General features: G+C 37.5%; 1 protein-coding gene across 1 annotated transcript; it reads right to left on the bottom strand.

Annotated features, from left to right (window-relative positions):
* Positions 1-26149: 26149 nt before the first annotated feature.
* Positions 26150-101471, bottom strand: ADGRL4 (adhesion G protein-coupled receptor L4). The gene is made up of 16 exons (XM_019618847.3): positions 100794-101471; positions 99125-99274; positions 62175-62327; positions 55844-55999; positions 55231-55301; positions 52773-52946; positions 52509-52692; positions 50247-50363; positions 48956-49149; positions 47566-47736; positions 45829-46032; positions 44571-44791; positions 44405-44471; positions 30152-30243; positions 28430-28598; positions 26150-27908 (listed from the first exon to the last, which is right to left on the bottom strand). Exons 1-16 carry the CDS (start codon positions 100813-100815, stop codon positions 27846-27848), a joined length of 2208 nt encoding a protein of 735 aa, XP_019474392.3. The 5' UTR covers positions 100816-101471; the 3' UTR covers positions 26150-27845.
* Between the last annotated feature and the right edge of the window lie 31986 nt (positions 101472-133457).

Raw genomic sequence — 133457 nt, 5'->3', positions numbered from 1 at the left:
CCCCAACATTAATAACTACTCTCCAATGCAGTTGCCTGTGGTTGCCATCTCACATATAATTAAAACAGAACTGACTATTAACACAACCAAAAGCCTTAATACAGACTGTATATACAAAGCTCAAATTCTTTTGTCAGTGAGACTATCACCCATAAGCATCAAAGAATTTTTAAAAATCTGGCCATGTTTAGGTTCTAGAGAAAGCTCTTGGGTTTTCTGTAGTAGCAGCATGCTCAAGTCATTGTTCTAATGGATTATAGTAGTGCTGTTGTTGAACTTGGAGTCTAAAGAAACTACCACTTTAGGTAGAAGTGTTGGTACTAAATAATTCAGAGTGTTTCTGGAAGGTAGCATCCCTGTAACCTTTCAGCTCTCCTCACCAACCAATCTACAAAGGAATGTTGCCAGGAGAGGCTATGGAGGAGCATGGGAACAGTTTGGCTTCCAGGCATAAAAGTAACTGCTGGTAACAACAAAGGGAAATTAAAATATGAGACACACAGCTGTAAAAGAAAATATGCTCTACATGAAAGCACATCAGCAGCTCCATCCGTAAATTTCCACTTACCCAACACATTGGGAAACATATAGGAAAAGATAAAAGGGAGCGACAGCAGTGCATGTACCACGACTTAGGCAATGTCTGAAGAGAGAGAAACAAATGCTCTGTTTTAATGAACCATGGAAAAGAAACTGATCTCAGAGTACAGTTGAAAAGCCAGGCTGGTCACCTGGGAAACAAGAAAAAAGGGAAAACAAGCAAATAGGCTATCAGCTCAAGCCTCACAAAGCATTCACGAAATAAAACTACCATAAACTCGCAAGTTAGTGGTTAATAGGCTCTGAAATTATAAAACTGTCTATAGTATATGTGGAACCACAGGTACATGGGCCTATCTGAACATCGAAGAAGGTAATTACTGAAGCACAGGGATCAAAGTATATAAAAAGAGCATTAAAGGTATTTCTAGAGACATTTCTCTGTCTTCAAGAAGCAGTTCAGACACAGGCTTGAAACAACGTGTCTTTTCACCCTGAAGCTACAGCAAATGGGAGTTTGTTGTCAATTAATCAGTAAATCACCCTTCCTCAGAGGAAGGGTGAGCTCTGGGGACAGATTTTCAAAACGGACCTGGATTAAGCCCATGGACCTCTAGTTGAGAGAAATAAGGTGCTGAAGGTTGCCACCAATAACAAATTGGGGCAGAAAGAGTAGAAGTGTCACTGAAGTGCCTGCAATGGAATGGTGGCAGAAGGCTTAGGGAAAACTTCGGTAACTGCATGAAAGGGCAGAATCAGGGAAGCAGGCAGATTTTTCCAAGGATTTCCGTACCCTGAGAGATAACAGGTGTGCACATCACTGAAGAGTAGGAAATTCACCAGAAGCTGACAACAGCTTCAAATTTATCTGGAGGGAGGGAAGAGATTCTGGTTTTTCCAGAGACGGAGTTGTTCAATTTCTTGCCCTAGCATTTTGCATTAATTGTCACTCATTTTGCTCTGGAGACTTTTAAGATCTTTGACCCAAGACAGGTGTTTTTGTCACACTAATTATGTTTAATTGGAAATCTACTATTTTTACAGAGAGATTCTTCAGTCTCCTCAGTAGGCAGTTTGAAAAAAAATATGGGGAGAAAAGGTATTTCAATTGAAACGTGTAGTATTTTGTCTGTTTTATTACCTCAGTGTTAAGTAGTTTATTTTTCGCTCTCAGTCTTCAGAAAAAATGATTTGGATTTGTCCTTGTAAACAAAAGAAAATAGAGAGATTTCAGAGAGTTTAAATAAATGCACACAAAAAATAACTCTAGAAACAACTGAGAATAATTTGAAGCTACACAGTAAAAAAGATCGCTATATATAGAAAATTCTACCTTTCCGTTCTGAAGCCCATTTAAAATTCTTCAGATGAGAAGGCTGGAAAAGGTGTCTACTCCAGTCTCTTATCTGAAGCCAGGAGCAAGTGTAAAATGCAGAAAAAACAGGAACCAAGAATAAATTTTTTTCCTTTGATCCCTTCCTGGATCCTTCAGAACAATATAAGAGAGCTTCAGTTGTTTTCTTTTTCTTAATCTTGCACTTCTGGAAGACCCCTGAATTTCGTATATTCTGCTTTTCTCAGTTGGCTTTTCTTTCTTATCTGGAAAAGTTATTCTTTCTCACCATTTTCAGCCTCTCTCTTGCTTTGTGGCATTACAGACATAGTAAGAGTTTCCCAAACTCAAAGCTGAATAAGGAGCCCAGTATAACAATGGCCCTCAGATGGGTCCTTGATCTCTACAGCAGCCTATGCTGTAGTTCTCTAAACTTCTCAGTAATTTACATTGCTTTGCAGGGACTTGGACTATACTAACTATGAAGAAGACTGAATAGAACTGTAGAGTACTCCTTATCTCAGGAGAGTGGAAAGGGAGCTCCATCTAAGCCATCCTTCAGGTGCTGCTGTCTTCTCTTGTGGTTTGTGACAATACCCTTGCCACAAACTTACACTTTGCCCTTGTCCCTTCCTTTCCCTGCTTTATACACTTACACAAAGGTGCGCAAGGTACTCTTTTCCCAAATGCCTCACAGAGCTGTTCTTCTGTTTATGGCAGGTGTTGCTTACCGTAAGAAAAAAAATTGGCAGAGCTATTTGTATAAAATGTTCCCTGTCTCTGTGTGTATGCTCTACCAATTACCATGTATGTTAGCTGCTCTACAGCAAAATGTAAATGTTGGTCCCTAGAAATATGTTGTGTTGTCCCTCAGGAAATCTGAAAAGGAAAAGCCTATCTTCATCTCAGCAGTACAAAAAAAAAGGATCAATAGAGAAGGAAAAATAGCAAATACATAAGACAAACTCCAAGCACCTGATTCTCTTGCAGCAGCTTTTCTGGCATATATTCATAATTCATATATTGTGATGGGTGGAAGGAGATCCAAGCAGAGAAGGAAGGGGAAAGAGGAACGGGCACTGATGTCTGTGCTTGAAGTGCCCCTTTTACTATAAATGTTGCTCTTTGGTTTTGAAGAACAAGAGACAACACAAGGTGTGTCTGCTTGAAGGCTATTAACAGGGAAGATATCTCCGCTTTTCTGTTTTGTTCTGTATTTCATTAAGTAAGAACTCTCCAGCAGCTGCTAATTCTAATCTCATTAACAGTCTGTGACAACTGCTTTCTGTCCATCTTTGCTTACCCCAGATGCTCATGATCAAGAAAGACACAGTTCCTAGTTTTCTTATCCTCAATTTTGTTCTTTTTTATTTCCCTTATGAAAGCCTGCAGTATGTAATGAACGATTGCTTCCAGGAGCACACTGCAAAGTGTCTATGTGACGATTATGTGAGAGGTTCACAGTCTTTCACATTCCATAGTATAGAAGTGAGCCTTTGGGGCACCTCAAAAAGTTTTAAAACACTTGATTTCATTCAGAGAGGAATCAAAGTGTTTCAGTAGAAGAAATTGTCTTTACACACATAAAAAATGAAGGTTTCTAAAGGGATCTTTTAGTTAGATGACAGAAAACCTGCATTTTGTAATACCGCAGGGGTTCTTTTAATAAGTCACTGAAAAGTTCCATTTGACAAGTTAAACCTTGAATTTTTTTTCATACTTATTATAGCCAAGGAGGTGCTAACCTAATACAATGGACAAAGGAGTGTTATCACAATACAATAGACCAGACAGAGTTAGTGCAATACTGGGCAATAAGGGATCTCACTATAATGAGTGAGAGAAGCAGTGTCTGCAACATAAGAAGCAAATTTCAGAAAAGGGAAAAGATGTGTTTAGTTTGCTACTGGTCATTTTATATCTGCAATTGTAACCCAGTGCAATGACCTCAACATGCTTAAGAGTCTTCTTTAAAAAGTGGAATGACCATTTCAAAGGATCACAGGCCAAAAGAGAACATTATGGTTCCTAAACTATGGTTCCTTTAGTAACACAGGCTATAGATTATTGCATGTTAGTTAAATAACCAGATATTTTGGAGCTATATCAGCAGTCTTTGGTCGGGTCTTAGTTTGGTCTTGTGCTTGTCCTTAATTAGGAATAAATCTGAAATAACTTTTTTTTTTTTTTTTTTTCTCTTTACACTTTTGGTATACGTTTCCATGTTTTTTTTCTATATTCATTGGCCCTGAAGTCACACTCCTCCATCTATGCTCTCTTCCCAAATGCTCAGGCTCAAATTTCAAGGAGCATTACAGGATAGCCATATTGAAAGTATGAAAGGTGTTTTGCTAGAAGAACATTCCCATCCACCACATCATTCTAAAAGCACAACATGGGAAAAGAATGCTCAAAAGAAGTTCATACAATGTGCTATATGTAAATCTGTGCAGTTCTTCAGCAATCTAAACTCTGAATTTATGTAACCTACTTTTCAGGTTGTTTAGCACCTAATAGTATCCCTGCTGCCAATCAAATGGCAACTGCAAATATAATATACGTCCTTGATCAGAAAGGAACTGTTCTATGGATAACTTGAATAATACTAGGAGACAGTGTATGTGAAAATGAGATAGGTAAGAATTTGACTTTGCAGCATAGCTGTATGAATACTTGGCTGGGGAAAATGTGCTTGTTCACTTGATAAGTGACCAGAATGAACTTGAGGAGTAGGTTGGTGACATTGAACACAATTATAACATGAAAAGATACAGTCTGGATCACCTAGATAACCAATATTAAAGTCCAGGCATCTGAAAGTCCAAGGAGCCTCTTTTCTAAAAACTGTAAGGCTCAAATACAAAGTTTTTTATGCTCAATTCATTCTTATCTAACATGGAAAATATGCTTCGTGGTGTAGGAACTTGAATTCAAACATGACAAAACACAGCAAAGTTACAAACATCAGTAGAAGGAAACAACTTTCTGGCTACAGCAAGACTCAATTTATAGGTACTAAGAAAAAGAGACTGTGAAATATTTCTGAGTTCCAAATCCTAAATAGCCTGCAGGAGTTAGAAAATTTGGTTTTGCAGTTATGGCAATAGATAAAGCCTGGTTTCAATTTATGGTTCCATGTTGCTCTTGGAGCAAATCACTCTTAATACAAAATGTGGATAGTGTGTCATGCCTATTGGACTATAAAAATGTAAGGCAGGGAAATATCTCTCACTAGGTGAAGGCTCAGCATCTACCTCAAAGGAGCATTTATCTAGACTGAGAGGCTGAAGTATCCCCGTATTCAAAATATCAGTCAATAACAAAAACAAATACTTCTGTCTCTTCCCAGCCTGCTCTGGTTATTAGAACTTAACTCAGATGTGAGGCAGAAAACAGTTTTTCTTCTGCATTTGGCAATGTTGCAAGGTTGGGAGCAGATAGGTCTCATTTGCTGAAGGAGAATGCTGGAAAATAAGGAAACAAACCAGAAGTATAAGAGAAACAAGAAGAAGGAACTGGTGGAAACAAACAGGATGGTGAAGGTATTTTAGTGGGTTTCTGGTGAAGAACATCTGCTCCTGAAGACCAATTTTGGAACAAGGGAAGTGGTGGTTGGAACAGTGGAGTTGAAATAGAAGACAAGGTGCAGGCAAACAAGAGGCAGAGGCTCGTGTTAATCACACATGCTGTATGAAAGGCATTTCCTTCTCCACATTAACAAGTCAGGAACAAAGACTTTTCAGGTCTTTTTTGCTTAGAATCAGTAAGGATCGTTGCTTATCCTTAGCAATTTCCAGAAAAAAACATCCAGAATAGTATGTTCTCAGGAGATCAGAAAGTGCTGTTTTCACCTCAGAGATAAACAAAGTATGGGGGTAATTGTTAAGGGGAAAACTGATTATGGGGTCAAATATCCACAATTCAGAAGCAGGGTACAAAGCATAAGAAACAGCAAGGAAGAGATCTGTGAGACTTTTTTTTTTCTAGCCAGCACTCCACGCATAAACTAACCCTTGCTCTGAGTGCCTCTGATGCTTCAAGCAGCCCTCACCATCCTACTTTTACTCATCCTTTCCTTTCACAAATCCCTGCATCTGCAACACTGCTGTGCTTTGCAGCTTCTCTGACACATAGGATGGTGTCTAATGGTTTCAATAGATGTAGATGCTTTTTGTTCAGAATGGGGAGGGCATAGGTTAAAGAAAGAGCTGCCCCCTCTCTATCAGCCTTATTCTTTTCCTTCCCTAAGGGCCTTTAGGGTGTAATGTGGTGGGAAGACATGTAACAGAGGGATAAAGCATAGTGAGAAGTTGTTTTTATCTGCCTCTAAGTAGACATGTAGATAGAAAGGACAGCAGTTTCTAGGCATTAGGAGAAAGGGTTGTTTGGCAGAGGTTTTGAAACTTGGTTACATATTTTTAGTTCAACAGCTTACAAGATAGTGTATTTTAAGACTGAGTGAGTGTTTATGATCCTATAAAGGAAAAGGACTATTGCATGGAGGTTGCTGGTGAAGGCAGTTTCAGATTATGCCCGAGAAGCTGGCAAGGATGAAGGAGGCAATTATGCCTGGCCCTTCACCCTGGCAAGCTGCATGCTGATCACCCTGCTTCTGCTCGGTGGTAGAACAATAGGCACTACCATTTCACCATAGGAATTAATCACACAGCAATTACCCTACTCCAATGCCTTTGGAGGAGGACAGCAACTTCCTTCAGTTTATACAGACTTATGCATTTATTGTTAAGGGAATCTAGCTTCCCATTAAGTGCCTCTCAACTCAAATAGCTCTGATTGTTCTGTCTTAAAGATGTGAGACATGCTTTTTTTTTCTTCTTTTCTTTCTTTTTTTTTTTTTTTAATGGTGAAAGCATGTAGAAAAAGAGGTGTACTACCAAAGACAACTTTTCTTCCTTCTTATCCTTTAAATGCTTTGCAAAATGTTCCTATTTAATAACAGTTATCTTTATGTAGTAGCTGAATCTTTTCATAAGCTAATAGTTGTAAAGCACTGTCTACTTTGCTTAATGATACTATTTTCCCAATATAAAACAGGGCTAATGGATGTCAAATGTGAAAGCAATATTCCTGCAATTTATCACTTAAGCCTTCTTTCACTTTTTGGGGGTGAATTTCTGTATTTTTAAAGGGGAATTGATTGCCTTGAGTGAATTCTTTTATTCTTATGCATTAACAATTCATGAATGAAGCCAATAGCTGCAATATAATCTCCAGTTCCTTGTCCCACCAATAACCTCAGCTGTGTCCTAGAGGGTAAACTCACACTGCATCAATCAGCAACCTCTGTGGTGCACAGTGAAGCCATATGAAGTGTAGCTTACACTATGTTCTTGTTTGCTCCCTTGACTTCTGGCAGTTGGGAACTGCACAGAAACAAATTATCTGTTACAGTGTTTCCTGGCATGCTGTGCTTTACATGATTGGAAAGTTACATTACTAGAAACAACAAAGAATACAGATACGTGGTTGGGAACCAAACATCAATGGTCAAATGGTCCCTGTGCACTTTCTTCTCTGCTGTCCCTCTCTCCTTGCCACTGTTAAGAATTGGGCAAATCCAGTCAAGCACAGAAAGATTATGGGAGATGAAAATCTTAGTTAAGGAACATCTCTGGACTACTTAAAACAAACCAAAACCGCTGTAAAATTGAACTGGAAAAGGCAAACAAACCAACAGTTTAAGAATACATTAAGATTACTCCTGCAAATGAGTTCATTCCTATCTTTCCATGAGCAAACCTGGTGCTTTTGTTCCCAAGTGAGTAATAAGCACACATGCAGCTATCCAAATGCCCAGACTTACTGTAGCTGTGAGCCTACAAAACAGATATGTATGAAATGGAATCTATATATGGTCTTCAGCCTACCCTGTCAAGTGAGAGCTGCTGCAAAGATAAACTAATCCCAGTGCATTGTGATAGCTGACTTTGAGTGGGAGGTAAAAACCACCTCTGGCATGCCACTTCCTTCCTCGAGGGTCACCCATTCTCAGATGCATTTCCCCCCTTTACCAGACTTTTTGCTCAGTCTCCACACATGCATGTGTGTACATGTACCTTAGTCTGGAGTGGATTCCTTCCAGTGAAATTTGCTGTCTCTGTAAGCCACAGACCACATCCAGGTACTCACATCCCGCACCTGGGCTAGAATCTGACTGTACTTCATGCAAAATTAACACTTTGACTTAATGGACTTGAGCACCTTTACACATGCAGAAAAATGTTACTAATATCACCACACAAGAGATCACTTCTAAAATACGTGGTTGATTTTCTACTCATTAGCATCAGTTTTATATTAAAACTGTGATTTACTGGAAGTCTTAAAAAGAGACACACAAATAGATACACACTACCTATTTATGATTTTTCAGACTGCTGTACTTCCTTGTCTATGCTCTTTTTATCAGATATTTTTTCTAGTTCATTCTCATCATGACACTTTGTATGGCTGATGATGTCACTTTGCACATCAAACTCAAAAATAAAACAAAAATCCTTTACTGGTTTACAACAACAACAAAATGTAATGCCTTTCATTAAAAATAACATGTTGGGGGTGACCAATACCCAGTAAAATTCAATGAAGTGTTACTTTATTTTCTCTGGATAACAAGAAATGAAGAATTAAATAAGTAGCCCTCCCCTGTCACTGAAGCTATATTTAAGAGAAGCTGCTGTGGCTCCAGTTCTGAAGCACTTGACCTCTTTGGGATAGAAGAAATATAAAAGATGCTTATTTGTTTGCAGATGGTAAGATAACAAGCAGCACAGCAGAAAATATAAACCTGAGATGACTCTACTTACAAATGATCTTGGGAGAAAAGGGAAGGTACAAGAACAGAACAGAAATGAAAGAGGCAGAGAAAGGAATGCTAGATGTACAGGTTATATGAATAAAGAGCTAAGAAAAGATCTGTAGAAATAATTGATTTTTCTGATTCACCATTGATGCCCACCCAAATCTGATCTTTTTTATTATTATATTTTTTCTTATTTTAATTTATCAAAATTATCCACAATTGAAACAAAAATTGCTAGGAGCTAAATAAAAACATTTCATTTTTTATATGAATTTGTTTTTTAACTTTGATTTGAGGCATTTTCTTTAAAAAGTAAAATAAGAACTTGAAAACAAAAAGCTTGATTCACAGGGACTTAGGCAAAAACTGAGGAAAAAGAACAAGTAATGATTGTGCCTTTCACAAAATAGAGCAGGAACAAAGCATAGGATACCGAAAAGCAATTTCACCTCTACCAACACTGTAGCACAGTCACTAATTCAGCTCTCCTTTCCTATGCTCATATCATTTATTCAGACAAATAGTAAGCAAGATTTCGATTGCTTGTTCATTATTTATCCTGTTACAAAATAATGTCCATAGATCCCAGCTGAGATCAGGATCCCATGTACACTAAACAGCATTAGAGAGATGACCTTGCTCCACATGATGGAGAGAGATCTGCATCCTGCTTTAAAGCAGTGGCAAAGATACAGAAGGGCTAAAGGTTTCTCATTTGTCCGAAACAACCCCTTGAAACTGAGGTCAGAAATCCCAAGTCCAGGTTCAGTGGTTTTTCTGAAAAAATATTCCACAGCAAAAGTCTCCCTGATGCCCCTCTACCCCTTTACTCCATAAACTGGCAGTGCTGAGACTCCAGGAAAGCTCTGACCAGATAACCTTGATTGACAAAACATTTTACATGGACAAGGGCAAGGTAAACTTCCTCAGACTAGCTTGCAGTGTCATAAATGTTTGCAGGATTGACTGTTCCCTCCAGAGGCAGCCCCATGCTTTGCCGTCCTTGCTGCATACAAATGAAGTCACTCCACAGCACAAGTGAGTGCATATGCTGCGGCGTGACCTCCTGCTTTGTGACATCCATCAGTGAAATGTTCTGTGCTAGCAGCTGCCTGAAAATCATCTGGTACATGAATTTTTACTCTGATTTCACTAAAATCCAATCAATAAGGGCATGGAGCGTTAGTGTTCTCATATACCTGCTCTGTAAATAAGTTAAATGAAATACTTGTGCAGACTTTTGACATTCCTTTTGAAGAGCCTAACCAGAAATTGGAGCATTGGGAGCTTGAAGGAAGGGGCTACTGACAAACAGAATTGCATGTGCATGAAATACAGAATCTACCCTTCATCTGGGCATTTCTAATGCAGAAATAAAATCAATTCAAAACAGAATGAGCATTAAACATTTTTTGAGATCAATTTGGCATAAATTACTATTGCACTTTGATGCAGGACTCCTAGTCAATGTGCAATTCTGATGAAGTTAAAGGAGAATTAAAGACAGGTGTTCAAATAGAAGTATATATCACAGCTGAACACAAATTTACTTGGGAACTTGTAAAAAAAAAAGCTACCTGGACAAAATACCTCTAAGTATCATGGGGGAATTCTGTTTTTCCTGTTAAAAAAAAAAAAGATCATCCAATCTGATTACTTTTTAATTAGGAAAGATTAGATAGAAAAAATTTTCCACCGTGTTCCACTGTGTATTAAGAAAACAAGGAAATCAAATGAAAGTGCAAGTAGCAGTTTCAAAACAACAGAGACACTTTACTGAATGCACTATTAAGCTTTGGGTCTCCTTTCACAAGGCAGATGGCCATCAAAAGTTTCCATAATGACAAAAAAGCAATCGGAAAGTTTCCTACATTGAGGTTTGTACAAAGCTACCACACCTCAATCAAAAAAGACCCAGTGCCTCTGGTGGAAGCAATGAGAAAAGATATATGCTGCCTTTTTACTTAAGCTCATTCTTAAGTATTCTCTATTATTTACTGTCACAGAAAGAACATGTGGCTTTGTGGAAAGCAACAGTAGTGCCAACGTAAGGCAGCAGTCATTATTCCTAAACACTTGGTTAGTGTTCTTGTAACACCTTTCTTCTAAAAACAATGCAACATGATAAAAGCAAAAATGGAAGACTCGGGGGTAGGGAATAAAAAAAACAGCATCCTGAAAACAGCTCTGGGAAATGGAGAGGAGATTTGAAAGAGAGCTCTTATTCACATTAAATTTCAGTCGGGTTATTATGTTTTGCTTTGCAATAGTTTACATAGGACTGAACACGCAAAAAGACTAAGAGAAGAGATTACAGCATGTTAAACAAGATGTTCAGATATTTACTAAACAGATACATGTCCTAGAGTTGTTAGTAACCACTTCCCTCCTCCAAGCCTTTGATTCTGACAGAAGTGTGGGTAAATGATAAACATATCTGCTCATGGTTATTACTGTTTTAGTTTCTAGGCTCTGGATAAATAAGAGATTTGATTCAAACAATAATTTACTTTCCATCATTTGAAGTTATGTGGTGTTCAATAAGAATTTGTTACATGATCTCAAGCATTACAACTGGTTGGTGACCTGCCTTAAAAGTCCTTTGTCTTTCCAGCTCTCCTCATTTTTGCTCCTATCTATTTCTCTAACTCTCCTTTTACTACTTTCCACAATTATAAAAGTAAATGCAAAAGAGTAAATAAACCTTTACCCTGCAATTGTTCTAGGCACTGAGAAAGAACAAATAATCAGTTTGACAGGTAGACAGGAGACAGGTCAAAGTGATCTGCTCAAAGTCTGCCTTCAAGAACGGTCAGCAGTGTAAAGCTTCTTTCTCCTTTCTTTTATTCTTCTTCTTTGTTTTCTTTCTCTTTTTTTTTTCCCTCAAATTTCAGTGTGACCCAACAGCATTCACAAACAGCATTCATGGCAAAGCTCTTTCATTCTAAGGCAGGTATAACAGAAATAGACTGTATTTTCTGTATCTTTTTAAAGATATCCTTGATTTTGTATAACAATATAAAAAGATCATTGCCACAGCTATAAGAACATAAATACATCCTGAACAGTAACTTAGAGCAATGGTATTAAGTAACTTCCCTGCAGGACAAAAAGTTTGGACACTGGAGTAGGAGAAGACCAGTTTGCCACTTTTATCTTTCTGCTTCTCACTGTTGCAAGGAGAGAGACAGTGCTGTTGAAGCAAGACCCATGCTTTGAAATATTTATCCAGAGCCTAGAAACAGGGAGGGTAGCTTACAAAAACATCCAAAGTATTTAAGTGTACTACATTTCTATAAACATGTTAATACACAACATATGCATCTTTATGCATATGAGTGTACATATATGTATAATCATATTGAATTATACGTAAATGTGTTTTTAAGCACACGTATGCAGACATATACATACTTCCATGTATAATAGGTATTTATGTACATATATACATATTTTATTCTTAAGTACCTCCTACCTCTTTTTTTTCTGAAACTTCTTTCATGTTCCCAAGCTTTTCCCTCCCTCCAGCTTTGAAGATTAGGCTTTTCTCCCCTCTCACTGCAGCTGGCACCATGCTGCAATCCTTGGTTTCCTACAATCAGCCTTTTTTAAGTTTGTATGCAGACAGCCTTATCCTGACCTGGGACAAGGGCCAGCTGGGAGACTGAAGCAGGAGCTGTGGCCATGGTGCCCTGGAAGCAGAGTGGTGGCCAGAGGTCCTGCTGCTCCCCTGAATGGAGTCGCCAAGAGGGAACAGAGGTAGCATGGCACACTGGTAGTACCACTGCTGACCACAAATGTGACTTGGGAAGGTTTTGCTTGTGTATGGAGATGGGTTCTAGGAGGCAGCAGCAATTCACATTAGAGAGCCCTGGATTCTGGTAGTGCCTTATTATATATTTGCTTCTGTTACTATTTTTAATGCTAGCTGGATTAAACTACCAAGGGTAAATCTAGGACAAATTACAATTACACTTTCTTTATGCTGTGTAGACATGCCCTTTGACTGTTTGATTGCAACTGGCTTTGGATCAGGGCTTATAGCCAAAGCTGTGTCACTAGCATAGCATGCGACACTCTGCAGAGCCTCTAAGTATAAGCCATCAGCCCTGTGATCTAAAATACACATAACTGCAATGAGCTGGGAGATACTCCAACACTTCACAGCATATAGAAGAGATTTATTAACACAGATTTTTTGTTTGTGGATACAAAAATACATAGAAGGCCAAATTGTTAGATTATATGAAGCAGAGAAGCTCAGTGCATGAAGAGGGGATGAAACTCTGGTGTGTGAGCATATGTGAGAACACACCTCTTCCATGTACCACTTGGTAACTGTTTGAAGATAGATCTTCAAAGGCGCTGAAAATGACAAAATGTCTGTGGCTTCACAGTCCAGTTTAGGCAAAAACATAGCTATGGAGAAAAGGGTTGGGGTCCTGGCTTTCATATTCACCGTGACGGTAAACTCTTGCTGGTAATTCATACATACAATGGAACTGCAGTTCTGAGGTTGCAGAAGAAGCATGGCTAGGACCAGTTCAGCAGGCAAAGATGCACAAGAGGTACCTCGGCAACTCAGCTTCAGGCACAGCACAGGGCTCTCTGAGAACTCTGCCCTCAGCTCTCCTACACAGAACACTGCATCACAGTGGGGTGGTCAGAGGAGCTACCCCAGCTACCAGTACATCACCTATCACCAAAGCTACCAGCATTAAAAAACAAAAACAAAAACAAACAAACAAAAAAAACCAACACAAAAAACCGACAACAAAACAACCAAACAAGCAATTACTCAAATCCCTCTCGAAACAAACTATTCCATCAAATGCTATATAATCAGACTTTTCTGTCACGTGGTTTGTACATGTATCAAGCCATTAACTTCAGCAGGGTCAACTTCACACTCACTAAAAAGGGAACTGAATGCAACAAGTAAGTTTTGGTTAGACAAGGTACAATATTTATGACATTTTTTTTCCCAGTGCTGTTACGTTACACCTGCATTTTATGTGAGTAATTTTGTTAGACAAGCAGGCATTTGCAAAACATTGCAAATGCAACAGAGTATAATGAGTACACTTCCAGAGAGGATATTCTGGTACCCTACAGGCCTTGATTGGGCAGCCCATTTAAACATCAGGTTAAATCCCGTTTAAGTGAGTACTTTACTGAAGTTTTTCAGCAGTACACTTAATGGCTGCAAATTAAATGTCAGGAAACAAAACACAGTCAGTTCTCATTTTATTTCTCTTTTTCAGCTAACTATCCAAAGAAACCTTAGGCTCACTTCCGTCCCTCCCCCCCCAACCCCTCCAATATTTAAATGAATTCTGTGCAGATTGAGAGGGAAATATGCATTTCCTTTTCCCACCAAGAGTCACGTTCCCTCACACTACATCACCACCACATTTATTTATACCACCCCGAACTTCACGCTGCTCTCTCCACCTCCACATGCCCCTCAGGCTCGGGTTCTCGTGCAGGACCCGCCGTCCAGCTGCGCCCAGCTGCCGCTCCTTCGGAGCCCTGTCCCCAGCAGGTGGCACTCAGGCTCTGCCGCTGGCCCCGGCAGGCTGCGGGGCACAGAGCTGGCAGTCAAAGGATGGAGCGTTTGCTTGCAAACACCTTTTTCATCTCTGGGATAGAGGCAAACGGGTGCTTTTCATGCTTAAATCATCATCAGCATCCGTTGTAAGCCCTTTCACGCCGTCCATCCCTAACTCATGTCTCAGCCGAAGTGGGCACACAGCAGTGACTGTGAGGGCTGCGAGGGACATCCCTTGTGGAAAGAACAGGGGCTGGTGTCTGAGCATATGTAACATCATAGCAAACAGTCACAGAACCAGAATTTAAAACCTCTTTACTATCCTCACGGGGGAATCTCTGCATCAAGAAGGGAATATATGTGCATACTGTAACTCCTATTAGTGTTAATGGGAATTATGTGTGTAAATCTCCAAATCCCAATGTACAAAGATGAGAGTATCCCCGTAAGGGTCTGAAATATACATTTGAATTAAGCTTGACTGTTGGGAAACTCATAATGCTGTGGCTGGTACTATAAATTTATACTTACTAGGACTAAGTTTCACCTGAAACAACAGAGCCTGAAGTGTTATTTGTTCCAGCAAATTATTTTGTTAGATGTGATAATCAGTTCACAGCAGGACAGCGGGAGGCTACTCAGATTGTTGACAATTCTGGGCCCCATCCAGCTTCAAGCAGCTTCTGAAGCAGCTCCAAAGGCTGCAGAGGGGATCCCAAAGTCAGTGCTCCGGGAAGGCAGGGCAGGGCTAGCTGCCTGCAGCCACCTCCCCGCAGTGCTTTCCTAAGGCACTGCTACCTGCTCTGCAAAGCAGCCCCCCACCAGGAAGTGAGGTCTCAAGGGAGGTGCTGTTTTTCCCAGCCCCTTGTATTTTGCTAAGTGGATGAGATTTTTTTCTTATGAGCTAAGTGCCAAAAACACCGTCTGTGGTGGAGGAGGAGCTGCAAATCTGTTCTCCTTGACTTACTGGGCTACTTTGTAGTTTATTTCAGGAGTTATATGACCTAAGGGTATGCCTGCCATTAGCATCACCTTTGAATTCAGACAATATCTTTCACAGAATCTTTTATCCTGATTTTCCCATCTCAAATCGGTTTGAACACCAGGGCACCCCTCCTCTGTGAGACCCACATTTCCCCTTGGGTTGGAAGTAAGCTAAGCCCCGCTTTGACTCTGTGGGTCATGGTACTGCAGGGGGACTGCCCTGGGGCTAGGGGGGCTCCTAATAGGAAATGCACTCAAAGGAGCCACATCTGTAGCTTCAGCCTGTCCTAAGTTACCTTCAGCACACTACTATATGGCCCAACAGTTTAAAGAACACAAAGGCACAAAAGACATACGTGTGGGTCCAGTGACACTGACTGAAGGGACTGCTACAGTCACAGTGCGAAGCACTTGACAAGCAGCCACTGACCCCCTCACACACTGTCACATATTCTCCTCCTTTCTGTCTCTCTTCATAGCAGCACCCAAGTCTTGGTTCCCCTTGGCTAGCCCCTTCGAGAGCAGCCGTGTCTGCTCCCTAATCCTGTGCAGTTCCAAGGTTAGGCTGAAACAGACCAGCACATAACAACAGCCTAGCTTAAATGCATGCACAGAGACAGTGAGCAGTTCTATTCTGAATGAGTCCTTAATCTACTGAGGTACTTGGGATAGTGTAGTTAATTACTTTAAAACTCAATCTCCTACCCCGAGCCTGGGTGTGACTCCACAAACTCACTTTTGAGTCCTGTAATGGAATAGAAGTATTTCCAGTCCTCATTAAAAACACCGCAAAACCACAGCAGCTGTGTTCCTCATAATGATTTGTTTCACTGATAGATCAAACGGCCTGTTGACAATGGTTGACTGCAACCGACAACCTCTTCTAATAAGATAAAGAAGTTGTACATTTTATTGATTATAAAGTAAATTGAGTTTTTGTCCCTTTAAATTTTTTATTGGCTACAAAATGGAGGACTAATGCCTTTGAAATTGTAGCTTGCCATGACATTACAATGAATTATAATCCTAACCTATTCATGCTTCCTCAAAGGCCTAACCCATTTGCCTGCTTCACAAGCATGTTGTAAAATGCCCCACATTTACATATATATTTTTGGGAGCTTTTTATTTGAGAGCTGCAGCAGACTTGAGAAAGGAAAAGGGGCTGAATGGGCAAGAATTCTTGAGATCCTGGAATTTTAAGAGACCTGCTATATCTCAACACCAGCTAGGAGCTCAAGGCAGACATTTTTGGATAAGGCTCTTAGTTTTTCATTACACAAGAGGTGAAGTTTTTAATCCCTTCTGGCTCTGAAGATCTATGTTCCTGTACATCTTGGGAAATGGAGCTCACAGTGCCAAAATAAATCTACTACTTTCCAGATCAATATTTAGGGTCAGATCTTACAGAAGCCTGGGGCATATCAAGGAGCACTTTAAATGCCAGACACCAAAATCAGGACCCCAAAATCTCCTCACCATCTTTTCCAGGTATCTCCCCACTTGATCCGGGCCATATAGTTCCTCCAGCTCTGCTAAAGCCTCTGCATAGAGAAAAGCCTTTACATTGAGTCTGCTGTGTTGCAGCGCTTGAGTGATGCTCAAGGCCTCTGCAATGTAGTTCAGAGGGGAAGGCCAGCAAGCAGCTATGGCTCAAACTGTCTCAAAAACATCACTGTATCAGCTTTACTCTTCTAAAATTGGTAGGGAGGGGAAGACAGGAGAAGAAAGCAGCTGTTTTCCCATCACTGGTACTTTGCAATTGAGAAACACCAGAGAACCTGACTATGGCTGTAGAGATGTGCAGATAAGACAGTGGAGGGGAGAAGTCTCAGCTTTTCATCTTTCACAATTTCTATTCTCTTGCTCTTTTTGCTCATCCCTAGTGGCAGGACAATATAAATGCAAGCAACAACAATAAAACAACCAACAGCAAAAAACAAGCAAGAGGGAAAAACAGCCCTCGCTCCGTTATCAAGCAACTGGATGTAAGTCACATTTCAGAAAGACTAGATTTAACACATACAATGGTGACTGCCTTCCTGCAGTCACCTCTGTGCTAAGAGGACAGATGATCTCCCTTTTTAAACTTGTTCTTATATATAGAAAACTGGTGCAGAATGCCAAATACCACATCACCCTGAAAAGCACCACTCTGCACTGAGCATTTTATCCAAATGACCCTTTCCAAGTCTTCAGCTTCATTCTCATCCAGTCAGGGCAAAAGCACGCAGATACACATTCAAAGTCCACAGTAGGTAACAAAGGAAATAACTGGAAGCTCAGTTTTTAGCTGCTTTAGAGCAGGCAGTTAGAAGCAGTGGTCTGCATTGTGGCATGGCATCAGCCAGCAATAGTTGCGGCCTGCAGCATCCTGGGCCTGCTGCCTCCTAGTACCTGCTCTCAGCTGGTGCTGGTTGTGGCATGCACCCTCTCTGTCAGTGTGATGTCAGTGGTATGGAAACCGAACCTTAAATACTGCTCTTCAAAATGGGAACTGCTCAGTTGCAGCATTTCCAAGAGCAGCGATCAACTGGCTAAACCCACAGTCCAGCATTTATATACAATATTCTATTCTAAAATTAGCAGCTGAAGTGGGTTACTAACTCCTGAATGTCAGAGCATTGATTTCAATACCTATACTTGAGCCTAAGTGGCTGCAGTTTGAAAATCTGCACCTAAGCGTGTGGGTTATTGGCAGTCGTTCCCTCACAGAGGATCAGCTCAGAGCAGCAGTCCTTGCTGTCTCTGTCCTACAGGGACTAGAATCCCTTCAGTTTCCTGTTCGTCAGTTGAGAGCTTTGCCGGTGCTCAAGTCAGTCAAAGGGGAAACAAAACAAAACAAACAAACCAACAATAATCAGGGTTTCATAGAAATATTGCATTCTTTCCTAGAGCAGAGGCAAAACAAATAGAAGCTTAAAGTAAACAGTTTCTGCCAGCAGATCTTTTCCCCTTTTACAGCATGAGCTACAATGCCCTTCAGCCAGTAGAAGGCAGAGAAAGTTCTGCCAGGAAAAAGAGTTAGTTGAAAGAGTTTACTTTAAACTTTTGTATACTCTGACACATGCACACAAGACAGCCCCTTTCTTCTTCTTCAGTGCTTGATAGAAAGAAAATGGATTTCTCTCTATCGATTGGTATGCAGCTGGCAAAAGTAAAGGCAAGTTTCCTCATGGTCATGCCTCTGTGATCAACCATGATCTGGAAGAATATTATAAGAGATAAAGTAGGACTGTCTTGTTCACATAGGACATCCAGAGCAATGGAAGACAAACAAACAAATAAAAAAACCCATCAGCATCTCTGATTATTTCACTCATATAAACAAGCTCAAAATACCAAAGCAAAACAACAATATTTTATTTTAATAAATCTGCTCAATGAGTATTTTTTTTTCTAAAATCTATCCCTTTTGTAATGAAGACAAAAGTTGCATTCTATATTCATTCACAATCACGTAAATCTGAGTAATAGTAAATCTTATGGAAGAGTTCTGTAGTTGGTTAGGACAGTAATTCTGCCTAAAAAGTGAAGTGGTCTCAAAAACAGCAACCATCATCTTTTGTGAAAAATGTTCCCACTTCCAAGCAGTTCTAATGTTTCCTCTAAAAATGGACTCCTTGATAGGAAGTTAATGAAAGCATGTCATGTGGAATACCCGGACCACTTTGTAAAGCATGTAAGAACAATAGGATTGTGTCCTGAAGATTTTATAACAGGCAAAACAAGAACTAAAAAAAAAAAAAAAAAAAAAAAAGAGAGAGAGAGAAAGGAAAGCAAAAAAGATTTCTAGCAGCGCAGAGCAGGACAAAGCTGAGCAGCAGTTGGATTAGTGAATTTGTTTTTAAAGCACCTCCCTTCTCTGCACTTTCACCCTTGCTGCCTGCCCCACTACCCTGACCTCGTTCCCTTCCCAGTTTCAGAAGAGTCGTCCCTCCTTTCCCTCCCGACCTGCATTCCTCAGTGATGGCTGGAATGCACGATAAAGACACCACTAAACCCAGCCAGCTTGCCTAAGATCGGGAGATAGGGAGGGTGATGTTAGCAAATTAACTGATTGGTACAAAACAAAAGAGGGAAAAAAAGTTGTCAGGAAACGGAGAACTTTTGAACCCATTTAAACAAAGAGTGGTAGAGGAGCGGGCGTGTCTGTCGCAAGTGCCTACTTCGCAGGAGCCAAGCCAGGGCGCAGAGCTGTCTGAGGAGCGGGAGTCGCTCAGTTCTGAGGGAGAACACAATGGGACTCTGGTCCGGCACTTCCACCCCTGTACTTCGTAGCCGCAGCTTGCTCCAGCCTGCTAAGGGACAATGCAACCTCTTTGTGTGCTGCCTTTGTGATTATACTTTGAAGGGCCTTGGGCTCGTGGAGAAGCTGTGTTATGTTGAAAATAATTGCAGTAAGACTTTCAGGTATGTACAGGCTCCTTTATTCAGTAAGAGTAGCTGGTATTCCTGGTTTTCCATCAGCACCGAGAGGGTTAATACTTTCCTGGGCTGGCCTCCAGAGAATTTGCTCTCTGTGGCTCCAGATGTCTTTCAGAAATCTCCAAAGTTTTGCTGCCCTCATTAGTGACAGATGTGGGAGTTACAATTTGAAATTTAGGTTTACTAAAGTAAAGCATTGTGAAATCTCAGGAATCCACAGAAGTACTCTTAAAGGCATAAGTGGTACAGATCACAGACAACATGCTTTCATGTAATGCTGAACAAGAAGCTTTATTACCAACATCATTTTTCTTATCCCTCTCCACTTTATCTCAGCCTTCCTGTGCAGCCTTCTCTGGGACCTCCTGGTTGCTTTGTGCTGTTTGGCAACAGCAGTGCCCAGGTTCTCTCAGCCCAGTGGGTATGTTGGTAGCCCTCTAGGCAGGGCTCTCCACCAGGACCAAGTCCTGCCCATCTTCCCAGAGCATAGCACCAGCCTCCTGCCTCAAGGGGTGTGTGCTTCTGTGCACAGCTGGAGCCACACACTAATTCTATATTGCTATCAGCTCAATCGTTGCTTTTATCACAACAGCAGGCAGATTTTTTTACCTTCATGCACTGTTTCGGACTGCCTTTCATTCTTCCTGCTGTAGAAAGGAGACACCCAAGCACAGACATTTCTTGGAGAGGATGTTTACTTTGACAAACAGCCACTAAGCCACTAATATTCATCTGCAGAACCTGACAAATAAGGCCTCCAAGGTCAGCACGAATTGGCACTATACAAGCCCTGGAGAAGATACTATTGCTTCATTGTCATTACATAAAGTTCTTCATCAGCACCTCTTGTACGCAGAAGAGACACAGCAAAACTGTCACTTGCAACATTCTCCATCAGTACTGCTGATCTGGGGGAAGAGGCCTAAAACAGCCATGAAGTAACCATGCAACAAGTAAGCATTTCCGATAGGGCTGCAGGCAATACGTAGTTGAGAGAATCTAACTCTTTGGTCCTTCAAGTAACTGGAATGACATTGACCACATGAAAGGACAGATCACACACACACACACACACACACACACACACACACACACAAAAGTAAAGGCTTTATACTTCCTTACAATCATAGACTATGCATAAGCACAAAGTGTATTCCTGCTCATCCTCAATGCAGATAACATGCAGAAAAGGATGTATCTGAGATGTATATACCCTAAGTCTGTCAGACTCAGAAGGAAACTTTGGACAGCCTGGTCTAGTGGTTGGCGACCCTGCCCACAGCAGGGTTGTTGAAACAAGATAATCTTTGAGGCCCTTTTCAACCAAGGCCGTTTTATGATTCATTTGTGGCTTACAGTCTATATATCTCTACATATATATATATATATATTTTTTTTTTAAGAATGTCATACTTATCAAAGAGAAAAAAATAAGTAAATCATTCAAAGCATGTAATAGTGTATACAAATCTCAGTGGCTTACATGGTTTCATGAAAGTTGAGCAGAACCACAGGATCTTTCCCTCTTGCTCTATTATTGTAAACTTTTTCCTGATGCTTCTTCAGGATAGTGCTGTCTGATTCACTAACCCATAATAATTGTAGCCTAGAAGTATTGCATACAAATCATTCATTAAAAAGGTAGCATGTAGAACATCATTGAGAGTTGCTTTAAGATTCAGTTGATGCCTTTTCAATTTTGTTTAGCTTCAGGGGATACATCCTTGGAAGCTGTTACCATTTGATGCTTCTCTCATTTTCCCAATAATCCATAAATCTGGGTTGTTTTTTTTCTTCCTTTTCTCCTTTTTAAAATGACTCTGCCTTCTTTTTCCCTGTACTATTCACTTTTTATCAAGTTCAGTTGTTCAGACAGAGAAGTGTGTGGTTCTCGGAATGATCACTCTTCTGCCATCCATTTTGTTCACGAATCTATTCTCCCCTCCCAACCTTTGAAAACTTAACATATTTGAGTTAGCAGACAGTCAAGCTTTTGTTTTACCACCCATCAAGTATTGCCATTTGCAGCACTAAAATCAATTCCCCACTGCAAAGTCAAATCCTACATTCACTCCAGCCTCTGCAGGTTAGGCTTGGGGCTGGAAAACAACTGCATATGAACTGGGCACACTACGGAGGGGAGGGTCTGTGAAAGGTATGTATGTTCTCATTGGTACTTGCCCCATCCATTCAGAGAAGCTCTGTATGCACCACTGCTTCTGAGAAGAAGGAGTTGAACTTTGAAGTCTTTAGAAGTTATATTATAGGCATTAAGTGGAGATCATAACAAAAACAAGCCAGAGATGAGAGTAAGAAGGAAGATTATCCTCACTAGAACACACGCTATGGTTTCAGTGAGGATATACTTTATTTTTCTCTGCTTCCATGTAAGTCACCTGCTGAAGAGGTCCTCAAGTTGCCTCTCCCTTAGCTGGAATCTATTCCAAATGGGTTACAGCTGCTACTAATTTAGTTTTGGGCCTAACCCCTTGATGACAGAAGCCATGACTTGTTCACAGGAGTTTGATGAGCCCTAGCTGGGAATATGTGTATGGTGTTTCTGCACCTTTCTTATCCAGCAAGGAACGTATTTTCAGCTTTAGAAGTGTGATCTGATCTTTCATCGCTAGCATGAATGAGATGATGATAGCATAGGGAAAGTGGGCATTTGTACATATGTAAACAGGGAGAACAGCTCCCATATATGTGACAGAAAATAAAGATGAAATCAGCAATAACTCATTAGTGGCAAGAAAACCATCCTTAAATTCACCTTAAAAAAAAAAAGCAAAAATAAACAAAACCCACAACATCACTGCATGAGAAACAGCTAAATGAATTTCACTATTGATAATGAGCAGGAAGCGCAGTGCTTGGGATCATGAGTTTATGCAAATCTGTTATTACTGCAAATTGGCATCCTAAGACCCTGATCATGCAACACTTGCACATACGCTAAGCTTTATGCACATGAGCAGTCTCATTAACGCCAAAGACTTAGTCGTGCATAAAGCCAAGCAAATGCATGAGTGTTTGTGAGACTGGGATTTAAGCACAAGGGATAGAAAACAAATTTACTGTATCATCAACAATTATTTCTGAAACCCATCAGAAGCCAAGGTGGTGCCAGAAGTCTGCTTATTGCAGAAACATTCAAAGAGAGAGGAAAGGGATTTTGAAGATTGCTGCTTCTAATTCAATCCATTAGTCTCAATAATAATGGGCCTAACACAGGAGGAATACATCCCTACCCTGACTAAAATATAACTGATTTATGGATATTAGCAACCAAATATTTCCCACAAAATTTTACAGTATAAACAGAATTGCCTCTTAAAATCAGCAACAAGAAAAACCTTTTGCATAAGAGTTCTAACTTACTTAGTTACTATGAAGAAGAACTGGTTGTAATCATCTTGGATTTGACTAAATTATTCAGCAGTGTCTTGCAAAACTCTTCCAAAATTAATTTAAATGGTATTAGGTTTACGTGGATTCAGAGCTGACTACAGCATTTATACAAATAACTATGATAAATACAAAGGCTTACACGGGAGGGATGTGCCTGTTGCACTGCAGTGAAGACTGATGGCTAATCTTAGAGCCGGTTTTAATTAGAACATCCAGCAATGCTTCAGAAAACAGAAAAACTCCCCTATGTTATGAAACCTGATGAAAATATGCTATTTTCTTGGGAATCCAAAAGAGTAAACACAATAAAATTTGAGTACTTACCAGCAAGATGAGAAAAAACAGAGAGCTGTAAAACAACTTCTATACAAGCACAGCTTCTGCCAAATTTAAAGGGACTGCTCAGGAGAAGGACTTCCTGGAAAAGGACAGACCTACATTGTGAAGCTGTAAAACTAAGGCCTCAAGAAAAACAAAATAAGGTCTTATTATCATAAATATAATTTGTCAATAATCATATTTAAGTGTCATGATAATGATAATTTCTGTACCTTTTTTTTTTTTTTTTTTTTTTTTTTTACCTTTTCGCTTGGCTTCAGATTGCAAAACATTAGTACATTCTCTGCAGTTGGTTTTACTGCTACTTTCTGTTTATTTCTTTTTCTTCCCCTTTAGTTTCTGGTCTTTTTTTTTTTCCCACCTAGTAAAATCGCTGCTGTCAATTGTGCTGCGTAACAGTAAAGCTGACAGAATTATGGTGCTCACAGTCATATCTCGAGGCTTGTTTTGAAGCAGTAGTTTCAGGATCTCCAGGTACCATGTGTGGCCATGTATATGTCTCCTGGCAAAGCCTGGATGCTCGAGGGCTCTTGGTTCTCCGTATGGTTTTGTACAATGGGTTGTCATGGAGATTCAGAGTCTGAAAAAGGCGCCACGGTCTTTCACTCTGCTGCAGTCTGTATGATCGGGCTGCTCACAGCATTGGCTATGAGGGCTGGGCTGGCAGGGAGCCAGGCAACTTGTGAAAATACTTTCACACATTTGCACTCGATGTTTTGGTTGTGGTTAAATGGAGTATTGCTGTACTGATGGCCAGCTGTTTCCAAGTCTGCATCAGTCTTACAGGCTTAATTTTATATAAAAATAGCTTTGGGGGATGACTTTGGTGAGGTAATATCTTCATTTCTGTAATTTCACAGCACAGTAATGCTGTGTGTTCCAAATGCATAAGAAGAGAGAGAAAAGAGTAACACAGAAGGATGTTGTCTCGAGGCCCTTCCCCCTCCTCCTGTTTTACCAAAGGAAAAAAAGTTTTAACTTTCTTCACGGGTTAAGTTTCAGCTTTTAATCTTATCTATGAAGTTCTCAAAGAAGAACGCTGGACTTCTGTGACTAACAAACACCTGCCAAGAGTGTGATTCTGAGCTGGTCTGTAAAGGAATATCATGACAAAGATGTAAAAGGTGGTATTATTGGTGTGAAGAGAGATGCAGCTGCTGGAACCAGCCCTGCGAATATTTGCTCCTTCTGCCTAGTGGCACCACGTGCGACATTCCTTTTAATGTCTAGTTGAAAAGATGCATGAGTATATAAAATTCCTGACTTCAAGGCACCACCATGTCCTGAGGACTGTGAAAACTGATGAGCAAAGGAAAGTCTGAAGCCACTTTGGGCAATCAGTGCCTACCTACTTCATCCCAGCAGGTAAAGATCAGCTGGCCATCAGCACAGCTCTGCCAAACTGAAACTCCCAAAGGCTGTGATGATAATTAACTCTAAAATGTTGCCTTTTCCTTGAAATACATGTGCTATTGTTTGAAGAAGTAATTATTTCAGAATAAATCAGTCATTTTTAATTCAGACCTTATTTATTATATTCTGAAGCACATCTTAAAATGCAACACTGAACACAAATTTCTCTTTGATTGATTTAATGAAAACAATTTCTCTCTTCAGCAAGCACTTGCTTTCAGAGTGAAACCTTAACATTTTACTTTTATCTGTCTTGTCAATCACTGTTTTGAGTCTTTTTTTCTTGCTGGTCCCACCTGGAGATGTCATATTCTCCTCAAAAGAATGCAGTCTGAAAAGATGCTGAACACATCAAACCAGCCAACTAGTTACCAGTTAATCTGACAAATAGGTCACTTTTTTTTTTTGAAAGCAACTTGTTCAGCTGATGGATGACTTGAGCACAGGTTTCCTTAGTTTGCCTATAACTGATGTCCAACTGTTATTTTTTCAGTTTGATACTTAACATCCTAAATGTTAAGTCCTCATAAAATAATTCAGGCTGGAAGGGACTTCAGAAGGTCATCTCATCCCCTCTCCTGCTCAAAGCAGGGTCAGGTATGAGATCAGGTTGCTAGAGGCTTTATCCAATCCTAAAAACTCCAAAGATTTTAACACAGCTGCACAACTTCTCTGGAAAACCATTTGCAATCCTCAATTAGCTTCACACTGAAAAAGATTTTTCTAGTGTCACGTTGAAATCTTTGTTTTTTTCAGTTTATGTCCGTTACTTCTTCTCCCTTTCTGCTGGGCTGGGGCTCGTGTTAGTAAGGACAGTGACAAATAAACCCTTTTATTTCTCATCAGTATATCTGCATGCTTTAGGGAGGACAATTACAATATCCTTCAGGCTCGAAGGTGATGAATCTAAACAAAGTTTATCTGCTCTTATGTACGGTATTAAAACATAAATCTCGTCTTTGCATGTAAGGAAAACACAATTTCAATCTGACCCAGGTACTGGAGTGCACAGTTTTCCTATAAAGGATGTTCTTACATTAAAAAGACTATTGTAACCTAAACACTTCATGACATATTTTCTTTCTAAGGAAAATTTTTCAATTGCACTAAGCATGCTGAAGTCATTATGTTAGAGATACTACTCTGTCCAGCCAGTCTTATTATAGGTTAGACTTCTGCAAGAGATTAAAAAATGATGCATTAATAGATATCCTTCTAAAAAGACTCTGCTGAGTAATATTTGCATTTTTGCAAACCGGGGGGAACATACAGAGCAGCAAAGGAAATACAGCAAATAATTCAGGGCAAATAATATATAACCATGAGATCTTTTCCACTGTATTTATTTAAATGAAGGGAAATATGTTAAAATGAGAAAGCAAAGCATTTCAGTTTATTCACATATTTTACATTCAAAGGACCATCTGAAATACTTTTTTTTCTTTATTTCTTTCTTTTTTTTTTTCCCCAGAAAAAAAGAGATTCCTCTTGTGGTTTCCAAAATTTTGACAGAGACATGGAATATACATAATGAAGCACATCATTGCTGTACATACAATGAAAGCCTTATATATATGGAAAAAAAGATAAAATCCAAACAAATCTGACCGTTAGTAAAAAAAAGAATTCCTTTAGTATAAATAAAATTCAGAGTAGTACTTTATTTTAACAGACAAAACAACAGTGGGATTTATTAACAACTACATATTTACAGTGTCTGACTGGTAAAAATAAATGGCTTCTTCTGAGATCCTAGACACTTCCTTAGAAGGCAACGTGGAATGAGGCTCAGTGCTTCACATTAGCTAGATGCTAAAAGGATGAAATTAAAGCATACTTTAAAAATGAATATGAGTATGATGGCACAGCTGGAAATGCTGATGTAACACATCTATGCCCTGATGCAGCAAAGCTTGCACCATAACAAGTTCTCTCTGATTTCAGCAGATCTGTGTATGCTCTAAAGGATAAACACAGGATAAATGTTCTAAATTCAGGAGCATTGGAGGAAGAGAAATGGTTGACTCAAGGGTGCTACAAATAGAGAAAACTGCTGTAGTTACAATTTCATGGAGGCACATGATCTTGAATTTAAATCTGTACTCTTCTGCAGAGGTGAATTCTACCACTCTATTTTTCAGTTGATCCTCCATTTGATCCTATGTGGTTTGGATTCCACATGTCCCTACCAAGTGACAAACTTCATAAAGCATTTCCTTCCCAGTGCCTCCCAGATCATAGTGCCAGTTTAGCAGATCTCAGTCTTTTTTGGCAATTAAATAAAACAAGAACCAGATCTTTTTCAAAGTATTCACAAAATAATCTTTCACTTATGAAATGGCTGTCCCATACTGATACCATTCTTGCATCAGATCTGACCTCAGTTCCTTTAGATCTAAACTATTCTTTGAAAGTTATAAAAATAAAGAATTGATTAATATACAGATATATATTTCAGAGTGATAAGAGAATAATATTAAACAAATTCCTTTTTAAATCTACTTTAAATTAAAAGAAATGTTTTCAGAAGTCTGTGCTGGAGCAGATCTTTATCTATTGACTTTTTAATGGAACCCATTCACTGCAGATGGTCATACACAACTAAATGTAAGAAGCTCATTACTATAGAAAGACAGCGAGTATGATTCCACTATCAAGTGATTAATAAAATCTGCTGTGCTAGCTGGTTCTTGATATTTCTTTTCCAAGAGCTGGAGATATTTCCAATATCAGAAACAAAACCTAAGTCATGAAAAGTCCTGAGCTTGTTTCAAAATTTTCTTATTTCCTTGGTCTTCGTTAATATATGTTCTGCTATAATCCAGTTTGTTTCGTATACTGTTTGTATACAGCATAATATAAATGCTTTGGATGAATGCACACATACGTACAAAAACAGCCAGTAAATCATTTAAGAAATATGCCCGCTGGTACAATACCACTTTTTCCTGTAATGTCCATAATGACATGATCTGTTTTGCTCCTCTTTTCCACCAAGATGCTCATGCAGATTTTCCTTCTATTTATCTTAAGCAGCCGAAACAACAAGGAACATTTTTGAACAACCTATAATACTCTTCTTGAATCTGAAAGAAAAATATTGAATCCAAACATGAAAAAGATAAATTTATATATATATCTTTATGTGTTTTAACTAACTGTGTATGAATCACTTTGTTAGATATTTTAAGGTGGGGCTGCTTGCGACTGTAGGACGGAACACTGAAAAAAGCATAATCTCAAAACTGTTTGGGGAGTGTGAATCCTGTTACTAACTGCAAAGAATGGAAGTGAGCTTTACTGCATCCATTGCATTGTTTCATCTGATTACTGGTGAGTTTTACAAGATCATTTTTTAATCTTCTGTAAGTATTTTATTTTATTTTTTTAACAGGAAGAAAATAGGTGCAAAGGTAAGAACAGGGACAATGTTCTGTCTCCCCAGAAGGCAACAGCAGTATTTCCCCTCTTCCCTTCCCACTCCCATGAAAGGCTCAAGGCTTTCTTCCTGCTTTGAAAAACCGTCCACACTAGGACTTTGCTTCAAGTCTGGGCATTGTCCTGGGCAAACCTGAGTGCCCCTGTGGCTCCCCACGAGGACACTCACCTTTCTGGACAGCACACAAAGAAAGATGAAGATGAACATCCCCTGAAAAGCATTGAAGATTGTAAACAGATAGGCTGTAACCACGGAGCCCTGGACGACGTGGAGGACCCCAAAGATCCAAGTAGCCCCAAGGAGGAACAGGAGAGCGAGAGCACCTCGGGCACAGGACCTAGGGAAATGCAGACAAACACAAACGTATTGTGTATCCCTTTGCTGCTTGGCATAGGGAATGCTGCCTACGTAATTTATTTTTTTTCTGTGAAGGCCTGAGAAGTGCAAATGCATGGGTTGCTCTTTAGGGTGTGCTGTAGCACCGTGACACAAATAAGCTCACTCTATCACTGCCAAAGAGCAAAAGAGTAAAACTGGAGGGCCTTAAAACACTGGCTTCTTTAATCTTCAGATATGTTTTCTCTGGTGTACTGCAGCACCATATGATTTGATTTAAATCTACTGTTAGTGTAATTCCCCAAGGAAAAACATATGTCTGTTATGAAGCATTCTCTCGCTTTTCCTCCTCCCCCTTATCCTCCTCAAAAAATAACCCAGAAAAATGTACAGTATTTTACCTACAGCTCTTAGGTCAGTACATGTGCATGACATCAAAGGTTTCTTAGGCTGCCTCTCAGGTTCACTGCAGAAGATGGTGCCAGTTGTAAACCTAGACTTTCCTGCTTTCATTCTTTCTCCTTTTAAAAATATATTTTTGTTTTTACGACACTTATACTCTCAAATATTTTCTGGGTCACTGTATTGATGCTTTAAAATTACAGGAACTGATTGGCTATGATTTTTTTTTTTTTTCCAACATACTGTAAAGCCCTGCTCACGGGCTCAAGCAAATTGCAGCATGTTGTCTTGGAAATGAAACCACTGATTACTTTCTTATTCATTCTCAGCCTAGTCATTGCAGGACTTCCTTTGAACAACAGACATTTTTAGCACTGTTCCTCGGAAAATGAATAATTTTCAACTTCATTAAAACCAGCTCACCACATGAAGCTATGAAGGGTAAGGAATAAGAGAAAGTAATCAATCAAACAATTGCTAAATCCTAACTATAAATCTAGTGCAGTGCATTGAAACTGCAGGAGTGTTCCTAAGCAACACAAACAGTAAGTTGTTTTCAATGTTCCCTGTAGTACACTTCAGCTTTTCCTGCACAAACGGTTTTCAAGGTTCCTATAAATCAGTTTTAAAGAGAGTGAGTTGATGGAAAAATCATAACAGCATGCAAAGTAAAAATCCTGGAGAGGAACCCCCCACTCCTCAACACCATAGAAGCACAATGCCCTACTGTGGACTTTTTACTACTAATAAAAATGGCCTGATTTTCTTATCACAGGATTTCTGTATGCCTTGTTACATCAAGGTAAATATTTTGGTCCCAATTTGGGCATGTTTTGACTTGCATAGAGGCTGCAGAATGTACAATTACTACTTTAACCCTCCCCTCAGCCTTTACCCTTTGATTGACATGGACCTCTTACAGTGTTTTTCATACACCTCCCATAAGCCCAGTGTTACTGCATGAGGCATTGGTCAGGAGAAGGAAAGACTGCAAAGTTTACCTCCAGATATATATGACAATAGAAGAAAACCACTTCAGTATTTCCACAAATCTTCCAGAAGTTTAAATCATTGTTTTTGAATCCTTAATTTCACATTTGGCTTTATTCTGTTTGAACAGAAGTTTAAAATAGTATTAAATGGCAAACTTACCTTATATTTTCATAACAACTAACTTCTGGCTTTAACATTGCAGTGTGTCGAAATACTTTATAAATAATCACTCCAAAAGCCAGCAAATTAACCTGGGGAGAATAAAGAGAATAACTTTTAGTTCAAACTGGAGCGATTTTGAGTTTCAGTAAAACAGTTAAACAGAACAAGTCAGATAAAGTTTCTGTGTATATAAAACCTAGAGAATCCAGTGATGGAACGGGGAGGGGAAAACTCTTTTCTGATCCACGTCTATTAAAAAAATATGAGCCCCATAATAAAGATTGATCAAACAAGGTAGTAACTCTATCTTATCTCAATATTATCCCTACCAAAAGTCTGCAAATGTTTATTGGTAAATCTCTGATTTCATGGCCTAATTTTTTTTCTGTAAGTAGAGATGTTTAAGCAAATGGGGAGGAGAGGAGAGCAGAGGAGATGAGACGAGAGGAGAAGAAGAGGAGAGGAGAGGATCTCAAAGATGCTTCTTGCCATGGATTTTCTATACAGTACTGCATAGATTTTGATAAAATGCACATCTTTGTTACATAAATATCATATTAATACATTAATGTCACATTAATAATATTGTATTTTCTGAGCTCTTTTGGGTGTGAAAAGTTTTAAGTGGCATAAAAATCTTTGAGGCTTATGTAAAGAAATTTTAAAAAACTAACTTTGCTGAAAGGTTCCATGCAAGGTATTCTCTCTTCCATTTTATGTTTGTTTCATTAGCGGACAATCTGTGTGTGTGCATGCTGCGTACATTTTCTGCTTTCCTTATAATCATATTGCTTTATTTGAGTTTGAAACAAACAAAAAAACAACTAAAGGAAGTAGTTTTGTAAATGATGCTCAGCTATGGTTCTGAATCTCTGCTTGCTCAGATAGGCTTCACTGAATATTTATTTAAATTTCTATTGCTTTCCTTTAACAATGTAGATGAGTTTGCTCTCTTGCTTTTTAAAAGAACAGTTATTTTGGTTTGCAGCATTTAACATCAGAATCTATTTGCAATGTTAATAATTGAACCAAATTTTATCTGGTTGTATGTTTTTAAATCCTTGGTTGTAATATCTTGGTTGGTTGCTGTGGGTTTACAGCTGCAGACCAAGTAGAATTAATGTCTTCCCCAACTCGTTTCTCCAAAAAGATAGTGTGGTTTACTGCTCTCCTTTCTCTTAAAAATAAAAACAACAACACAAAAAACCACTCCAAATTGAAAACAAAAGCCTGCTATATAAACACAGCATCACTTTTAAAAGAATTGCTTTCATTTGTTAGCACTTGTTATGTATGTCTTTAGAACATTTTTGTTATGTCGGGTGGGAGTATCTGATATTAAATTCAGGCTCTGCTTTAATTAGCTGCATGCTCATAGTTTAATACAGCATAATGTATTTACAATTTGATAAGACAGGAGATAGAGCTGATTAGCAGTTTAGGGAATTAATCCTTCACTGAATACCTTGTACTTTCACTGATCATGAGAGCTATTCTGAAGCTCTTTGTATTTAAAATTGTAATCTGTAATATCTCCTAAACCAGCAATTTTTCAAAGTTAATTATAAGTCAGTCAGCAGTTATGGGTAATTATATGCAGACTTACTTTTTTATCTTATATTTGTTGGTGAATAATATACCAAATAATGTGGAACACACACTGTAATCTGTGTAACCTACCTAATGTACTTATTAAAGTAATCTGAAAAAAGGTAGGGTGAAAAGTGATCAAAGTACCACAAACACGAAGAAAGCACCCCAGTACCTCTTCTGAAGGTGTCAGCATGACCGTGCAGGCAAGCCTCCTCCCTGCTGGCCGGTCACCAACATCACTGATGTCAATGAGAGCCTTTCTATTGCTGATAATAGGCGCTTTATGAAGCTCTGTGGGCCAGACTCCATTAGCCTTTGGTCATGGAAAACAGCTGCAGAACTGGGGAAGTTTTGCTGAGCAAGGATGGGACTGCAGAGGGGGAGATGTGGGGCCTCGTGGTAGAGGTCTCCATTTCTCTTCATGCCAGTGGGGCTCCTTTACACAAATACTATTTACATTGTCTGTAACACAGGATAATAGGATTTGGCCCTCTGCGTTGAGGTAATACCCATTAACTATGATCTTTTCATTCATCAATTCATTCTGATGGGAGTAATCTGGATGTGTCAGGGGAGCAGGAGAGGTTAACACCGGTTCTCAGAGCCAGCTGCAGAGTGCAGGCAAAGCACACTGACATGTCTCAGGTAGCCTCTCAGGAGGTAACATTACAGGGTAATGGCAGCGAGCTTAACTTTTGAAACACCCGCTCATTCCCAAGATTTATTAAAGCCTTAAGTAGGCTTTTACCCCATTTAGAAGCACTCCATTAATAAAAAATATCATAGCCAAGTGCATAGGCTGTTTCATACAATGTTCAGTGCCTCAAAAAAGTAGGTTTCAGGGAACTTTCTTTCAGCCTAACTTAGAGCACTCTGGCCCAGCATTTTGTCCTTTGGAGGACCTCAAATAGGTTAACAGAAAGGTAGTTGTAATTGTCCTGCAATGAAGAAAATCCAGCAACACTTGAGGAAAATCAATAACAGACAATCATACATAAACCCAAGAGAAACATAGATAATGTTAATAATGCTAATAATATTCAAGTGTGCAGAAAACTGGTACTCTAACAAGTATGTGAAGTTCAACGCACTATGCTTCAGCCTAAGCCTGCATATTTGTTACCATAAGCGTGCTGTAATCGCAGCTATTTCTGGGAAATGCTGAGTAAAAAGTTCATGTTCAATGGCTGGACAGAGAACTAAAGGGGAAATGGCCTTCATATACCTAATATCCTCAAAGAGCCATGTGTTTCAACAGATGTGATGAGAAGTGAAACACCTAAATTGCCTGGCATAAGATATGACCACTTAAGACATTTTTCCTTTGTATCAATAAGTGAAATTCAAATGAATAAATGCAGGTAGTCGGCTACAAAAGGCTTCTAAAATATACGAAGGTCACTCTGAATGTAGTGCCTTCTATTTTTTTTTCCCATGGAAAAAAACAATAGATACAAACAGCATAAGAACACTGTTTGACAGAGCAAGTTCTCAGAGTTCTCAGATACAAAACACTACTTCAGCATAATCACCACCATTATCTGCATTTTTACCAGCAGTGAACAAGCGCCTGCATGCCGTGCTCATAAAAATCTGTGTGGCCATCTGGAACATGGCTTCTCTTTCACATCACTGTTACCATTGCTAGAATGCACCACCTCACTGTGCTCTCATCCACTCTTTGGTCTCCATAAATGTTTAGCAAGCATTGGTGAATGCCAGTGTGTGCCATTTCTTCCGCACAGAGGAATTCCATGACACACCTTTGCTTCCAAAGCACGTATGTATCAGACACCATTTTATCAGACTGTCCCTCTGCTGTCATCTGTCACAAGGCAACAAAATGTAATGGAATATTGGTGGGAAGCTTAACCTCTACTGGCTGGCCACCAACATCCACCTCTGACATTGTGAGCCGACATAATAAAATAGGAGGCATTACTTTTGGAGCAGCCCTTGTAGATAGGCACGAAGAGCTGTAGCTGTCTAGTACTGTGGCTGAATAAACTGGGGATAAGAGACACTGAAACATCTAAAAAAGCTTCCAGAAGACACTTACTGCTAAATATTGTGTTTTGGTTGCAGTCATGTTTTAGATTTTTGTAATTAAAGCATACTCTTCAGCTCTTGTTGGCTAAGCTTTATAAGATGTTATAATTAAAGCTGCCTGGAGGTGACAGGCAAGGTGAATGGAAACAGAACAGCAAAGCACAGAGGCAGTAAAGCAGAACAGAACACCGTGTGCAGGCAGCTGTGACACTGAGCCGGTGCAGGCGATGCGCAGGCCTGGCCAGGGCCAGCCTGGGGACTGCGGCTGCTGCACGTCTGCTCCAGGAGGGAAGTTACTGGGTAATGAGTACGGCCACTCGGCAGCACTGGGCAAGCCCAAGGCGTAAAGTACAGTGGCACTACTGCAGTTTTATCAAGTGAATAACGATTTTACAGCGTGACAGGGCAAGTCCTTGTGCCTTTGTTTCAGTGTTATTACATGGCTGAGCAGTCAGAGAAACTGCTGCATGTCCTGAGATGGGCTGCTGGGCAAGGCTAATAGGCGAAAAGGGAACTGCAGCGATTCCAAGCCCAGTACTGAACTATTTCATTTTTTAACAAACCACCTCAAACTGCTGTTTAAATTCCATGATTTTATGCTGTTGGGTAAACAGCAGAGTTATTGTACCACAAGTCTCTGGCTTTCTCATTGCAGCCCAATCCTGCGGGATGCTGAGCCCTCCCCCCTGCGATGTTGGTGGGAGTCAGCACTCACTCAGTGCTCAGGTGCACTACAGGACTCATTTTAATAATTAATCTATTCCTTTTTTCTAAGTGGTTAATCAAATACAAGTGCTTGTACAGGAGCAGCCTCCATTCTAAGAATCTTCAGGGAATCAACTCTCCTTAAAGATATTTGTATTAAAAGTGCTTTTAGCTTAAATTCTAGAAATGTTGTGGTATATTTATAAGCAAATGGTAAGAAACTTAAAATATATTTACGTGAAATAGATATTGAATAGAGGAAAGTCTTAGGGTCTCATGAAACCAGGATTTTGTAAATATGGGCAACTACGTTTGCGTATCTATTTTACCCAGGAAGATTCCCAGGGAACCACAGAGCTGCACAAGGTAGGTTTTATTGTACACGCACAACTATGTTTAAAGGGAGGATGTTAAATACTCAGAGAATCTGTTCTTAGGAAGTTATCTGTGTGAAGAGTTAAGAAAATTTAGGACTTTGGAGTAACTTCTGGCCTCATTATACCAATGGTAGAACTGTTAGATGGCAAAACTCCCACTGCTTCCGGTGTTGTCAAGACCTTTTCTCCACAACTGATAAAAGGGGTGTCTTAAGGGATTCATAGGCACCACTTTGTATGGTGTTAGTCTATCTCTGCCCAGAACTAGGATAGCTCTGTAAATTTCTTTGCTGACGCCTTCTTCCCTCTGCCAATGCTTCTGTAGCGAAGCGGAAAGGAAAGGAAAACTGCTCAACAGTGGGCATGGGCAGAGCAAGATGCTGTTGCTTTGACTTTCACTCTTAGCAGTTCTGGGACCACCAAAGTAACATTTTACCCATACACAGTTTGCAGAAGGAAATAATAGTGTTGTATACATATCAAAACATAAAAAAGTATCTAGTAAATATTATTAAGATGAGGATCCAGAAGAGCACTGAGAAACAATTTTGCCTATTGCTTAAGCAAATTACAAACTTCCCTGTTGATTACTGTATTTTGCAAACTAAGTAATAATATAAAAAATGAACACATAGGTCCTAAAATGCTAAATATTCCAAGCTGTTGGGGCTCTGTTATTAGCACATTGCTTAGCAACTGCTATATTTAAAATAGATCCTTAATTCCTCTGTTAAATGTACGTGTTTTACATACTGGAAGAGTAACATAATGTTCTATCCTCAAATAAATATGATCTTAGTGCTTCACGCTGCATGAAACACTCTCTTTGTAAGTACAGATTGATAGCTATTTTTAGTTGAGCGCTGAATGGTATGAAATATACAAAATTTAATAAAGCATGCAAAACATCTGCCTGCAAATAAAAATATTTGCACTCATGTTGAAGAGTTGTAGTTTCTTTCATAATTAATTACAATTAAATGGTAAGATACTGAGTGAAGTGATATATCATCATTTTGCCCCATCAAGGTAGCTGACAGCTGTCAAATTTTGCAACTGAGAAATCTTTTTTTCTTTCCTTCCTCCCTACTTTTTTTAAGCAAGACAAAAGAGCTCTTGAATGCTCAGAGGGGAGTGGTGCTTTAATGGCAGTAGCTGAGTTCCTACCTGAACAACTTGCAAAATAAAAGACTGGGACAATAAGCATTCAAGAACGTTTTCTCCAACAGTTTTTTGTTGGGGGGAAAAAAAAAAAAAAGTCAGTTCATCAGCACTAAGATATTTGCTGATTTAGATTATACTTTCAACAGTAAACTTACTGATCAGCATTGTTCTTATGATTAAAACCAGAAAGGACATTCATTTCTGAACAACGAAAAATCCCTGTGGAAAGAGCATTTATCCAGGATGTAGAAGACATGGGCACAATTTTCTGTTGTACTTAATATTCAGACTATAATATGACCCTTAGTTCCTCCAGCCTCCATACCAGCTATTCACCACCATCGCTCCATTAGCCCTGCTGGCGCTGTTCCATGCCATATAGATAATTAAACATTCACCGGAGCAGGAAGACCTGGATCTCCCTCATCCCACAGTTCTGCATCCAGGACTATCTAAAGACAATTACTATTTTAACAGGAGAGTAATTGTTTAATACAAGACCAAGGTTTTGAGACTCTTTCCAATACACAGATATTTATAGAATGAAAAAGGTATTGCTTATTTCATGTACAATATTCTTGTGTAAAAGATACACTCCAGCCTTTCAAAAGTTATTAAAACACTTTAAACACCTGCTCTTTAAGGTTTTCTAGTGTTACAAAGAAGTGCTAGTATAAGAAAGAAGCAGCTAATTCTAAAGATTCAGACATTCTAGCTCTGATTCAGTCTGAGCACTTTACATTCAAACTTCAAAAAATGAAGCCCCCAAATCATTCCCTTTTCCTTTCTTAGTCCCTGTCTCAATAATTGATGAAACCATCTATATGCTGATGTCAGATCTCACAAAAAAGAATGAGAAAATTTCTCCTGCTGCTCTCTTAGGCATATACTTGAATTTTTTACATATATCATATTGAATTTGGCTCTTTCAAAAAATGTCTGAAGTTCAGAGCAGCTGTATCTGTATCAGTCTTTACAATGACCCTCATTATGAGTGTTTGAATTAATGAGCTTGTGATGGTCTGAATTCTGCCAGAGAGAGCAATATATTTCTGTCTGTCTGTCTGCCTAATGTCTGGGTAAAATGACAATATTCAATAGGTCATCGTTATTTCAGACAGAGGAGAACAAAATTAAGCTATTAATGATACAACAGTTTAAGCTTCAAAATGAAAATATATGCCATATTAATTGCATAAAATTGGACACAAGCTGGCAGTCAAACAGTCTGGATTTGTCTACTGACTGATTTATCTCATTATCATGTCTCCTGTTAATATACCTCCTTGAATGCTTTAGGTATACAACAGCAGTCTTATTTAGAAATAGAAAATATAACAAAAGCATTAAAAAAAGCACTCTAAGCTGTATTTTGGGGAAATATTTTCAACAGTGAGGGATTAGAATTTTATGATTCTAAGATTTTAATATTTTCACTTGTTTAAAAGTGAAAACACAGCTAAATTAGTTCATTTCAGACCTTGTTTCAGGAAATACATAATTTTCACATAGACTTGCTCTTTATATATGAATACATGAATATTTCAGAGTTGTTCTTTTGCATACCTCCAGCTGTAGATTTAGACTCGATTTAATAACTAAGTAGTTTTCTTTATGCTTTTAGAACAGTTACAGGAAGCTGTAAATAAATAAATAAGAAATAGAAGGGAGATTTATATTTTTTATCAGATTAAACAGCTTCTCATATTCTTCTGGGTTCAATGTTATTTCTTATTGGATTGAAAAGCTAAATACATACTGGCCTAAGTATTTTTATTTAGTCTCTGTTCTGCAGCACAGGGCAGGAGGGATGAGCCAACACAGAACCATGGCTGACCTTAGCCATAAACCCTAGACCAACTAGCGGGATAAGGGTCTCAGTAAAATTAATTATTAGGTACACTTTCTCCTTTTCCAAGAAGTTCTGAAAAGATGGATTTTTTCTCGGAAGCTGTTAATGACATAAATCAGGCTGTTTGATGCATTCATTCCAGGTACATCAAAGATTCAGACTTACTTAGTCCTCTCTTGTGGTTTTCCTCCATAAATGTAAACCTGTCTTATGCTGTACATGGAGCCCTATGCACCAGAGAAATATTTTTCCACTGGTAAATAGGTTGTGAAATAGTTGTATATTATATTTTAGCACTAATAACTTCAGTGAATGGAAAAACTACCAGGATGGAAGCAGCATCAAGATTATGGCCAAGACATTGAGTCTGAACACATTTGCCACTTTGGAAGTAAAAATAGTAAGCAGAAAGCCATCTGGTACCTTCCGCATCCAACCAGACCCTGTAAAGGATTTGTCCTTTTGCCTTTAGAAGCAAATATGATTCTGTTGTGTATGGATGTAGTCACAAAATTATGGTCATACTCAAAGCCATAAAAAGCTCCTTCAATGACCACATCTCATCCGAGGAGAAGAGTCATGTGCAATTGCTACTGTGAATATGAATTTATTTTTCTATATGTCTGCAACTGATGAATCAAAGGGCAGTAGGAGAGTGAAAGAAAATGCACTTTGAGTGACAAAATATGCAAAGTATATATAGTCAGTATGTAAATATTAAGAAAGTACAGAAGATACCATCAGCCTGCGTTAACTTTCTAAAGCAAACCTTTTGAGTCCAATCAATGATCAGTTTAGGGTATGTTGATGTAATTGTGCTTATATCAAGGCAGCATAATCACTGAAAGCACAGAAGCTGGATACATGGATACATTAGAATAGCAGAATGGATTTGTTTCTGTGTAATGACATAAGAGAAAATAATGTTAATTTTGTAGACTAAATGGCCATGGCCCCCTTTCTTTGGGTATTTCACGGGGCTTCAGAACATGGACTTTGATGATAGCTTTGTAGGACAAAGGCAAGTAAGAAAGAAACATCTTTCCCTAGAAGATCCTGGCCTTGCTGGGAAATTTTATCTGTTGGTATGGCAATATAGAAGCTATGGCTTGAAGATTAAGGTTCACCTATCCACAGAACAGGGCCAGTACTTTCAGGCTCAGTGATTATTTAGCACAGCAGGTATTGCTGGTTGCTGAACAATGCTGCAGTTTGAAATAATCTGTTTCAAGAAAAGTTGCAAACTCAGTCTCTAATGCCACTGTGTAATTAATTATTTCCACTTTATCCACAATGGCATAAGAAATGCAATGGAGACACATTAACTGAAGCCACAGAGGGACTAATGAAAAGGGACTATTATTTTTTTCATAAAGAATAATAAAGCCATTGCTAGTCCCAGTAGGAAATTTATTTCCACTAAAAAGGCAGACTGAGGAACAAGAGTAGATATAAAAAATGTTTTACATGGCTATTTTCTGAAAAGTCTACACTAAACAGTACAGAGCATACTTTCCTCATCTAGCTAACAAACATAATGAAGTATTTGTCTCAAATAACCCCTAGAAAAACAAAAGAAAACCTATATAGAATTTTTGAAAGCATAAATATTCAGTAAAACGTGGAGATGCTGGGTATGATTTGTTATGATGCAGGCCAGAGGTCAAACAACTTTTTCAATAATACTCCGCAGAATATGAAAATATATCAAGAGTAATGAGTACAACCTTCTTCATTGAAAATGGGAATAATAATGTGAAGAAGCCCAAGGAGACAGTGTACCTAATTACATTAGTGTGAAGTGATTGGTTTTTTTTTTTGTTTTAATGGGAACAATGGACTGTCAGGTCATGCTCAATATTGTAGTCTGGGAAAATGTAAAACTTTTCCCCTTGAATATTTACTTCTCTACATGAAAGATGTTCAGTTTGAATGGTCTAGATTAGAGTATTAAATACATGAAGTTTGTGAATATTTGAGAAAAAAACAGAGTAATGGATTTGCCAGGAAATTTTTCTGCACTGATTGCAGTAGTATCATGAATCCTGAATCAACCTAACTGTACAGAACTGAATAAGCATTAGAGCTGTCCAATAAAATTTGATGAATGCACTATTCCATTAATTTTACCTTTTTTGTTGAATAAATTATTTGACAAATAATAGTAAAATTCATCAAATAAATTATCTGGTGAATATATTTTTTAAGTAATTGACTAGCCCTAATGAATATGCAGGCAGTTCCTTAATGAAAAGCATTACTCTACTGTTAGCCTGCTTTCATCACTCACATGTCACTATTTTTGTATTTTGTAACTGCAATCTGTAGATTTTATTCATTTACCCATTCATTTATACATGAGAAGTTCAAAATGGTATGGTTAATTAATCACTGCAATTCTTAGAATATTTTTGCTTGAAAGTTGATTATTCATTGCACTTATTGTATACAGAAATGCTTAATAAAAAGAATCTGGCTTTTCTGAAGACACTTCTCCCAAGAACTATTCTTGGTTTGCATGTTCCAAGTCAACAAGAATGCTCTTCAAATTGCAGAGTCCATTTATAATTCATTTCTGTAGTTGCAAACGCTACGATTACCAATTGTTTCAAGAAATGGGAGCTTGAAGCTGAGCCAGACACCTTCAAGGCCCCTGAAAACATACATTAGCATCGTAAAACAATGAGAAGCATACATGAGTTACCCCTTCACTGCACCATGTGCTAGGATGTTTGGACAGAAGCCACAGGCAAGATTATTTGGATGGTGTGTAATTTTGGAAATTTTCCAATCTTGAAAAGCAAGTCTGTATTTTGTCATTACAGAAATAGTCTCAACAGTAATACTGATAGATTTATACTGTTAAATGGCAAATTACACTTCTTAATGTTACATCACACTTCTGAGTCCTGGTACCTCACAGAAGTATGCCAATTTATTGTGGCAGTAACAATGGGTGGAACAGACAAGCCTGAACATCTCTGCCCATACTGCAAAGTTGCAAATTATATTAGCACATGTCCCCATAAACATGCTGCACAAGGTTCAACTAAACAGATTTAATGGGAGAAGGTTGTTTTAGAGGGGCATATTAAAAGGGTCCTCTGCAGCTACACTCATAGTTGCCATGATTCACTTTGAAATTTTGCTTTTAATGGCTCGTAGACTTTTGGTAAGTACAGCATGAATGGTCTTTTCATACCACTACCAAGCAGCCTAATTTCTATGACCAGCTGGACATCTACTCTATTGATGTTCCTCACAGTAGGTATAAGTGGAGGAATATAACTTATGTTTGTGGTGTTTGAAAGATGAAGTTCTCACAAGTGTCAGTGATGTGGAAGAAAGCCCTTACATGGGTCTGCTTCCACTCAAGACAGAGTATGCTGTCAAGTTAGAGGTGGGAAAAGCCCTGTAGAAAGCCCTGTACAACAGCAAGGAATCAGTTCTTGGCTAACATTACACAATCATTAAAATGGCAGCTGCATTACCTGCAAAAAAATGGTTATTTCCATTCTATATGCTTCTATTACAGGGAGATTGTTATTGTAAGAATGCATTACAAAAGAAAAGAAAATGTTCTAAGGATTTTCTTTTTTTCATTTTCCTACCTTTTATCTCTGGAACTTATATTTGTAATGTAAGTTCCTCAATCAGGCACGGATTGTAGTTTGTGGGAGTGTTTGTCCCTTAAAGCTTGTGATAAATTCACTTTTCTATTAAAAAGTTTAAATACTTGTTATAAATAATTTCTCCACACTTGTATGCTTTGATCTAATCTGCATAGTTTTAGCTAAAATGGTTGTGGTTCTAAAGATTACAAGTATTAGGAGAAAGAAATAAGTTGTGGAAATTATCTTTAGCTTGCAGCTTGCTTTACAAAGGTTTAAAATGCCCTTTCTTTGCTAACTCCATCTAAACAGCTTCTGACCCACTCTTTTTCATGTACAGTCACCAATCTAATAATAATAATAATAATAATTTTTAGGTGGGATCAATAAGGCAATTGCTTTACACTTAAGAATTCTAATAGAATCATAATATTAATAAGAAAACACCTTCAGAAGTAGTGCTACTGCTTAGGCAATAAGAGGAGAACTTAGTTTATACTTCTGATAAACACTTGAGCTCCTTATGCTTCTGTATTATTACTGCAGATTTAAAGCCAAAGGATGCATTTGAAACAATGTGCCTAGAGACAGAAAACCCACTGGTACAGAATTAGTTCTATTCTTCATCATTTACATGCTGTCTCAAAGGTATATTACAGTATAATTCAAACCACAAATTTCCTGAGGTTCACAGAATTCACAGAAACAGAATGCACCATTTGAGTGTGTGGGCTTTTGTGCTGACAATAAGATTTATTTTTTTGTGCAAGAATCAGATTTGCGATGAGCGGATCTCCAGAGTTTCTGTATTGAAACTCTCCAAGCTACCTTGGAAAATCCACAGAATCATTTCATTAGTAGATGAATCTCAGAATTAAAGGAGTGCTTGAAGCTGCTAGAGTTTGTAGCTTTCTATATATAAGACTTATGGTGGTCTATCTGGTTATTCCAGAACTAAGAACTATATTAATTTTTTTTTTTTTTTCATTTTGCTTTAATTAGCGAAGGAGAAAGTGGATATCTTGAAAAGAGATAGGCATCTTTAATTATAAGAACTTCCTGATTGCTGCTACCTTGGGAAGTGTTTAGACTTTGTCACAGTGCCCATGCAGTGCACTCAGGAGAGAATGGGCAATGGAAACAGAGGTAATGCAGTAAGCATGTGACCTATGAAACACACATTTAACACCCACTTCATCTCCTTAAGTTAATGCCTTTTTGCACAGGGTTTCCCATATTCTTCATGGAGAGGGTCAACTTTATCACCTCCCATTTGTCTTTTATTTCATGGATGATGTTGCCTGCTGCAAGATGCGGAGAGCTCAAGCAAAGGCAAAAACCCAGCTTTCAGGATGTGCCTCTGCGGCCGGCTCATATTGAAAGCACCACTGATCTGCTGTCTCTGTGCCGTGTGCCTAATGTCTTGCATCAGGCACAGGTCAGCTGGAGATGAAAACAAAGTTGTAGATGCATACATTTGTTCTGTTTTGTATATTTTGATAACATACCTTTCCTAAACTGACAGCACAGTCATATTTTACTGCCCATAAATCTTCACCTGAAGGCAGGTGAGTATAGGAGGGAAAGCAGCAAGAAAAAATCTCAGTGCTGCAAGCTGACTTCCTGGAAGAAAGAGAAAAGGTCCAAAGAGGACAAAGGAAGTTGCCAACTCAAACCTAAGAACTGTAAGAATTTCCAGTAAAGTGATCTTTTACCCCATGATTTTCTTTTACTGCATTAACCTGTCAATATCATCTGAAGTCAGGGTTGTGGAACAGAGGGAGCTGTGGCACCATGCCTCTCCATGCTCATCGGGTGTGGTGGGGAGCGTTACCTGGGGTTGTATCTGACACATTTTTCCCAGCCTGCCCAGTCTACAACAGGAACTTGAGATGGAACTCAGCCAGAGTTATATTTAACACTTTATTCAGCTTTGAAATGGCTAATGCATTGAAATAAAATTGTTTTAACTATAATCTTGTGTGTGTTAGGCCCTGCCACTTCCTTTTACATATCCTCACATTTATCACCATCAGCTTAAATAGCAAGGAAGGAATATTACTGACATGACCATAGATGTCTCAAGGCCTTACCACTGTACCTTCTCTTTCTGTTAGCTCCAGCTATTGCCCGATCACTGTCTACCCGGTCATATACAATAATGCCCCATTACAGTTGGAATGGCTTGTTAAACTTTACAGCACTTAGAAATGCTCTTGAGGCACCAAAAATGTTTTGATTCAGAATGGAACATATAATACCTGCCAAATTTGCAGGTTTGAAACCACTTCCAATAAGAATTAAAAAGGCCCTCTTCACAGCTGAAATAGGGCTATCAATACTTGACTTGTCTGCCCATGTGAAATAGCGGGTTCTTTTCTCTGACGTCGCAATTTAGTTTAAAATAGCTTTGATGATGACAGGGTACATGAGAGTGATAAAACCATAAAGATGACAGTCTAATCTTACAAAGATGACCGATCACTGATAAGAGATTAAGTCACACAACATTTGAAAAACCAGATTATCTGTCTGCGAGGATGGTGTATGTGTACACCTCCTGCCGAGCCATGCTGAGATGCCAATGACATACAAAGATACTACTTCTTACAAACTAGAAATGCTTTTCTCAAGCCATTGGGTTGAAAGGAAGAAAGAGAGTGAGAAATAAAGAATCTCTGATCTTATAGTGAGCTTTTTTTTTCTGTCCAACATTCATTTTTCAGGCTATTTAGATGTACAGCATATAAATAATTTAGAGACACTATAAAAGGATCTAAATTAGCCAATTCTGCCCTATAATTAGCACTCACAGCTATGCTGGCAATGGGTGGGTGATTATTAAACACCTTTTATTATCAGTTTTATGTACTACAATAAAAATGAAAATTATACTTACAAGAATTATTAGGCATGCTGGTCCTATAAAACTCCATATAAAGTTATTCTTTGTGCTGAGCCAACATCTGAAAAGTAAACAGCACAAAACATCTTGAATTGTGCGAGGCTATTGTGACTATTGCATTCTCACGTACGTTCATTTGAACCCAAAAACAGCAACTTACACTTCTGTGGTGCCGTAGTACTTGTATCCGAGTGCAGCAGAGATGCCAACTACCACAGCTGGACTTACATAGCCAAAGACATAGAAATTCTTGTGCAAGAAACCCTTGTTATAGATGACTCCCACAACTATAAGGTAGAGGTGAATGCCTTCAATACACATCCATGCAAATGCAGCTAGAAGGAAATAATGGAGTAATCCAGCAGTAATTGAACAGATGAGCTAGAAATTCAACCAGAGAAAAGCAAGAGTCACAATTCTATTAATATGTCTCTTAATATTGCAGCACATGCACAGCAACCTAGCAATATTCAAGCAGCAGAGCAGCACATATGTAAGGCTGATTGATAAGATCTTGGCCTGTACCTACAAGCACACTTGTTCATTAGTGTTTTCTATAACAACTGCTAAAATAAAAAGATGACATTCAACTTAAAATCAATGCATGTCTTTACAGAAAAACTGCATTAACAAATTGACATGTTTCATCCCATTTCTACACCTGAGAATCATGGTTACATAATTTGCTGATTTAGACAAAGCCTATTTTTATGATTTGATACGCAAATAAGCTTTATGAGCAATTATTTCTAAAGGAACTTTTTACAATGAAATGTTCCTAAGGTGATATTCCACAATCACTATAATAGTGCAGCCTTAGGGATTGCAGTTCATGTTTTTTTCAGGTAATTTTAAATCCTATTCAGCAATTTACGATATAGCTTTTTTGATAATTTATGCATGATTTAATTTCCTAAAAATATTCTGAGATGCAAGAACCAACAGTCCTACTTGTATGAAAAGTGACAGATTAGTCAAGACTTCACATTTAGACAGCAAAGGCCCTCCAACCAACAGTGCAATGTCTTAAATGCTACCATGGGACCGCAGCTCTGACCTGGCTTTTAGGAAAAATTGTCATCACAGAGAGCCACCAACGTTGCTTTAAACAGCATTCAAACAGATGTGAAAATGTCAACCACACTTAGACCACATTTAGTTAAAGTGAGAAAGTTTAAAGGTAACTCGTGGACCAAATTCAACTTGCATCATCTCAGATGACAGCTCTATCTCTATAGATAACAGCAAGTACAGGTGATCATCTTATAGTTCCTGTTACTTGACCAAGAAGTCAGTATCACTAGGCTACTATATACTGGTAAATATAGTACAAAATATTGGAAGTAAGGGATGATGGTATCTCATACTGTATATTTGCTTTACAACATAAACTCAAGACACAAGTGAAAACTACTCACCTTATTATTGTTCATATTAATTCCAATCAGGAAAATAAGTTCTGCCAGGAAAAGGCTGCAGCAGAGGTTTTTGTGAATTGTCGTTCTAGTGCTTTGAATTTCACTGAAGAACCAGAATGTAAAAATGCACATGGAGAGGCAAATCAACGAAATAATTATTCCTAGCTGAGTGATTCTTGTAAGAATGTTATAATTTGTAACACCCTGGGGGAAAATTATAATATAATATTAAAAAGAATAGCTTTGTATGTTCTCAAGAAAAAATGTATTCTATAATACAGTTTTTTTCTTTTTGAATATTTTGAACAAAATATTAATCAAAAATGTTTGCAGTTACAGTGCAAATGCAAACTTTGCATAATCTTAAAAGCATTATGTTTTTTTTTTGTGGGGGGAGGCAGATATAACTGTAAAGGAAATTAGTAACGAACTGTATATTTTCTGGTATTTCTTAGCAAAACTTTATTAACATCAGTATCTCGTAATATGATTTAAAAATCATATCATTTTAGTGAATGACAAACACACTAGCAGTAGAACATATATTAATATGACATGAACATTTTCTAATATAAAAGGACTTATCACAGCAGTGACTTCGATAAGCAAAATTGAATAAGCGTCTTACCGAATTTACAACATGATCAAAACAAGACTCTGAAATAGCAATCATTTCAAACAAATGCTATTCCAGATATCTAACAGGAATGTTCTCTAAAGAAACACAGGGTATTTTAATATTGGTTGTGAATATTTTTGTATAGGAACATGGTTATGTTTGCTGCTTGGTATTCACACAAAGAATCTCTGAAATACCTGACTGCGCATCAGCATAAGGATAGCATTCAGCTAACCAGAAAATGTATTGAAGTTTTTTTTTCGCTAAATAAAGGACCAAAGATTATCCTCCTCCCATTCTTCCTTTTCCAAATAACCATATAAGTACCGGCAGAGGTCTTAAATGTGAACTGAAGGCTTAGGATGCTATTTAGCAAGCAGGAAACAGCCTCTATCAGCATGAAATTCACAGTGTGAGAGTACTATCTCAATACAATATATTCATGCTAATATTCTGCTTGCTGTCAGTTCTGATACCGTATAAAGCTGCTTTCTGAGACAGGACACAAGCTGCTGCAGATTCCCATGTGGACTCTGGAAATCTATGGGGCTTCTTAATGTAAGAATGATAGAAATTGAGTGGTCGTTCTCACAATTTTGTTGTAGTTGTGAGCATCTATGTTTGATGGTCATAAACTTCCTTCCTTTTACTGTTGATGATGCTCTTCTGATAATGCTGTTACAAACTCTCAGAAGAGCCTTTAAAGGAGATTTTTAGATGCCAAAGTTAGACAAATGGGTGGCAAAGCTTTGCTCAAGAGAAACTGTGGGCCGTATGGTTACTGACCACTAATGAAGGCCAGTTAAATCCCATGGCAGTCTTAAAATGTGATTTAAAATTAAAAGCAATGCACCAAAAATAAGCACAACAGACTATGTATTGGGAACAAGATCCTTTGCTGCATCACTGCTCTGCAATACTGCAGAAAGGACACACAGAAATTCAAACACATAGGGGAAGAATTTTGTTTGCCCAGTGCACAATAAATTGTGTGTTTGCTGAATAATAAGGTAACAACCTAAAGGCAAAAAAGTACATAAATTGCACTGCAATAAAAATATAACAAATGAAGATGAAATAAAGTATTGATTAAAACAATAAATTAAAAGGGCACTTACAACAGAGCCACCTGAGGACATCAAAACAGCAAAATGAGTCAGATGATTGCATTTGCATGAGATATGAGTGGAATTGGAATGTGTCAGCTCACAGCCTTCTGTAGCCCAGTTGCCATTCATTGTGTCAGCTGAGTAGTTCCAAAACGCACATTTAATATCTTTATCTGCAGTCTGGAACAGAAACAAGATGTTTTACTGATGGCAAAAGGCAGGATATTTCCCATCAAGAGACCTCTCTTGCATTACCCACTGCAATTCATTAAAAATTCCATGTTTCCATTGGAAGGCTGGGAAACAAAAAAGCACATTGGTAAGGCCTGTTCCAAACAATTAAAATGTGGCTTGGAATGGAAGTGCTTTATTCACAGTTAGCACTTCACCAAACATGCAGGCTAATCAGATTACTGAACCCATTTGGCGCTTACCAACGTATTAAAATTTTTACCTACTGGAAACACTGTTATATATGCCCCTGCACCTGCTGAACATGGACTAAACCCCAAGGTTACAGTCACATTGCTTGTAGTCCATTTCAAATAAGCAGCTCTAAACCTGAAGCTTATTCTATGCATTTTACAGAGCAGCCTGAGAGAAAGCCAGGGTCATATCACACTTGGTATATCAGGTGTGATTACAGCAATGAATAAGACCATTAATATTACTTATTACGGATAGTGCATACAAACATTAGTCAAAGATCAGCTCTCCAGTGTACTAGATAGTGTATAAATATATGCAAATTTATAGAAAGCTGATCTCTATCTCAAATTTTACAAGGCAAGTAACAAATTAAAAACCTACATAATCAAGGTTAACACCTCACCCTTCTCCCACCTCCCTGCACAGAGTCATTTTCTTGTTTCCTTGCGATATGTAAGATGATTCTTCACACACAAGTGAAGCCAGCAAAATCTATGTAAAAGTAAAGATCCCAATTATAGAATGATATATTCAGATTTCACAAATAGCAAAGGTGCTATGCTATAGGTTCTTCTATTACCTGTTAAATTTTTGCTTTAATTTCTTCTTTTTCGCAGTATATATATATGTCTGATAAACTTTCAAGAAAAAATAAAAACCTAAATATAGAACAATCAGGAAGCAGTAATATTGCTTCTGACAACTGCATTTTATTCATACTACAGCCAAACAAAGATGGCGTTGCTGCCCTTACATTAGTCTAGTAGAACTTTCTAGCAGTATCATATTCAGCACTGAAGATGCTACATTTGAGATCATTATTTATTTCTCTGATACAAGTAAACTCACAGTAGCAAACAACAGAATTATGTCTGAATATATCATACACAGCACATACGGTTACATCACACACAATAATTAGCTACTGTTTTGTTTTGAAGTTGATAACATAAAAAAAAAAATATCTTACCTTGCTGTACTTTAATGTAAATGTTATTTTCTCGAGCTCATACAGCGTAGGTGGATTTGAGCTAATTGCAACAGCTATAACTGATGAGCTTACTGTCTGTCTCTGCTCAGAACTATCTTTCGAGGAGCGGTTTTTAGGCGATGAAAGCAAAGAACCAATATTGCTATACCGCAGAAAGACAACTGCAACAGTGCCTATCAATCAAACAGACCATATTTAGTAGTTTGAGGTTTTTTATAGAAGAACAAAATTGAAGACATTAAGGAAACAATAAACAATAGACATAATTACTGTTATTGCATAAATATGCAAAACAGATGGAATCTTTGTGGCATACTTATAAAAATGTTTTAGAGACAATGAAATATAGCTTTATTTAAAACAATGTAACCACCATTAGAATTAAAAATGTGTTCACTTTGGAAATTCTAATTAGATGCACGCATACCTATTTTTTCTAGACTAATATATGCATGCTGCTGTTCCGCAATTGGCTTCACATGTGTTATCAGGTCTCATAAACCAAAACATCTCAGACCTGGTCCTCTCTGAAGCATGTAGCTTGCTTTGAGTTCCATTACAGTGGAGACAAGGGGGGAAGGTGCAGTGGGAAAAAGAATCCAAAGGTATTTTGGGATGTAGTGCTGATCAGAAGTCATGCTTTTCTTCCCTGTACCACAATAAACCACACTTTTGGATGCTGATAGGTAGTGGGTCTCAGATTAGCTGGAAGATTAAGACTTAAAAGCATTTTTTGGTGTGTTTATTGGTTTAGGTGCATTAATTCTGGAGCTTTTTAACCACATTCATTTAATTTTAGTACTGGACTATTGCTAGTTATAAGACATTTCTATAGCACTGTGAGGTCCAAAGTCTAATTCAGGACCTTGTTAGTTTTGGTCCTGGGGAGCATGCGTTCTTGCATTAATGAGTTGCTCTCTAAATAGAAAAGAGGCACTAACTTTTGGAGTGACACAGAGCAGGGGGCTGATCCAAAGTTAGAGAGCAGATCTATGGCTTAGAAAGGGATAAAATTCAGGTCTCTGGTATCAGTAATCGGTGTTAAAACTTACTGGTCCTCCCTGTGAGATAGTCATTGTGGAAATAATGGTAGAAAAATCAGTGTTGAGACAAGAAGGGGGTAGGTGAGATGGTGATAAAAATGCCTTGACTCTGTAGTTAACAAGACTGCTGCTAAGTCTTAGTATACTGCACACCTGGTTGTTTACTAGTGGAACAGTTTATTCACAGAGTTTATTAACACCGCTTCTCTTTAATTGTTGTCTCCTACCATTGGGTTGATATTCCTCCTTCTTCTTTGGGGAGATCTTTATGTAATCTCCTTCTGTGTACACATGTGGGTGAATGTGTTTCATGTGGTGAGAATCAAAAGCAAAAACCTTGAGTGCTGCAAAAGAAGAAAAATACTGTAAAAATCACATTATCCATTATGGCCTAAGATAATTTACAGTTGGATTAATAAATGTGCTATTGAATTCTATAATTACTGTAAATTTCAAGAATATATCATTGCGCCATTATTTAAAAAAAAAATGCTATTAATACAGCATGTTTGCTTAGCCTTCTGGATTTTGTTATTTCCATGCATACATTTTGCTTTCATACTTTTTACTCTTTCCATGAGAAATATAGTCTTTTATTTACCTTGCATTAAATTAGGCACTGGAAAGAATAATGTAGGTTACTTTAGGAAGAGCTATTGCTTTATTAAAAATGCATTTCTGAAAGGAACCACAAATCACAATTATAAAGAGCAAAACATAAAATTCTCTACTGAATAGTAAGTTTTGATAAAAGCCAATTTTTGAAATGTATATATTTTATAGTTATCTATCCATACTACCAAATGCACATTACATAAAATAATGATATGTTTTGTCAAGAAGAAAACAAAAAGCATCACCCCTCAGAATGGAAACTGCATTAGAGGACATTGAGCTCTTTACTCAGTTCATTATAGTGCTGAGTTTCCGTCACCCAGGATAGAAATAAAAAAAAAGTCAGTCAGGCCTTTTATAGAAATCAGAGCTAAACAAAAACAAACAAATCTAAAACTTGACTGATGGAGGAGTATCACTAAGCTAGACCATCTGCATTGCTTATAGCACAGCACACAAAAATAATATGAGCTATTCAATAGACCAGCTGTCAGAAAATGTTCATCAGGACATAAGAAATATTTTTTTGTTGTTGCTGGAGTTTTGAAAAGCATACAGTTCAGGAACTTTCACTATAAAAAGTGATGGATAGAGAGAGGTAACGTTGTAGGTCCCAAAATACATGTGTGGGATATGTATGAGCCTCATAGAAAACATATTCATGCTGAGAAACAATAGCAAACAATTACAGTGTTTGCAGCCAGTATGGAAAAGACCTCACAGAACTACCTATTTTGGAACTAAAGCAAGCCAGAAAATGATCAACATATTTCAACGTAGATATTCCTTTCCATTCTTCTAATTAGCTTCTTTTTGTCACTTTGGTTGACTGGTGTCAACCGATTCCTCTCTCCTCTCCATCTTCATGGACTCAGCTCCATGGTCATGAGAGAGCTTGTACCTCCAGATCAGTGGTGGATAAAGAGGGGTTTTACAAGTAGCTCCCAGCAGTATTATGGATCTGCTGAACACTCAGAGGTGCTCTGAACTAAAACATATCTATAAATCTTTTTCTACAGAGCTTATTTCACAGAACAAATGTCTTCCTGTTTCCTTCCTTCCTTCTTTCCTTCCTTCCTTCTTTCCTTCCTTCCTTCCTTCCTTCCTTTTTTTTTTTTTTAAATCACTTTTGCTAATTTAGTTTCAGAGAGGTGAGAAAATAGAAATCTGATCAGATCCAGTTTGGGTACACTCCAAAAAAACAAAAATACATCAGTGACCATTGCCAAAGGAATCAACAACACTTGATTACAGATCTTCAGAAGGCCTTAGTCTGCTTCTTATTCTGTAATAAAAGTAAAGCTCCCCTAATCACAGAAAAATGGGTAAGAGCTGGTGTGAAGACGTCAATAGGCAGGGAGAAGGTTGGAGAGGAAAATAGTAATCGGAACTACTACTCTGAAACTTTTCTTAAAATAGAAATTTTCTGAAACTAAGGCCACACAAGATCTAACTTCCAACCTTTATTCCAATTTTATTTACGTTACTTTCACTGAACCAAAAAGAGACACAAAGTTTTAAAGAGCCAATTCAACTTTTGCTACTGTTTCTATGAATATAAGATATACAGGATATTTTTTGTGCATATAAGATAAATCCAGATTCACTACAAAAGTGTGACTATAATGAGAGATTGAAAAAGAATCTGAAAGGATAGCTTCCTAAAGCCTCTCAAGTTTTTTCTGGGCTCAAATGTTCAATCTTTGAAAATTATGATACTTACACCAAAAGTTGGGTGTTAGTTGTAAAACTCATACAAATTAACACCTGAGTGTTGCACATAACACCATTTCTAATCTCTGTAATTGTGCTGAAAAACTCCTCAGTGTAATTCACATCTAAAGTATACCTTAGATTAATTTTCTATATCTTACCTATTTCACTTGCATTAGCATCTAGCTGTATTGTCTTTTTGAAGTTTTGCGACATGAGAAGTGTTGCTTGTTCTGCAGTATGCAGCAGCTTAGTCAGGCTCTGTCTTTGGTTATCAATAGGAAGCTCTTCCCAGATGGTGATTTTATCTTTTTGTAAAAAATTGTTCACAGTGTTAACCAAAACCTGTAAATAAAAGGATATTTTAAAGACTCATACACTACTTGTAAAGAGAAAAGCACAGCTTTAAGGCTCAATTTGCTCACGTTAATGGTTGTGTTATGGAGTGCTTCATTGTCAGGAACTGAGTACTGCATGGTATTGAGTGATGAATAAGATAATGCTTCAACATATGAAATCACATCTACAGGCAAAAGTGGTCCCAGAGTATTCCTATTAATTTCTTGCAGCATCTCCAGGGGTGTTTTCAAACGTCTAATCTGAAAAATACAGGAAGTCACATATTAATGAGAGAAATAAAGTCGTATTTCTGTGAGAGAACATAAACCCAATGCTAATAACTGATTTCTGTGAATTAACAAGAACAGAAGGGAATAAAAAGAGGCACTATTTAAATCAAGAGTTTAACATATAAAGCAATGAAAAACTAAGAAAAAAAATAGCTAATGACTGGTATAACATTAACAAGATAGTATGGTAAAAAAAAAAAAATAAAAAATCACCTATCACTACACCCTTTTTTATTTATTTAATTACAACTGCAGATCAGTTTTATTTAGCATAATACTCCAAAGTGGACTAGTAAGTGTGCACAAATAATTCAATGTCAATTGATATGGTAACTAAGAAGAATCTTTTCTGTTAAAATTTATCTGAAGAAGTGGGAGCAAATGGGCAGTGTTTGAGCATTTTGCAATGCTTTTTTTCCAAAAGCAGATTATAAAACACGCAGTTTATGGGAACTGAATTTATGAGCTACAAAAACCTACTTACATAACACAGTTAGTTTAAAAAGTAATATGTTAAGAGGGTGAGATGTACATTAAGATTGCAGTGTCATGGCTGAATAAGAAAAGAATTCACACTCTACAATACTGAAATCTAATGAGATGCTATCTATCCAAGAAAAAGTAAGGTCTGTATTCTCTGCTGTTGAGTAGATTTTATGGAATTTGCTTTGTCTTTGATTGCCTCTGAACAGAAGAAGAACACAGCTAAAAAATAGGCTAAAATCTGGTACAGCTATTTACATAAAACAGAGATATTATTTTATTTTGACTTTAGTATAACTACATATTTTTAAAAAATCTTACAGAAACATCCTTGTGTTAGCATTCACCATGTCTTTGCAAGTAAACATTGGAAACATGTTAATGTAGCATACTATGTTGCAGATTAAAACAGAAAGCATTTTAAGAAAACAGTCAAATAAAAGCTTTTAATTTAATTCTGGTAACTTGGTCAAATTGCTTAAAATAAAATGCAAATGTATATCATTAGTTTTAATTTATTCATGCTTACGTTTCATTTATCCTTTTAAATCAGACATTATTATAGTTGTACACTAATTAATTCATTATTAATTGCATCAGGAAACCTTGGTTTCTGCTGAAAAAATTCTAGAGTCCTAAGTCTGACTCTATAAAGTCTGTGCCACTTTACATATTAAGTTTTGAGGAGCAAATATACAAGCATACCAGGATGTTATAGCTCTTTTGTGGATGAAGGTCTGCAATGAGCTAGCAGTGTGCCCTGGTGGCCAAGAAGGTCAATGGGATCCTGGGGGTGCATTAAAAGGAGTGTGGCCAGCAAGTCAAAGTAAGTAATCCTCCTCCCCTTCTACTCTATCCTGGTCAGGCCTCGCCTGGAACACTGTATCCAGTTCTGTGCTCTCTGGTACCAGAAAGATAGGGATCTCCTAGAGAGAGTCCAGCAGAGACAAAGCTGATAAGGGGCCTGGAGCACCTCTCTTACTAGGAAAGGTTGAGCGACCTGTGTCTATTGTTCAGCCTTGAGAAAAGAAGACTCAGAGGTGATTTTATTAATGTTCATAAACATCTTAAGTGTGGGAGTCAAAGGGACATGGCCAAGTTCTTTTCATCAGTCTGTGGGGACAGGACAGGAGGAAACGGCCATAAACCGGAGCATAGGAAGTTCCGCACCAGTGTGTGAAGGAACCTTTTCACATTAAGGGTGATGGAACACTGGAACAGGCTGACCAAGGAGGTTTTGGATTCTCTTTCTCTGGAGAGACCCACCTGTATAGCCTGCTGTAGGAGGCCTGCTTTGCAGGGGGATTGGACTTGATATCTAGAGGTCTCTTCCAATCCCTACAATTCTGTGATTCTGTAATTCCATTTTCTATTTTGTCACTTGTTGACATTACTTTTGTGTGCTATCTTGCTGCCTTCCACTCTGAACAAGCAAATAATTGCACATCACCACATATAGCAATGTGTATCATCAGAAATTGCAGAAAGAGTTGAGTGATTACCACACTTCCCAATTTTTCATGCATCCTGACTTACTTTGCTGGAAACAGAACACATAGATTCCCAGCAAGTTATTACCACGATTTAAACATATAGCTCAGTTCAAATAATTTGAAACTATTTAAAAGATTTCAGTAAACACATTTAAGTTCAATTCTATGCTTCAAGCATTTGTTGAAAGCTCCTTAAGAACAATTCTACTTGACGTAACAGTTTCAGACAGAAACAATTAAAGGATTTGCAAATTAATCTATAAACCAATGCTACTTACTTCTGCTAAAGTTTTATTAACATGTTCTGTTACACAGTCTTTGAATAACTCACACTTGGCCTCTGGTTTTTCTGTAAATTAAAAAATACAAACACAAATCTAATTATGTATTGCAGTTCAGTTGATATCCAATATACATTGTAACAGCTCGTGTCTCAGTAGTTCCCCAAACCACCGGCATTCTGAACCCATGCACATGCACCCCAGCCTCAAACTCCAACCTCCAAGACTTGGCCTTGGCCACAGCTGCTGCTCACACAACAGTAAAGCAGCAATGGGCTGGACCCTGAGCTTTGGCTTTGCTTTGGAAGAGAGTTTGGCCCTTTTCCTTGGGACTTCCACTCACAGGAGAAGCTAAAAAAAAGCTTGAATTTATACAGAGAAATACAGATTTGATGACTGTAAGGAGACATCCATTATTTCAACTGGGTTTCAACATTGTTTAGTGAAAATACATTTATAAAGGATTCTATTCTCAGGAAATGTAGATGTGAATGCCTTGCCTCTTTTTTATGTCTTGCTGATTAATCTAACTGAAGATAAAGAGGCACTGGTGGGTTTCTCAGAAGATGTAGCTCTATAATAACACATAAACCTTTATAATATCATGTACCTTGGCAGGAAGTGCCATCATTTGGCTTAAACTGCAATTTTCCTGTGGATGGTTGATAACCTTCCTTACAGGAGCAGTTAAACCCTCCATCCACGTTTTCACATTTTGCATGATCTCCACAGGCAACAGTTCCTTCATTGCTGCACTCATCTACATCTGCAAATATTGTGAGAAATTGAATTTTTTATTAAGTATTTACAGACTAACACCTTGCTGCTTTGTTGATAATAGCTCTGCATACTGCAAGCAGTTTCATAATAAAATTTCATGGAAGAAAAAAAAGTGAAAACTAAAAAGGGAAACTAAGTGACAAAACACCTGCCAATTATAATACTTAGGGATTAGAAGGATAAATCATAATTGATCATATTTTCATGCCACACATGTTTTACTATATAATGCTGCATTGTTCATATTTTAAAACCATGAGCTTAAATGTTAATTCTATCATAACGAAACACTCGGCATGATGCAAATTATCTGAAATCCATTTTCCAGAGATTAGACTAAATAGATTTTCTCAGCCTTAGTATTCAGTTAGAAAAGAGAAAGAAAACATCAGTCTTTTGTTTTAAGTCGTGGCTTTAAAAAGATGCTACAAAAAAATCACTCTATCTATCTCGTTAATCTAAGATTTAAGCTCTGTGCCTTTAAAGTGCTCACTAGGTCTTTTTTTTTTTCAATCCAAAGGTAGAATGCATATGCCTAACATGGCTTTTGCCCTTCTAAATAATTTGCTGCTCGGTAGACACATTCAATATAAAGGTGGGGCACTGTCCAAGAGCAAACCTGATGAATTCTGGTAAGAGAATCCATGAATTGATCAATTTAGGAGCTCTGTGTGCTGCTGCTAGCTGCTATAGGGATTATTTTGCATTAGTTGGCTGGCTGACAGTAGAGAGCAAATAAACTCAATGGACTCACTGGAGAACGTAAAGTAGGAACAACACCAAATAATTCTCAAGAATGAAGTAATGGACTATGAAATACTGTGTTAGAAAGGAGAAAAATGTGAGCACTTTTGGGACAGGTATATTTGACAAAAAGTTGAAAAATGAAGAAGTGACATGAACGGATTTAAAGGAGCATAGTGAGAAGAAAAGAGGCTGAGAACTTAAGGTAAAGCTGGAAAGGGGAATAGATGAACTGGAGAGGAAGACAAACTGAGCTAAGAATGAGGATGGTGATGAATTTGAGTAAGAAACTGGTGAAAAAAAGAACTGATTAGCTGATTATTGGAGGATATATCTACCTGAATCGATAGGAGGCCTTTGTGCAGTTAGACAGCTTTTTAAAGCAAGCAAACAGAAGGCAGGCTGGAAATGCACCACAAGTATACAGGAACAATTTTTATGCTCTTCTTTTGATCTAAAATTGCTGATGGTTTTCAAAATGGAATAAAACAAAAATGAACAATAATGTCTGTGATACAAGGTTGCAGGAGAATCAGAAATTGTGGGAGAATAGAAAACACAGTGCATGCCTGCAAATGTATCCAGGGACTGCAAAAAGATGTCTGAAAGATACCTGGCAATCTGCTTTTTAGACATTCTTTACTAATGGCAAAAGAGTCTCTATAATCAAAAGAATGATTATTTTTTTTTTTTTCAAATATGAGGCAACTGTAAAGTGTGTTTGAACTTTTAATGGAGTACCTCAACATTTCCTACATACACATGCTTTCTGTTGTTTTATGCAATTCCCAAGCTCTGTTTTCTGCTTGTAATCATAAAGCTCTCCCTAGCATTCAAGATTTCCTGAGGTCCCACAGCTTGCTTTCACATCCCTATTTTGCTCACTGAGCAGTGGCCCTGCTTTGCACATCTAAGGCTGCATTTTGAAGCAGCGGTCCAGATGCTCCCCTTATAGAGCCACCCAAATGCCTGTGCTGCACAGGAGAAGGATGCTGGGATCCCACAGCCCCTCAGCACAGCCACCTCTGCCCTCTGGGGAGAGCTATGAAGAAGGCTGTGTTTGGGTGAGTGGGAAAAAGCATGAAACTTACACAATGAGGTTAAATTACTATTATCTGCATTAGGGTTTTGGGTTGCTAATGCCCCCATCTGCAAATGTTTCTCTTTAATGAGCTAAGTTTTGTGTTATTCACATTATCCTGTGGCCTCAGTACTTGTAATCATGGGGCCAGCTATGTTTTACATCAATGAAAAGTGAAGAAAAGTGGGGAAAAAATAGGATACAGTGTTACACATAGGCTGCCACATAATTAAATGCTGTCATTAAAGATAAAGGCTAAAATTCCTACTCCTGGCACTGAAATAACTTCTCACACCAGGAAATTATAAATCCCTTTTTGAAACAAGTGCACTCAGTTCCCTGCTCCATGACTCAGTGTGAGGCAGACAAACTTTGAGCGAATTGAAGTGCCAAGGGTGAAAAACACAATAACAGTTTGTGTAACAAGAAAACACATCAGCCTTATCCTGAGATTTCTCTGGCCTTGTTAGCTACAAGAAGAAGGATATGCATGTCTTAATGGGAAATTCAGTAAATAACACAGTTCCAAAACACCAACAAATGAAAACAGCCTTTGCTAAAACTTAGAATGACTTCTAACTATATAAATATTTGAATACTGTCCAGATTGCCATTGTTAGCTATCTGCTTGCCATGCGATTTAATGTTCCAAGTATTTAAAAATTATTATGATAATTTCCTTTCCATGAATCTAGTTTGATAAATCATTTATTTGCCATTATTGGGCATTCATACAAATTACTCATCTTTTTGTAATTATGTCACGTATTAAGTGTAATGGAGATTTTAATGAGAAAGCAGGATTATCCAAAATAACAGCAGAAACTCAAGCACGAAAACACATCTCTGGCAACAGGATGGCTATTTAAAGTCTGATAGAGACACCCCGTTGAGTATATGCAAATAGATTTTCTGCAGTTCAGTTGCCCATATGGAATGAGTCCATATCATGCCTAACTAATTTACTGTTTCCCAGAGAAAAAATCTTCTGGATGACAAAATTGAAAGGCGATATGCCTGATCTTGAAAGGTACTAATCAGCTTCATATTCCTTTTAAATCAATAAGATTTTCAGGGACAGTCAATTTGTTACAATTGCAGCAATGTTGCTTTTAAGTTCCTGCTTTGAAATACTCCGTTGTAGCTGTAGGTTTTTGTTTCTTTATATTTTGTACTTATGCCTTTTTTTAAAGAGCATGCAATTGTTGGATCGCACACAGACAACAGCTTGCCAGTGCTTTCAGCAATTCATTTTCACCTGAGCTTTCGGGCTAGGACCTCAAACCATCCTCCTTGATCTACTACAAGAGCAGGAGTGGGCTGCCAAGGCTTGTGTGTGCAGTCTTCACAGACAACATTCCTGAGCAAAGGTTGAAGAATAGCAGCTTTTTAAACAGAAGAGCATTTGCCATAGCTCTGCAAAAAGCCCTGGCCTTTTAGTAAATATTCAAAACAAATCCTGGAGCTGAACTTTGAAGCTTTTATAATAGCTCCAATCAGAAAATGATATCACCAACACCACTTAGGCTAGTGTGAAAAAAGATTTATTACCTTTTATTTTATTTCTGTGCTTTGTCACTCCTCATTTACTGCAGCAGGCAAGGAAATTCCAATTAAATTAAAAGTACTGAGAACAGTTATTATGTTCAGTCTGGCCAATTACTGGATTGTACCTACATCGCTTTGATTCTTCACCAGTCAGTCAAGACAGCTTGATGTCTACATTATACTTTCTGCTTATTAGTAGCTTGCGAGTGACTGAAAAGTCCATTTGCAAAGGACTAAATGTCCCTCCCCATGTCTCCATACTGTAGAAGGGAGCAGCATACATAAAGTAGAAATGAAAAAGCTTAACAATTGCTCAGGTAAAAGAAAGGTTGGCAATGTGGTATAATGCCATATCCCCCACTTTACAATTCTCCTGTCCCAGTAAAGGATGTGATGGAGAAAGGCTACCTTTCCAATAGCCTCTGAAGAAGCTGACAAAAAGCTGAAGAAACCTAATAGCGTGTTACTGGAAAAGGCTGAGTGGCACAGATGTCACTTTCATTTTAAAGATGGCTATTTTCACGTTTTTACTTTAGTGACTGGGACAAAAAAAAAGTAGACCTTAACTGAAGCTTAATGTTCAATAAAATGTGAAATCTAAGGAAAAAAAACAAACACACGGCTTTTACAAAGTAAACAGATTTCTTATTCAGGACAGCAGAAAAATGTCCTCACAAATATCATATATCTCCATTTCCCTTCTTCTCTGTCTCTTTCTTTCCCTCCCTTCCTACTCTCCAGTTCCTCCTTTGTCAGCATATTTTATTGTCATCTATTCACCAATTCTACCTGATAACATAATGAAATAGTGCTGACAGTGCAAAACCTAACATTCTGGTGAACTGACGTTTCCCCAAGTTCTCTTTTGATTTACTACCTTGAGATTTATAGTTGCTTTGTAGTTGGAAGATCAATATAATATCTGAAGAAAAGAAGAATGCACTTGTATATATATGCACGTAGACTCTGAAATGCACTCAGATACTCAGTAGTGTACAAACTTTTACCATTGGGAGCTTCATACAGGTTTAATGGCATTTGTCCATAAACAAATAGGTTGCATTATATTGCACTCTCCAAAATTCCACTGCTGTATTTTAAGGTATTGGCACATACATTCTACATCAGGTTATAAATATTAGAAAGGAAACTTAAGACTCTACAGATTCTGAAATTATTTGGGTAGGATGAATATTTGGTAGCTTTGCCTTTTGATTTGTACTGAGTAACTTGCACTGTGATCAGAACTGCAACCTGATGTAAGCTTCATATAGAACAACCTGGATACAATACAAGCTGCAAGTCATACCTACTACCTATAACAGCAGGTCCATTGGGTACGAAATATCATATTAGAGCTTCCCTGACTGATAAAGTGGAAAATTAATTGTGGATCAAAAAGGTTGTCTTAAGGACTTCCTGCTTGGTAAGATAATTGATACACTCATTTAATGAGAAAAGGTGCCCACAGGTAATTTTTTTTTTCAGTGTGAATTTTAGAAGCTTTCAGCTCCTCCCATACGGATTTTCAAAATAAAAAAATGGAAAAGCAGTTAACTAACCCTTAGTGGAGAATAAAAACAGATTGGTCTGCCCTGTAAAGAGAAGAGGGCAAAAGAAAAAGACATTAGCAAGCTAGAGGTAAAAAGCGACACAAAAACAGTCAGAGAAATAAATTTGAAGACAAAAGTTCTGAAGCTGAGGAAATGTCGTAACTGGTAAAAATCAAAGCATGGACCAGAAGCCATAAGAATATTTACAGCTCAATGTGCTAACAGTCTCAATCTCAGCTAATTTACAGACAATTCATAGTGGCTGGGTAAAGCAGCCTCTTTTGGATGTATGTGAGCAATGGGCCAGAAATGTTGATTAGATCACTTTCTGGCTTAATATGCAGCCATTCTGCTGTTATTAAAAGCAGTAAGAAGAAGAGAGGTTGTCAGCACTCACAGGCACACAGGAGACTATCTAGAATGAGACATAGACAGCATAAAGGTTTAAAGGGCAATAGATTTATTTCTCATTTTCCCACTCCCTGAGGACTGTTGCAACATATAGAGAAAATTACCAGAACTTTGAAAAAAGAGAAATAGTTACAGTTCTTCCATTCAAAGAAAATCCTAAAGGATTGCATAGATGTTCAGAAAAAAAAAACAAAAACATTTTTCGAGAGAAGTTTTCTTCCCCTATAATCTTGAACACAATCCATTCAACTGCTATAGAAACAGAAGCTGATGGATGGTACGAGAGGTAGGATTACTGATCTTTTTCATTGCTTTTGGTCAGATTTGAAAAATTACAGAAAATATCCAAACCAGAGACCCCAAACAAAAGATATTTGGAGCACAGTAGGTCATACATGTAGGGAATTGTATTGGTCAAGATTAACCTGAATGCAGAATGCTTTGTCACTCTGCTTTGTTTTAAGAATACTACCAACTTGTTCACAGATCAATCAAACAGTGTCATAAAAGACGGGATTGGGGTTTTCTGTATCTCCTTAATTAGATATCTATTTTCTAAAACTATGACAAATGGATTAAAAATACTGAACACTGCATAAAGATTGAAATGTTACTGAGAACACTGGCAGCTGCAGTATTATCAGAGAGAAACATTTGCCCAAAAACTAGAATATTAGTTTTGTACCAGTCCAAATTGTTGGAATTTTACTTTCACGCTCAAACACTCACAAATGTAAATGCATTTTGTTAGTTTTCTATAATTAACAGAAACAATAAGAGAAGAGTGACAATGTAAAACTAGTTGGAAGACATTAATAACTTACCTACACAGGAGGTTCCATCATTAGGTACAAAAGTTTTTTGACCATTGCTGGATTTGAAACCAGGTGCACACATGCAGAAATAACTTCCCACAGTGTTTGTGCAATTGGCATGCTCTCCACAAGGCTGAGTAGCATTTTCACATTCATTATCATCTGTCAAGACACAAATTATGGAGAAACACATTTGCATTTGCAGATTGAAGAAAACAGCCAAGTAAAAACTTAATTTGGCCTTCAGTATTTTATTTATATAATGTTTGAATGCTGAGCTGGCACTGTTTGTATAGATATTCCATTGCCAAGGATATAATCAGGTGTTCAGCAGCTCTTCTCTGCCCTCATCCTGAGCGAGCTAATAAATGAGAAAACCAATGGGGTATTGAAACAAATGTCTTGCATATTCAGTTGGAATAATGGATTGAGTCAAGTGCATGTTCTGGTATAGTTGATTTGATAATATTTTTGGTACCCATAATGATCTTCACAAATCTACAGGTAGAAAATCACCCTAAGGAAGAAGTAACCCACTGCATTCATTAACATTAAAACAGAATCAATATAGCTAAATTGAATTTTTTTTACCTGGTTTGTTGAAGACTATCTGTGGTATTTCTCAGCAGTACCAGACAATAAGCTTACAAAGTTTGTCTTACTGACTGAATCATAGAATGGCTTAGGTGGAAGGGATCTTAAAGATCATCAGACTCCAGCACTCCTACTGTGAGCAGAGTTGCCAAATACTAGATGACTGAGCTGTCATTTTTTCTTAGTTATCCCAAAGATCTTAACAAACTAATGAGCAAGACTCCTGGCTTGATCTTAACATCTGCTTATCAGACTGGAAATAATATTCACAACACTAATAATATCTTTCCAAATAGCCTGTTTCTCCCCAAGCACCTCAAAACTCTGAAACAAACAAACAAATCTCAAACAAGAAGACACTGAGTTCTCTATTTTCTACATCCTGAGAAAGTAAAAGAGTTAAAGGCTTCCTGAAGTCTGCTGGGATTTTGTTCCTGTTCTCAAGTAAAAGGTACTTGTAACATGATGAATGACAGGAAAGAATTCTAACAGGGAGAGAAATAATAATTTATTGCAGAAGAAGAACGATTAAGGAGCATGACAGGGAGAAGAAATATGATTTCAGAAAAGATGCCCAAGGATGAATTTCAGAAAGGTGCTTCTGCTTCCCAATGGCCAGTGTTCTCACAATGTGTTCTCAGAGATAGGATACAGATAAGCATAGTGTCATGTAAGTTAGGGAAGTAGTAAGATTAATGTACATTAAGAGCTGTAAAGCATTACAGGAATAGATTTCTGCAATGTAACTTAGTCTCAACTCCCAGAGTAACCCTGGCACAGAACGTTTTTCAGAATTGAAGTCTGACATAATTTTGAATATTATTCAGTTAACTCAGAGATGCAAATATCAATTCAGAATGGCAGCTTTCCTCAGGGAATTTGGGTCAACAGTATTAAATGGATTAAGCTCATTATAACTAAAAGTGAATGTAATTTAATGAGGAATCCAAGTATAAGAGGACTGCCAACACATGTCAACAATATTTATTTTACAGCTTTGGCATTCATGAGAATACAGGAGAGAAGGTATATGATTTGGATGGAACGCCAAGGTAAATCTAAATTAGTTTAAGTGAAAGTAAGATGGAGGGAAAAGTGCTAATCCAACTTCAGAGACTGTATATGGGAATATGAAAAATCCAGTTTGGCAAACGGCATTGGGAAGAAATTATACTTACTAGAAAATAACACGCATTGGCTTTGGAAAACCTGTGGGATAGAAGGTATGGAAGCTAAGTGGAGACACTGATCACTGCAGGACTTTACTCAAAGTAGGGGAACAACAGAGCTGAGGAGATAAAAAGTGCAGGATATATGCAAAATCTCCCCTTTTGGATTTGTTTCCTAGGATCTCAAATATAAGAATCAAAGTCTTCACACTCAGCACTACTACTTTTCAAGTGTGACAAATTACTTGTAGAAAACACTAAAATGACTCATACAATTATCATCGATATCATATTTACAACTCTGTTTAATTAACTTTACTAGGTTATTGTTGTTTTTCCCAATATTTAGAGTATATGTAAGATTGGTGACTAAATTCACTTAGAATACTTATACCTGGACTTAGAACCTCTGGGATAGGCTTGTCTTACTTTTCTAAGAGTAAACAAGCCTGTTCTACAGCTAACTTAGAAAAATATGTTGTTTTCAGTAACCGAGTTTGATGCACTTGTCAACACAAGCTTGGGTGAACCAAATGTACTTTACAGTCTTTATTCACTAATTGTGAGAGCTAGCATAGCTGCACTTCTGTTCATAGTCACTCTACATGCAGTGTTATCAATGTCAAATAGCAGGATATTTGCTTAGCCTGTTCTTCAAAGCAGCGATACTGTGAGACTTTTGTGGTGTTTTTTTTTTTTTTTTATTTATTTTTATTTTTTTTAAATCCTAAACAGAGTCATAGAATCATTAAGGATGAAAAGACCACTAAGATCATCTAGACAAACTATCAACCCATGCCTGTGACAGCTCTAGACCATGTCACTCGGTGCAACATCCACTCTTTTCTTGAACAACTCCAGGGATGATAACTCCACCACCTTCCTGGGCAGCCTGTTCCAACGCCTGACCACTCTTTCTGTGAAGAAAGTTTTCCTAATATCCAACCTGAACATCCACTGCAATGACTTATGACCATTACCTCTTGTCTAACTGTATAGACGAAAGAAGCGGGAATGCAAAGGAAACATCTCTTATGTACCAGAAAAAAGAAAAATACAGGGCAGAGTCCACACATGGCAAAAGTTAAGGAAATGTTTACCTTCAGTGGCTCGAAGCCAGAGAATTGTCAGGATCAAGATTTTTAAGAAGGAGGGACATGATGTTCTTGTACTTTGTCTCCAGTTACATACAAAATATGCACACTGTACAAGATCAATAGTTAGAAATCATACTATCAATTGCTCCATTTGGAATATGTAGACAAATGCAATAAGGTAGTCAGTCTTCTATTAAGAAATACTGAGACATATCAAGTGACTGAAAATTTTACCACATTCAGAAATGGTAGCAATTTTATCCCATTTTCAGAAAGAAATAATAAGATGCTTAAATTATAGAAAATAAAGTCCAGCGCATCTTCACTATGGCATGATTCCCAGACACCAGCTGTATGTACTGTCAAGGACGTATGGTCTTGTTTATTATCACGTAATTTGAGAAACATCAAGAACATCTGAACAGAATAATAGAATCTTAAATTGTAAACACAGAAATGGAAATTTTAAAGAGTTTAGTTCATAAGCAGTTTTCTTTTCGCTATTCCCATCATCTAATGTAATACTGAGCAGACCATGCTGGGGGATAATTTACTGACCATATCCTGCTTCCATTGAAATTAATGGTATTAAAGTCACTGACATAAATTGGCCCAGAATGGTGCTCACTATGAAAAACTACCAGATCAATGAGAAAGGAAGCAAGGGAAAAAGTTAAGAAAAACATTTTATATTCAGTTTTACTAAATGTATTTAAATAATCTGCCTGACTTCACACAAAATATTTTACAACATTAAAACTGATGAATACATTTAGTTGTTGATATAGGCAAAACGTTTTTTTTTTTCTTCAGATAACAGCTAACGTGAAGCTTAGGGGATTGAAGATAGTTTACAAATTTTACAGAATTTACAGTGCTATTGGATTTGTGATTTAAGGGAAGTCAGGAAAAACAAAAACAAACAAACAAAAAGAAACAAACAAGAAAAGGATTTATGGACAGAAAATTTTTTAACAAACATTTTTCCACCAAGAGGTATAGCTTAAATGACAGCAACAGTATAATCCAACTGCTTTCTTGCTACATGATTTAATTTTTGCATATGCATTCACAACCAGCACAGATAACCACTGAACACTGCAGGCAATACTCAAGAAATCCACATTTCTTTAAAGATATATTTATTTTTTTCTTCTGGTTAAAAAAACAACAACAGAAAACAGAGACTTCTAGACTGGTCAAAAGTCAAAGTTAATTACTGTGCAGCAGAGTGTTGGTAGGATGCTTACATAGCACAAGTAATGTAGTAATATAAAATAAAACTGATGTAAAACAAAACTCCTTGAAAATGCAACTGTGTATTTTACTCTGCATAACTGTAACGTGGCTAGATAAAACTAGTTGATAACTGCATGCAAGAATTTCTCTACTGGTGTCTCAAAAATGTAGAAAGTTCTAAAAAGTAAGCATATATACGTATATCTGAAAAGGTAATACACTCCTTCCAAACTTTTGAACTGAGGTTGGTATTTCTGTATTAAAACTGTATGAGTAATTACTATGAGAACACAATTGATTTAGGATTAAGTAGCCTCACTCAGAAGTTCAGGTATTAATGGAAGTTCTCATTCACAGAGGAAGCCGAAGAGGATTGTTGTTTGAGGGGAAAAAAAAAAATAAATCTCTCTTTTACATCACATACATAATATTGTTTACTGAAAAATAAAATGTGTATGATTTCTGTTTAGCATTTATTGAGCATTTCGTCCTTTTAGAAATTTAAAAACGTATGAAATTTAAAGAGGAAAAATGATTTGTGGATTTTACAAACATGAAGCTGTTGGAAACTAGAGAATTATGATAAGATTTTTAGGAATAAAGCATAGAGCAAATTACTGAAATCATATTCCACATCCTTCCCAAAATGCAAGTTTTACCCTTTTGTACATACTGTTTCATTACTGGGTGGTTATAAAATTTCAATCTACAATAGGAAAACTCTGGGACAACTACAGTTACAAAATGACACCATTTGTTATTATTGTGACAAGCACAAGAGAACACTTTGATTTATCAATTCTAGATATAGGATTTCTGTAATGCTGTTTACGTATTTTACATGAAAAAGTGTCACAAGGGGAACTTATGGCAGTGAGTTTGTCAAACCAACAGCCTCAAAGGATTACCATTGCACTGAGTACCTTTCCACGATAGACGTTATGATTATATGATGACACGTAATATGAAGAATTAGTTTTGTGGTGAAGCCTGTGATATTGATTCACAGTTATACAGCAGAATGTTTTTTTTTTTTTTTTTTTTCTTTGTTAAAATCAATTTAAGGAAACTAGTTCTCCCTTTAATTAACTAACAAGCAAGGCTGAAAATACAGAGTAAGCTGAGCATGTTTGGTCCTCATCAATCCACATAAAATCAGATTTTTAGAGAAGTGAAACTACATATCATGGAATATATTCTGGTCTCTCTGGCAGGTATTGAGTTAAGTTGACAGCAGCCAGGCTCATGGTAGTAAGTGATTATGTGACCTAACTGAAAAAAAAAAAAAAAAAAAAAAAAAAAAAAAAAGGCAATATTGGACCCAAAATTTGGTTACTGGTAATAAGAGTCACCTAAATGAAACTCTTGTGTCATAATGACCAATAGCATCAGAACAGGGCAGTTTTGGAGCCCATCACATTGGAAAGGTAGCCCTGGAGCTGCACAGCCTCTCCATCTCTCCAACATCAACTCTCCCTTGTTGTTGTTGCTGTTTTTCAGGAGCTGGAATTCTCAGAAGTCTCAGGTCAATATCTGCCAGTTAATCTACATTTCCCAAGGCTTTCTACTGGGGTCTTGGATAAGGGCTGAGCACTCAGGACTCTCATTCTTCTACTTCTCTGGCAGAGGCCTTACTCTTGGTTCCCAGAGCAGTGCTGTCTGTCAGTGCTGCAGTCAGGATGCTTGTGTAGGCTCCTACATGGATACCCTAGCCAGGCAGTTCAGAAAGGCAACGGGTTTCCAGAGGCAGCAGAAACCTGACTGTTGCAGGTCAACAGATTCCTGACAGGGCTTGATTTATTTGGTTTTGATTTTTCCCAAAGCCACACCTGAGCAATGTAGCAGCACTTTTCACATGTTCAATGAATGCTTGATGTTACTAAGGGCCTCAAAGAGCTCCATATCAAGGCCATCACTATATATACTACAATATATTCACAGCCTGTTCTATTCCATGCATTTCCCAGATGACATAAAAAGAAATGATTAAAACTTCCATTAATTTTGCTCACTAATCCAGACCTTTTAAAGCTGAGGTCAGAGGTCACTGGGGAAGATCTGTCCAGCAAGAACAGCTGTGGCTGGGGATCAGTACTGCACACAGCAGTCTGAGAAGTGGACAGCCCTGAGTAGGAAAGAAACGCAGTTAGGGTGGCTGGGGAATACATTGATTCATAGCATCTGGCTGTTCTCTGTTGACAGCAGCCTCTGCTGCCAAAGCTGCTATGGAGCCCCTGAGGGAAACTAAAACTACCCTTCCCTAGTGTAACCCCCATGGGAGAACAGTACTTGAAGTGCCTCACTTAACCCCTCAAAAGCAAGGAAATGAAAGGCTTCCTGTAAAACAAATTCCAGTGCTACTCACCCTGCTGTGCTTAGCTTGTCTGGAGGTCTCAGAACAGTGGGTGATCTTACATACATTACTTCTGTGCTGCAGGACTGTGTCTACAGCCATCACAGCCTGAGTTAAGAACAGCAATACCATTAACAGCCTTGCCTTGCCTTTCTTGTGATGTGTTTCCATTAATGGTAATTTAACACAATTTGTTTGTGATTCTCCAAAGATTCAGCATTCAAGTTTGGTCTAAATCAGCACGAAAGAGCAGATGCTTAGAAAAACCACTTGAGACTGCAGAACTGGGCTGGAAAGCTCATTTAAATATGAATTGCTTTCATAATGGGCCGGATTCATCTTTGTCCTACAGCGGGGCATGGGACCATGCAGTTGCTGAACAGGAAATCTAGTCACTGAAAGCTCCATCCTGCTAGAATTTCATAATTCTCTACCTCTTTGTAACAGCCCTTCACAATGCCTCCTTGGGACATTTGCATATCTTGCCAGGGGTTTTTAACTGGTTTGGATGTAAAGGCTCTGCAGCTAGCTGGGCTCCCAGAAGTCTTTGGATCAGCAAACACATTCTCTCTCACATTCTTCACAAGCTATGTGTATATGCAAAGATGATTTCAGATCAACAGTTCCTGAGAGTCTGGCTGAACTAAAGGTCATCACAAGAAAAAAATTCCCATGGTCTCATTATAAGGAAGAGGGCCAAATGGTCTGAAAAAGGAGAAAAGTCATGTTCCTACATACTCAAAATACATTCAGGTTGAGACTTAGAGAATGCAAAAAGGACTGGAGAGGTTAATATATTAACTAGACTGCTTCCTTCACCTCTTACTAGTATTTTTGCTTAATTTGTAAATTCTGAAAATTATTTATTACTGGATGTCAGTGATGAAATTGTCATTTTTTTGCCACACAGAACAGCCTACCTTTTCAACACTTGCAAAATATCAGTCAATCAATAAATTTGTTATTTGTGATTGCTCATACGTGAGGAATAAGATGGGAAAAAAAATATATTTTTTGAAGTGCTACTTGTTGACTGCAAACAAAACATTCACCCAGGCAAGTGTCTGCAGGACTTTGAGAACAGAAAAAAAACAGGGTGCTCAAATTAGAGAAACGGAGGGAAACAAAAGCTGGGGAGAGGGGGGGCAAATAGCTGTTGAATGGCCCTGTGCACTATTTTCCCAGCACTGCCTCTCCTCAAATGCACCTGCATTGCAGACAGCCATAACACGACCTGCCACTCCTCCCAGAGGAGACCTGAGGGCTGCAGAGACCAAAGGAGATTCAGTACAACGGCTGCAGAGACCAAAAGAGATTCAGTACAACAGCTCCAGAGCTGTGCTGGTGCAAATAGAGAGCTTCAAGTTGGGTGTGCCCCTCCCGCATTTGTTAATTATCTGTATGGCACTTCCTCCTTGATAACATCGGGGAAGGAAGGGCTGTAAGCACTCTGAAAATTTGCAACCCTTTCTATTACAAATGTTTGGAGCTGGTCCAGCATCTCCTGCTGATGTGATGAGCAGGGTCCCAGGGCAGCTGTCAGGGGTGTGGGTGAAGAGCACAGCCCACAACATCACAACTTAGGCACGAGGGACCAGGAACTGCCACTCACTCTTAGGGGAAGCAGACCGTGACCTCCTTGCATGTGAAGCACTCAGGTTCCCTGTCTGCCTTCGCCAGGAAAGTGACATGAATTCACTAGCTGAGCACCTGGCCAGACAAACCATTAAAATAAACAGCTGAAGAAGAGGAGACTGTAGTGGAGCAGTATGGGAAACAGCAAGTAATTACAGGTAAGCAGAACAAAATTAATGATAAGGATGAAGTGCTGTAGTTCTCAGCCTGGTTTTGGATACTAGGAGCGATGACTGGATGAATTCACTGGAAAACAAGATTATTGACACTTGAATAGGATAAAACAATAATCCATCTAAATAACCAGCATACTGGTTATCCATAGCGTGATCTGAAACAACCCAAGGCTCCCATTCAACAGGATGTTAATGAATGAGATGCTATTGCTACTCAGACCTAAATGTTTTGGTCCCAAGAAAGATGTAAGAGTGAAGGAAAACAACTCATCAAACAGTTTGATTAAGAGGGAAAAATATCCCACACAGCACTTTTCCAGATTCCAATACAAAAGAGGAAGATGTTTATCCAGACTTTGAACACAGCCAGGAAATGCATCACCATGCTGCAGTTTATATTTTCAAAACATTGTCCTTATGGTATGATAAAATAAGATATGGAAAAGGGGGTAAGTAAGAGACAACATAGCTTGAGAAAGACAGAGAAACATTAAACACTATATGATAAGCTTTACCAAACACCCTACAAGCACGCAGCAAAAGCTTTGATCAGAAATAACACTCTTCTGTGTCAGGACATGGATTTATCCACTAGACACACAGGGATAATGCCTGGAATGATCCTGGAGTCTTCTGACACACCATCTGGCACCAACAGTGCCAGGTTGCTGCCACGCCAGGCTGGAAATGCTAGAGGACTGATGCCAGCCTGGTCCGGAGCCTTAACACAGCACAAGGGCAGTTTCAAGCGCCTATCACCAGGGGCATGGCAAGGCACGGGAGGTCACTCCACAGACAGCATGTGGCAGTGAACATGAAGAAGAATTCCTCCCTAGAGCAGGGGGGGAGACTTGAACTAAAGGACGAGTTCAGGTTCATCTCTACCAGACTCTGAAGAAAGCTGTTCCAGCTGACCTGGTCCATCATTCTTTCTGGTGGCAGGCCCTCAAACAGCAGGTTGGTTTCTCTGCTTATCTATGAGTGAGCACAGCAGCACCAAATTCATGTTTTACTTAAGCATGTGAAAAGTCTGCTTCCATAGCAGAGCCTGACCTTGAGCTCACTGATGTGTCAAAGGAATGGCTCCCATTAACCTACAGTTTTATAAAAGCAGACTCTTGGAGGAAAAAGTTGCAAAGAGCAGAATGAAAATCACATTGCTTTTCCTTCTCTCACCCTACACAGATCTAATTACCAGGGCCCAACCTCAACATCCTGTCAGGCACCCTGTGTCAAACTTGAGGATTACAAAGAATGCAATTGAGATGCATTGTCAGTTTTTTTGGTTTGCCTTCATCAGAAACACTGCATTTAAACAAGGTGAAGAGCAGCTGAATGGGAATATGCTGGATTAAAGCTGCCAAGAGTGCACAGACATCAGTGGTTTTTTTCAATGCTATCAGCAGAAGGGTTTCTGAAACTTCCCTTTTACTAAATTATGTCATTCCCAATATAGTTTTCATTTTTACAGCTAACTTGATTGCTTTCACTAAAACTTACCTTTTAACTGAAAAGTAAAACAGCGTACGTACAATCAGAGAACAGATTTGAGTGAGCAGAACAGCAGTTCCCTATGGACAAGGATTTGTCAGTAGATAACTGTGCCTCTGTAGAACTGAATATGCAGCCCAAGAAAACATTCAGTTTCAGAAATGAAAATGAAACTGTAATAATAATATCATAGCCAGACAGTATCTGCATTGCAATTTCTTGCAGACTTCCCATTTAGTTTTCCACAGTGCTGATTCTATACCAGTATCATGGAAGAAGATGTAGCAGAATGTGAGGTTGAAATCCTGATTATATTGTTTAACTCTTTCTACAGTTCATATAAATAAATACTATGATTTCTGCTGCATACTCATATCCTTACTGCAGTACTGCACTAGCCACTGTATAACAACATTCAGGAAATTAGGATTCAAAATTGCTGTTTGCTTCCTAACTCACCTGATTCTTGTTATTTCCCACACTCATTTCTGCAAACCCCACAAGCAGAATTTTTTTTGAACCCAAATACATAAATTCACTATCATACACTCTGTTGTTAGTCTAAATCCAAATTTCCTTTTGAATTTCACAACAGAAACTTTTAACTGGAGTCTTTGAAAGGAAATAATTCCCCAGTAGCTGCAAAGAGATTGTACATAATCATGCACCAAATCTGAGTTGTATCCAACAGATGTTAAATGTGTCTAAAAAAGCAGTATAACCATAACAGCATTACTCTGTTACTCTTGATCTTGATTACTCTTGATCTCTGGCTTCTTCAAAAGTACTTCATCTAAAAGTGAAACATAAGACTGGAAGTCAGTATAAGCATGAAGTTCCCATGACTCACATCGCCAGACTATCTTCCCAGCCTTGGAGATGTAAACTGCCAGTTTACACTCACCACTTCAATAGTACTTTTTGAAGATAAAAGAGAAAGTTAACTTTATCAATAAGTTTTGCTAAATCATGAGATAATGTGATTTAAGAGCTTTAGTGGGAAAACTTTATTTGGTTAACAGAAGCATATCCATATGTAGAAAGGAAACCAGGGCTCACTGTATTTAAATGGAAGTACTTCTTCATGCTTTTGAATCTGCTACTTAAAATATGTTAAAAACGCAGGTATCATTCATCTATGATATCTTTAATGCATTTTGTTGTTTGAAAAATTATTTGCTGTAACATATCAGAAACAGTTAAAATTGTTTCTTACTTTTACAGCTGTACTGAGTTCTATTTTGGATTAAAAAAGCAGAATACAATAGAAGATGTGGCAAAAATGCTCTAAGAAAGAAGTAATAGCTCAAATAATACGGATGAAAATGGTGACTACAAGTTGTTTTTTTTTTTCCATTGCGGAATGCTATTCATTGATTTCTGAAATCACAAGCTAATTATGCTTTGAGTGGACAGAGTCTAGTCTGAGCATCAAAGACACTGAGTTTATGATGTACTTCTGTCAAACTCAAGTTATAGTACTCATGACAAGAGTAGCTTGATGAAATTTAATTGCTGTTACTATTCAGGGGGTTACACAGGGTGACCTAATACTAGTTGAAGAGGTGTATGGACTACATTGCTCCAAGTAAATACTAAATTCTTGTAATGAAAAGAAAATAAGTCCAGTAGCATAATGGCCTTTTTTTTTTCCCCCCTCCTTTTTCATTCTTGTCAAAAATCACACGTCAACTAAGCATCTTCTAAAATGGTTCACTCACTTTTCCTCCAAAATAGTGGGACTTTTTTTTTTTTGTTTAATATATTACCTCTGTAACTTATCCCATTTAAATGCTCTGGAATTCAGTAGCTTCACTACTGGATAATAGCCTAATTCATGAAAGGAAATCATTTTAATCTATTACTGAGAAAAGCCATTAATTACTGGAAAACATCCAGTCTCCAAACCCACAGATATCAAATATGGTCTGGCAAGAAGGAGAGAGACAATTAGACAGAGGAATTCTACCCAATGGGAAAACATGCCAACATTACTTCAGCTCAACTAATGACTTCAACAATAACCACTGAAGTATTTCCAGCTACTGTCAATGCTGTAAGCATTTAACTCTATGGTGAAAATGCCTTAACTACTGGCAGTCATATTCCAACAGATTGACATCGGCATTTCACATTCAGTAACAAAAGTCACTATAAAAACATACAGCTTTCATTTCTTATCTTCTGATGTGAATTAGGGCTAAATATAATGATGCAAGTAGAATTACAGGTTTTAAAACACTGCAGAATCAGGTCCATTTTACTGCTCAGGCACTGCTAAAAGGCTGCAGATTTGAGTACTCATTTTCCTATGCAATAGCTTGATATAATGTTAGTGAAATTTGTTTATTTGAAAAGCATAGCAACTCTTTCTGAAGCAATACCTTCAGAAATCAGATGTCTGAAAGAGGAAATTCAGCCTTTACAACATTTTTTTCCTGAACCTTACAGCTTCGCAGTTACAGAATCTGTGGTCTCCTCATGCCAGGTGGTCTTAATAACTCTTTCTGGAGCCTTCTTTCTGATGCATACTATCCAGAAAACTTTGGACCCAACTCAAATAGCACAAATTAATGAACTGAGATCCCTTAATGAGTTTTGAATATGACAATAATATACAGCATCCTAACTCAATCTCAAAAGACATTTCCCTTGCCGACTACACCAACAGCTCTGTTCTTCAACAGTTATTATGTACTAATTTGAAACATTCTGTATATTCATGATCAGCGTTGTCTACATAACCTTGTCATTTTCTCTTGAGTGTGTTTATTCTCATTTTAGAGGCTAAAGACTCTCTTAGCCCAAACATGTGAAACACATCTAGTAGGCAAAAACAAGTGCTCTTTCCATTAAAAAATAAAAAGTCTTTAAACTGGAAAGAAGTAGTACTTATCGCAGGGAAAGGAATAACACTGAGATGTAGCAAAAACAATCTAAAACATTTTAAAGTTTTGCTATTATAATGCAGCCTGGAATATAAGGCATTATGTGCATTTCAAGCCTGGAAATACGGACAGGTGGGAGCGTGACTGTGTGTTATATGAAGCTGTGTATCTTTTGGCCAAGAGAGATATGTCTGTGCACCACAATGGATGGCTATGTGGAGCTCAGAAGTAGGTTGTACTACAAGCGGCAACGATGTGTTGGTGCTGCTCTCTATTTAAATTTTTAGCCTGCATGAAGCATTCTGCTGCTTAGCCACACTGCTGCTGATGCTTGACCTGGCTTATCCAGTACCATGTTGTGTCATCTCAGCAGACCCTGGATGAGGAAGTCTCAGTTACAAAACAATGAGAAAATACTTTTGCCACTGATTCAAGTGAAGGTATAAACTATGTACAAAAAAGACAGAAGCCGCAGAAAAAGAAGATTGCCATAATATACCAAATAAAGTAGTGTAAAACAGAGATCTCTACAAACTGCTGTGCTGAGGACATGTCAGAGAGGGGGACGCTGCAGAAAGCCTCACTACTAGTGTAGTGAGCATTATTTAGCTGCAAAACTCACAGTTGGAAATGCTAAATACTTTTTTCCCTGCAAATCTCTCCCTAAAAAAAAAAAAAAGTTATTTATTAAAATAAAGCTTCAGTAATTGCCTAAATCAAAGTTCAAACACTAATAAACATCTTCATTATCAAATATACAAAACTTCCAGCGTCACTGAATAGATCTCTGCAGCATGGCCACTACACTTTCTAAATGTGCAGAAAAGTGCTGCCAGCTTTCTCAGAAACACTGGCTAAGAAATTGGTTCAGCAAAAAGCAATAGTAAAAATTATTACTTTATTTTTAATACAGGGAAACTATTATATCATGTATCAAATGTTTTGTTCATTAAGAATGTCATTGTCTTTTGTCCTCTGCCCTGTTTCTGGATGTACCTGTACAGGCAGTTCTATAGGATATCCTTACTTCTGCTCCAAGTTACTGGAAATCCTGGAGTAGTTTGTTGGGAAATACTTTTTTTTTTTTTGTACTGGATTTGTTATGATCTTCATGTTATAGTAAGTATTAAACATTTCTCTTATTTATTCAGTCAAGTAGAATAGGTTTACATTCCAAAAGTAAATACATACTACAGACAGAAATAAGTAGTGTTTAAAGTATTTATTTTCACATGGTCAAGCTGGTAAATAACATACTGGATTAGAGTTTAAATTCTTACTGCAGTTGCCTTGGCTCCAAATCAGGCACTGTAAAGTCAGCCTCCAGGATCTCTTCTAGAGGCCACTGAAAGATATGGGATAAGGGACACTTGGAGCTAGGGAAAAGGGCACATTGGTGATAAGACAGCAGAACAGCATCACAAAAAGGGTAATGCCATGCTTTGGAAAATCTATTTTACAGGCTATTGGTCAGAGATAGGCATCACCAGACCTCATATTCACATAGGAATTTGAATAAAGGAAAGAGCATGCCTGTCCTCTTGACTGGTGACATCTATATTACATATGACAGAAACAGCTAGCAGTATCAGTCTGCGAGATATGGCCCAGGGGAAGGAGGAAAAAAATTGTTTTCAACTCCGGCTCACTTTTAGGCCAAACTGCAAGATAATGATGGTTTTCTTGAGGAGCAATGACTTTCTTTAGAACTTCATTCAGTGCCTGTTTCAGTCAAAGGCTGCACTGTTATTTTTTTTTTTGTTTAAACATACCCTACTCTGACACACCACTGAAGTCTTTAAAGTCTTCTCATCTTTATTGAGGAAAGTTCTTTGATCTCAATGTCAGAAAAGGTCAACACAACAACTTCAAAATTAGAGCTGTTTACATCAACATACTATACAAATGAGCGAACATGGCAAGGACATCCCTAGCAGATTAAATGAGGCCATGTTTTCCTAGGTCTGAGTTCTGCTTAAAATGTTTTTGTTTTTTGCCAACCATTGTGCAAGCAATGTCATCATGAAACCCAGTGAAATTCACTTATTGAAGCATTTTCCCCCTGAAAATATTTCATCAATCATAGCCCAGAAGGGCTCTGTCATAGGATAATTGCAACTTGGCATGCCAACAAAGAGCATCCAAATGTCCTCAGCTTCCTTATCTATACAATGGCTGTCATTGTAGCCATTTTATTAGCTGAGATATTGTTACCCCCATCAGTGTTTCATTGCTTTGATATTTCCTGTCACCATAGCAGAGCTGTCTGTTTCTACTGTGTGTTTAAAAAGAGCTGCAGTGGCAGCTTATGTTCCTTCACAGTAACACTGCCTAACATCACTACAAACATCTAGTAGTGTACTAATTATACTTTCTTAGTAAGAGATGAGAGAAGCAAACAGACTTTCTGCTGCAGTTATTTCTAGTCAAGACGTAATTGTGGAGTCATCTCTTTTGTCTACATTTGCTTCCTTGAGGCTAAAAAGATAAGAAAGTGAATTTCCTGAGCAGATAGCCCATTGAGAAGCCACCCAAAAATGATTTCAGCTATCCCAGTTCTCCAGCCTTCACATACACTATTATTAATCCACAAAATATTTAATAGATTAAAATAACTATTTAGTGTTACTGCTCATATTTAACACTTCTCCATAATAACAAAAACTAATACAGCACTCAGAAATATGTATCTTATTTTCACATGTTTGGTTAGATCATATAGACCTTGAAGGCAGACAAAAAACCTGTCGTGCAGAGCAATCTGCAAACTCATTTAATTTTCTAAATCCTTTCTGACAGGGTAGATTTTTCTTGAATTCCAAACCAGCAAGTCTGTTAGCTAAACTCTGACGGTGGATAAGTCTGCTTGTCAACACTGAACTTATCTCTCTGTTCTATCATTTGGACAATAATTATATTAAGTGCTGTAGACACAATAATTCAACATTTGCCAACTGCTACTGAATGCCTCCTGTCTATATTAAGCACGAGGAAGAGCTATGGCCTCTGTAGTGGACTGCATGGCAGACATCATCCATACTTTTATTCTCAGCAGTGCTCTAGCACACCAGTTTCTACTGAGAGTTGATATGGGGGTGATAGTGGGAACAGCACAATTAAGGGCCAACAGGAAATCTATCTTTCGTGGCTAGCCCCATAACAAAAGGCAAAATAGGCAATTATGAATGTGCTGGCAAGTACAAGCTCCTCTGATTGTTGACCTCTGTAATTCTATATTTACCTCTGGAAAATCACAAGGCATTTTGATAGGTGCATAGTGATCACATCCACCCCCCCATACACCACTAACACACAGGTTAAGGGAAAAGAAAGTAGCTTCTGCCATATTTTTTTCCAGCTCTGTGTTGTTCATTCTCCTCTTTCATTTACAGAAGGCTTGCCTTCCCTGGCTTTCCACCTTCTTCCACTTTCCTGAAGCAACACCCACAAGCAGAGCTTGTGAGCTTGATTACAGAGACAACCTTGGTAGATCTGCAGGTTTCACGTTCAGTTATTAGCTTCACTACAGACTGGAAACCTGAGCAATCACTTAACCTACTTATTTCTCAGTTCCTCATCTACAAAACCCTTTCTTGTCTGTTTTGATTTAAACAAAACAAATCCGAAATCCTAAAGGGCACAAGGGCTTCTGTAGCAATACAAACTCATTTGGCACCTTCATCTTGTTTGGGTAGAGTATAAATCAAATAATGAATCCTAAGAAATAAAGCAAACTGAAACTTCCTCTGCTCTCCAGATTGTTTTCCATTTGAATGAAAGATTGCATAACAATACATTGCATAGTTGGGAAGGCAGATCTAGAAGCAGAGGTAGTAAGGATTCAGGTGACTGGGAAATTTAATCTTGAAAACTCTTTTAACACCCTGGAGAAATTACACACTACATGCACTCATTCCTAAGCCCCACATTGCTGTTCTCATTGCTGAGTACTAGGAGATGGTCTAGAGGAACCATGGCACGGTCAACAGATATTACTTTGCAGTAACAGAGTAATGCACCTCTCTCAGGAAGACCAAAATCTTCCCTAAAAATAAAATAAAAAACAATCCCTGTCTAGCATGGTATTGAAGATAATAACTGTGACCAATAGAAGGCTATGATAGTCTATTTTGAGCAGAATTATTGTCTTTAAGCATAAATGGGCATCTCAAGGCTGAAGCGTTCAGTGCTTTGTTAATGTCATCAGAAAACGACACAGACATCTCTGTCCTTAAAGCTTTAACACCTGAAGTCACATTAACTACATTAATACTCAAATGTTATAAAAGATAGGGGAAAAAATAGGCAAAATATATAACATCCACCAAGCACCTAGCAACAGAGCAAATCTATTTTCTTCTTTTTTAACTTAAAAAAAAAAAAAAATTTGTTTCCAGTTTCCTGACCACAAGGTGCATGCATACATGAAAACCAATTCACAAAGACAACCCACAACAACAAAGTCTCTGTGAATCAAGAAGTACCACCATTTCTCCTCTGGTTCTCCAGTTTGCTTACACATCCTCGATACATCACATTCTTGAAAGTTAATAAAATATCAAGGGTTACATAGCTGTACCACCTCATTTCACATTTCATCAATGCAGTTTTAAATCCTCCTCATAAGAATATCACATAGTAAACTAACAAAGAACAGAAATGGGCAAATACTAACTGGGAAAGCTAAGGACACAGAACTACTCATTTCATTATCTACATCTGTTCTCTTAAACTAGTGCTGCTACAACACCTTATGACAACTTACAGCTTTTATACCTGATGGACTGAGCTCACTTCTACCTACCTGCTTTTCAGGAGAAAATAACTATATACATATCCAGCCTACTGGTGGTGAAACATAGAAGCACTTACCTTTGTCTAAATTTAAAAAAAAAAAAAAAAAAAAAAAAAAGTCTGTGTTTCATTCTGCCTATTTCTCAGAGCAGGCTGTCAGTAGAAAACTCAGTCCTATTTCTGCTTCCTTCCCTTTTAATAGCAAGTTCAAGAAAGATGCAGTAAATTGGTGTCTAGAGTATTGGGGTCCAGGAAGCTACTCAGCTGCAATTGAAATCTAGTGTGAGTCAGGTGTGACGAGTTTGGAGAAAAAAATGCAGAACTTTCACAAACAAACTGCAATTGCCAGAATCACAGCACAGTGATGAAAGGGGCTTCTTAATGATCAGACTACACTTACTCATTTATAAAGGATTACTGAATTATCTAACAATTAAATCTTTAGGTAATGAAATATGTTTTAAAAGAAGAAGGGGAAAAACCAGCAACAAGGGCGCTACTTTGGCAGATGTAAAACTGACAATCTGCCTCCCTTGATACTAGCAAATTGGCTGTTTCAATATGTTTCATTTGTTCTCTTGCCAATTGCTGATCTCTTGTCAATTTACTTTCAAACTTGGAAGAAAATTAAATGGTTTGATGAAATATTGGTTTCTGTATTTTATCTTTGAAATGCAAAATATACATTGCAATAATCCTAGAAATGTTTCACATCTTTGAAATCTTTGCAATTGCAAAATGTTGGGCTTGATCTTCATCTGGGATATAAGGGCATAACTCCATCTAGCTAAATTAGATAGTTTATCACAGCTGGTGATCTTTTCCATAGTTTTGCCACAGATTAACATAAAGCATGTTGTATTCCTATTGAGAAATATGCGGTGAGAAAGGGAGTGACTCTCTATGCTTTAAGCAAGCTTGAAAATACCTATACTAGATAATTGCTTAAAAATGCTTCCTAAAAGCCTTAAATACCCAAATGAAATGATGGAACTGTCATCACAGCAAATCCCATGAGGAAAGAAAAATGATAGCTGTATTAAATGCAACAGCCACCTGCTCTGTAAAGGTTATTAAAATGATAGAAACAGTATGTTGGCTATTCCATAGCACATAGGCTAAAACCCACAGCAGGTCCAATATTCCATGCTACAAGTTGTAATTTATATACCTATAATTTATTCTATACTATAATTTATACAATGTTTATTAAAATGCAGGCTGGAAAAAACTGGCTACTGATGTACCACTTAGTGCCTTGTTTTGTGACCACAGCCTTAGTCCCAATTCAACAAATGGATTTTGGCATGAAAATTAGGACTTTGGCAAAGGCTTAGGACAGTCTTGGCTCTGCCAGAGATAATCTGAGACGGGGCCTAGTCATAGTATGTCTAACATGCCGATGGGAAGCTGCTCTGTACTCAGCTCAGATGCAGCTATTTTATTAAAAGACAAGAACAGGAGAAAGAGAAGGAGATGGTAGCAGTGTCCTTTCACAAACAATTTTAGCATGTTTGAGTTTAAGGCAGTCCTAAACTAACCTGCTGTCCTCTGGTCCTGAAAAACACTCCAATTGCCTTTTTCTATGTAGAAATGCAACCCATCCCTCCTGCTGAAACTACTCCACCGGGCAACAGGCAATTGAATCACCCTGAGCCCAAGAGCACATTCCTTCAACTGGGCAGGAGGCATCTTTTTGCGTGAGTCTTGATTTCAGGTTCCTGCCCTCAGGATGCCTAAAGTATTTTATCCAAGAATTGTTTAAAGTAAAATAATCTGTCATAGAAATGAATGGAATGAGGCTCATTTGCAGAGGATGGCCAATATAGATGAAAGTGCTTATGTTTAGGCATTCTTGACTGAAAACAATGGCTTCCCTCTCTTTATGCTAAGTTTACCCATCTGTAAAGCAGACACATTACAGTTTATCTAACTCAGAGAAATGGGATAATATAACTTTGGCAAAAGAAAGGCTCCATCACATTGCTTTACTAAACATAAAAAGGTAATATGAATATATGATTTTAAATCAACATTAAGATAGTGTAGACTGAGACATTTCTGATATTGCTTTTGCTGGATAATGTAATTCATTTTCTAGCAGGTCTCTTGCCATGCTTGATATTCCACAGAGCCAGCCTGTGTTACAAGATGTACATAGCTAATTTGCTGAGAAAAGAAATCATAAACAACACTTTATCATGCATTATTTTATTCATGAGAACATTATTCCAGACCACACAATCTTGAAGGATGGGTTGGATTCTGGGATCATATAGCCATGCTGATACAGCCCAAGTTAGCCCTCTATAAACATTCTTTAATTCCAGAGCAGGAAGATGATGCAAAAACATAAAGGCTGTCATATCTGGTTTGAAACTTTCTAATCATGTGTTTTTGTGTTGTTTCTTTTTTTTTTTTTCCTTTCCTTTTGTTTTTGCAAAGCTGTACAAAGAGAAATTATTACCCATACTTTCCTAAGTAAGCATTCTGAAAGAATATTAACCACCTTGGTACTTAGTTTCCAGGGTGGAAGTGACTGCATCTGCCTCTCTGATTGTCCCCAGCACAGGAAGTTTGGCTTTCTCTTTTCTCAGAGCATATGGCATTCAGCACTGTAAGAAACAGGAATCTCCTGAGTGAGTTTATGTTTTTTGCTTCCAGGAGTTGGACTGAAAATTTTGTTATATCTATAAAATGTCCACATACATCTTATAGATCAGCCATCACATATTTTTAGTAGCATTGTTTTCATGGGATAATCTTTAGTGATATATAAAACAAAACCTCTTATCTCTTTGATGAATGAATTTTAAAGTCCAAGAAGAAGTGACAGAAAGACAGGGAAGGGTTGAAGAACAGTAACAAGAGCTGGCAGAAAAGAAAACTTGTTTTTTTAAGAGTGGCTTCTCAGGTATCATATCCACATATAATTTAGCTGTACTAATCCACACTAGTGCAGTACATACACATTTTTACTAAAACTTCATTAGACACCATCTCTACCATTTTTTAATATATATATATATTTTTTTACGTGGCAGGATCCCAAGATCATGCAGTCACTGACCAGAAGATCTTATTAGATCTGATGCTGAGAGCTGTCTTCCATGACAGTCCTGGATACTAAGCCATTGTTAAATGTCTGTCTTGTCAGAGATTTATTCTGTATATGCTTGAAACTGAACCATGTCACATATTTGGCAGGGAGTGTAATCCTTCCACAAAGAGGGTTTGATCCTTGGTGTGATCCTGCTGATCCCAGGAAAGAATAGCTCGTGGTAAAGACAGTGCAAGGTCTGTCCGTGTATTTCAAGCCCCAAATATGCAATTATGAGGGCAAAAGCTCCTGTCCCCAGTATTCTACATGGTCTTGATGGCATGAGAAGAGATGGACTGCAGATACAAACTGCACAGTACACATCCAAAATGCCTTCATCGATTCATAGAATTCTTTAAGTTGGAAGGGACCCTTAGAAGGTCATCTAATCCAAAAATGCATGAAGAACTGGGTTGTTTTTTTAATTGTTTTCCAAAGCCCCAAGTGGCACAAAAACAGCATCATAAGGATTACAGGAAAAGCATGGACCTTGGTTTGACAACCAACAGGCAAAGTCAGAGCCAGAATGACAGAATAGGGATCCTTTGCTAGAGAATCACTCCCATCACCCCAGCTCCCAATTTTGAGAATGCCTCTCACATTCCCTGCTCCTTTCATCTCTTCAAATCTTCATAGCAATCCTCTCCTCCCTTGATTATAGCTGCTTCCATCTCTAGGACACCCTTCCTGACAGTACTTGTCACGTGTGACTCCTCATTGCTGAAGGACGTATTTTTGAGATATGTTGCCCCTTTTGCCTTAAAATCCTAGCTGTGAATCTCAGCTGTTTCTGAAAGGCTTTAAAGAAAAGAGGAAAGGGAGGGAGAGTGTACCTGCAGATATCTTCTGGTATGATTGCTATCAATCTCCTCTAACATAATTGAATAAATATTAGAAGTCTAAAAATCACCTGGAAGAACAGGGGAACCATGACCAATAAAAAGTTTATATTTTCAAAGAACAGATCATGCCAGAAAAATATAATTGCTCTTTCACTGTTTGCTGGATTAGTGTATGGAGGAAACAGAGTGGCTGCAATATTTCTGGGCTGTAATATTTGACACAGTGGCTCACAAAATCTTATTAGAAAAATAATTTATAATGTCTTGGATAAAGGCACTGTCATGTGGATTGAAAACTGGCTGAAATAATGTAAACAAAGGATAATGAGTCATGACAATCAGCACTACACTGAGCAGTGAAGAGGTATCCAGTTGGGTTGCCACAGGAATTGGTGTTAAGCCCAGTTTTATTTTACATGTTTATTAATGCTCTGGAAAAAGAGATGAACAGCCTGAGAATTAAATTCACAGATGATACTAAATTACTAGATTTTGTTAACATGACTCAGGACAGAGATATTATAAAGGGAGAAGGCAGAGAGGATAGGAATGAGAAGAGTCTGTGACCAGATTTACCTATACAAATCTGTGAGGGAAGGATTTATGTCCCAACTGATAATAATGGGTGCCCACTGACAAACCAGCCAGAAGTAGTTTACATCTGATCTATCAAATGCTGGAGGAGTAACAACAAAAACAGCTAGGAGATGCTTACTGAGTATAACATTTTTACAAAACAAGTCAGAAAAGACTTCACTCTCATTTTCAAGCCTCAGTAAGTTTCAACATTTGGAAGTTCTTTAGATTTTGTCTGGTTGAGTGCTATAGAGCAACAGGTAACAACGTGCACATAGCACGAAGTCATCTGTTTTTACATCAGTATATTATGTTGCTTTACCAAGGAAAAATCAGTAGTAAAGTCTTGCCATTTTTTGTATACCTTGTTTACTTACACTATTAACATGAAGTGAATAAAACTAACAGAGTTAGTAAGCTTCTTAAGGGTTTTCACTCTCCACAAACAACTCTTTTCCCTCAGATTCTCTAGCTACTCACATCATCTGACTAAATAGATTCCATATTACAGAATTGAAAAAGAAGATTTTTTCTTCAAACACTATGCTCTATATGCACTGGAAAAACCCATGAAAATAGTTCATTGTTTTTAGTTATTTTAGTGAGACTATGTGCAGCATACTTATTTCTTTCTTATGCATTTATAGAACTCATTTATGTGAAGAAATAGATATGGATCTAAATTTTATGAATTAAGGCTTTGGATCTGTTAAATAGACTAAAGGTCTTTTAAACCTTTTAAACACACAGACAATATGGTCTTTAAATGCTTATGTTCTTATAAAGAATCTCTCACTAGAACCTTATAGTCAAGGGAGTAGAAAAATCTAAATAGACAATGTCTAACCAGGCTTTTCTGTTAAAAACAAATTTTTCCTCCTAAGATAAGATATATTACTCAAAAGTAAATCAAATTAAATAGATAAGAACATCTCACACAAAAATGTTTCTGAACACTTGCATATTTCTGAATACTTTTGAATACCAAATACTACCTTAAAATGTTAAAACCTGGCTTCCTACCATTTTACATGTTGAAATTACTGATCTTGGTTGCTAGGGAAATGCAAGCTTAAGGTCATATTTTCTCTTGACTCAACCTGAAGTAAAATAACTCTTTCATAAGACTTCTTCACTGTGAATTTACAGTGTAACTTTTCAAAGGCGGATATCTACAGTAAACTTTCAACTTAACATTTTTTATTTGCCTGATTTGGTGAAAGTCAACTAAGTTCAAATGGTACCGAGGAGGATATCATATCAATATCACTCTCACAGACAAACTTTTAATCTTAGCTAAAATAAAGCTACTCACTAAGAATTTTGTTGTTCTTCACCTTCTTCCCTGGCTGGTAAAGACTAATACGGAAAACTGGAGAAAGAGCAACCTAGTGTTTGCGATTCACACAGAGATGCCTTCAGGTTGCTTGAAGTTATGATGTAGGACAACTTCAGCCAGAGTGTCAAAACCAAAGCCAGATCCAAGTATGAATACTGAATGCATGAAGATCTGATTTCAAGCACTTAGCAAGGCATAGGCTATAATCTGTCAATGATTGCTGTGAAAGATGAAATGATTCAGCCTTCTGAAATAATCTATCACTGCCTGTGGCCACTATGCTTTCATAAATGTATTTCCAAAGAGACTACTACTAAGGAGAAAGGTTAAAAATATCCGGAAGGATTTTAGTTGTAGCATTATCCAAGTAAATATAAATTTTGGTTTTGTACAATGCTGTCATTTGCATGACATAAAACAGTTCTGTGTGGATGCATTACTCTTGAAGGGAATGTTGCATCTCATAAAATTTTTAGGACTGGCAAGGGAAAAACCTCTGAGTCTAGTCTTATTTAATGAAAAGTGGTGTAGTTACTTTGAATTTAGAAAATAGCTATGAAAGATACTAAATTCTACTACATTCTCCAATTATAAGTTTCTATTTTGCCTCAAGATTTCAACTTTTTTTTTTTTTTTTTCCTCCTGTGAATATTTGCAGTCTTTTCTTTCCACCAAAATTTGTACAGAAGATAAACCCAAATTTGCCTAGAGAAATTATGTTGTGCTGGACTCTAGCGGTGTTCTGGCAGTGTCTTATATCTGCAGAGCATGGTGATTATCTCGGAAATTCACAATACTTTAATTCTGTACAATACTATTTTCCAAAGAGGCAATATCCTCAGCACTAGTCTGAATGTTAAGTGTCTAGCTCCGGCTGAGTTCTCCACATTTTCTGTCTGTGAACGTATAGTACATGGCCCTTGATTACTACTTTTAAATTGATCTGTGTCTGCTATGAAAATATATTGCTTCATAAAAGTCTTTCAGAGCATCAGCTTCCAAATTCATCATTTTTCTCTCAAGCTCTGACTTTGAGAGTTTACAGTACAGTATCATGCAGTCCAGCTACTCAAATCAAATTGAAATCTACCCATCTGCAATTTAGATCTAAATTCTTTCAGTGCTATTGGCACATCTTTAGGTAAAGAGCAGCTGTTGTCCTGTTAAAGTGACTGTAAATAATTCCAACTTCAAGCTCAGAGAGTGAAACTCACCCTGCTTCACTGGGGAGCACTTAATCTCTGGGATGTTCCTGGGTTCAGTCTTCAGCTGGTGGGAACTGACTAACTCTTGTCATCGACTGAGCTGTGCTGCTGTATGCCAGGAGAAGATCTGGCCCTGGGAGAGTCAGTGCACAGAACTGCCTACAGCACTGGGGCTGTGTGCCAGCTCAGCACAGCAACGTGCTATTTACAGAGTGATGCGTAGTCATTGCATTGAGCCAGCAACCCTGACTTGTTCTAATGGCACACAACGTTTGCATTTAGATCTTTTCAGTGAGAAGGTTAAAAAAAAAAAAATAATAATGTTTCTTTTGCCACGATCATCTCCTTTCTTATCCCCAATGAACTATTACAGTGCTTTCTTGTGGGGGGTGGGGGGATGGGAGGGGACTTACAAGTTTTCTGTAGTCCAAACAGTGTAACATCAGAGAAAGATGTGTTTACAGCAAAGATTCAATAAAGTGTCTAAAGGAGGAATTTTCCAATGAAAAGAGATAGGCTCTAACCATGAAGGAAGGTACTTGCTGTTGAAGAAGCTATATCAGAATAGCAGATGAATCATGATGCTATAACAGTATTTGAAAGGATGTTTTGAGTGAAGCTGTCAGCAAGTATTTTAATAGCCAGTCTTCAATTTCTGCTTTATGGGTTTTTTAACCACAAAAAAGAAAAATAATAAGGAGGGATTTAGGAATTGTTTAATGTTTGGCTGTTCAGAGAAAGAAAAAGATTCCTCCACTTGCATTGCAGCTAATGAAAATTGCCATTATGGTTTTTTTTCCTCCATTTGCTGATGTTAGATGCTGTAATAATGCAAATTCCTTACGATTTTCTAAATCTCTTCAATAAGGAGGATATTATCTACTTATTTAATTACTGAATCTCCAATGGCAAGGAGCTACTACCTCCAGCAGCTCTAACTCATTCACATAGTTCCCCTCCCTAATTAAAGGATCTTTGCAGTTAAAAATAATGTAAGCCAATCAAAAGCTGCAGCTGCCAACAGATGATAGAAAAAAAAAAAAAGAGGCATTTCATGAGCAGATTTTCAATTACTCAGCACCCACTACTGAGATTATTCTTTTGAAACAGCTCAGTCCTCCTTTAGGCACCTAAGACAGAGCCAGATAGCTCAAAAATTCTCAACAAACATTTCCTTGGAAAAATCCATCCCCAACTGAGATTTTGTGTCCTACAGCCACTGTACCTCACAGAAGTCAACTGCAGGAAAGTCATCAGCATCATCTCTTTCGCAGGAAAGTACAACAAAATCTGTTACTGTGCTCATCTGTGCTCCTGCCATTACTTGCTGCAATGAGAATAGAAGCAGCAGGTATATCAAGACACTATTTTTACGACACTGCCAGAAGTAGTAATACCCTGCAGTTGAATTTTTTCTTGCAGCACTCAAAACCATATATCCATACTGAAGCACAGACCCATCACTAGTTTAGATATTGAGCTCCAGCATGAATGCTGCTGTCTGTATAATGGGGGCAATGTGCCATCATAAGGTTATAAGTTTTCCAGAAGTAGGCCAAATCTAAGGCCAAAACTCCTGTAATAATTCAAGAGTACTTTACAGCTAATAAAACCTCTAAAAAACCTTTCTCTGGGAACAGAGGACACAGTCCAGAGGCCTATAAGCACCTCCCTCCTCTCCAAAAAGAAGCAGTATTAACATACTACTTGTTTATTCAAGAGGAGGTACAAAAAGTTTGGTTAACAGTTTTTCTCTTTACAATCCACAGCTGTGTAAATATTCAGCTTCCCCTTTGACATCTGTCTAAGTCCCAGGCCTCATACACAAAACGATACAAACTAAGCCCAACACTTGTGCAGCACACCACTGTGTCTCAGTATACAAAAGACAGAATCTCCTGTGAGAATGGTGGTACTGTGTGATGTAAGCCTAAAGTGACCTCACCTTCAAAAGACAGATTTGCTTAGAAGTTCCTCAATTTTAACCACAGAGAACATGGTGAAAGCTTGGTGGAACCAACATACCACGATAGGGCACATTTTAATGTATGTCACAATTCTAAAAAAAAAAAAAAACCAACAAAAAAAACCCAGCCAAATCATAGTTCAGCCTGATTTACAACTTCTATCCAGTGTCATTTCTATTTTGATTAGCCCACTTGAAAAGCTATATTAGGTTTTAGAAACTTCTCTCTAGCTATGCTTTCAAGTCAATACACTTTTGAAGGCTATTTGTCTTTACTATTTTCTCTGCGGTTGTTAAGGAGATGAAATTCTTTCTGTATGCATCAGATATCCCTTACACAATGCGACAGAAATATTGACATTTTTACATTGCACAGTAGGTCATATTTATGAATTGATGCATGCTTCACCATAGCTCTGAATAATGAAACATTTTGGATAGGTACAAAGGACCTGAACTGTTCACCTGTGTACTTCCAGCTTCCACTGATCTCCCTTCTGAACTTCTTGCAAGCTGATTTTGAAAAGGCAGAACCTCCCCAGGATCAATGCTACCCACCAAAATGATTTATTTAAGACAAAGTAAGGCAAAGTGTTCACTGTAACATGACTTTCCACCTGTTCCTTTCCCATTGCCACAAAGAACTAATGCAAAGTTTGAGCAGCTCAGACCTTCTGTTAAGGCTTGCAGAGCTTAACTTCTTTCAGCTCACGCCAATGTACCTGAACTGCACTGGGGAATTTCTCCAGCAGTTGTTCACGGCCCCTGAAGTTACAGAGATCTGTGATGAAATTCGTTGCGCAATGTGGCTATAGGTGCAGCACTAACTACTGGCCTGACAAGCTGTGACCCAGGGCTACACTGAACTTGGGGAATAACTCAAAACCATTAGGAGACCAGTGAGGATCACAGTATAATAACCTCCAGAGCCCATGGACTCTTTGCTAACCTGGGATCAAATAGAAGATGAGGCAGTGATTATGACCTCCAGCTCCTCTCTACAGATGGGCAGGAGGGAAGCAGCAGGCTCCCAGTGGGTGGTGAACTCACCTTTTCTCTTGGTCTTCCTTCAGTAACTCCCTAGGAATGAAAACTGCAGTATTTCAGCCTGATTTCACAATCTTTAAGATTGAGATTCAGATGTTTTGCCACAAATAAATATTAAATAGATAAACATGCAAGTCACCATCTATGCTTACGTTCTCCCTCAATGTAACTTATGTAGATTGCTGCCTATGTGCATAGCTTTCATTACAAATAAAACATAAAAGCCAATACATATCCTGAAGAGCTATTTTTCTTTATTGCAGCACCATTACATGAAGCCTGCTAACATAAACAAAGATTGGACTCGGCTGTTTCTGAACAAATAACCATTTATTGCCAAGGCTTTTCAGGAGCTTTCATTTTCCTTTTTGAAAAACATGATCCTGTGCCAACCTAACAAATGTGTAACATTAAGTAATAAGCAAAATAATGGGACACCCTGCCACACTGCTTTATAGACAACTCTAGACTGTCACATTAGTACAAATCTAAGCTCAGACAGAAACTCCACTAAATAAAGCAGAACTATTAATGTTACAAAAAGGCCTTTCAAAGTAGAGGATACTGAGAACTACCAGTCCAATGACAGAACAGTCCACGGGGTGATCTCTCCACCACTGGACTCGCTGTGGAGAAGAGCATGACAGAGGGCCTAGTCTCTGAATCACCTCCTTGCAGAAGGCATAGGATAGAGCTGTTCCAGGCTTAGTGAGCAGCCCCAAAGAGAAGCGACGGAGAGCTGCCTGCTGTGCTGCACTTTGCCCTGCTCGGGGTGAAGCTCTGGCCCCTCACTAAATGGCAATGCCACCAGAAGTCTCCATTTTGAAGTTATCACGAATCTCTTAAACCTTGCCTGAAGTAATCACACAACAACCTATCCATTAGACAATGAACAGAGATTATTCAGCTTCCTCGTAGAACAGCTAAACGGCAGTTCCTTCCTGCCAGTGATTATGGTTGTGATTAACTGCACGGTTCAAGGTGAAAGAAGAATACGGTTCCAGGCATATATGGCTTCCTTTAACCTTAGCAAAACACAGTGCCAGATATTTCAATTAGTGTGTACCAAGGTCAAAAAATCAATTTCTTATCACCCAAAAACACACATACTGTAAATTTCATTTTCAAGCCATAATATCTAAATTAAATCTGTGTACCTAAAAAATATACACTGCAAAATTGCAGTCCTTCAGCCCCCTCCTCCTCTTGCAGCCAGGAAACATTTTTACAAACATCACCTGCCTCTGTGCTCCATATTTAGAGCACAGTGTTTGGTTAGATTCTAATCTTCTTGGAGAACGTCATTATCTCTTTCTTTGGCAAATAGAGGCCCAAAGTGTCAATTACCTTCTTAAAATCTTTTATATATACAGGATTGAGTTGGGTTTGATATTCTGTCTGCCAGCAGCTCAGATGACAATTTTTCACAGTCCTATACAGAAAAAATGTGCACCAGCATATCATCCTAGATAAATTACACATTTCAAATGAAGTTACAGACAACTTTACCACTGTGGCCAGTTTATGCTGGGAGAGGGGGGGGGAACAACAGTCTTATAGAGAACACTTTTCTGGAATTAAACTCTATGATTTATTGAATGGAGACATAAGTATGCTATATTGGTGGGATAATGTATGGAAATCAATATAGTTACACAGAGGTAACATCAACTTCTGTTAGGTGTGTAATTCCTTATGATACTTTGTTAGGAGACTCATGCTAACTTCACAGCCCCAAAGGCAGATGCAGAATCTGATAGCTGTACTAGGCTCTACTGCTTGCTTTTTATTCACATACATTTACAGAAATAGATCCCCTTGTGTACATTTGTATATGAGTATACACAAGTTCTGGAAATATCTTCTGTCCTTTTACCTTTACACCAGGAAATTAGAAGAATGCATTGTTACTGCTGGACCTTTTGGGACTACTTTAAATGTGAGAGAAACAGGAAGTCAATCGTGTCTCTGGGAGGCACATAGCAAGCACACTTTCAGACAATAAGTTTAAGGCTCTTTAAATGAATTTTCCTACATCTTCTAAACATGTAACATATCAATTGATTCCTAGGGCCATAAAACAGGATGAAAAGAGTATTCTCTCAATAATGCAAGTTAGTGTTATTTGGCAAGGGTTAAAACACATTTTGAATTAAACAAATAAGAAACTGCCTGTGTGCAGCTAATCAACTTGAAAGTTTGAGTACAATTTTGAGAGAGATAACTAACTCTTTTTCTACCACATAATGTACACATTTTAAAACCTCTTCAGATGCAAATGGGTCTAATTTAAAAGAGAGACTGTATATGATTAAAGATGTAACAAGAAGAAGTTCAGTTTCTTCTTAGCCCCTTCAAAAAATTCATTGTTGTATTTTCATCATACAGTACCGTTTCAAGAAAATGTAAAAAAAAAAAAAAAAGCCATGGAAGAAAGATTGAAGTTTTTTTTCTACTTTGTGTGTGTATGCTAAAATCTGTGAATGTTATGATTCTGTCTATCATGGACTTGGTCCAAGGCTTATTAAAGTCAGGGTCAGTCTCTTATAAATGATTATACTGGGCTCGATAGACCTCTATAGTTTGCTCCCAGGCAAGCTATATTTTCTGACAGTAGGAAGGTAGGTCCCTTGGAAGGTTTCTCTCTATCTCATTAAGTGAGAAAATGGGAGGTATTTTTTCGTGCATGTTAGCTAGCTGGATTTGTTGCTTTGAATGCATAAACTGTTTTCAAGACCAATTTTTATGGACAGTCATTTTCTGGAGGTAAGACAACTGGAGTAGAACAGCCTTCTCTATCCCTTAATTAGGGAGATCATTTTTTTATTACTTCCAGTATCTTACACTGCTTTCCATTTGACTGATGTTATTATGCATAGCCTCTGTCTTTTCAAACTCCTGATCCACTCTTAAAAGCTTCAACTAAAAGATACTTTCAATAGCATCTTGTTACAGTAAGAAAGTTTGCTTAGTTATAAAAAGTAAAGTCAACTCTACAAATACTGTTTGATTAACACTTGAGTATGTTAAAGAGAACGGCTGTCTTCTGGAACATAAACATATTTAAGTTCTTTGCAACTGAAAGGCAACCATACAACTGTAATTAGTCTCCAGCCATCTACATACATCACAGCCACCAAACTCTTCTCTAATGCACACAAAAGTATGACATCTTGCAGAGGAAGGACAGAAACCACACACAGATAAAAGTTCCACAAGAAGAACCACCAACGTTACAGGACTCTAAAGGCCAGGAACCTGCTATGCTAGCTTGCGCATTATCTGTACCCATGCAAGTAGACATTTATGTACAGGACAGGTAATATCTAATCCTCCAGGCTAATTTTCCCAGGCTTTCCAGTTTCCTAAACTGCTTGCCTACACATTTAATGATGAGTATCTGACTGAGATGCATAGGCTGTGTAATGTCTCAAAGCTCAGCAGCCAGTCTTCAGGAAAAGGTGGAAAGCACTCAGCTATATTATGACCATTGCAATATGGACAGGAAGAAAAGTTACTGCCTCCTGCAGAGGAACTCTGAAGGGATGGACTTAATAAAAAGTATAATAACTACAAAAGCAAGCAACAGGAAGGGTCCTCATAACACTTCCTGGGACCACCAAAAAGTCAGACACCTAAACACAACAGTAGGAATTCTGAACTTGAAGATGACCTCTGCCCTTTCACACAGCCTGCATTCTGGTATTACCACACTAAAATCTGAAACTGTGGAAAATATGCAACAGAATTTGGAGATAAAATAGCAGAGACTAGAAGACGCAGGAGAAGGGAGGAAAGGATAAATGATAAGAAAAAGTGAGAGACATTCACAGAGATTATGGGGAGAATGTCAAACAGGCTGGGAATCAGGAGTCTGCTTTGGCTCCTGAGTAGCATATCCCAAGGTTTCCAAGCTATCACCCGCTGTGCTGAACCCTGTTGTTTGTGTTTGGCTAAGGCATATCTCACTCCTGCTGTGTTATGCTAGAGCAGCTGCAATTTGCCTTTTTATAGCTTGTGGTAACTGATAGTAGTGAAATGAATTTAGGAAGTGTGTGGGTTGGATCTTCCGTATCAGTGATTTCAGACTATTTGGTAAACACAGAAGTGACATCCTGTGATGTATGCCTGCTGGTAACAACAACAACAACAAAAACCCTCCACTTGTAAACCAGCATTTGGATTAGATCATTTGCTATTTCTGGGTAGAACGCAGTGATTACATACAGTGGTTTTACAGGATCATGTTAATTTGAAATGTAAAATTCATTAAAATTATATACCTATTGAATACTGTAGAATGGCAATGGTAACACTGCTGAATCAAAACAAACTCAGTGCCTGCAATAAAAGTCAGTGGTGGGACGCATTAACATCACCTTGGAGCAAGAAGTTGATATCTCACAAGAAAGCCCCTTTAAGAACTGCCAAAAGAGGAGAGTTGGTAGTATGACCCTCAGTAAAACAAGAAAATATGTTTGTATTCAGACTTGGAGTAGGCTTTCAATTGATTCAGTTGCGTTTACATAAATTGTTCTGTGTTCTCAGAGGGATTCTGTATTTTGATATAAAATACCACTTTGCACTGATGTATTTTTTTTTGCCTCTGGAAAATCATAAATCCTCTGCATTGCACTTCAGAAAGAGAGTCAGTGTCCCACTTCAGTGCAAAGTTGCCCCGATAGCCTAAGTCCCTGTTCACTATTTCTGGAAGATCTGTAAGTATTTTACAAGTGAGACTGATTAATTTTTGTAGTATAGTGTGCAAGTGGCATTTACAAGGGAAAATTGTTCAGGGTTATTTGGGAGGGATATTGTGTTCAGGCTTTTCCTGCTTGCCTGCCTACCCTCCTGGAACAAACAACATTGCTTCATTTTCCTTCCATATTTTACAAAGTTAAAGTAAACACTGTGATCACACTGTTTACTTTAATTTCCTGCAGTGTGCCAGCAAATCAGCAAATTGGCAGTCAGCAATCAAGCAGCAGCCAGTATTGAAACAGCAGAGCTGCTTGGGAAAGTATCAAAGATGCCAACTCATTCTTCCTTCTGTTTTAAAAATAAAATATGAGCTTCTTTAAAGTTTTATGTACGATCTAAATTTTTGTTTGTTTCCTTTTAATTTTGCTGTTGTTTTGGAAGAATGCTGGGATTTTGAGCAACACCTAATTTATACAGCTGACTTTTGTAAAGTTATTTCTTCATGTGAGAAATGGCAAATATATGCTACTTGTCAGTACAGAATCCATGGCATTTTCACACAAGAGGAAGTTAAGATATCTAGAAATCAGTACTGTTTGGATATATTTTATTTTTTTGCCAAGAGCTTTAGATGTTTAACTTCAATTTGATACATGATAATGAAGTTAAAACCTCATGAATTACATTTAAAATACACATCTGCCCAAAAAATGAACCCTAAAAGGGAAACAGTTTTCAGAGGCCATTCTCTTGTCTTATGTTACATAAAAGAAGAAATATAAATACAAAAAAAGAATGGGATAGTATTTTCTACCTCAGACGTAGAAAGCTTGACAAGGTGACTCATTTATTGCTTTCTGGAAGATGTTGTACAGAAGGAATTTATTGCTATGTAGGTCATAATTCCAATACATTGAAGAAGCCAGACCTTACAATCAGTTATTCTCCTGACCATGTGCATTCCTGCACATATTCTTAGAGAAGACAATGACAGAGGATTAGCTTTTTGTTACACTGTCTAAAGGATATCTTTGGAAAGTCCAAAACATCACCTAATTTAAAGTGGTTGAAATCTTGTGGGAAAGACTGTAAGAGGATAGTTATTTTAAAAGCCATGACTTTGACACCAGGAAATTAAATTCATATCTATGTGTCTTTATCTATACACAACAAATCCAATAATCTTGAGCTCTCTGCAGTCACTTAGCCAGCTGGCGAAGGGAGCAAAGTAAAAACTAACAAACCCCATTCTTGAGGTATGCTGACATCAGTGATTCATGATTCATCAATAATGGTGCTAGGAAATAAATGTAACAGGGTATTATTGCCTTTTGCAGCACAGTAAACTCAAGGGAAAATGTGTATCACGTTGAAAAGACAGAGCTAGTAAAGAAATAACTTTTACAAGTATTTAAGAGGTGTTATGAGCAAGCAAAAAGTAGAGAAATGGTAGAAAAAACCTTTTAAATACTTTGAGAATGTCTCTATAAATAAAAGAGGACACTTTCAGCTGTATAAGCTGAAAACTAGCAATTTTTTTGCTCAACATTTTTACAAGGAGAAAGAATTTTACTTATTTTCAGTAGAAACCCTCTCAACAACCACTTATGTGGTTTAGCTGCCTACAGTGAAGAAGATGGTTCTACACTCCATAGAATTATTAACATCAATGAAAATAATTACAACTCTTGCAACCTATGTAAATAACAAAAAGGGCAAAAGTAAACATAGCAAGACATAAATACTCTTTAGAAAACGCCTGTATTAGCACATAATTGATGATCTCCTTTGAAGGTGACTGGACTATCATTGTAAAAGCCTAAGATTATTAACTGAAGAAAAATGGGTAGCTATCTGTAGAACAGCAGATACACCTGCAGCATTCTCCATACAGAACAGTGAAATCTAATACATCATTAAATAACTGAGGCTTTGCTTTACATTTTCATTGCTTTAAAGTGCTTATGATAGGGTTCAGCCTATACTTCTGAACCTTTCTAGAGGCTACCCAATTAAAATTAAAATTCAAGTTACTTGTTTATGCTAATAGAGGCCTTCTGCACAGTATTAATAATGCACTGTATAACATACTGCCCTAGAGAAACGTAGGCTTTCTTTCAGGGACAACAGCCATACTGTTCTGATACAAGCTTTGCTACATAGCTGTAGAGTAAGTGACTTTGGTTGTTGTTGAGGTATTTTACCAGAAAAAAAATTTGATCTGCTGAACTGAGGCTTGCTTCAGCATTGCCACCGAAACACAAAACACCAGAAATAAATCTAGTAGTGGTATGCTTGGACTGAAGTTTTAAAGATTGAGTTTCCAAACATTTAGTACAATTATTAATAAACAATTAGTTGATTCATAAGTTTTGTAATTAGCAAACGCGCCTGTTTCACCATACTGAATTTTTCTTTAAATGACCAATAAGCGTTTTTGTGATTTTGAATGTAGATTTCCCTATGAAAATAAGGGAAAAAATGAAATTAAGGAAAAGATACCACATAACAAAAAAGAACATGTAGGGTAAGATAAATCCATCCTCATATAACACCATCCTTTAATAACACTGTACAATCAATGAATATACAGATTTTATAGCATACCAAAGAGCTTGGCTAGATAGTTATTACACCAAAGCAGAAAAGATAGGACACTTACCCATATCCTGGGCTCACTTATGAAACTCCAGCAAAGTGGATCTCCAGAAGAGATCCTTCCCCACTGATAGTCAGCTCAAATGGGTCTAGGAGAGGTGGAGCCAGGCTCCACCCCTTCTGGCAACACAGGTGAATTGCCTTCACCTGTGCTCCCATGGCTGACTCATTGCTCGCCTCAGGTGATCAATCAGAGGTTCAAGCTGTGATTCAGCAGTTCCCATACAAACACCATAGAAGGCATGCACAAAGTATGGATTTAATAATGTCAGTAATGTCAGTGAAGGACAAGTTATCTTTATTTTCAATTTAGTTGATTCATAATCAGAAATTTCTAGAAAATTGCTGACAATGCAGTAGATACAAGATTATAGTCACATCAGGAAGTATTAGTTTGAGTTGTTCCAGGTACTACTGCAAAAAAAAACATTCACTTGGTTTTCTTATTTCTCTGTGTTATTCACAAGTGTAGGCACTTTGCAAATATGCAGTTAACATTCAAGTCAAGCAGCTTACTCATAGTAGTAAAATTAAATTAGTACAAATACAATGGAAAATAATACGGTACTGAGGTGAAGACCATTTCTTCTTATTTTAATTTGGCCAGCTCAATACACAAATAATGACCAATCTATGTTTATGGCAAGGTTTGCATTACATTCAATTAACATATTTAGTGACTGCACAACACATGATGATGCAAAGAACAGCTTGAGAGAATTGGGATTGTTCAGGCTACAGAAGAGAAGATCAAGGGGAAATCTTACTGTCTTCTACAGCTACCTAATTAGCAGTCATGGAGTTTGTAGAGAAGGTGAAGATAAACTATTCTTAGAACTGCAGTAAGTGGGAAAGAGCACAGAAGAGGCAACTACAAGATAGAACAAGAAAACCTCCAACTAGATATTAGAAAATAAAATTGTGGTAGCCAAACACTAGAGTGAGTACCCAGAGAGATCTGTAATCTTCATCTTTGGTGATAACTGAAACTTGGTCAAGGCCTTGAGAAGCCTTGTCTAAGTAGGACTTGCTTTGAGCATGAGCTAGACCACGTGACCTCTAGAATTCTCTCTCAAACTACTCTATAATTTTTTGATTCTTCATTGTTTATTATTTTAAACAGCAATGTTTCTCCCTAAACATTCCCAGTTTATAAAAGGTTTGTCAGAAAGAAAGTCCTTGCATTCTAAATTTTCCTAAAACAAATACACTTCCAAGTAAATCATGGTAAAAGAGGCATAAAAACCCACAGTAAAGGTGGGCAGCTTGTCTACACTTATATGAAACTGATGTGCCTTACTTAATTTACCAAGATGCATGAAACACAAAAACTGACTAAATGGCTGGTTAATATTCGTAACTACTTCTCAGGACACTAAAAATTAGCACGACTCATATACATTTCTGCCTGCCTGCAGTCGGGCATAGCTACATTTAATAGTGAAGATAAGTATTAGAACTACACATAGTAGAGGACAACTCAAAACTGAACGCAGAGAAGATAGCCTTTTCTTTGGGTGGAACATAAAGGCATCCAGAAGCAACCTCTGTATAGGATTTCTAGCATCTTTCCTTGGCTTGCTGCTGTAGTGAAACAAAATGAATATTGGCTTCACGTGTACCATTTCCCTATGGTACACACACCTCCTCAGTTTACCAGAGTATCTCAGGAGCTATATTTTTTTTTTATAATGATTAGAGGCTGAGAAGAGTAGCCTAGTGCTATGTGTGTGTGGATGAGTTGTGAGAGTAGTAAAGTAGTCGTCATGCCAATCCCAAGCTTCAGAAGACCAAAGTCATAAAGGAAATTTCTGAAGCTAAACCAGAGATGATGTTTCCGCGTTTCTGTAGAACAGGACTCTATGCACCAAGACTAATGCTGGAAAACAGTTTATGTACAACTGAGAGAAGCTTTGTATGAAGCAGAGTTGTAGAATTTCTTGGAAACTGCCAAGTTCTTAATGTTTGGCAATGAGAGTGTATTAGCATAAGGTGTTGTAACAGAATTTAGTCATTGAGTTAATTGGTTCTTGAGTAATTTTTTCAAGAAAAAAGATATCAGAAATGCATATAAGGAAAATCTGTTTACCGTAACAGAAGGTAATGCCATTTCCCGTGTATCCTTGGGAGCAATAGCAGCCTTGTGTCCCACCCTGAATTTCACACCGTGCATCTTTGTGGCATGTCATGTTGCAGGTTCCTGTAGTACAGCCGTAGTCCAGCAGACTGGAAACCAAAACTGGAACAAGGAAAAAACATAGTTATTTACTTAAAAAATTCATAATGGGCTCTAAAATCAGACCTGGATGAAAAGTATCCATGAGGTTGGGATATCCTAGCAAACACAACATCATCACAGAGTCAGCAGCATTGCACAATGGGGTGATGGCCACCAGCTGCAGCAGATTCTTTGGTAAAACCACTCAGGAGCTAGAAATAGCAGACACTAGAGATTGAGAACCTCTGTACACATTCAACCAATATCAAACTGGTAAGCAATGTAGGAAGTACTCAGTGATCTAGGGAAAACATTTGAAAGGCTTTCAGGGCTTTCTAGTACTTTCCAATAAAGCACAGACTTTTATTTGCACTCTGAATTATGTATGGAGCGTAATCCAAACTGCCCTATACATATCAAGTGAAAAATACCGCAGAGGATTCCCTAGATCAGATTTTTTATTTTTATAAGTGCTTCCATACATATGCAGCTAATACACATGCGTGGTCTGAGAGATTAAATTGACATGTCATGGTACTTACAACATTGTGGCATTAGGGTTTTAAAATCTTCTCCAAATTATTTAAAAGTAATCTCTTAAAATACCATTTCCGTGTTATGAATGTGCTCTTTTTTTCCATCCACTGAACAAATCCCACATGATATAACTACTTTCCCATTGTATGAATGTGTATAGCACATAAGGAGAAAAGGAACCTCTCCCTGTGAGAAAACTAACAGCTCACTGAATAATTATACACACCCTATAATGGGTTAGAAATAGAGGCAGTTAACTCAGAAAGGAAAGTAAGCTTCTGAATTTGTACTGTATAAATGGTTAGCTAGACATAATGAAAGTTGCAGAACACAAAGCCCTTTCTTGATGCTGTCTTTCCCTGCAGTTCTGCTTTTCCCTACTCAGATATTATTTTGGATATTTGCTAGCCTTGTGTTACAATTATAGGTTTCATTGCTTCATGAAATCTCACTGAGGTGTATTTTTTTCTTAAAAAAAAAAATTATGAAAAATTCAAAAGGCTACAACTTACACACAAATTTTAACAATTACATCTAATCCAAATCAATTTATGTATCACCAAGTTTCACCTTCTCTGTTTTTAAGAAAGGAGACCATCTCATAGAGATTAAAACAGAAACCTGTAGGAGTCTGTTGTCACTTTACTGTTCTTAACAAGTGAAATCTAAAAATCTCTCGAACACAGAAGCAGTGGGAATTAAAAACAAAAACCACCAAAATCCATAATAAATCTGTTTATATGGAATAAAACCCACAATAAAATAAAGATTGGTATTTGTAGGATTTGGTTTTGGGGCAACCCTAACAGTGGTACTTCTCAATCCTGTAACCAGCAGCACAAGTCACAGCTGTGTGGACTTTAAGTCCTTGTACCAGCTGCCTTCCATTAACTTCAACACACTTGTTCTCTCCAGCCCCATATCACTGTCCCCATAGGTTGTTTGCTAGACCCCGCTCCCTTCCCACTTGCCATCGTTCCCCTGGGAAGAAGATTTTACCTACCTAGAAATGGCAGCAGTTTCATTGGTGATGCTGTTGCTGTATGGTGCCTTGTGCTGAGCCCCTGTGTCACAGAAAAAATCTTCCTGCCTTAAAATGTACGACCATGTGCAAAATATGTGCACATGCCTATTAGGAAAGCGAAGTCCTGGTGTAGGCGCTGCCCTGACAATGCCCTTTCTCCCAAGCTTTGTGTTCTCAAAAGATCCTGAGACTCACAAGCAGAACGTGGAGGGTTGGGAGGGGCTGAAGACCCGGTCTTCTTGCCAGGAGGGAATAGATGAAAAGGGAATAAATGAAAAAATGAAAGAGAAGCCGCAGTCTGGTCTCACAGGAGTTATCAGAGAAGGTGCAGGGATGAATGGGTTAGAGGAGGATGGGTTAAAGGAACTGCTGGGAGAGTGCTCAGGGAAGGGAGAGGATGAGGATGGAAGGAGTGAAATAGAGCTTGCTGGATAGTGGACCAGATCAGGGAGTATGAGGAAGGTATGAAAGAGATTAGTAACTGGCCAGAGCTCAGACGGGTTAACGGGTTACATGCTTCCTTCCACCTTTTTCTAATGAGATGAGAATACATGAGCCCCAAGAGCCATTTTTTTGGAGGCAGCCCTTGCTAACTGCAGTTTTCAAACTGCTTTCTTTGTGTTGGAGATAGTTCCTTACTGCGGACAAGCAGTGTTGCTTTAAGGGCGGTGGCCTGTGAGGTGGTACAGGAAATCCACTGAGCTCTGCTTTGTGAGAAAAACAAAGACAAACAGGCTGGGAGGAAAGGCGCAGGAAGGCAATTGTACGGCCAGGAATCTCAGCAGCTGAAGGAGACTGTTTCTGTGGATTAGTGGGAATGAAGCAGGGTGTTGCATAAAAGGACATATTTAATTCACTTATTTAATGATTTTCTGAGCAGCCTGATGAATTGATCAACAACCCTGACCATGGCAGAGTTGGAACAAGCTGATCTTTAAGGTCCCCTCCAACCTTAGCCATTCTGTGATTTTATGATATAGCAAATTTGATAAAGCATTTGACACATCTGTGCTAAATGTGTGAGCTACTGTATCTTCATCATAGCATCCTAATAAATGAGATTTTGGGATGTGCTTATATTATCCATGGACATGGCAGTATACAATCCAGTCATCTCAGCTTCTTGGGAAAGACATCTCATGTAATGAAACACTGTAAAACTTCAGCATTGATATATGTCAGCCTTCATAGAGAAAAGCAAAGGGAGATGCGAAAAAACAGACATGGTCCTGGAAGACCAGAGAACTAACTGATAAACAAAATGGATATGAGCTGTAGAATGTCATTGTTACTAAAATCACAGTATCGTAGAATCATACAATGGCTCCAATCTCCTTGTCATGGCCAGAGTTGCCAAAATACCTCAGGTATAATTACTAATTTTTCAAGTTGAGATTTTGGTAGAGAACTGATTTTGGTAAGAGGAGGCATCAGTGTCCTTACAGAAATCATTCATAGTTATGAGTGTGGCAAAATTTTTTCTAAGCCAGTTATGAACTGTTCTCTTGCCATGGTTTTCCAGCATCCATGATCATTTCTCACTAGAGTCAATGGGGTTAACCTCTGCTCTGACCAGGGAAAAGTGAAGCATGTAGAAATAGCACGTACTTGTCTGGATGGCACAAAGCACTCATGTCACACCTTGGTAAGGAGAGAGGAAGCTCTAGTAACCGGATGTTAGTTTTCTACGAACCACAGAATAATGAACAAAGGGTCCAGGTGTAAGAGGAATGTTTTTCTTTTTTTTTATTTATTTGTTGGGAGTTGGAGGACTTGAAGAGAGGAAGGGACTAGGCATTTGTTTTCTTAAGTTTTCCCGGAATCTGATGCACTGAGAATCAGAGGAACAGAAAGTTAGATAAACTGAATGGAGCTTTGATTTACATGTCCTGTCCTCTGTGCCGGCATGTGCTCTGTCATGTCTGTCACTCCTGCTGCTGAATTTCAGCTAACTCATAAGGCCGGGTTTGGAAAGCCTGTAATGCAGGAACTGCATCTATTTATCCCTTTGCTCCCCAAATCAATTTAAGAAGTGTTTAATAACATGCAAGCAGTGACAGAAGAAAGTTACAACCTAAGGTTCAAGTCTTAAGAGTTGAAAATGTGAAAAGTCAGAGATGGAAGTTTCAGTTTCATCTAGACAGCAGTTTTCTGCAAGTAGTGTTCAGAGAAATGGGTTGGAGACCAGTTTCTTGAATCATAGCATTGGTACGTTTATAGGGAGAACATGAATTCATTTTCTGATTCAAGGCCTAAGCACATTGGAGAAATTGTGGATGATGGACAAAAGCAATACTTCACTGTAAGAAGGCAAAAAACTTCTTTTATTTTTGCTGGACAAATGCAGGGTAACTCACTTTTTGACAGTCAAAGGTACAAATCTTTCATTAGGATATGTTTGATCTGGAACAGTACTGTTGAACTATTCTATTCTTGGGTGCAGTGGACAAAGTGAAGAGAGGTGCACAAGTCTAACTGGCAAATGGTTTGTATTGTAGCTGGCAATGGGTGAGGAGGAAGCCTGCAAAGACGGAAGATGAGGAAGAACAGTACAAGAAGGACAGAACAAGGAAGGTTAGGTCAAGAGGAACTCTGGGTGATAAAAGGAGCTTCGATCAGATTTGGAAGGCAATAGGGAGACAGTGAAGAAGAGGGATTTAGGAATATCTTAATGAGATCTCAATACTGGGAGCAGTGGATTACTTTTGCATTAGACTACTTTAAAAACTGGCTAATGTGAGTGTCAGTTAGAGGCTGAAGACAGCAAGGTCGCAGTAGGCATGGATGTGGAGAAGGATGGATTTGACAAAGATTTTATGAAGAGAATGAAAGGGAAAGAGGAGATTTCTGAGACATTCTGGAGATTAAACCATAGGGATTTACTGATATTATCTATTGGCATATAAGGATAAGGAGTTAAACAAGAAGAGATGAGCAGGTGAACACATGAGAAAGCAGACACTTTCAAATTTGTGCTGTCAAAGTTTTCAAAATATACTGAGAAAAAAATATTGAGGTGTCATAAAACTGAAGTATTGATGGGTGCCTGTCTTTACAGGCAGGGAGGAGGAACATGCACAAACATGCATATTCCTGGAAGACTGGAGAATATGTCAAAACTAAATGAAATGGGCACAAGAATACTGAATGACACTAATGCAGGATCTATCCCTGTTGAACTAAAACAAAGAAGCATTAAAAATAAATGTTTTGTGGAAACACTCAAAAAAAAAAAGAAAAAAAAAAAAAAAAGCTTTTTCATTATTATGCAGTGGAATCAGCCCCAATCCTGTACTTAAATGTGGAGCTCATTTTATAAATGGGCCCATTTGTCTTTAAAAGTCTGTGTTAGGAGGGCATAAGTAAGTGAATATGCACAGGTTAGCATTCTTGACTTCAAACCACATGTTTTTGATTACTGATCACCATGATTAAAATATTGTAAGTCTGACTGTAGAATTCTCAAGTTGGGTTTTTACTGGTGAGCTGACAGGAAGACATCAATCCGCCCATAGAAATGACTGGATACTTTCCAAGCTTTGCATCTTGAAGAAATGTATTTATTCACAGTGATTTTAAAGGTAGTTGAGATGCTGATTGTGCAGACTGTTCTATGAAACTAACACCTATAGCTGATGAGGATGGAAAGTTAACACTTCCCAGAACTTAGCCTTAGGTAGCTTTCAAAAGATAACAATAAAGCAACTGCTTTTGTAACCGAAACTGCCTATAGTACCAACAAAAGAAAAAAAAAGCAAACAAAGCTAGTACTAGGTATTATTTTTTTACTAGTATTATTTTCTTCAAATGAGCATAAGCATGATCTCCTATATTAAAGACAGATTTATGCCTTTAGTGCAAACAAATTTGGACTGCTAGGTGAATCTATACAAAAAACATCAACACATTTGCAGTTTTATATTACAGTGGGGATAAACATGTGTGGTATACCAGTATATATATTTCTTTCTCAAATTATCTGTTATGTATTCCATGAGATAACTAGTGAGAGATGAAAGATGCCATCTGATGGGCATCTTACAAATTTATCTGCCAAAGGCTGCTGACCCCACGTCCAGACCACTATGAATCATTTTGAGAGAGGATGGTGAGAGTGTGTATCGCATTGAGAGATCCTGAAAGCTCCAGGTAAGGTTCATATATCTTCAGCCTCCTTGTTGTTCAGCTCCACTTATATTCAATACCCTCCAACTCTGGTATCTAACCCATCAGCAGTGTGCTTCAATATAATCCACTCAGACTGTGCACAACAGCCACAAGCACTTGCATGCACACATGCACACATTTATCATTATCACATAAGCACATATATGTATCCTTTACTGAACTGGGGTGATGAATGTTTAATACCAATAATAAAATGTGATGCTGATCTTTCTTTTCTTTCTTTTTTTTTGGGGGGGGGGGGGGGAGGGACAGAAGAGGGGGGGGGCAAATGATTGTTCACTTGAATTACCAAGATTTCTTCCCAAAATAAAATGAGATATAAAACAGATTGATACACAAATGTCTTGGATAAAGCTTTTCCTCTGATAATTGCTTTAAAAAAAAATAGTAAATTAATTTATTGGTTCAAAACGAAATCACTGCAAGAATTTAGATGGTCTTAAAGCTACTTTCATTTATCCTAGTCACTAGAACAATTTTCCTAGTTAATAAAATATGCATACAATTGAAAATGTTTTTAATGTCATCTCAAATAAATGAATTTTTGTGGTTGATTAAAGTTATTTTCAAATAAAAAATCCAGGGTAAATATTTTTAGAACACAGACTAGCCTATTACACAGCAACCTACCTCGGAGAACTCTGCCACAAAAACAGTGTTAGCATCTGTTTTATAACTGCTTCACCTGACCTTCCTGTCTGAATGCCTCACAAAACCTTATCATTTTATGTGCAAACATCATATTCCATCTGAGCATCCAGAGCTGAATATATCTCTTGGGATGATGTAACTCTAGGCAATTCTGAAGCAATAAACACACAAACACACATAAACATATGCATGCACACATCCTACTAAATCTGTGTAGCTATGTCCATCTGAAAGAAATTGCACATTTCAGTGTTCAGAATCAGTTTCTTGCTGCTCTTTGTTTTACCTTAGGTGAAGTCATGGAATGAAGGAATTTAAAGTGAATGCAATGTTTCTAATATCCAGATTAACTACCCTGAAATGAGGCTCTGTTTCTGCCATCTGCTATAATACAGAAAAGATGTACAGACCAGATATAAAGATCCTCACAGCTAAAAGGGATACAGTAACTCAGTTTTCATGTCTAGTTATGTTCTCCTGGGATTGGTCATTCTACAGTAGTGCTAATGGTAGTCAGAGCTCTTTTAGGAAGAATAGAGTGATCCCCAGAAATAATTATGCCAATGAAATGCCAGATTAGCAGTTGCTTTTAATCTATATGCATTTTATATGAGAGCATTAGAAATGAAGGCCTCTCACAATGCGGTGCTAGTATGTTAACCATGAGATAACCAAACTAGCTCCTAGAAGATTACTATTTCCTCTTCTTTATTTTATTACATGGAATAAGAATTCTGAGAATTCTTGTTATTCTAACACACAGTTTTAGACATGAAGTACTGACTGTTGCTGTCTTAATGTGCCCAGGTGTGTATCCTCACAACACACAGGTCAGTATTCCACACAGGCCAATATCCTACAAAACCACCTTGTCTTTTTAATCCTTGGGTAACAGATTGCTAAACATGGTTAAATTATAATATGAGTTCCAGTCATCCTTGTAATTAACTTTAATGTCCTGAGGAATGAGCAGATCCGAAGCAAGGATGTTGGGATTTGCTCCTACGTTTCCCAGGAATCTTCATGTTCTGTGGGGATATATCCTACAGAGGAGCAGCGATTGAGGTGGCCATGACCAGATGAAGTATGCACAGTGCTGGAGCAGAAGAAGGTCTTTTTCATCTTCTCAGCTCTTCACAGTTACAAATGTCTTGGTAGTCTGGTTTTTTGCTGCTTTTTGGCCCTGTGTGCCCATTCTCAGGGTCCTGCCTTGGCAAGAGCCCTCTTCCCCTGACCTCAATCCTGTGTTGCTCCCCTTACCCCCAGCCCTGCTGCATCACTTCCTTGCTTTTCTCAGTGACTCCTCAGGAATTTGTACGTTTCCTATCAGAGAACACTCACAGAAGGAAAAATGCTTCAAGACCGCAGCTGGGGGACAAAATAATACTCAGAAGAGGAAAATATTGGATGATCATTTAGGTGTTAGAGTGGAAAGTTAATTCTGTGAACTGCCAAGAGTGCTTCAAGTTGAAATATAAAAACCAAACACTTGCATTAAAAACAACTGTACCATCACTGATTTTTGTGTAGGAAGAAAGTTCTCTGTGATGCATGTAACATGACACTACTTATCCTGTAGTATTACTTGGTTACATCATCTTCATTCGAGGCTTCAGGACCATAGTTCACTGACAAGCTGAAAGGTTAGAAGGAAACTTAGCACTAGCCCACAAAGCACTAGTCATCCCACTCAGTGAAGACACAGAATATGCTTTGATGGAGCAGAAGGAATTGAAGGAATAGGTCCTTGTGAATCCCTGCTATTACTGTCATGATTATTTTTCTAGCATCCAGGTAACCTGGCAAACCATGCTGCTTATGTGGATTGATTCCAGAAAGATTCTCCTGACCCCAGTACTGCACAGTAGAGAGTTGATAGCAGCTGCAGAATACTTCAGTCTTTGCTGCTGACTGGATGGTGATATAGGGATGTATTCTCACACACTTCATACGATAGTTTCATGTTTGTACAGTGTTAATGCACTGATGGTTGAGTTCTGGCGAGTCCTGTTGAAGTAGGTAAAATTAAATTGCTGTACTATGCTGGCTTGACCCTCTGCTAGACACCACCACTGAGACAATTTGTCTCAGTCACTTTAATGAAAAGCTTAGCATCTTAATTTAAACCTAATTATTCACTGCTAAACCTTTCTGTTTGTTCTCTAATTCCTGCTGGACTGTGGGATGTCTTGAAGAAAATCAAATTATGCCCACAACAGATTTGCATATTATTTTGTACATTGCTGATGCTCTTTTGACTCTGAAAGTAAGCAGTTTGTTTAACTTGTATCTTTCTGGTCATATTTCACATGTGCTTGCCTTTTCTTTGGGCTTTTTTGTTTATACTGTGTCCTTTCAATGTTGCCTTTTAACTTAACTGGGTCTAATTCAGTCCTCAATATGAGAAAGTAAATTAGGTTAAAAAATATAGTGAGTTCTTTCCTCAGTTGCATAGAGGCCTAGAAGTCTCTATTTCTCTCTGATATTAGCTTCATTTATGGCTGAGGTAAGACTGAGCTGGTCCTTCAGATTCAGACTCACTCTTCTCCAGAAGCAGGCTGCAGCCCTTTTCCTTGCTTGCTGCTTCTGGGTAGCGTGGCCATCCTAACACCTGGATCTCTCTCAAACAGGTTAGGGCTAATTCATCCCCATCAATATGTACAAGTACATGATTTTTTCCAATGTTCATTATCTTGCACTTGTCTGCACTGAACTTAATCTGGCATCTTGTTACTCAGTCACTCAGGTTTTATTAGTTCTTCCTGAAATTACTTACTTTGCTCCCTGCTTTACATTAACTTAAATAATCGTGTATTGTCAGCAAATTTCAGTACCTTGTTATTCATTCCATTTCCCATACCATTAAAAATGTGTGGTGAGCAAATAGCGTAGGAAATTATTCATGAATATTCATTTGAAGTTAAAAGCAAATTCCATTTTGACAGTATTCGTGACTATTCCTCGTTCACTTTCTGCAAACAGTTGAGCTCTAAAGATTTACTAGTGCAAATGCATGCAAGAAATTCTGTATACAAATAATCGCTCCAACCTGTATTTTTACAGACAAAGCTCACCTTTCAGGGAGAGAAGGGATATGTCTAGATTGGGGCATAGCCTCATAAGCTAAGAATATGTTTAGAAAACCCCTTCTCTTCTTGTGCTGAGACAATCTGACACAAGATGGGTAAGGAGAGAATAACATTGCAAACTTCCCATTTGCCATCTGTATCCACTCTGATCCAATGCCAAGCAAAGACTTGTGGTCCTGTGGCTCTTCATTGCCGTCTGTACTGGCTCCTGACCAATCCCGTATTTCCAGCTATTTTGGTTTACAGATTGACAATTCTATGTGTCCTAGCATTCTGGTTAAATCTCATCTAGTTAGGGATTACGGAGTCTCACAGGGCTTGGTTATATGGATGCTACCTGATACAGGCTGTTGCACACTGCCTCTCTGCTGCAGTTACACAGCCAGCACATCAGCTCTGCTGATCTCACCCAGATAGCATAGATTGCTCTGCTTGCATGAGGCACAATTGCTTTTTAAATGTGAACCTGTATATTTCTAAAATGTTGTCAGATGTGTCATAAATCAAGGTCATAAAAGAATGAGATACTTTATAATAGTGGTTAAGAACAAGTCCAGCCTGTTACTGATTCTGTTATGTGTTGCACAGCAGCACTAACTTAGATCAAGGTTATCTTTGAAAGCCATGAAGAGGATAGAAAGGCAAAATAGAGAAGCAAAGCCTGTGAATAAGGAAGAGAATATGCAATAGTGTGACACAGTGCATGGGAAACACTGCTGTAACAGAGGGATCAAATTGACTTGACTTCTGTACACCAAGAAGAAATTGAATGGAGATAGTTGTTGAGCTGTTTTGATTTTCATCATCCTTTCTTCCTTAGTATTTTTAAGAGGCACTGATACAATATTAAGTGCATCTATAAGGACAAGAAGACTCTTCAGTCTCTTCAACAGATTCAAATCTGTGCTCCACACCAAGCTCTGCTTGAATGCAATGCCAAAGCCCTCACCCACCCACCCACACTCTCAGATGACCATGGGCCTTTTGGGTGATTAGCTTAAACAGTTCTGAGGTATGTTTTGAACTTTAGTATAATGATGAAAACAGAACAGAATACAGTCTTCAATGTTCAAAAAGCAGCAAATGTATACACATTTGCCTCAGTCATATACAGTTCAGTATGTAAATACCCATGTATGCCAAGGCAGTTCCTAAATAAATTCCTGTCTGCAAGTTAAAGTTAGCAGAAATTTTGCTTATGCATGGGCATAGGACTTGTTCTTTAAAAGGACTGAAATACAATGAAGCTATTTATTTGCTGTTAGAGCTTGTACACTGAAGTATTTTTTTTGTGTTTGGATGAACTATTTTTAGCAAATACTATTTTCAAAAACCACTGCTGTATGTATGTGGCATAGTCAGTACCGACTATACCATATGACAACTTTTTTCATAAGGTTGCAGGAAAGGAGATGTGCAGAAATTTATATGCAATTTCCTTCACAGAAATGCCTGCATTTAAAGCTAAAGGAAATTAAAATGGGATTCCATTGTTTAGATGAGAAAGTGCAGAGGTTCACAACTAAATTAATGTAATTCTACATTTGACCTTTAGAAAAAGCAGTTAAGAACTTTCCAATAATGACTTCATATATTCTTGTTGCCTATACCTTAGTATTCCATTCCATTGTTTAAATTACCTAATGAATAAAACAACTGTAGATTTATAGTATATGCATGATACACTATATAAGTTACAATACATACATTCTAGTTGTTTTATTTCAAACCATGATATGCTGGATTTCAGATCAAAAATCCCTTTCTTACAGCATTGCAGGACCCTGGAAATATCTGGATACACATAAGGACATGTGTGTTCCAGTGTGTTTCAGGGAACTAGAGAGATGTGAAAGATGCACATGTAAATTTACTCCTCTATATCTCACATTGTTTGCCAGTCACCATCCTTTAAAATTCTCCCCTAGGTATCTCAAATTATCTTTTATTTCAGTATTTTCAAAGCCTTACTATCAAGAAGAGGGTTTCCTTGGAGATTTGGAGAAGATTTTGAGCTCACTGAAGTCAAAAGAACTATGCTGCTTTATGCAAGCTGAGGATCTAGTTTGATAGTCTCATCTTTGTGAATATAGAGCAGAATGCATTTATTCAAACTTATGAAAGCCACATGAATAACTATGTTTGAACAATTCTGTTGTATCTCTTCTGCATTTGCAGTGTAATTTAGCAGACTGAAATTAATTTTTCTTCCCTGATTATGTTTTCTACAGACATTGGAAAGGTTGATGAGTACAATATAGTTTTAAATGATGTGCCTTGTTTATGCTTTTTCTTTATGGTCCATTACTGTAGGATTTGAGTGGAACCATATGATTATAGTCTTAGGTTGTCATGCAAATGGACTCATTTTGTTCCATTTTCCATTCTCCTTACTGTCCTTGTCAATACGGTGGATAAATCTTGCTCCGTGTTCTGTTCCTCATAGACTTGTAAGGCTGTCATCAGAGTGGATTAATCTTCTGCCTGTGTTATCACAAAATTCTTTGTCCTGACAATGACTTATTGCTGAATTTAATGCCTGATATACTTTATACTCAATATGTAGACTTAGTCTTGCAACAAAAAGTGTAATAAGAGCTAAAAATGGTACAAAACTAATCCATTCCTATCACAGTCTTTCAATTGTAATTTCATGGATTTCCTGGAATATAGCATTTTACTGAACAATACCAAGAGAGAACGTCATAGAATAACATACTTGAAATTTCAATTTTAAATGTCACCTGAAGTAAACTTCCAAATTGTTTAATTAAGTGACCATAACTGCAGTAGAGATACTGCCAGCACAAATGCTGCATAAGCAGTTCCTTCAATAAAAGCCAGGATGTGGACAAATTGTTATTCAACAGCATATAAAAACAATGATAATAGCTGGACTTAAACTAAGACTAATACAAATTTTAGAGTTACTGCTTCCACATATAATGCCTTAACAATCCCCTTCATGCTTAGCCATTGCATGATTTTTAAACTAGCAGGTAGTTTGTCAGCATGCTTGTAACTTATTCTTTTCTCAGTTCTCAACAGATCTACAACATGAGAAAAATATGTTTTGAGCATTTATTTAAATTATGTACTCAAGATGCTAGTTGAAATATGAAGTGTTCAATATTTCTCGTTCTCTGAAACTATGTATAAAGGCCAAAAGATGTTGATTTCAGCTACTCTGGATTAAAACAAAGTCTTTTTAACTTTAAGGTAACTTGGTATTTTATAAGCATATTAATCTTGTCTACATGAGGATTTTAAAATGAGCAAAAGAAGTAAGTACATTAAATGGAAGTAAGTGCTTCCACACCACTTCCTCATGCTGATGTACAAAAATTCCCATGTTAACCATTTGAGTTGCAGATTCTGTTTGTTTGACTTCATAGCTGGCAATTTTGGCCAGGAACCCAGTGCAAACTTCTGCGTGACAGCTCCGTGATTTTTCTCACAGTGCTTTATGAGATGCTTCCCACAACTGGCAGGAGGCCTGAAACTTGCTGTATTAAACTGCCACGATTCTTCTCCCATAACTCAGCTGTGTTTGGCCAGCTCCATTTCTAAACTGTCATGAGAGCAGCCTGGAAGACACAGTGCTCACTTACAGCAGTCTTTAATATAAACAGGATAATGTCTTGTATTGGCACTCACGCAGTCAGATGGATTTGGCTTTGTAGCTTTGGAGGAGTCGCATTATGGTTTCTGGAGAAGGAAATCTGGAGGATGAAGTAAAAAGCAGTTTGTTGTTTGTCTTTTTTTTTTTTTTTTTTTTTTTTTTTTTTTTTTTTTTCCCTTGGAGGCATTTCTCTGCAAATATTTTCACAAAGTGCATCACTGCTTCTTTACTTGGTGGGCTATGAATGCTTGGTAGGATGCAATCCTGGGAGGAATGACAGTGCTGAAGAATTTAATGATGGGGAAGGTGACAATCCTGCTAAGCCTCTTGGCACTCATTTGAAGTGATAAAACATCCACATGAAAACCCCTTTTCTTTCCAGATCTTGAAGCACTGGAATACCTTCATTGCCTACAATACCAAATGAGGAAAAACTTGAAAGGCAGCAGCAGCAAGCAGGGAATGTACTGGGTGGTTTGAATATTCCCAGCATTAGGCAAATTGAGACCATCCTGTACTATACAGTCCTGCTACTGTGTGAGAAGTGACTCCCTTCAGGAATGGAAGAGAACCTGGATAGAGGGACAAGTCTAAAGATAAAATCTGTCTTGAAATCAGTGTGCTATAGCAAACCATTTGCTTTTCCATAAGAACTCCTTCACAACATTCACAGATCTCTCTTCGCATTCAAAGTACCAAGTATGTTTAACATTAATTACGATTTGTTAATGATTGTTCCTAAACCAAACATTAGCCTATTAGTGCCCACACTTATATATTCTGATTTCTCTTTTCTTATCTAAATTTAAAAAGATTTTGTTCAAATCAGGGCAGCAATTCCAGAGGACAGCCTGCCCCCCCAAAAAAGAGCAGGGCAGTCAGCTTGTGATATGCCTCTTGTTCCAGACAAACTGGGAATAACAGGAGATATCTGCTGAGCAAGGAGAGAAGGAGCAATTCTAAAGCACAAACTAGGGTGGCAGGCATGCAGTGATTCTGCCCCAGCTTTCCCTCTGCATCACTGCAGAACGTGCAGCTCAATACTGGGATACAGCCCCTGCTTGTGATTTTCACAAGCTCTGCAGCACAGCTTGAGGATGCCTGCACAAAGCGCTCCTGCCTGCCTGCAAGGTCATATAATTTGTGAATGTTATTATAAGCCTCCTCCTGGCCAGACTTCAGCATATATGTAGAAAGGTTGTTTTTCTTTTCTTTATGGTACTTTGGAAACCTGCAACCTGTTACTGGCTGCCTGTCAGATCAGAGCAATAGTGAGAAACTTCTTGACACACTTCATGCATGTGCTGATAGAAAGGTGTCCTGAAATGCTCCCTGTTTCCCATGAAGGTGGGCAAGTGGTGGAAGCGTGCACTGAGGCTTGGTCCTGCCCCGCCTTCAGCCACTATCACTGAACATTTTTCTTTTGACGTGGCACTGGGAGAAATGGGAATTACCATCTCTTTTATTTACTTCAAAAGCATCTTGTCGATGCTTGCATTAGTGACAGTCCTCCAGATGGGACTGAGCATCCAGCTCTTTGACTCCCAGAGCTCTGCAGATGTCCAGATGGAAGACTAGGGAGAGCAGCAATCAGTGTGTAATTGGGTAAATGATAGACCTGCTGCAAAGCAGCATTACCTCAGCCTTAAGGAGGATTAATTACAATAGACCTATGATGCCAATTAATTCTCTTTAAAAAGTTGCATGTGGATTCGAGGCACTTTAAGTCAAAGAAGCTGGAGTTAATTCAACATAATGGGCCTACATAAATAACCAAGTGTTGTAAGATATTAATCACTTCATACATTACAATAATGGAAATATCTGAGCTATTTTTTGTGAACAGTAAAAAACTGATCCTTTGCTACCCGAGATGGTCTTCCTAAAGCAGACTGTAACCCTTTGTTTTGTCTCACAAACAGCACCCAGTGTGGAATACAAAATGTGAAGTTCGATCCCAAAGTGCTGATAAAATACAGCTGATTTTTCAGCTTAGGCTGACAAGATTTGTTCATGCTTAAAAAAATAACACCTCAAGTGACAAGTCCTCAAGATTTCAAAGGAAGCCTAAGAGAGTTTTGTTCAATCATAAGGTAACAGAGAGGCTCTTCCTGACACATTGTTGTTGTCTCAATGGAATAAGATAGACACGGAGGAGGGGGAAATACTACTGATCAGGTTAACATGAAAAATGTCTTTGCAAGTGCTAATTGGAATGCAAATCTCTGTACCATAAAACATTTGAGCTATGAATAGAGTGTTGGAGTTTAATTGATTACATCTGTCAGAGTCTAAAAAAGCTGGAGATGCATTCTCTGATATACTTGACTCTCAACAGTTTTATTAACAGGTATAGGGTGCTTTGGCATCCTCAGAGATGCAAGTATAATACACTATATTTTTTCACTCAAGTGGATTTCCTATGAAAGGCACACAAGGAGGGCATGGGTTCACAAACAGAGCTGGTACATACCTGGCAATGATGCACCAGCATTGTTAAACTTTGGGGGCTATAAAAACACACAACAGAAAGAGGCTGGACTGGCAGCAGCTGAATATCATTGAAGTAGAAAGATTTGACACAATTCTACAGAAGAAATTACAATAAAATGTATCATACAATTATCACTGAATCACAGAATGGCTTGGGTTGGAATGGACCTCAAAGTCTGCCTAGTTTCAATCCAGTTGCCATCCAGCCTGGCCTTGAATGTCTTCAGGGGTGGGGGATATTACTTCAGGCTAATTGTTGCTTTAATTTCTTTGACAAATTAGTTTTAGCACTAACATGATATTTTTTTTCTCAGCCTTGGGAAGCTAACACATTTATGAATCACACCTCGAGTTATACACTCATCTTCCAATGGGTATGACAATGTATGGGTGTATGTATGCAGGGAGAACACTGGTCCATCTGTACAGTGCTTATCAGTATGCAATGTGACAGTTTCCCCCACAGCTGTTTTCTCATTATAACCCAAATAGATTATTTTCAAAAATTGTATCTAGTCCCTCTATAGATGTTCATTTCCAACTTGTAAATCCTCTCCCTTCTTTACTTCAAGCAGATTATATTTTTCTCAAATCTTGGACCAGCATTTCTCAGAGCATGTATTGGAACTTTTCAAAATTACAGTAATTAACAGAAAGCTTATGAAATCCTTACCTATCCAAGGGCAAGTAAAAAAATTCTTGCAATGAAATATTATTAAAAAATTATGGTAACAAATTAAAATCAAACTAAAATACATTTGTGAATCTTCCCTCTACCTCCAATAAAAGGGGGGAAAAGAAACCTTCAAGAAAAAAAAAAAAAAAGACTTCATAATCCTGTAATACGAAATAACAAAAATCAGGTATGTAGCACGATATATAATATTGTGCTGCTTCATTAATATGACTGCCATGTGATGTTTTATTACTGGAAAAACATTTAATAGATTATGTTTGCATTTTTTGTTGCATACCTAGTCTCACATTATAGCTCAGAGATTTATTCTTTAAAGGAGGGAATATGAAATGAGGAAATAAAAAAGGGTAAATCTATAGGCTTATGTTTGTACTTTGTGTATAACCACAAGAAGCTTTTCTGATTTTCCAGCTATTCCAAAAAGCCTGAAACTGTTCCAAAAAACCTTAGTTAAAATAAGAAAGAATGAGCTGATTGAAAACAATATATCATTTTAAGAATTCAAATAGTAGGGAAAAAAAATCTTCAAATAGAAAAATAATTTCAATTTAAAATACTGAAATATCAAGATATTGCATCAGAGCAGAGCATTTTGATTTCTGGTTCCGTTTTTATTTTAATTTCCATCCATCTATTCTTGACATAGACGATTCAGAGAAATTGAAATGGAACCAAGGAAAAATTCATTGCCTCCGCATCTGTGTTTTCCAACAAAAATTGACCTACCTCTAGCTTTCTCCTGACACTCTGTGAGAAGATTAATTTCTTCACTCATTTTTCAAGTTTATTTTTTACGTTCTACTGGGAAAAAAAAAAAAATTGGGGAAAAAGTAACAGCATAAATATATTTGACATCTCACGGAGAGATAACTTGCTGCTGTTAATCCTCTTGGCTAGTAACAGTGTAAATTTGCCTCATGCTCTGTTCTCTTTCTGAGTGAATTTTGGAGAGATTAAGTAAAAAGTGGCTTGTTATCATGCCAGTGCATGGGAGTTTGTAGGTGCAGAGAAGGTGTTGATGCTGCATGGGAGACCAAAAATCAATGCCCTCATGGGAAGGGACTGGTTCCAGACAGAGCATCATCGCCTAAGCATCCACAGCAACATGAAATTTTCAGATAGTCAAGCAGCCAGCCATCCCTGCCCTTGTACAGAGGAACACTTTGTGGTGCAACTCTGCAGCTTCTGAACCCTGCAGAAAGGTCACGACAACAGACCTGCCTGTACTGGGAGGGACAAGCCAGAAAATGAGACACCTGGGCTGTGCCTCCATGTGTAGGCAAATCACATCCTTAAACCTGCACAGTGCGATTTCACTCAAAATGTCGGAGCAGTCATTTTCAGGGCTCAAAGCATTTCTGCAGAGGAGCAGAAAGTATAAATATTGCCATTTAATTAACATTATACGATATGTTTCCTATACAAGCTGACATAACTGTCTATCTTTCAAGTGATAGGTTTATACAGCGATGGCTGGAACTAGCAGATTTACTGCAAATACTACCATAAATAAACTTTCCCAAACCAACATTGGTAACGCAAACAAACGACTATGTCTGACGTCTGAAACGCAGCAAAAAGCAAAGTTGTGGCAGGTGTGACACCTGATAGCTAAATTGAAATTTATAGAATGCATATGGCAGAATTTCATTTTTCTTTTTCATTTAGTGATCAAAAACTAGATGACAGACAGTGTAAAATGAAAACAGATGAAATGAATTTCTGCACGGATCCCGCCAAGTTTCATTTTCTCCATGAGTTCTTGGAAAGCCCAGAACTTATTCCCATGTGCAGGGCCAGAATTTGCAGATTCTGCGCTTTACCTCTCCATCCTTCCATCTGTGTGCCAAGTCCTGTGCACCACAGAGTGATTGTGAAGACAAGTCTGTTTATTATGGTACAGAGATCTTTCTGTCAGACTCAATAGCCTAATTTTTATATGGATTATAAATAAAATATAATATGTATAAATATATATATATATACACACACAATAGTTATAAAACTTTTCAAAGTCACAGTCATTATAATGCTTTCTCTGATGAAAGTAGAGAGACTGGATAATAAATGAAGTGTAATGGAAATTTGATATGAGTTTTTAAATATATGCTGAGGTAAAAGGTGAACCTAGTTAACTAAGCAACAGATCCTTTTACTCGTCTGATATAAAACAAGATTCTCTGTGGAATATGTTTCAGACAGGCATGAAGAATTTATTTTTAATCAGCTTCAAAATACAGTCTATAATAAGCATGCCCTTAGGCAGTTATACTGTGCATGCCATCATAAAAAGGGAAAAAAAGAGCTTACAGTGGAGCTTAAGAAAAATGGTCAACTGGATGCCAGGTTTTTTTTTAATCTGTGGTTGTCTTTGCCCCCACTGGGGATTCTTGTATCTTCTTTTCATCAGGAGGGTATGGCAAAGCTACTCGCAAGTTCTTTATGTTGGGATACACAAAAATCAATATAAGGGATATGAAGACAATTTTTAAATGCTAATGTGTGAAACATTAAAAATCCATGCAGTATAAACCAAGTATAATGTTACCAACTCCACAGCTCAAATAGATCAAATGCAGCAGAAATTGCGGTATATTACACAATAAAGTGAAATAACCTTTAAGACAGAAGATTGACTGTTTTGGGAAAGTTTTAACAATATGGTACATTAAGCTTTTTAGATAAAAATAACATGTCTTCTCATAAGAGGGAAATACGCTTTTGAAAGAAAACAACTGGGTAGTGATCTTAGGGGCTAAATGAGGGGAATTAAGCTTAGAGGGGAAAAGTTCAAATTTTATGCCTTTGGTACAAAGCAGAAGAAAATTTTCAGATTAGTCCCTTTTCAGAGCATAATTTCATTAATTGCAGCTTCATAATTATGATATACTAGTTACAAACATGCTTAGTTTCTTCCTGAAGACATCATAATTCAAATAGCATTAAAATTATTTTCTTTAAAGCTCTATATACTTTTCTATAACAGCTGATGAGTTGTACTGCTAGAAAAAAGAACCAGAGTCTTTGATAGCATTTTCACGTATTGAGTGAACCCCACTAAGGTGACCATTCTGGAGAAAAATCAAGTGAAAGACATAACATGTTATAATCTATCCAAGAAAAATGAAAGATGGGAGTGCTTCTGTCCTAATAAGGTTAGCTGGGAACCCACAGTCAGATGAAGGAAGAGGCTAAGTTTACACTGGAAGCCTTTGGCAAGGCAGGATCTAAATATACATCTTGGGAGTTCTAGAGGGCATGATATCGTGTCATTTTGAATCTAAGTATTCTAATTCAGTGAAATCTTCCAAAAAAACAAAAACAAAAACAAAACTATAGCCTACGGCACGTGCACAGTACCTCTGAAAAAGGAATAAAATAATGCATTTTGCATGAAGTTCCTTCACAATTATTTTCCTAGTACTCCTAGAAAACAATAGTGAATAAGGAGGTAGGTAAAAGGAACAAGTAACATGCAGGAAGCATTAAAATGGAAGAAAATATTCACCAAAGAAACCCCAATCAGACAATTTAGGAAAACATTCATTCTTACACTCATCCCTACCAGCTTTTCTCTGTTTTGGTCTACAAGATCAGTGAGGAAAGAGAATCAAAATACAGGTCTAATTGGAAATCATTCCAGTTCCTCTATGAATACATGACACAATGCCTCAAAACAGACAGACTTTGTAATTTTGCTTTAGGAATAGTATATTTAATGGTTTCTTTAGTTATTTCCTTGAGACTGCTGGAAGTCCCCTGTTAAAATTTCTTTCTGATATGAAGTCACAAACACTTTTCATTTTATTTAACATTTTAGTATTGTGGATTTTTTATGTGAAGAATTTCAACTAAAACATTAAAACCCTTCTTCATAACAGAAGTATTTTAAGTACAGAACAGATTTGCATAAGACTTCTAAAGATAGAGTGTGATTAAAAATATCCCTAATACAACTGAAATACAAGCTAAAAGACAAGAAGTGAGGGAAAAAAATGAGATGCTTAAAAATATAATGAACTCCTGTGGGTTGTAATAGTAGACAAGTAAAATCAATAAATGAATAAAATAAGAGAATTTTCAAAAATATTCAGGGAAGAAAAAAACAAGATTAAGATTTCTGGCTAACAGAGGAGGAATGATCACCAAGGACTTAGACATGGAAAATTCCCATGTAAATTCTTTTCTATTAAAAAGAAAGCAGAGGTGTACTGGGAACAAAACTCAAGAAACCAAAGTAAAAACTTTAAACTAATCTTCAGTAAAGAAAATGTTCACATACACTTAAGAAAAGGTAACAAAAGAGGTCTGAAAGGATGTGGTCCTTGGGGAAAAAAATCTAGCAGAGTTGTTAGCTGGAGCATCACACAGATTTTGCAGGCCAGGCTCAACTACCAGTTTGTTGGACGAATTGTAGAATTCCAGTTTAAACAGTAAAGAAAGGTTGAGTGACCTGGACACATAAACTTTTAACCCAGCTTTTGTTTCAGGTGAAGAACTTGAAAGGATCATGGAGAAATTAATTTATGAGAACTGATGGAGTGGAAAGCACCTCACTGGGTCTGGCCTGAGTTTGCTGATCTCAGGCTAACATTACTGACTGACTTTTTCCACATACTAACTTGGGCAAAAAAAGAATAAGGTAGAATTAATCTGGACTTCAGCAAGATGTTTTGATCTAGTTACAATCAGAAAAGCCACTGAGATAATGGAGATGAATTGCTGGCTTAAGATGATGATACTGTGGATGGTGATTAGTTTTAAGATAGACTATTATCAGGCTGAGTCATGGTTCAGCTCAGCCAGCACTGTACTACATAATCTCTAATGATTTTAAGGCAGTGATTAATTTGGCCTTGATGAAATCTGCTGTTGGAATTGGAAGCAGCAATAAATAATTATTTTCTTAGAGTTGACATTATGTACATTAAATGGTTCTGAGGAGAACTCTGGATCTCTACTGAGCAGCATTTATATGAGCTCTTATGTCAAGGAATAGGAGAGGGGGTGAATCACAATTTATAGACCAATTTTTAAGTGTTATTTAGAAAATGATTACAAAGATATTGAAGGGAGGAAAAGCAGCGGATAAAGCAGGGGAATAATGTACATAAAAAGGCCACTGAAAGCCAGGTTTCTCCTGCGATGTATACTTGGGTACATGTCTCATATTTATTGTCTAGCAATCCATACTTCTTTGAACTGAGTACAAAATCCTACCAAGTACGAGCATTGGCCGCTTCTGAACAACTTCTAGAGTGCAACAGACTGCTTGTGATACAGAGTGGGAGAATTAGGTCAACAACATTTCTGATTAAGAGAGAAGCTTCAGAGCAGTTCTGAATCACCTCTATTATAGTTAGAAAACTATAATTTTATGTGAATTTTATGTCCAAGTAAAAGTATTTGTAAATGACTTTACAAAAGGAGATGCATTTCATGAAATGGAAATTTAACACAAAATGCAGATTTCCTTAGTTTAAATGGAATTGAGCCTTCCTTCTCCACAGCAGCTCTACAAAAGCTCTACTTTTCCTGACAATATCACCATTCCATATAGATCCATCCTAAATCCACCATTACAATCCTCGGCTGGTATTTAGTAAAGACCAAGATATATAATTAGTTGGAGAATCAAATAATTAATTTATACTTGTATTGGGGAAAGTTTCAACTTTTCTTCTTATAAAGTTGAAGGATGTTCCAGCTACTCTGGGTTTCAGGTGCTTCTCTACAGACCCCACTATCTCTTGTGGCTCTGCTGTCTTGGAACTGAATCAGTTTGGTGGGGGAAGAACCTCTCAGAACTGGAAATGCTGGCAGGAGAAAAATCATGCTGATGGGCCTCCGTATGGTCAATCAGAAATCAATTAATCTGGTTCCAATGCTGGGACTAGAATATTTATTTTTGTTTTATGTTGGCTTGATTTTTTCCATTGGATATGCAGACTTTTGTTTTCCCATCCCTGTAATAGGATGCATTTTAACTTTTTCCAGTATTCTCTGCATGACAGGAAACCACAACAACCTGTCTGTATTTAGTGTAAAAAAGAGATTAAAGAGTAAACACTGTGACTTTGGCCAATATTTTGCCATGAATTATATCCTCAGAGGCTGCTGTATGACAGTAGGTAGCATTTTCAGAGTATTTCTCCCTGATTTCTTTAGTGTTGTCTCTTCAGAAATATGGAAAAGAATAACATTTTCTTTTGGAGTGTCTGCCATCCTGGCAACAAAAGAAAAAGAAGCCAAGCTGGCTTTATTTTAGAAAATTAACCATATGCCTGAAATCAGTGGGAGATGTGCCTCGTTGAGAGAAAAGAATAGCCCCTTATTTTATGGAGTTCTTTTCCAGGCTACAGGCTTGGCTTCTTATTTGCCTATTTTATTGATGCTTAAGGGTTTGGCTGAATATTTCCTGTATGCTTATGCTGATAAATACCAAGGCAGGCAAGAAAGGGAAGAAAATATTATTCTAACCATACCTACATAGATGGGACCTATATTATAATAGTTAAAAATGGAATCGCATTATAAACATGATATTACAAGAGAATATGTCATGTAGAGTTGATAAGTTCCAAATATGGTGATGTTCCACATTTCTTGACACAGCTAAAAGACAGAAACACCTTCTACTACCCTTGAGAGCAGACAGTCCAAAGATTCTGACCCAAAAGTATTTGTGCATATATTAACTTCTACTAACAGAGATCACTCTTTTTCCACTGGCCTTATAAGATAGCTAAGGTTGAGTGTAAGTCCAAAGAATTCACAAGGCAAGAAATATGAGTCAGGGTTTACAGAGAGAAATGAAGTCCAGAAATATTAAATGACTTTCCAGGAAGTGACTGTATATCAGAAGTAAAATTGAATTCAGACTGCTGAGATCCAGTCATCCAACTAAAACACAAGAGCACACTTCCTCTATTTAGTCATTAGATAAAGAATGAGATTGAAGAAAAACTTAATTGCAGTTTATTTGGAAACCCTTTTGCCTCCATTGTTTGGGCCAGCTTTCAAAAGTAGTAACTTTTTTTTTTTTTAATACCAAGACCTATAACATTCAGAAGGGTAAATACACATGGAAAGTGACAATGGAAAACTGATCTTATTTTCAGAGAAGGGGAAAAAATAAAAAATAATTTGAAATTCCTGCTGCTTATATCACAGGTAGACAACAGCCTGAAATATTCATACCTGTTTCTAGCATGTTGGTATTACAGTGTAACCATGATTTTATTACCATATCTTTTGTTCTCTGGTTTCTATTTCAAGGAGCTGATCAAAATTAATGTGGTCTCTCTACCCAATGGCGTTTATTTTGGTTATGAGATTAGAAATGTAAATTTGCAATAAAAGAAGAAAATAGGAAGCTGTTTTTAATGAATATTTTACACATGATTAATTAACAGAATCCCCTACAGGAATTTGGAAGTAATAAGGAATTGACTGAAAATAAATTAAAAATTAATAAAGGGGTCTCCAAACAACTTTGTTTATGAGCATTACCAGTTGCATTCTTAGTTATGAATATTTCAAGCCGCTTTGCTATTCAGGATGTTTTATTCTTGGAGTGTTCATAATTTTAGAGGTGATTAGACAAAAAAGGAACTCCACAAAACAAAATGTCTTGAAGTGATAAAACCTACCTGGGGAAATCTAGCTAATGTACAAATAATGGCTTAATATCCATCGTTTTTGTCTAATACCTGCAGTATGATGCACCTCTTAATCTCCAGCTTCTAAAGAGAGTGAACAAAAATGCTCACTAATTCATTTTGAAAAATGAAAAACTTTTCCAAGATGCTATCTTAAGCACTGCAGACACTCAGCTTAGTATAGCCATTAATACTTGTTAACTGAGCCTGGAAAGGGGCTTTGGGGCATGCACAGACTGTTGCAGTGCTGGTCTAGCAGCAGGGTGTGGATGGGGGTGCAGCATCAGAGATGTGATGCCAGGAAGTTATGGATGAAACTTGCATGAATATGTTTTGCTACAATTTTTGTACAAGTTTTGATTTAGCAGAAATGTTAGAAAGGAAAAATACTACGTGAATCCCAGTTGTTTTTTTATGATTGCAATATTTAACTTGCTAAAAATCTGAAGTAAAAGTGAAGTGATTTGAATTCACTGAAATTACTTCTGATATAAAAAATGATATAAAAAATTCCTGCAGAATTTAAGCTAAAACATCTGGCAACTTCATTTGTGGAAGGTCAGAACATAAAGAATTGAAAAGTGAATAAATGACCACTTCAAACTATGTAAGTCCACTTGTTAGATCATCTGAGTGCAGAGAATCAGCTTGGTGTGATTACAGCAGAACTAGACCAAAATAATTAGGATTGAGTCAATTTTTAGAGACAACAAGAACAAGAAATGAAAACCAAAATTAAGCCATGGCAGATTTTGTTAGCTAGCTATTTCTTTCTTATGGAATGTTAAGGACTGTTACTAGAGTAACAATTAGTCTAGTAATAAGTTATTGCTGGCAATTGAAGTTCAAAAAGACAACACAATTTTTTTCCCCTAAAATAATGATGCTTCCTGAAAATATCAAATGTTTATAGCAAAAATAGTTCAGGATATGTCTTAAAAAGTAAAAAAATCAATACATTTTAGAGAGCTCTGTGTAGACCATGCATTAAGTTCCATTAATGACATCTCAAAGCTAGCTACCCAGAATAAAATGATTGGCATAGTATTTGTGTGAATTTATATCTCCAGAATAAGTGTAAATAAAAACTACTGTAGTAGTAATATTAAACAATAGAAATAGTAATGGTAACAGCAATGGTAATAGTAATTAAAACTTGATCACATGCAAAAGAAAATAATCACACATCTTAAGATGTATCAGACAAGATGTATATGTTATCTCTACTTTTCTGCCCACTCAGATATATAGACGAATAGCAAGAGGATGTGGGCACCTCCCATGAGAAAATTAATTACATAGAAAACAAGATCAAATATATATATATATATGTATATATACACATATATTTACATATACATATATGAAAAAGCAATTCCACCTTTTTTCAGTTCACTAATTGCTTTTACATTTTGGCTGATTTAGGTATCTTAAAATTATGAATTAGCATATAGGGTGTGAGGTCTTTTCTTAGAAAAAGCCTGTAGATCTCTTGAGAACAAAGAAAATGATGATTCCATCATGGCTGAATGCAAAACTTTCATTAAGGTCACTACGACTCCATTACACTTCAGGCACAGCAGGAGTCATGAAATTGTGAGTTTCTGTTTCAATACTCAGAGGTTCTAGAACTCCATCATGTAGAAGAAGGCCATATATTTCCCTGATCAACATAGACTAATTAATTTTAAGCTTTCTAAATAAAGCTAGAAATTTCCTGTGTCTTTCAGGACCAAGCATACAATAATAATGGACATTTAGCAATAAAATACAGCCTTAGGTGTGGTTAGTGATATTTGGGAAGGTTTCTAAGACTCTTAAGAGTAATCTGAGCATCTTGAACATCAGATATCATGTTCTAGCAGTTTCAAATGACTATATGTTCATTTGAAAAGCCAAGGAATTCTCTTCAAGTCTAAAGAGACATGTTTGTCTCTGTCCTGTCTCTTCTGTCCTCATCTAACAAAGAACCAACTAAGGTTTAAATAGTTTTTCGGCTTTTTTTAATCAATCTAGAAGTGTGATGCATTTCTTTAAAAAATAAACTGAAAAATATAACTGATTACAATAATTTAACATCACTAATAACTTTTAATTAAAATCATAACTATTCTCACTGTAAAAAGAAATCATAATTTCTGAGGTTGATAAGTCCATTTATTAAGGACTTCTGAAATGATTTGCTCTTTTGAAGATAAGCTCCAGAAGAACACTTGTGGGTGTTTATTATATTCTCCACAGCCCCTAAATAACTTTTTTCCCTCTTAGTGGAAATACACACTTTTTTTTTTAAGGTAAGAAATCACCTTGAGTACTTCTGACTGGCTTACAAAGATGGAAACAAAAAATGGTTAAAATTTAAACATGGGTGCCTGCTAGTGAAATATTGGCTAGAACTCCAATCATTGGCAAGTTTTTATTGAAAGAAATAACACTCATCTTCTTGTTGGAAATGAATGCCTCTAACTGCAGTTAGAGTGGAGCAGTGTGGCAGGAGCTCACCAGGAGTGCAGTGTAACCATCAGCCTTAATAGGGAAGTGGTGCTGGAGGAATCGGCAGGTAGCGCATGAACAGCTGGGGAACAGTTTGATTCACAGATGCTTCAATATTGCTAGAAAGGCCTGCAGTGAAATTCATGGATGTTTTACAAATAACAAGACCATAGCTATTCCAGCTGTGAATAGTCAAGTTGCAAATAACAGTTGGATGGCCTAGGCCAATTTTCCCCAGAGCTACAAGATATTGGAGTGGATCACTATGGGACTCTACAGTACATTTTCCTTGACAGGAGAGGTGGAAGGAGGGAGGTGCATTCTGTCCTCCCCTCCTTTTAGCAACCCAGACCATACACTGTTCCCATTATATGGTATAGAAGTGGTGAAATCAACTACATCTGTACACAGCTAGCTGTCATATTATAAAAATATTGAACATCAAACATATCAAGCCATTCTACTTAAGAAATAAATTTTCCTTTAACTAAAGAAAATGCCAAGTGAAAAGATCAAATACAGTTCCTGAGTTACACTTTGCAAAAGGTCTTTCTTCAAAAACAAAAAAACACAATTTGTATACATTTTCTGAGGTTTTGATGTACAAATTCCTGAGAAAACTTTCACAAAACTTTCTCAGAAGAAATGTATAACAGAGAAGTGAACACAGGCCAGAATTCTCAGATAATATTGTTCAGCCCAAGAAGACAGGAAATAAACAGAATAAACAGTGAAAAGTAAATGATATTTTTGAAGTCTCAGGTATAGTTTCCTCAGGTTCTCATCTTACAAAGAGTCTGCATAGCAGATACTGTGGGGTCAGGCTCCATAATCCATAATTATAAAACAGAAGGAAGTAGGTTATCAGTAGTGGTAGAAATAATTTGCACTACCCATTGTGGAACTGTTTACAAAATATAACTGGGCTTTTTTTTTTTTTTAACAAATTATTAAAGAATGGAAAAAAACATGCAAAACAAGCCTATAAGAACATGCTAACCATAGTCATGCTCTGTGGAAGCAACATAATTCTTTACCAAAAAAAAAAAAAAAAAAAAGAAAAAAAAAAAAAAAAGGAAAGAAAAGAAAAGAAAAAAGAAAAGGCATAGTAATTATTTGAAAAGCAGAAGTCTGCTCATGTATGAAGAGGTAGAGATTATCAAAAACAGATTGAAAAATGTGTTAAATTGACATTTCTAACATCTGTTTTACCTTTGTCTTCATTTAGGAACTGAATCCAAAGTAAAGAAGTATTTTGGCTTTGAGTCAAGTTAGATATTTCTGGCTTCAGTTCATTTTTATCAAGTGCAATTTTGCTGATCTCTATTTATTTATTTTTATAGCCCACTGTTTTTGTAGCATATTATTATCTTGCATATGTGAGTGAATTTTATGTAACTATTACACATTAATATTTCCATAAAAAGCTATGGAAATAACATGAAATTCTGGCATTCTTTCTCCCATTCCCCCTTAGTCAACAGTAATTTACCACAATTATTTGGATCCACTCTCTCTCCAAAACATAAAAACTCTTAAGCCCTGGCACAAACAACAATCAGAAATGGCTAAGTAATCTTTTACTTCAGTTGCTCAGAAGAACCCTGCCTACAAAAAATGAAACTGATTTCCATCTATATCATGAAGCTAGCTCACAATAAGCTTGTCTCTGCAGACACTATCCACTGACCTTCTGTCCTAGATGTTCCACCTGCATGCCGTCAAGATCTTCTGACCTGCAGTGATTTCCTCTTTCTCTAGCTGCTTTTCTGAAGCCTGGTCCACTCACAGCCATCTCTATTCAAACCTCTGGGGATGCAGGTGGTGACTGAACTGATCACAGTGATGGCTGTGATGGACTGGGTACCCTGACAACTCTCATTAGAAATATTCAAAATTTTCTGGAACTCTATAGATAAAAAGTGAAACTTTGATGAAATTCAGGAGCCAATGAGAACCCAGCACCCATTATCTCATCCCTGCTTGGAAACCTTGCTATGTAGGCAGGCTCCTGTACACAGTAGCTTGCCTATGATTTATCTAAGACACAGCTATCCATTGGTTCCTTGCAGAAACTAAGATTGAAATCACAGAAACAAAATCCTTATTTGTAAAGAAAAGGTCATAAGCTGCCAGCAGGTGCCAAGCAATTTTTGTCTTTAATACAATGCATTTACAAGGACAGAGCTTTTAAAGCAAAGCCAACCATTCACTGTAGCAGTGTGTTCAAACAAGCTATATTTTATTGCTTATTTTCCTTGTTGCACTATCCAGGGACTGTAACGTAATTTGTTAGTGACATCTACCCTATTCAAATACATTAAAATAAGGAGTCTTTGCTGTTTCACAAATAACATAGCCACTATGTCTTTTGATCTCAAACTTTTATTAAAAATCATGTTTGTATATTTGATTTGCTTTTACAATGAGTAGGCAGGCAGTGTTTTGCAGTGGGTTTTCATAATCAGATATTCACTTATATCACTCACTTTTAAATAAAGTATAAAGTGTTGGCATGTAGGGAAAGCACAAAGCTATTTTAAAATGAAACACACTGATTAAAACTGAATAAATGTGTTCAAGCAATGAATCTGACCATAAAGGAAGCTTAAATAAATCTACATTTCAGTGCAGGCAATGTATGAGCAACACAAACATTTAGCTTAGATTTCTATATAACTCAGCTAACAACTATTCTCACTGCTATTGAAATAATGATAAACCAGTTATTTTTCCCTTTTATATGTGCAAATATACATACATAGATATATAATACGACAGATAGATACTAATACTGCTATCTCTTTTAGAAACTTAACTGAGATTCAAACTTCAGCCCCGTAGCCTGGGAAACTGAATTACTTTACATCAGTGTTTCCAATGAATATTACTTCTGAACTCACAGAAGCTGAATCCCAGGAATTAAAATGAGTGTGAAGTTAAGTGTTTACACTTGTCTTGCCCTGGACCATCCCTCTTTGATACTAAATTTAGCTCCTTGTAAGAGAGAATACAGCACTATGAGTTTTTGTATATTCATGTACATCACATCAGGTCTGGAACATGTAACTGGTTGACTGAGTTCCTTCCTTTCTCACATAGCACATTAAAGTATTTCTTTTTTATTTCATGAGCAGTTTTTGAAACTGCTTCTCTGTCCACTAAAAACTATAGAACAGTCCATTAGACTGTCACATGAAATTAATTGAGCATTAAACAGAAAAATCTACATTTAGTAAAGTCTTGAATTTGTGCTATCTGGCTTTACACCTGGATTGACCTACAGCAGTTGTCAAGACCCTAAGAAATGGTATAATGGACCATCATACAAATAGAAACTTACAATCAATCAGAAGAGTTTGCATCTTACTGATCAGCTAAGATGAGAAAAAAAGATCTGTAAATGCAGTTCTGAAAGCCAGAGGAATGCTTACATATCTTGCTTACCTGAAGCTGAAACTAAACTGCCTGGATTTCTCAGCACTGAGCAGTTAAATTTAAATATTCAGCCAAACACTGAAATACTGTCCTAAAACAATCCGTAGCAAAAACCTCAGACAGAAGAAAGAGCTAAGCATCTGTCACAAATATTTTTTAACTGTTACATGTTGTAACAAATACAACTTCCATTTCACACCAAAAACTGATATATTTTTGCACAAATATTGGCAATTCTGAAGTTACAAAATAGACATAGCTGCTCCATACTTGCCAGCACAAATTTTGTTTTCAAATATTTTGTTTTCAAATATATATAGCAATTAAAATAAATCTATCAGAAGAAATGGGAGAATTTGTTATAAAACCTGACATGAATGTTGAGACTGGGTTTTGGCCAGTAGCATCTTCTAAACAGCACCATATCAAGAAAACTTTCCTTCCTTCTGAATGGCACATTCCAAGACAAAGAATAGTAGAAAAAATGAGCACTGTAAATATACTGAATGGTTTCTTTTACAACATGTGTTGCTAATGTCTCCTGAGTTAAGATTGGCAATGAGATTTGCATTTAAATCAAGGCTGAAATCCCCTTGTTTCATACTTTAATGGTTGAGCAGTCTCTAAATTTGGCACAGCAAACTTCAGAGGAGAATTTTCCTTGTTATATTCTTTAGTAAATATTTACTACACAGTTATTAAATATTTGCAAAGGAAAATTGCAAAGGAAACAGCTTTTCTTTTGTGTCATTTTCTTGTGTTTTACAGTTGTCAGTCCCAACAAACTGCACAAATATATAGTGCATATATTTGTCTATTACCTGCTAACTTATGGTCAAAAAGAACCATTCTAGAAATACTGAATTATGAACATATGTTTTCCTAAACTAACTAATCTACTTTAGCTGTACTTAGAGGAGACCCTTGATCCTGGCTCTTTTTTTCTGATAAAGATAATTTTTTTTTCTTCTGGGTTCACTAGTTCTTTTCTTTTTTTTTTTCTTTTTTTTTTTTTTTCCCAGTTTTGGGTTTTTTTTTTTTTCCTGTGCAGAGCTGAGCAGCTCATCACATATGTAGTATTATTTTTGTATTAAAGCTTGGTGTTAGAATAATGCGTTTTTATAACTGCCCTGCTTTGATCCATGAAAACGGAGCAATCATAACTGCTACAAGAAAATAACACTGTTTTCTTGTACAGATGCATATCAGGGTGACAGAATTAGAAAGCTGACCCACAGCTAATCGTAAGGACTAAAAAAGTTGTTTCTACAATTGGATAAAATCTGAGTCAATTATGAAGTTCTTTCATGCCTGCTGTGAAACTGTTCTTTACAGACCTGCTGTTAGCATCATAACTCCTTCGTTTATTCCCCTTCTTTATTTCAATAGGCAAATTCCCTACCAAAGAACAGTTCCTACCCAAAGAGCTTTGTCACTGTGATGTGAGTGGTTTCCTTTGAATTAAGCTAGAAACCTCCATACTCAAGCCAGGCAAGAGGTGAGGAGTTGTGTTAGGCTACATTAAGAAACCTATGATTTATGGTGGAGAGGTTTAAGGATGAGGCCAGGGAAAGAAAGAACAAATAATACATCAGCAGAATATTAAGTAACTTCCAAGCTGATTTGCCTTTCACAGCTTGCTTTAGAGGGGTATACAATCTAATAATCCCATCCATGGAGAATAAATAAATAAATTCATATTCATATTCATGTATCATTCATGTATATATATATATATATATGGATGGATTCCAAACAATATAGAGAATATTTGGCTTAATACATAATATTATAATTGGATTATAAGTGAAGGGTGGAATTTCTCTTTGATTAAATAGAGCTGGATTAGTGAAGGAGCAGATTTGGATCAAAGAGCTTGTGGAAAGACTTAGTGCAGTTCTTGAGAAGTGTAGCAACTGGCAAAAAATGAGAGGAACGTTTAAGAGAACAATAAACAGTTCCCAACTTCAGAGAGAGGTAATCAGCCTCCAAAGAACAGGGAACCTGGGGTGCAAGGAAGATGTTGCCACATCCTACTCCATGAGAAGAAGCACTGAAAAAGCATGCACTGGAGGGATTTTCCCCAGTGTTCATCGTGTTTCCTGCCGTTCTTCCAGTGTTCTTCTGTGTGAAAGGCCCTTTTTTTTCAGTTACATAAAAGGACAAGAAGAGATAAAAGCTAGGTTCAGGAAGTTATGCTGCCCAGATAATGACCCTTTCTTTGTTAACATTCCTAAACGTGAAATCCCAAAGAGAATGAATTCAGCCTCTCATCTTCTATTTCTCTTCCTCCTTTTGTTCACGTTGCTATCAGTCTCTTTGACACATTCTCCTTCAAACACTCCCTATCAACTCTAATATTTCCAAGAAGAGGAGTCTTTTATGTTCTTCATCATCATGAAGACACTATACATTTCTTCAGGTCAGTGAACAACTTTTTCTCTGACCATTCAACCTGACAAATGAATTACACTTACACTTTAGAACAAAATGGTAATACATCTATGGCCAAGATCAAACAAAAAACATACTAACAGTGTGTGATCCACCATGAGCCCTTTACTCCTTTCAGTGTTACTGGGAATATGGTTTATCAATTTTAACTAAACTAAACATTTTTGTGCTTTTAAAATCAAATAGAAATGTTCAGATATCAGTTATCTCTAATCTACAAAGTCTTCAGTTTCTCATCTTAGCTTCCACTGATACAAAAGAATTAAAAAAGCTTCCAGGCCAACAATAAAGCAAATGAGTAACGTGTAAATGACCCATCCAGGAGCACAAAATGACTGTACAAGAGACACCACGAGTGCACACTATGTGAATGCAAGTGACAATGAAGACCTGTAGGTCATGGAAGTGAAAGCAGGTGACTCACAGAAAAGCCTAATTCATCTTCCTCCTTTAAGAACAACCATAATGAAATAATATCAGGGGTTCAAAGAGTCATCCTCAGCTACTGGACAATGCTTCACTGATAATTTTTGCAAGGTGGAGATTCTGAAGATGTGAATTTTCATGAATTATTTCAAATCCCAGGGTTATTTGAAAAAATTGTAATTTATTATTTTTCTAATGCTTTCCAAATAATTTACCTTTTGCACTGCAAAACATTAGCATGTTATAGAGTCTGTGAGGTAGAAATAGTGTGTGGAATACATTCAACTATTGTGAGCGAATTCTGAACTACTAAGAGATGGAAATTTAAATAGGTCAAAGAATAAACTGTTTGGCATTATAGGTAAAATGAGTTTTGTTCATACTTTGATAATCAAAGAATTCGGTTTGCCATCTCACCTATTGCCTTTTTCAGATTAACTTTACTAACTTCTGATAGCATATTTGCTCTAAGTAAAATAGAATCATAGAATGGCCTGGGTTGAAAAAGACCACAGTGATCATCTAGTTTCAACCCCCTGCCATGGGCAGGGTCACCAACTACTAGACCAGGCTGCCCAGAGCCACATCCATCCTGTCCTTGAATGCATCCAGGCACAGGGCATTCACAATTTACTTGGAAGACCTGTTCCAGTGCTTCACCATCCTCTGAGTGAAAAAATTTCTCCTGATATCTAACCTAAACCTTCCCTGTCTCAGTTTAAAACCATTCCCCCTTGTCCTATCACTATCCGCCCTCGTAAAGAGCTGTTCCCCGTCCTGTTTATATGCTCCCTTGGTATGGAGAATAGTATTACAGTATTATAATATTATGCAACAATTACACACATTGGAATCAAATCTGGAGTTGAAAGAAGTGTTGAAAAATAAATTTACTAGAAAACAAAAAATCACATCGTGAGTAGGAGAAGAGACCCTGTTAAGAAATTCAATCTGAGTTACAGAAATAGTTTTAGCCAAATAATTATCCATTTTATTTTGACACTTTTGAAATTGAAATGTTCCATTTTGGAAATGCCAGAAACTTTCACTTTGACTTTTTCTAATCTAACCCTTCTGAATTTTTATTTTGAAACTAATTCAAATGCATTAAATAATCTAGAGGGAGGGCAGAAAAGCAATTCTTTTGCTTAATGTAAGGAAAAAAAGAGATTTTTTTTTGTTTTTTAGCCTTTCTGGAATTATACTTTTCCAGTAATTTTTCATTTGCTATTAAATTTACACTTACATGTAATTAGCTATGGCAGAATCTAAAATTAATACTATGGTATTGGGCCAACCACTTTCACTGGACTCTATCAGTTTCTATACGTTTATTGGATGAGCAAAAATTAGAATCCTCTCTATTCTCTCCTCAAAAAAAAAAAAAAAAAAAAAAAAAAAGACTATAGAGAGAGAGAGAGACAGAGATTG

The sequence above is a fragment of the Meleagris gallopavo genome, chromosome 10, assembly GCF_905368555.1.
Source record: "Meleagris gallopavo chromosome 10, MGAL_WU_HG_1.1, whole genome shotgun sequence".
Taxonomy (NCBI): Eukaryota; Metazoa; Chordata; class Aves; order Galliformes; family Phasianidae; genus Meleagris; species Meleagris gallopavo.
The sequence above is the reverse complement of the archived record's forward strand: the minus strand, read 5'-3'. Positions and strand labels throughout refer to the sequence as shown.

Excerpts from the sequence above, each read along its gene's own strand:
- ADGRL4 (XM_019618847.3), bottom strand. The coding sequence starts at position 100,815 with ATGAAACTGCTGCCATTTCTAG. Across the intron at positions 56,000-62,174 it reads TGATGGAACCTCCTGTGTAG|ATGTAGATGAGTGCAGCAAT; the intron begins GTAAGTTATTAA and ends CAATATTTGCAG. Across the intron at positions 46,033-47,565 it reads TGTCCTCAGGTGGCTCTGTT|GGTGTTACAAATTATAACAT; the intron begins GTAAGTGCCCTT and ends ATTTTCCCCCAG.